The 144179-nt window shown below is 35.5% G+C and overlaps 1 protein-coding gene across 2 annotated transcripts; it reads left to right on the top strand.

The window, feature by feature from the left end:
• The first annotated feature begins 82930 nt into the window (after nt 1-82930).
• LOC131045558 (uncharacterized) lies at nt 82931-131325 on the top strand. 2 transcript variants are annotated; one of them, XM_057979152.2, is made up of 7 exons: nt 82931-83588; nt 83695-83782; nt 86464-86558; nt 130260-130332; nt 130517-130609; nt 130762-130832; nt 130956-131325. In XM_057979152.2, the coding sequence occupies exons 1-6, from the start codon at nt 83212-83214 to the stop codon at nt 130801-130803; spliced, it is 768 nt and encodes a 255-aa protein (XP_057835135.2). In that variant the 5' UTR covers nt 82931-83211; the 3' UTR covers nt 130804-130832; nt 130956-131325. The 2 variants fall into 2 exon arrangements, with proteins under 2 accessions (XP_057835135.2, XP_057835134.2); XM_057979151.2 differs by having other exon boundaries at nt 82933-83588; nt 130746-130832.
• The last annotated feature ends 12854 nt before the right edge of the window (nt 131326-144179 follow it).

The raw sequence follows: 144179 nt of genomic DNA, 5'->3' as shown, positions 1-144179 counted from the left end.
ATTACTACTTCAATTTGTAACTTCCATTTTGAAGAAAGAGAGAATAATAACATCTATTCTAAAAAAGAGAATATAGGATGATGTACTACCCAAACTTAGATTAGGAATCACAACTTGTAATTTGTTCTAAATGAAAGAGAGTAGTAATCAAAATGGGGAGCCTTCCCTTATAATTATGAGAGATTTAATCTTGCATATTGTAGCTAAAACCACAATTTTGTGAACTTCCCCAGTTTAAATTTTTTTCACCTAACACAATGCTTTGCTTGATTATCCTTTTCAGTTCATGTTGCATATTTCCATACATACAATTCTTTATTTGGTTATCTTTATTGAAGTATCCCAGTAACACCTTTATAGTCACTCACCTTATGATAAGAAGACTTCACTCGACAAGACATTTGACTTAAATTTACACAAATTAACCACCTTGCAATAAGAAAACTTTTCTTGGAATCCCTTTTGTAGGATGAGTTGACTAGCATAACACAACTTGCTAGACTATTTGAATCTTTCTTTTCCTTTTACAAGATAATTTGACTAGCATAACACAACTTTCTAGACGGTTTGACTCTTCCTTTTCTCTTTTATAGGGTGAGTTAATTAGTGTAACGCATCTTGTTAGACTATTTGACTCTTCCTTTTCTCTTTTGTGAGATGAAAGAAACTAGCATAACATAACTTGCTAAACTATTTTGGCTCTTCCTTTCTCTCTCCCATGGATCACCTAGGATAACACAACTTGCTAGCCCATGGAATCCATGTTTCCTTTCTCCTTCTCCATGAACCCATAAACATAACATACTTTTCTATTCATTGGATCATGGTTCATCATTAAATGCATGCTCTTTATCTTTCCATGTGACTACTTATGCTCTTGCAGTAACATTTTGAGAATGATATTAATAGTTGAGACATTTTTACTATCGAGGCTTCTTCAACTAGTTGATTTCAAGCCTTTATTTTTTGTACTAACCCCCTTTGTGTGTCTTTTATCTTTTGTATTTTGTTGTTTTTGTTTATATTTTATTTTTTTGCTCTTATTTTATGTGTCCTTGTATGTGATTGTGCAATTTAAGATCCAAAGCCCGGGGGCTTGTACCCTTGAATTTAGTGATGTGTTATCTCCTTGTAATATTGTTCTTAGTTGTTCATATCTCTCTTTTTCTTCTACTTTACCATGAGTATGCACATAGGAACATACTCCCATTAAAATGGGGGCTAAATTTAGTGTCATAAATTGTAACCCTCTATGATTTACACTACTTTTGTGCCCTTGCCTTAGTGTGACCCATTTTAGCTCTCATTCAAGCCTATTTTTGGTCTTTCACCTTGAAATTGATGTCATTAATTCACATGGTAGTTCAAAAATCTATCTTGAACTACGTGCACACCATCATCAACGTGTCTACTATGTTTTGGGTGGAAAATGGTGCCCAAAGTTCCCTAGTCCTGACAAATCAAGCCCAATTTTGAATAGGTTAGTGCATGTTTCCCGCCCGTTGGTTTCGAATCTCAATGTCTTAATTTGACCATTAAATGTCACCCTAATTGGGGAAATGCATTGAGAACCCTATGTAATAGTATTCTTTTCATTCATTTTATCTAATCATCAAGTATCCTAAGAATTCATTATCATCCACCTTCAAGCATCCATTCATAGAGCATTAAGTCAACATTTCTTCTCACCATATTCTTCAAGATGTAGATATCATGGACCAACATATTACATAAATCATCATGAAAACATGTGTGTTTTATTAGGTCATACATGTCTTGTCATGTTATGTCATATTATTGCATCAACCCTTGTGATCACCTTCAAAGAGATTGCATCATCAACCTAAAATCATCTACAACAAATCTTAGGTATAACATTCAATATTTACTTTAGTATTTCAATTTATTTCAAGGGTTAATTCTAAACCCATGTTTTGACCTAGGAAAACCCCTATGCTTAACACCTTTCTTCTCTTTCTCTATGTAGGTGAAAGGTTCAAGAGTTAGACATTTGGAATCAGGCAGAGTAGACAAAAACAATTAGATTCAAATTTTACAAGCATAAAAAGCGGAATACAGATTCACTCCACACTAGTTTGTCCAAAGAATTTTTCACAAAAATTTTGGGGTAGAATCTAGGAAACATTATGGTTCCAAATCAATTAATTGTGTTTAGATCTGACATACAACGAATTTAGATTCGCTCGGAGCTAATTTATCTCAATTTTTGAAGCCCAGTTTCCAATCACAAGTTTCGTTCATCTTCCTAGTCTTAGATATGTAGTTACAACTTCATATAATATCTGTAAATATCTGTTTATGTTCATTTATATCAATTTTTCATCTTTATCCCTAGATCTAGAATTCATTTTTATATTTTTTGTATCGAATTCAATTCCACAGAGGGAGCCACCTGAAGTCAATCAACATTCATCCCTTGGAGGTGTATCTACTAAATTTCATCTCTCTTTAATGTAAGGTCCATGTGAAATAGATTTATTCCTTGTTTACATGGCTAAACTAGTGAATTCCTATTTCACCACCTTACATTCTGGCGAACCCATCTTTTCTTGCATTTGCATCACATCTATTTTTTTGTTTTAGATTTGATTTTTGCATGACATTTTCAACATATATGCATTCTTTCATTGTTTAAATGCATTTGAATTTCTTAGTCAATCAATTAATTACTTCATTTAAATTGCATTGCAATTTTGTATTAATTCTATTAAAAAATGTTCTTTTTTTCATGCATTTCATTGTACGTGTTTAGGTTACATGTGCTTTATTACATTATATTGTCTTATTCAATTGCAATATTTAGATTAACAGTTTCTTTTCTTAGATTAGAAAAAAAAAACACCTACCTTGAAGAAATCAAGCTTATTCGACCATATTGGATCTCTTTTTACAAGATTCTAATGCCTTTGATGAGCCATTTATTATTGATGACTTTGATATGTTAGATGAAACCCTTGATGAATTCATCTCAATTAAATCATCCTCTACATATCTCAAAACTCATTCCACTCAAAAGGAAATTGTAGTGATTGACAATCCCCTTTATGAAGCTTTACAAGAGGTTGATATGATTGGCAATCCCCTTTATGAGGCTTTACCTTCTATTCATTCCAATTCCCTCCCTTCTAGAGATGAGGCCCTCATGAACCATTATTGTCCCTCTCCTAAAGTTTCTCTTATGAGGAAACTTTGGTGCAATAAGAAGATACCATTATTACTTCCTTCAATTATCTCTTTTAGAGATGAAGCATTGAAGAATGATGACTCTTATCCCAAAAATAACCTCCCCCATGAGAATAATTTGGCACAAGAGGAACATGATGTATATTTTGATAGCCCAAATATTCATACTTTGATGGACATAGAGCCTTATTCCTCTTTTAAAGTCTATTTTTCTAATCAAGACATTTAAATACAATATCATCATACTAATTTTCTTGAAGACATGTCTCCCAACATTATATTAGGAAAATATGAAGATTAACACAATGATGAAATTCATCAAAACAAACTAGTGAAAGAGGGTTCCTTTACCTCTCAAATGGATAGGAATTATACTAACAAAGATGTTTATCCTCCAACAAGGATCAATCCTTATTCATATATTGATCCTTTTAGTGCTTCACAACATGCTTACACTGGACTAATTTTGATGAGGTTTATGATGAAAGTCCTTTTCCATTAGAGTTTCATATGCACTACAATGTTGACTTTGACATGTTTTCTTAACAAGGATACAATGGACATGACATTATATATATGGGAAAAGGAATCAAAGTCTCCATAGATCTTACATCTTATTCTCCTTTATTTACGTACATTCCTTCACATAACATAAGAATAGTGCCTAATCAGTCTCCTTTATCTATTGAAGATCAGGTCTTGTTAAGAGACCATTTGTTCACTCTTTCACCTTTACAAATTATGGAACTCAACAAGTTGACTATACAATTTTCTTCTTTTGTGCTTGTCATCTCATGTTTGGCCTTACTTCCATTAATTATCAAGCATTTAACATGTCATATGCAGCTACTTCTTTCAATTTATCATGTAATCAAATAATACTAGTGGCTATTGTGTTGTTTCTCACTATGTGGCATTACTAACTTATCTATTTAAGGTCTCATTGTCATTAATGGAGGTACAATTTCACGTGAAATCATATTTGGGTAACAACATAATAGCCTAGTTATTATTGTTTCTATGTTGGGGGAAAGAATAGTTTGTTCGATCATTCCTTACTTATTTCTTAAGGATCTACTTTTCCTTCATGTAGTTGTGTTTTTTATAAGGATCTCTTCTTGATTGTGGAGGTGCATATCCCCATTGAGGATATCCTCCCTCTAGTTGGAAAAAGTATCCCTCATGAGGATATTTTCCTTGCTTTATAAATATGTGTCTTTATAAATGATTTGTCCATGGTTAGTGACATAATAGCTTTTTCTTATTCTTGTCTCCATACTTGGAGGGAAGAATAGTGTTTCAATCATCTTCTCTCTTTTCAAGGATTTCCTTTTCTTTTGTTGAGTTGTATTTTTCATAAATTGATGTCCTTTCTTATATTCAATTATCCTCCATGTGTGCACATGTGTTTCCCTTTGTCGAGACATTCCTTTCTTGAAATGGTACATATTTTATGACTAATATCTCCTTAGTGATTGCATCTAATCTATCACTAAGAATCCACTTATTTCTAGAAATAGGGAAGGTGTGTATTATTAGTTTTCTTCCCTTTTCAAAGATGTCATCTTTATTGAAGATCTCATCTATTTTGAGGATAGAAATATTTAGGCAAATATTTCTTCCTCTTGTCACTATGCATCCCTCAACAAGATCCCTTCACACTTGTTGCAAGATACTTGTTTTACAACTATCAATTCCTTATTTTAAAAGAATTATGCCCCTTTAGCTTGGATTGGTGTATATTGTTGCTTATGTTGAAGGTGTGTATCCTTGTCTATCATTTTTACCGTTAGACATCAACATTTGGCTTTATTGATATACAAAGGGGCCCATATGTGTGGACTTCTTGTTTATTATTTTTCAATTTATTGCACATTCCTTGTATACAATTCCTTGCTTGGTTATCATTTTTTAGTTCATAATGCAGATGTTCTTGCATACAATGATTTGCTTAGTTATCCGTTTTCAATTCATGTTGTGGATTTCCTTACATACAATTATTTGTTTGGCTATCCTTATCGCAGTGTCTCAATATCACCTTTACAGTTTGTTACCTTGTGATAAGAAAACTTCTCATAGCAAGATATTTTACTACAATCTACACAAATAAACCATGTTGCAATAAGAAAAAATTTCTTGGCATCCCTTTTGCAGGATGAGTTGACTATCATAACATAACATTCTAGACTATTTGACTCTTCCTTTTCTTTTTTCAGGATTAGTTGACTACCATAACACAACTTACTAGACTATTTGACTATTCCTTTTTCCTTTTGCAAGATAAGTTGACAAGCATAACATAACTTGCTAGACTATTTGACTCTTTATTTTCCCTTTTGCAATATGAGTGGAACTAGCATAACATAGCTTGCTAGACTATTTTTCCTCTTCCTTTGTCTCTCTCCCGAGGATTAGTTAACATAACACAACTTTCTAGCCCGTGGAATCCATGTTTTCTTTCTACTGCCCCATAAACCCATAAGCATAACATACCTTGCTAGTCATTAGATCATGGGTCATCATTTGATGCATGCTCTTTCTCTTTCCATGTGATCACTTGTGCTCTTGCAATAACATCCTGATAATGATATTAGTGGTTGAGGCATTTTGACTATCGAGGTCTCTTCAACTAGTTGACTTGGATCCTTTATTTTTATTACTAACCTCCTTTGTGTGTCTTTTGTGTTTTTTTGTATTTGTTAATTCTTTGTTTATTTGTCTTGTTTTGTATGTCCTTACAGTATTTCTCTCAAATGCTCATCTCTCTCTCTCTCTCTCTCTCTCTCTCTCTCTCTCTCTCTCTCTCTCTCTCTCTCTCTCTCTCTCTCTCTCTCTCTCTCTCTCTCTCTCTCTCTGTGTGACTATGCACATAGGCTCGCACTCCCTCTAAAGTGGGAGTTAAATGTAGAATTGTAAATTGTAACCTTGTACAATTTACACCACTTTTTGTGGCGTTGCCTTAGTGTGACCTATTTTAGCTCTCATTCGGGCCTATTTATAGTCTTTCACCTTGAAACTAATGTCATTTATTCACATGGTGGTTCAAATATCTATCTTGGGCTATTTGCACACCATCTTTGGCATGTCCACTATCTTTTGGGTAGAAAATTGTGCCTGGAGTGTCCTTTTCCACCCAAACTAGGCCTAATTTTGAATAGGTCAGTGCATGTTTATTGCCTTTTGGTTTCAAATCACGATGCCTCATTTTGATCATTAGAGGTTGGACTAATTATTAAAATACCTTAAGAATCATATATAATATTATTCTTCTAATTCGTGTTGGCATAATTTATGGAGATGATGATGTACCGGTAAACTATGATGTTGACATGTGGAGATTGATGGACTATTGGTGATGATATAATTGTGATATGATGATTTATAATCATTTATTTGTGTTGTCATTTATAGAAACCATGTTTATTTATGTTTTTTATATCATCTAAGTTATCTAAGTATAGCCTAACCAGTAATGGATTAAGTTGGACAACAAAACTGCTAAGTAGCAGTTAACCGACAAGCAGGAACAGAGAAGGAGATGGTTGCGGTAGAGATCTGTGTTGAGTTAGGTGTTGTGGTTTGGAATATATGCTTATGACATTATAATGAGTCTATGACATGTACCAAATCATGTTTGGAGAGCCAAAAGTCATGTTTATAATTGACTATTGTATATTCAGTGTAGGGTTTGAGAACCGGTGACAAGATCTTTAACCGTTGATGTTTTATTGTTTGACGGTGCATCTTTTCATGTTCTTAACTTAGTGGTGACGTGCCAGAATATGTATGAATTAATAAGATTCTATTTTAGTGCGATCAAGAATTGAATTTCTTGGGAAATAATGAAGTGCTTAGGAGAATGTGTTAAGGGTTTGACATCTTATCAGATCGATGTGAGGTGATGTGTTATGATCATTCAATAGTTGTGACTATCTTGAAATTTGTTATAATAATTTGTATGATGAACTATAATTATTTGTAATAATATGATATGATCTATGATGTAAATTCATTATTAGTTAGGGTTATGTAACTGACCTAATTGTAAAGTTTATTTAGATCAAGTTTGAGAAGGTTTATTGTGTCGGTGATCAGAGAAGAAGAGTGTGTCGAACCAGATTGAGATGTATGCATGTGTGAAGTAGATTGGAGATGAAATGGATCTATACTAGTAAGCAGAGAGTTCTCTAATCAGATCATTTACCTGTTATTACCTAACAGTTACAACATTATTAAAATCCCTTAATCGGGTAGGTCCTAACAGGCCTGATATTGTAAATCCCTTCATTGGTTGGCTCATTAACTTGAGTTTAAATCCTTTATCAAGTTTACTCCTAACATGGTAGAGCTCCTAACAAGGCTAAGGTTAAAATCCCTTCATTGGGTGATTCCTTACAGGGTATGTTCTTAATCAGGCATTATTGTAAAGCTCCTAACCGGGCTAGGCCTTTAATAGGGCGCATTTTGAAAAAGTGAAAATTTTGTGGGTACCAATTCCCATCGTGGTTTTTCCCATTTAGGTTTCCACATGAAAAAACTCAGTGTTCATCTGGTGGTTGATTTGTTTATGTGTGTATTTGATATCATTACATTTATTACATGTTGATGAACACATGAATGAGTAATTTGGTAAATATGCTTTAAGTGATTGATTGAGTAGTTACCGATACTTGTTATGTGTTAGAGTAAAGTAATTAATTAACTTTGCTCTCCTCTTAAGATTTCTCTTTATGCATACATTAGTCATTTAATAATTAATATTTAATTATTAAATGCTCACACCTTAGGGTTAGGTTTTCCTTTTGGTGTTGATCTCCTTTATAAGGATTGATCTCTTGTATTATTCATATTCTTGATTTATTTTTCTCTGATAATACATCTTTTCTCTTTGTCAGAGCCAAAACCCTTGTATTCGTTCTCTCTCTTTCTCTGTGACAGGTTTCTTGCATGCAGGTTTCTTTTGGGTTCTGTGGATTTGTATTTCTCAAATCTGAGATCATCTACATATAGCACTAGAATCAAAAGATCACCCTCCTGACGCTGAATATAGACTGTGTGATCAGAATGACAGCGTGTGAAGTGCGAGGAAAGAAAGAAGGAGTCCATCTTCTCATACCAAGCCCTGGGGGCTTGTTTGAGACCATACAATGAACGTCGAAGTCTGCAAACCAAAGAAGTGTCCTGCAAAAAACCCTGAGGCTGCTCCATATAGATCTCCTCATGTAGGTCTCCATGCAAGAAGGCACTCTTCACATCCATCTGAAACACTGTCCATCCCTGTGAAGCTGCAAGTGAAAGTACCAGGCGTATAGAATTCATCTTGGCGACAGGAGCAAAGGTCTCAGAGTAGTCAATACCCTCTACCTGAGAAAACCCCTTCGCAACAAGACGGGCCTTATACTTATCAATAGAACCATCTGCAGCATACTTGGTACGATACACCCACTTGCACCGAACCAACTTTCTTCCCTTAGGAAGAGGACAAAGATCCCAAGTATGATTCTTCATCAAAGAAGAATACTCCTCATCCATGGCCCTATCCCACTCTGGGTGTCCTGTCGCCTCTGAAAACTTTTGAGGATCATCTGAAAGGGTATGACTCAAAAGACTAGAACCAGATGTCTGAGCACGAGTGCGACGAGTATCTGAAGGATCACCTGCCAAAGAACCAGCTGCATCAACAGTATCACGGGCCCACTTCGGCAAAGACAGAGCAACTGGTGGTGGTGGAGATGGTGGATCATGATCTACATCATCCTCAAGAGATAAGTAATCCTCAAGAGATGAAGAGGAAGGAGTAGGCAATGAGGGAGAAGCTAGTGATGGAGAATCCATCTGAGGATAGCACTCATCAAACTGGACATCCCGCCGAAACAAGACCTCTCTGGAATCAGGATCAAACAACCTGTATGCCTTAACATCCTCACAGTAGCCAACAAATATGAGTGGTCGGATCTTCCTCTCCATGGCTATCCGCTGAGCATCAGGAATAAATGCCCAAGCCTCACTACCAAAAACTCAGAATGTAGAAACATCAGGCTTGACATGGGTCCAAGCCTCCTCAGGAGTCATATGTCGTAATGCCTTATGGGGCATCCGATTCTGAATATAATTGGCACAATTGACTGCCTCAGCCCAAAATGAAGAACTCATAGCTCGAGACTGTATCATACAATTTGCCATCTCCCGTAAGGTTCTGTTCTTTCTCTCAGCAACACCATTCTGTTGAGGGGTATAAGGAACTGTAAACTGATGCTGTAAACCATGCTCAGTGCAAAAATCTATGAAAGCCTGATTTACATACTCCCCCCCATTATCTGTGCGTATCCTCCTGATAGAAAGTCCAGATTGCTTCTCCACAAATGTCTTAAACTTCCTGAAAGAGTCAAAGACATCAGACTTGTACTTAAGAAAGTACACCCATGTACGTCTGGAGAAGTCATCAATAAAAGTGAGTACATAACGGGCCCCTGAAAAAGAAGGAGTCGGAAAGGACATAAGATCACTGTGTACCAACTCTAGGGCTGCCCTAGCACGAGAGGCTCGACCCTTAGTAAAAGGATCTCGATGATGTTTGCCAAGGACACAACCATGACATACACCATCTGTACAAGAAATCTGTGGAAGCCCAATCACAAGTGCCTATGTACTCATCTGCTGTAGATATCTGTAATTGACATGACCAAAATGCTCATGCCAAAGCCTGCTCACTGAATCTGCATGTGCTATAAGAGAGGAACCAACAGTGTCTGAACTCTCAAAGCCATCAAAACTATATAAGTGAGATGCAGAATCCACACTCCCAGTAGCCACAACCAAGTCAGGATCATGAAGATCTCGAATAACCACATCATGTGGAGAGAACTCAACTGTCTTACCAGAGCCAGAGTGGCAAATCTGATAAACAGATAGAAGGTTTGTCGAAATGTCAGGAACCAAAAGCACATCCTGAAGACAACCACCATCCAATGAAACAGTACCAGAACCCTGAACGGAAAGTTGTGCTGAGTCACCAACTGCAATATGTCGAGTGCCTGTAGGAGCAAGAGCGGTGACCAAATCCTGTGTGTGTGTCATATGGTGAGAGGCACCAGAATCTAGAATCCAAGTGGACGCTGAGGACAATGCTCGTGCAGAAAGAGCATGACCTTTCCCTGTGGGCTGTGAAGGAGGTTGTGGTGCACTGATATTATGTTGTTGCATGGCTTCCTCCAAAGCCTCTAAACGTTTCCAACACCTGGAAACGGGATGTCCTTCCTTGCCACAAAAACTGCAAGGATCACCTGATTTCTTCTTAGTCTTGGAGGAAGACTCACCAGACTTTGAAGATTTGCCCTGTTTAGAATTGAATTGTGTTTTTGAATCAGACTTAGGTGGTGGCTTGGAGGGATTCTCACTAGCCTCTGAATCTTTCTTAGGCTTCGGTTTCTGCTTCTGTTTTCCTTTGGAGGACTGGGCTACCAATGCTTGGTTCTGTGAACCTGAAAGTGAATCCAACTGCTTAAGCTTAGCTTGCTCACGAGTCAGACAATCACAAAAGACCTCAAAAGAAGGCATGACATGTCGAGCACCCAAGGCATCCATGGTGGAATAGAAGGTCGAAGAGAAGATCTGAAATGGACCCCGAAGCTTGGAGAGAATCAGGAAAATGCACTCTGTATCAGTCTTAGTCTTACCACAACCCTGCAAGATAGATCTTTGCTGTTTGAACTTCATCAGAAAGTCCTCAATAGAAGGAAATGAATCAGGTACCAAGGAAGTTAACTCTGCCTCAAGCTGCAAAGCTCTGAACTCGTTGACAGTACCAAAAAGTCCCTCAAACTTGGTCCAAATGGCTCGAGGAGTGATACAACCCTCAAGATGAAACTGGAGACTGTCGAAAATGTGTAAAGCCATCAATCCCATAGCCTGATCCATATTGTTCCTGTGCTGCATAATCTCAAAAGGACGTGTCAACTGAGGCTGAACCTCATCCAAACAGGACCATAACCCTTTTGACTGGAGAAGAGTCATCATGCGACCCTTCCAAGTGTGGTAATTATGCGGTGTGAGAGATTCAATAGGTCTGTCTGCCATCCTGTATACTGTGCCTCATCTTAAGGGGGGGTGTTAGAGTAAAGTAATTAATTAACTTTGCTCTCCTCTTAAGATTTCTCTTTATGCATACATTAGTCATTTAATAATTAATATTTAATTATTAAATGCTCACACCTTAGGGTTAGGTTTTCCTTTTGGTGTTGATCTCCTTTATAAGGATTGATCTCTTGTATTATTCATATTCTTGATTTATTTTTCTCTGATAATACATCTTTTCTCTTTGTCAGAGCCAAAACCCTTGTATTCGTTCTCTCTCTTTCTCTGTGACAGGTTTCTTGCATGCAGGTTTCTTTTGGGTTCTGTGGATTTGTATTTCTCAAATCCTACATTATGAACTATTTTTTAGAAGTATTTGCAGATTGGTGAAATATTGTAGTTTATCATTATTATTGATTCACCTCCCCCCCCCTCTCAGTAATAACCGAATCCTCACAATAACAGAAAATACCTTGAGGATCATATATAAGAGCATTCTTCTAATTCATTTTCACATCTCATCTTCAAGTATCATAAGCATTCGTTATCATCCACCTTTAAGCTTGCATTCATAGAGCTATTCTTTTAGATCTAGATATCATGTAGTAGCATATTACATCAATCATCATGTAAGCATGTGTACCTAACTAGTACATTCATGTCATTTCATGTTATTTGCATCAACACTTGCAATCACATTCAAAGAGTTTTACATCATCAACCTACAATAATCTACAATAGATATGAGGTATAACATTCAACATTTACTTGAGTAACTCAATTTATTTCAAGGGTTAATTCCAAACTTATGGTTTGACCTAGGCGAACCCCTATTGCCAACATCTTTCTTCTCTTTCTATGTGCAAGTGATAGGTTTAGGAGTTGTAAATTTGGAATTAGGTTGAGTAGACAAATACAATCAGATCCAACTTTAACAAGCACAAAAATCAAAGGACATATTCACTCCATACTACTTTTTTTGACAAAATTCTTACAAAAATTATGGGGAAGAGTCTGAGCAACATTCTAGTTCCGGATCAATTAATTGTGCCACATCTGACATTTGAGGTACAGATTCACTTGGAGCTACTTTGTCTCAATTTTTTAGGCCTAGTTTCTAGTCACAATTTCCATTCATCTTCCTAGTCTTAGAGATGTAGTTAAAACATCATATCAAAATTGTAAATATCTATTTTTGTTCATATACGTCAATTTTCCATCTTTATCCCTAGATTTGGCATTCAACTTTTATATTTTCATTATGCAATTCATCCCCACAAAGGGAGTCACTTGAAATCAACTGACATTCATCACTTGGAGGTGCATCTCTTGACTTTCATCTCCCTTTCATGTATGAACCATGTGAAATAGGCTTATTCTTTGTGTACATAGCTAAACTAGCGAATTCCTATTTAACCACCTTATAGTTTATACCACAACTTTTTATAACATTAATAATAGCCAAACAAAATGACAAGATAACCTCATAACAGCACCATTAGGAAGTTGAATTCCCAAAACAACCTTTTCCTCGAAGACTCCTTGATAAATACTAAATCACTACTAGTAAATATTGTTTATCGACCCCCAATAAAAAAATTAATTATTGTAATGGTAAAAATCTAAAGGTAAAAATTAAGTATCAATGATGGTGAATCCATCATCCCTAATGAATGATTTATAAATTTAATATTAGAAGTAATAAAATAGGATTTACTAGGTTGATGGAACCTTAATCCTAACAAAGAATTTGATAGATGGAAGGTGTGACAAGATGGATAATCCTAAAACCTAAACGAAGGGAAGGACAAAGTTGGAAGAAAATTTATACTCAAGAAAGGAAAACATCTACTGTAGAAAAGAATACACTGCAAGTGATCCTCTTATGTCTTACTATGGACAATAATGTTTTCAAAGAGGATGAGGATAAACTTTATCAACTACTTACAAAAAATTTAGTTCATACAAGACTAGAAGGTTGTTGGAGTGTTTGTTAGACCAAATGATATAACTAGAAATTTGTAATGCCCATAATGAAATATATTTTAGTAATATCCTCCTCTTTACCTATAATTTGATGGTATCTTGATCTAATATATATCTTAAAAAATAAATAGCTCCATGCCGCTCGTCTATCCAAACATTGATCTTGGTAATGGGGCATAGTTCTTAATAGCCTTCTTGTTAAAAACTCTATATTTGATGAATATCCAAATTATGACATCTTTCTTTTTTACCAAAATCATAGAGGAAGAGAAGAGACTTTAGTTAGGTTTTATGTGTCCCATTTCTAGTAGTTCCTTAATGGACTTTTTGGTATCCTCCTTATGTCTCCTAAAGTGGTGGTATGGAGTAGTGATAATAGACTTGGTTCCCTCCTCCAACTCAATAACATAATCAAAGCCTTTGTTTTCAAATCTCCCCAAATGAATCATACTAAATACTCTACTATGTTGGTCTAAGATTTCTTATACATCCATGTTATATTCCTTCTTTTCTTTAGTGGGTTTCATTATAATTACCAAATATTGGCATAGCTACATGACTTTACTGATAGAAAATACTCTTCATTATCTTATCCAATATGATTCTGGGTGCTTTATTTGTCATTCCTTATAATACCATTTCCTTTCCCTTTGATTGAAACATGAGCTTCTCTATCTAGAAGTTGTGTGATCTTTCCTAATGAGTGCAGCCATGGATACCTAGGACAATATAGAATTCATCATTCATGTTATATGCTCCTAGATCAAGATTCAACTTAGATAGCTTCCAAAATTACATGCCACTAGTCCCATTATTATATTGGATGGTGAAACCATCAGTCAACAAAATTCTAAATCCTTAAAAGTACTACATCTTGATTCCTTGCTTTATCACTAGTCCCTCATCAATAATATTATGAGTGGTACCATTTTTAATGAGTACAACAACCCTTTAACCAAGTAGGAACCCATGGATGTGTAAGGGTATGCATTTTAGAGTACCGAAGAGAATGACAAATGTTCCTCTTGAGATGACCTTTCCTCTTTTTGTTTATATCATTTGTATTCTCCTACTTATATTCCTCAAGTCTTATTTCATCATCAAACCTTACCTCAATGTAATTCACTTGTTGTTTCATAAGATATTTATCTATAGATGATCATTTCTCCTTATTTATTAACATTTAAAATTAATTATTTTCAACCTCATAGATCAAACAAAATGTATCTATCTCATATTACCAATATGGATGTAAGCTTCTCTATACAAGCATGATTAAACTCAAATCTACTCCCTATCTAGGAATATCTCCTAAACTCCTTGTCATTAATGACATCATAAAGAAAAATCATATGAAAATGGATATAAACATGCAAAATTCTCCTCAAACAAACCTTCTATAACTAACTAACAATGGCTCAATATCCATATTGAGGAGAAGAAAAAACATAAAACATTATGTATTTGAAAATGGGATGGACAATACCACTCAAATTATTATTGACAAAGTACACCAAGAGTAGGGAATGGAATTGAACCTCTTGGATACACTAAGACATAATGTCTCCTCCAAAAATAACCTCCTTTACAAGTCCATCATGAATTCATCCATATCGATGTGAGGTCTCCTCAATTTTTTTAATAAAACCTCCAAAGAGTAACCATCTTCATAAATGATTCATCCAAGTCTACAAGTATTCATGAGCACCTACAACTAATCAATCCTAAGACCCAAATGTAACATCTAACTACAATGAAGCTTCTAAGAACATTACTAATGTAGTCAATACAAAAAAAATACTATATAAACAACCATTGAAGATCCAAGCACATATCTATAAAATTAGGAACAAATCATATGATGTCATGGTGTAATTGTATCATACCAATACTCTGATACAATAAAAAGCCCACCCTAGTATAACACTAAGCCATATTCTCAACAGAGGATCCCTTATGAAAATTTTATGTTATAAAATGACACTTGAACCAAAGGCTTGAAGATTCCTCCATTTCTAGCGAAGATGTCAACATCTTGAATCACACGAAGATAACTATCTCCCATTTATAAAATTAAAAATGTCAAATAGCTCTCACTATAACAAATAAGATCCATGAGCTCCTTCATGACACCTTCAAATACTACAAAAGATTATCCATCACCAAGTGTTCCTACTAAATCATTTTATTGTGTTCTTCATGGTATCATGATAGCCATGTCATAAATAATAACCAATGTTCTACACACACTAAATATAGAGAATAAAGTAGAACCAATATCTCCAAGCCAAAAAGATATGACCACCATCAAAATATTAGTGTAGAAAGCTCCCATTTAATCATTTAACTAATCTATTCATGTCATCATAATAAAAAACATGATATGAGTCCCAATTAATAAATTTCTTGGCGCTCTCATTATCTATATTATTATCTCAATGCAACATACCAATGCAAAAATGACCATAGAAAATTCCGACTAATTGAGTCTACATTAACATTAGAAGGACCTTCAGATATAAATATTCGACATCCAAGTCATCCCATTGTAACATAGTGGACCAATACACACAACTACATACTTTATAAATCCTTAATTAATACAACCATCAACTCAATAACTTGAAAACTAACATAAGCAAGAAGATAACTTGTACATTTCAAGACTCAGATAGTGTCATTTACAAATCCAATTTTTAAAATAAATGCAAATTCAAATACCATATTGAATTAACCATATAAGAATATAAGATATAGTAACAACCTAAAATTGAACCACACCACCCACCTATCAACCACATACATGATCCTAACCTGTTAATACTTAAATAAATATGAATATCCATGACACTAAGTATCTAGTGTATCTCAACCATATTGTCAAACTTAAATAAAACTTGTGTACTTGTCACAATCAAGGTCCAAACTTCGAACAAACCTATAAAATTATATCAAGAAGCATCAAATTTGACAAGTGTAGAGTAGGAAAATTGAACTAGTACAAAGGGTGGACAACCCCTTGAGGAATCAACAACTTCCTCTTCATCTCAAACAAATTGTCAAGGTATTTTCTCTATAGGATAATAAAATGTGTATAACTTTGTGTTACTAAAAGATAAAGGTATTTCAAAACCAAAAGTGCAGGTTATCAGGACCACCTAGTGAAATCCGTACACTCTTTGTGCAAGAAGTATGCATGGGTCGAGGATGACAACATGATACACAAGCATCCTATATAGATGAAGTAATAAAATTCATACCAAAGAGTACAAAACAACCAAAACATTGAACTACAAATATTATAAAAGTAATAAAATGGAAGTGAACACAAGACAAAAGATCGGTGAAATGACAAAAAAAAAGTAAGAATACTCACAACTAGTCAAATGAATGAATACTCCAATAGATGTTATGTCTTCCTTCACTAAACATACACATAAACAAATAAGGATGAAAATGTTGGGGGTTGTGAAATAAGGCTTTCCACAATCAAACTCCAACTTTGTTGTTTCCACCTCCATGGACAACCAAGATAGATTGATCTTGATAAATGATAACAAAAATACAATAAAGGAAATTGTGAGAATTTGTTGAAAATAGCCAAGATCTAGGGCACAATGAATAGAACAATAGAGAGACAAAAATGATTGATAAGAATAAACTATATTCTAATAAAGAGCAAATACTGATCAACTGGATCATCAAGAATCGTTACATACAATGTAGATGAGCCTTCTTATAAAGGAAGGGCTAAGAGACAAGAGAGCACACAATAATGACATGTGGCTCAATGAGATGCAAGGGTAGGTAGGAAAAATAGTAAAATATTCCACATGAGGTGGATCACCCACCGAAGGTGGAATTATCACTCCACAATAAGTGGATATGATAAAGTAACAACAGGATCACACCATAAAAGTGGAAATTCTCCTACATACACACTCCCAATGTATGCACATCTCCCTAAGTTTTTCATATGCAAAGTACTATGATGTTCATAAACCTAGAAGTAAACTTAAGTAAAGTGTAATTATATCCAACATGAATAAATAATTATACCAACAAAAATGTCATAAATGATATGAAGTAAAAGAGATGATCAAATGAGTAATGAAATAGGTAAGGGAGAAATAACTCCCCTTCAACACCAAAAAGCTAAAACTTGATAGTATGAAGTCAAGTATGAATCTCTCAAGTGGACATAGCTTCAACAATGGTGATAATGTAACTAGCGAGTGGAAGACACAAAGAAATATGCAGAGAATCAGCTATGAAATCTTAGAGAGCACAAAAGAGAGAGTCTACAAGATCATCTAAAGGATGAAAATGAGGTCAAAATAGAAAGATAAAGAGGGTTAGAAAATATAACGATGTCAATAGACGTATAAGGAGCAATTATACTTCCAAAATTGCAAGTGTAACATCTCAACAGAAACCTTCGATTTGAATATTCATAGATGAATGCACAGTGTGTGGATGTCTCCATAGTGCACACATGTTCATGAGTAAATTAGTGCAAATGGTTAGGAAGTTAGACAAAATAGAAAACTAAGTGGGGTAAGCATGTAAGTGAGGTTGATGTTCAACAATAATCTCTAATTCAACATAAAATGAAGGTGATGTGTGATGTGGATTCGCATGGGATTCAATTTATGACATTACATTTTGCCCCCACTTTAATGAGCATATAAAAAAGGAGATGCAAACTAAAGTAGAAAGAGAGTTGAGAAAATTATAATGAAATATGAAGGAGAAGCAAAGTCCTTTGTCCACACGGAGTTTCCCCTATGGAAGAAAATTGAATTGAACATTTGCAAAGTAGTCTTGAGCTATATCATCACAAACATGTTAGACGAAAAGTGAAAATTGGATATAAAAATGATTTATGATCAATCATAGATTACAAGATAATGATTATCAAGATAGAAGATCATTGAGATGACACCAATTTGGGTAGTAAGTTGTGTTATACTATATATCCTTATGATCACCAACAACAAGATCCAAGGACCAATCAACATGTGATGTCGCGTAAGGATACAAAAATGAATTTAGATAAAATGCAATGGTTTGGCCCCCACACAAGGCAATAAATGAGATTAAATATTAAAGATAAAAGATCTGAGATAAATATTATATGAACGCAAATACGAGAGCCTACATTATAATAAGATGTGGTACATAGAGAGGAACACAAGCCATTCTAAGGAGAAGAGATGTTGTTTCGTGTCAACAATGCAATATGTTTCCATGGAATGCTACCTTACAACAAATAGCACATGATACCCACAACATCAATAAAATACATAAAGAGGGAAGCGGATCCAAGTATTTGGTATCAATAGAACTCATATCAAAAAAGTTAAATCACATACACACACATATATATAGTTTCATATGAGTTACTCATCATGGTCTCTGAGTTTTTAGATCGGAAGAAAGGTAAATGAAGACGAGCATAAAATAAAAATTTGCATCAACATGAAAGAAGACATAAATGCCCCCAATGCTTTGCATTGTCCCCAAATATTGAAAATAAAGATACAACAAAAACAATAAGTAAGATATAAATAGAGGAAGTGTGTGATAAATATTATCTCATGTATATAAGTACCTATGGAGCAACTTGGGTGCTTTAAGAGAGCAAAATATAAAAAGACAAGCATGGGGAACACAAAACATGCATGTTCTAATATAAAAGATAACATGAGTATTTTTCTTGAAATCACGCCTCATTAGATCATCATCCTCAGGTCATCTTGATAATAGGGGGAGGGAGGACAATCTTGAAGAGGGACAATCACGAAAGCACTATCAGGCATTTCACCAATATCAAGAGCCAAGGATGAGGCTACCTCAACATTCTCATCCAACAACTCTTGTGAGGCAAAATTCAATGATTATGTGAATATTGTTGAAAACTCCAAGACCTCCTCTACAAACTAAAACATGCACCTCTCCAAAGAAGAGGTAGGTGGCTTAGCCAAGGGTTGTAAAACAAGAGCCACATGTCATCCTCCAAAAGAGGGGTAGTGACAAAATTTGAAGAAGGTGAAGCCTTCTCCATGAAAAGAACATATGTAGACAAAGAGGTCACAAGAACTAAATTTTGACGATAAAATTCAAGAACAAGGCCTTGCTCAGACTTACACTTAGGTGGCTAAGGTGAGGGCTTCACATCAACTATGGCAAGTTTGAGGACCCCAAGAAAGATGCAATGAAGATGCAAACATAAACCAAGAGGACTAGATAATGCTATAGTGGACACCACTTGTGTATTGAACATGTCTATAGGTTGGTAAAATAGAGGGATATTGGGCAAAGAGGTGATAAGCAATAGCTCCAAGGAGGGAGAAATCAATTCCTGTACCTACTTAGGGTGAGGCTTATCAATAGTCCCTAAAGCAATAAGAAGAAACACAGAGGATGAAGGAGAGAGAAATGTAGAACTCGTACTAGGAGCAACTGAAACATAAGTCAACATAAATACAAAGGGAACATATGTGAACATTGAAGAATCACCCTGAGCCTTCAAAGCAACCTCAAATTCGCTAGCCATCACCTATCAACAATGCTTACATTTGTATGCAATCTATTTATCCTTCAAATTAGCCTCAAATTCCCTAGACATCACTCATCGACAACACTTACATTTGTACAGAAGCTAGTTTTGATGAAGATGGGGAGTAGGAAAAGAAGCTTAAGAAGACTAGATAACATCCTGCTCCATAAGAGAAAGGTTGTTAGTGTAGTTTTCCAAAGATAGGAAGTATGATATGCCATTGTAGTAGGCACTACAATCTCAGCCATAAATACCTTTCCTCATTTTTCTCTAGGATCATTTAGAGGAACAGTAGGATCCCCTAAAGGCTAAGATGTGGGAGCCAAAGGAAAAGGGCAAGCACATGTCAAATTATTACCCTTGGCATATAGAGTAGGGCGAGGGATATCTACAAGGATAGGTATCTCAAATAGAGGATGGGTCTTAGACTTCAAAAAAATTGGGTGTCTTTTCTTTGTGTGTACTAGGCATAGTCATAGGAATGGAAGACACCACTCGAGGTTGTATCATCCTTGGTGGACAAGGAAGTCTATCCTAGGGAACAAGCTTGTCTTTAACCCCCGACAAAAAAAGAGTGGAAGATGAAGCATGATATAATATAGGAGTAGATAATGATGGAGGAGTAGACACAAATGCAGGGTGAGCCAAAGACATAGTTGGTTGGACTAATCCGGATGCTATTTTCCTGATCTTATGCTTATAGTAATTCTTATATAACATATCGCCATGGGGAAGCATAGGTCTAATTGGAGGGGGCTAAAAATTATCAAGAGAAAAGCCCCCATAAAACACCAGTGGTTGATATAAGTGTCCTATATAGGGTGTACGGAAGTCGTGTGAGGAAACTTAAGACCATTTTGTAGAGCTAAGGGGACCCCATCCATAGCCACTAGCTAGGGAATACCCAACTTTACATGAAATGGGTCAAACCTAGGGATGACAACAAATGTTTTGGATACTACTTTAGGTCCCATAAGGAACATTGAGGTAGTGCACCCTAGGGGTGGAACAAAAACTCCATCATACGTATGAATGGTAGCACAAGACTCATCATATTTCTCTTGATGAAGGTTGTTGATGAAGATGAAGTCTTTCATAATTACATTGACTCTATGTGATGGATCAACCACAACATCTATGATAGTGTCATCATTGATTTAGCAGTGATGTAGAGAGGAGAAGTCTCTCCACTATATGACAAGTCAAGAGGTGTGAATGATATATCTATACTCTTATTCCTCTAAATTGGGGAAGAAATTAGAGTGATGGTGGCTATGTTTACATAAGGACAATCACTCGATGTAGGAGGAAATGATGGAGAAATAAAATTTGATGAATGAGGTGGGAACATATCAGTATGGAACTACAATCCATTGTTTGTTTTATCCATAGACTTGTTAGGATTCTACTTCTTCTCATCGACCCAGATGGTACCATTATCTATATGGTCTTTGATGATGTATTTCAAACACATACACTATTCAGTATCATGACTAGGCACACGGTGATAATGGTAGAACTCAGAACCATCACACCAGTGAGGGTACGGTAAGTTATTCATAAGAAGTCTTACCTTAGGGAGGTTCATCAGGTTGTCTTTCAATAATTTTTTCAGCACAAATAAGTAAGAATCAGATAACTTCAAGAATACTTGAATCGTTGAGGCTCCAATGTGTTTTTTCAGTTGTATAAGGAATTGTGATTACATTGGCTACAACTTTTCTAAAACCCGCAACGGGAAGATGCACATCCAAAAGTATTAACAAAATTATTTGAAGTAGAATCTCTAAATGGAACCAACATATACTGATAATCAATGAGAGCAATGCATAAATTGGAAAAATTTGGATATATGTTCAAAGAGAACTTCTCTCATAGTGTCAACTATGGACTACCAATAAACATCCTTTGAAGGTCATCATCTAGCAAGGCATAAAGGATTTTGGTAGAAATAAATTGGTATTTTGATATGAAATCTATTAATTTCTCATTTGGTATTTGTTTGTAATGAAAAAGGTCGATGATGATGACCTTGTTGCTAGTGTGAGCCTACAACCATTTGAGAAATGCATCCATCAATCCATCAAAACTTTGAATTGAATAATTAGGTATACAACCATCAAAATTTTGAATTGAATAATTAGGTATAGAACTTTACCATTCTAATGTGGTCCCTTTAAGAGACTAGGAGAATATTTTAAGAAGGACATGATGTTGATTGTGGTAATCATGACATAAAGTAAAAAAATAATTGATGTGCAAATTAGGGTCTCCATCACTGTTAAATTGATCAAATTTCAGACTCTCAACACCCTGGGTAAGTTTTAGATTAAGGATATTAATTGCAAGTGGGTTGAAGTGATAATATGGAGAAAGAGAGTGTTGATTATTAACATTTCTAAGGTTGGCTAACTGTTGTTGAAGCTATCCCATTCTTTGCAATATAGTGTTTAGGAGAAGATGGATAGGTAGAGGAGGTGGAGGCAGATTATGTATGTAAGTAGAAACTATAGCACCAACACCAACACTGACACTAGCACCATCACTAGTACCAGGACTAGTACTAGTACTAGCACTAGCGTTAGGACTAGCGCCAACACCAAAAGCATGAGTTGTGGATATGGCAGCAGCATAGCTAGAGGCAATATCGGTATAGCCTAAGGGAGTTTGAGAGACATCAATGCTCAAAATAGTACCACCAAATAAAGGATCAATTGTAGGACCTATATGTACCATATGGATTGACACCCTAGGCATAGCAACACCAATTTGATGACCAAAGATGTCAAATTGAATGTCCTAAGGCTTGGGTATAATAGGATACACACAAGACCCTACTATCATAGATAATGCCCTAAGCACCACCAAGCCCTTATGATCTAAGATGGGCACCTCTCTTAGATTTCTAATGACTAACTGACTTGAAGGAGGACATTTTCCCAATTTATGAAATCTTTGAGATCCCTTAGGTTCTCTTTAAGGGATTAAATTTGATTGAACAAAACTATTAAAAAACATTCATGACCTATAGGAGGAGAAGACCTTAGAAGGGTATTTGTTAGTGTATGATCTTGGTACTTAGGCTAAGAACTAGATGCAATAAAGTCTCCTAAACCTAAACTCAAAGGAAAAGGTTGATGAGCAAAATGATCATAAAGATTGATCATCCTCGAGAACATTGGACCGAGTCTCATAGCACTATATTGATTGGATGGAATATTAGGTATAGAAGTCCTCCTCATCACAATCTTTGAAGTAGTATGGATTGTAAAGCTCATAGACAAGCCCCACAACACTCAAACAACCTCCAAACGCACAAGAGAGAAAAAAATATGTAAGCATTGATTGTCTTAAGTTTAAGAAAAGTCTTTGGAAATTTTTTGATAAGTTTTACAATCAAGAGGCGAGTTCACATCAGGTTTGTATGCGGGAAATGAGGGTGACAAAAATGTAAAAGTCGGATTCAAAAGACCCACATGCCAATGAGACTCTTGGTGCAAGTTATAGGAACTATCTGAGATAGCTCAACTTCTCAAGGGGTGTCCCATTGTTCTCTATCTCACAGGATCCCTAAAGTCTCACTTTTGCTCTCAGATCACTAAGCAAAGTGGCTTAGGAATGACAACTCCAAGAATGAGTGATGTTTGATTTATATGCATGAATGAATTCCTAAGATATGTATGGTATTGAAACTATGATGACTAAGCTAGCATAAAGATGATGATAAGATTAAGGATTAGCCAATTTATCCTAACATGATATACTACTCTAGCATGAATACTCTATGATATTTAAAATGCTTCTAAATGCTATTATGATGATTTAAAAATAAGTTCTATTATGATGATTTAACAAAGAAAGGCTAAAATGCTTAGTAAAATGACTATAAGTTTGATGCACAAAAACTTGGATATCTGAAAATGAGGAATGAGAGCTCTATTTATAGGGAAAATAAGGCAATGGATGATCAAGATTGGATAATCTTAACAAGGGCCGGGATTGAAAGTTAATCAATCCATGTCTACAATTCTCACCAATGAAATAGTGACAATTTTCAACAAGAGGTTACTTGAGAGGAGATGTAAGAAGCATTAAATAATTGAAAAGACATGAAGGTTACCTTAGGAGGTGAGGTTAAGGTTAGGTTAGGGTTATCCATTGGATAAAGCTTTTACCCAAGAGGTAAATTCTTGTGCAAGGGTTAAAGGGATAACCAAGGGTAAAGCCATGCATGATTCATGAGACACCTAGGTTAGATGAGGGTTAAGTTAGAGAGAAAGTCTCTAACCATGCAAGAAGGTTGAGTTAATCATTAATGGTTTGGAAGACTTTGGGGACAAATTTGGAAGAGTCCTTCCAAATTTGGGGGAACTCAACAAGTTAGCTTGTTGAATGGATAAAGCCTTTATTGTTTTTAGAAGACTTTGGAGGCTTTGAGAAGTGACTTCTCTTTTCTTAGGAATGTGACAATTATTAGGAGATGAATTAGGCTAATTGGAATGGCTTAGAAGAATCTAGAAGGGGTTTTAGGAGGCAAGTGGGAGATGTAGGAAAATGCAAGTGGATGGAGGAGGATTTTAATTAAAATAAAATTACTTTATTTTAACAAAAATAGATGCAACTTGCATAAATACAAGTGGGGGATTTAAATAAACAAATTAGATTTATTTATTTGCAAGGAGCAATTTAATTAAAAGGGGAGAAAGGGGAATTAATTAAATAAAGTGATTTATTTAATTAAAGGCTAGAAAAGGTTTAGGTGAACTTAATTAAATAAATTGAGTAATTCATTTAATTAAATAGATGAATGTGAATAAAATAATTAAATAGAATTTAATTAATAAGGGGAATGGGGTTAAAATGAATATTAAATATTCATTTAGGAAAGTGATCAGATTTATATGTCTACAAGGTTCACCGGGATATAGAATAGGAAAATTGAACCACTATGAAGGGTGGTCAAACCCCTTGAGGACTCAACAACCTCCTCTCCACTCCAAGAAAACCTTTGGGGTTCTTGACCTCTAAGTTTCTCACTAGGGTAATAAAATGTGTATAACTCTATGTTACTAAAAGATGATGACATTTCAACTCCAAAAACCAAAAGTGCAGGTTATTAGGACCACTTAGTGAAATTTGTACACTCTTTGTCTGGGATGTACACACAGGTTGAGCATGACAACATGATGCGCAAGCATCCTATATAGATGAAGTGCATAAATCCATACTAGAGAGTACAAAATAACAAGAAATTTATGCTTTACTACAAATATGATAAAAGCAATAAATTGGAAGTGAATAGAAGACAAGGGATTGGTAAAATGATAAATAGAAAGTAAGAATACTCACAACCAGTCCACTAGATGTTATTCCTTCCTTCACCAAACCTACACACAAATGAACGAGGCCAAAAATGTTGGGGGTTGTGATAAGAGGTTTGCCACAATCAAACCCCCACTTTAGTATTTCCAATTCAATAATTAACCAAGATAGATTGACCATTAAATGATAATAAAAATACAATAAAGGAAATGTCACAAACAATATGCTATAAAAGAGACAATTAAATGAGTAATTCAATGGGTAAGAGAGAAAGAAATCTCCTTCAACACCAAAAAGATAAAACTTGTTGGAATGAAGACAAGTATGAATCTCTCAAGTGGACTAAACTTTAGCAATGGTGATAATATAAGCAATGAGTGGAAGACACCAAGCAAGATGCAAAGAACTAGCTGTGAGATATTAGAGAGCATGAAAAACTTAGAGTTTGAAAGATCATCTAAAGGATCAAAATGGGATCAAAATAGTAAGATAAAGAGGGCTGGAAAATGTCTTGATGTCAGTGGAAGTAGAAGGAGGTGTTACACTACTAGAATTAGCAAGTGTAGCATCTCAATGGTCACCTTCGGTTTGAATATTCAATGGATGTATGTTTAGCTCATAAACGTCTTTGCTTCGTGTATGTATCCATGAAAAAATTATTCTAAATGGTCAGGAAGTCAAACAAAATAGATGACGAAGCAGGCTAAGCAAGTAGGTAGGTGGAAGTTAAACCATTGTCTCTAATTTTACTTAAAGTGAAGGTGCTATGTGACGTGGAATTGCATGGGGTAAAATTTACAACGATACAATAAATGCATGTATCAACATTAGATATCATAAAAACATGCATTCCCATAAATTTTTACTGTCAAATTTGTTTGTATTCTCATGTATTCACACCTTCAATCTCAAACTCCAATAAATTCTTAAATAGCTACAATACTCTCTACTCATCCAAGTGAAAAAATATATAACCCACTACATAATATGCTATATATTCTCTCTATCGCCTATTTAAAATTAATGTTTTGATTATGCATGTGAAATTTATGACAAATTAATTATTGTAGAGAAATTTTAGATTCATGGCACCAAATTCTAATAAGAACGAAACTCTAATAACCAAACTTACCCCACTACATAGCTCTTAAAGTGATATTTTCAATGACTTTTGGAAGTCAAATATTTAATACCATGGGTGAAAGTTATGCCATCTAGAAAAATTGATCTATTGGGCCAAGGGTATTCATAAAATAAGGGGTGGTGGTGGGTGGTGGTGGGACTCTGATGACATACAAATAGGAAACAAGTGGTAGACTCTAAGTAATATTTTAAAGTTTTAAATTTGCAATTTTAATGCCAATGTGAGGGGTGGTTCTAAGGCCCCACCCAGTTGAAGGCCAAGATTGGGAACTAAGCTTCATGAACCTATCAGTTGGGAGCTCAAATAAATAGATCCAACTTGATATTAGTTGAAAACAATTGGTACACCTTTAGTGGTAGGTGTAAGGGATCTACAAACCCCCTATTTTTAATTTTTGATTTTTCAAATAAATATTTTTTTTTTGTGGGTATGGTTTAAATTTTTTATGGTATGTGATATATGAATGGCCAAAATAGGGGAATGAGAAAAAAAATTAATTTCTAACCCTGATGGCCAATGTAGCTCAAATTTTATGTCAATCTTCATCTCTCAAGCATTTTAGATCCAATGATGAGGTTTATTTTGTCTTGAGAGGTCATATATGTAATTCATCCCACAAAACCCTCATGGTGAATATATAGAATTTTTTTTTTCTCAAACTCTTTTTTAAACCCTAGATCTATTAAAAATATGCATAAACTTTCTAGCTCTAAAAACATGAATCTGTAAATCTCAACCTACACAACATATATTATACCTTTCAAAATTTATAAAATATCCCTAAGATTTTCATGGCTTCAACTTTGCATCAAAACTATTTATGAAAGGGTTTAAAAAACTAGGGATATATCTTTTAAACTAGACCAAAATTATTTCTCAACTTCTTTAATTTTATCAACAACTAAATTTTTAAAATATTCAATATTTTTAAATAGAATATAGGAAGTTTTTAAACAAAACATCTCATAAATTGAACTTTACTTTCCTAGCAAATGGGAAATTTTATATCCAATAAGCCTTTGGTAAATCATATCCAACAATTTACACCTCCGGTGGATGGGAGGGAACCCACATGACAATCTAAAATAATATAAATCTTTTACTACCTTAATAAATTAGTATCACAAATAAGGTAATTTTTGGAAGATTGATTTCATGACTATAATTTTTTTTATCTCTGGATAAAACCACTTGAAACTTTGTATCCTCCATGAAATAAGATTCTCTATCTGTAATGGTATCATAAAAAAATTATTGGTAAGAGATTGAGTAGCTTGATGAAGCTAGTTCGATGCCCTTAAGATAGCCTCCATAAATATCTTTTTCTAAACTTCTACCCAAGACCTTTACCATAACAATAAATAAAAAAGGACAAATTAGATTACCCAATTTAATTCATTTTGAACACTCGAAGAAATATGAAGGATCATTGATAGTGGCTGTGTATGGTGAAAATGGATAACAATAATAACAATATTGAAAGGCTAAATGAATTCAACCACAAAACCCTAGCCTAACAATCAACAAAGATCCACCATAACATATGAAGATTACCTAAGACAATGCAAATCACATGAAATCACAAAGATTATACCATCACATGTCCAATAGGGTTTTGATATCCATTCTTCCTATCTCCATTGATCTTGCTTGATATATTTGCTCTCAGATTTTATATGCACAAGAGCTCAACAAAGAACGGAATGTGGTTGCAAGTAGGATCGTAGTGTAGTCAAAATGATCATTAGAATGCTTCATTAGAATGAATGATTAGGGTTTGATAGTGAAGAAGACATCTCCTTAAATAGAAGACACAATATGAAATGGGGATAAGATTGAGAGGTGTAAAAAGAGAGGTCGGCTAAGATTAGAGGGTAGGTAAAAGAAATACCAAAATAATGAAAGGGGTAGGTAGTGTAGGAATTAAGAGATGAATGACATGTGTCATGGGTAGAAAAGGTTAATGAATTAATTAAATAAATAAAGATTTATTTAATTAATAGAAGAAGTAGTATAATTAAATAAATAAGATATTTATTTAATTTAGGAAAAGGATAATTTAAATAAATAAATGTATTTATTTAAATGAGAAATAAGGCTAGAAGAGGATAAATGAATTAATTAAATAAATAAAGATTTATTTAATTAATAGAAGAATTAGGCTTAGATAATTAAATAAATAAAATATTTATTTAATTAGACTGGACAATTTTAGGTGTCTACAGTGGCCAAAAGATTAGGAGTGAAAATCGAATCCAACATTTTTGTTATTAATTTTCTCTTAAAATCAAACTTCTTTGTAGTAATCTAAAACTGCCTCCCATGAACAAAATTGCTTTATTGTGAAGAAGCCATATTAAAAAAACTTGTTGCAAACTTATCGTAGTAATCTTATATTTTTTATCAAATGAATTCATGGGAATAATAAAAATAAAGGTATAATTAAGCTCTTTAAACATTATTTTATCACCAAAAAATATTTAGCTAGCACCACCACATCGATAGCCATAATAACCTAATATTATTAAAACAAAAAATAAGGTAATTCTTTTAGACCAAGAGGTTTATTACCTTAAGACAAAAAATAATAACTTCTTATTATAAAAGAGACTTCAAGTGTTCCTTATTATCACAATCATTAATCACATTAGGGATCTCCTCTAAAATATCGTACCTCAAACTATTAGATCGACTTCATAACTATCTGAAAGGAGACCAAGAAATAATCTAGCCACTTTTTCTTCGATGATATCATATTGAACAACTTTAATGTCATCCTTTCAAATATCTTCGTTTTACTAGAAGATATATTCTTCATAGTACTTACATGGAAAAACTTAATATTTCTATCTCCTTCATTTCACCAAATAGCTCTAGATCTCTACCTCTAGAGATAATCTTTTTTAGTAATAATAGAATGAACAACACTTTCTCTTTTTTGTACTAGGTCCTAATTTAGCCTCACTAAGAGTTTCATGATGAATCATATAGAGCTTAGTATTCAATTTAGATTTTTGTATATAGATATGACCAAAGGAGGTCTTGTTCCATTTTTTAGTTTTATATTTAATATTGATAAGTTTCTTGGCTATTTTGAACACCACAAATGAATTTATATTAATATTTCACTAAATATATTTTTCACTTGAAATAGGGTTTTGTTTCCATATATTCTCAAATCTGAAGAGTAATCATTTCTTTTAAATACACAATTTTTAACAAGAATGGTTTGGATTAACATTAGAAATGGTAGAGAGAGAATCAAAAATTATAAAGTCATTTCAAAAGAAATAAAATCATGATCTTACCCCGCTTGAGAAAAGGACTAATCATGTATAACTATATCCATCTGGATCAAATTCCAATAGAGCATTATCATCGATAAAGATAGCCAAATTTTCATTACCATGATATTTTTAATCCATTTGGCTTCTTCTAATATCTCTAAGACTACTCCAAGATTGTTTTCCTTAAATTTTGAGTGTTTTGAACATAGATTTTTTATATAATCCATATGGTTAAAGATAACAACCACAAATTTAGGACTAGCAGCCAAAATGAACTCATCAACATTTTTCGAGTTCGAATAGTCACAACCCCTCTAGAGTCCCTAATTACATTAGAAACATATCAACCAATATACTTTTAAAATTATTTTTTTAATTTAATAATTGTATATAAAGTTTATTCTATTTTGCAAGACTTTCCAAAAGATCGTGATTACATGAATTATTAACCCCTTAATGCTCTATGATATATAATTCATTGTTTTGGGTACCATTTGAGAATATTTCTATAATTTTCAATCAGATCTTATTTGGAACAAATTTAATAACATGTTTTTACCTAAAATCATTCCCATCAATTCTTCAAGATTTCTTCAAATTAGAACCATAATATGTTCTTTTTCTTATAGTGTTCATCCTAGATTAAGAGTCTAAAGTCTTTGCCTTATTCACAAAGGGAGTGGTTATTTTTCATTATTTAAAAAAAAATAGTACCATTTATGCTCTCAAATTCCACAACATGAACAACCATAACTTTAAAAATCCATTTGAATGACCATTTTTCTCCTCCAAGTCATTCCAAACATGGGAGGAAGCTTCTTTATTATTCCCATTGTTGTATTATCTTAGGAATACATTTAAATGAAGATGTCCTCACCATCCTTCACTTTATGTGTAATAGCTTTCTCCATTTTGGGATTAACCTTTTTCGAGATGGAATTTGATGATCAAGTTTCATGTCTAGGTCTCATATTATACATAATCAATAAGTCATCATCCCCACCATCTTGAAGGGACTAGTCTATCAAACCAAATAATATGTTATCTTTAATCAATCATAAGTCTTCTTTTTTTCTCCGCATTTTTTCTTTATTTACTTTAATTTTAAGTGTTATCCCTCCTATCACTTTCTTTCCATCTGGAACAACCCCCATCTAATTCCCTGCTTTTACTAGTGGAAATTCCTTCACCAAAGGAACTATGCACTTTAATTTAAACTAAGTAAAGGAAGAAGATACATACTCTACAAATTACTTTCACACTCCTAATTTAGAGGCAATAAAAATTTGGGAAGGGAGGACAACATCTCGATTAATATAAACACTCATCCTAGTAAATAATGCATGTTATTAAATTCTAATATCATTAATTATCAATAACTAACAAAAGTAAATCATAAACCTTCTAAACAAATCATCATTTTAGGACTCCCTAGGCAACTCAATAATCTACACCTAAATGGGAGCTACATAAAGGATTCTTTAGATGAGTTAAGGTTGATTTTCCTAAGAGATAAGGACCACCTTACCAAATATTACAAAGATCTTCCTCACAATAAAAAGAGAAGGAGAAAGCCCCTTAGTGTCACTACAATGTCTAGATAAATCGTATTTCTCCAAAAAATTCCCAAGATCTAACCAAATAAATATTTAACCCTAGACCCATAAACTCATCTATCAAGGATAGTTTGATAATGTAAATTCCTCTTTTCATAATAAAATATTTTATATTTATATAGAAATCACCTTACTTGATTTGACAAGTAAAGTCACTAGGGGTTGAGATAGCATTTTTTTCCTTTAAACTAGATTCTCTTAAGCCATCAAGCCTAAGTGACATCAACCTCCCTTTTTTTTGTGGAACCAAAAGGTTGACCTTAATCCTATCGATGTGCCTCAACATTATTTTTACAATCCTACAATATTTTCTTGGTAATACCACCCTTCACCTTGGGAAACCATAGATCATGGATATCCTTCGTTCCAACCCAATCCACCTCAATGAAATATCATCATTTTGGTACACATAAATAGGGTCCTTATTAGTTGGATTATGGTTTAAATAATTTGAATTTGCATCTTTGAGTGAGTTCCTACCTTTGCCTCCCTCCCTCTCTTTTCGTTAATAAACTTTCCCATAGTCCTATTTATTTTGCCACTCTCCATTCTTTTATAAAATTTATGTGTACCACTCTATATAGTTACAAGTTTAAATATATATCTTATGAGTTTCTAATTGTTGTGGAGTTGTAGTTAGAGTTTTGTTGACACGAGACATGATTAGTTGTACACCTATATTAAATTTGGATATGACATCTCACACTTTTCAATAGATCATGTTGGATTGGTGAGTCTCTTGAATTTCTTTTATTGGAAAGACCAAGGAATACACACTTAGAGATAGTTGTAAGTTTAACATTTACCTCAAAGAGATCATTCTTCATAGGTAGGATAATCATATTTTTTTTTTAAACAAGCTCATTAACATGGTATTTTATAGAAATCAACATTATTATCCTAATGGGTAATGGTGGATGTTTATGATAGATAAATAAATACTTTTAAAATAAATAATTTTCCTCTACACTTGAGAGGGTCACTCTCTTGTATGCTGAAGCATTTTATAGATTTTTTTTAATAGAGGCAACTTTAATTGCCTCTAGGCACCCAAAACAACATGCTTAGTAGAACCCTCAAGAAACAATATGCAAAAGTGGTAAATTCTTTTGGGTGCCCCTCCAAAATAAGGGAGCCCTTAAAATAGTAGGGGTGAGGCAAAATGATAAACCATTCAATAAAACCTTCCTTTATTGCCTATCTATTTTTTTTTACTTTCAACTAGAAAGTATAAAAGGAGACAAAATTAGAAAACAATATACACAGAGAAATCCTAGATAGACTCAATATATGAGAATGTATAGGATTCCTTACAAAATAATAAGAAATAAAAGGAAAAAGAATAAATGAAGGTCTGCCAACAAATGAAGGCACAAATTTCTATGGTTCTAGCATACAACATCAACAAAAGAATGAATATTTGATAGTTCACACCCTCAACGCATAAGTAAAATATGAAGAATAATTGCAAATTAAAAGAAGAATAAATTACAATCAATAAAGAATAAAATGACACAAGATAAAATAAAAATAAAAAATAAATCTCTAAATTCAATTTAAAAATTAGAGCATAGTCTTTGGACATCTCTTTTTTATAGCTATTGTGTTGAGAAGTAATAATTACAATACAAAATGATTAAATTTTTATATATGTAGGCAAAACCAATTATTGATTGCCTAATAACTATATCATGGTTTTGGAATGGATGTGGAGGGTACTTCTAGTGGGTTCGTTTTTCTTTGGAACCCACAAACAATGTGGTCAGGAGAAATGAGGTGGGAAATTTGTCATTGGTGCAATCCAAAAGGATTTTCAGTATTTTCTAACTTCAAATGGCCTTTAAGAAGTGAAATTTAAAACTGGTTCATTCACTTGGACCAATAGATGATCTGGTTTTCGCAATATTACGAAAAAGATTGACCATTTCTTTCTTGCTGGAAATGGGCCTCTCTTCTAGTGGTGTATGAAGCTCTGATTGAACCCCTTTCGGGTTTATATCACTTCCCAATTGCATCGTTGGTTCAAAATGATTTCGTGCCCCTTTATTGTGCATTCAAATTTGAAAAAATGTGGCTTTGTGTGGATGGTTTTGAAGAATTTATTTTGGATTGATGGAAAAACGCCCCTCCTATGGTAGGTAATAAAGCCTTTTCCCCCTCTAAATGCCTTAAACACATTAAGGCCTTCCTTAAAGAATGAAATCGAGTTCACTTTAAAGATATGTTTGCAGCAAAGTTTTCCATTGAACAATAGTTGGAATCCCTCAACACTCGAGTTTGTAGTTTGAGGATGGCGGAGGAGGATTTTTAGTAATAAAAAAGGCTTCATGCTCAATATTTAGAGATTTTATCTAGAGAAGAGATATTTTGGAAACAAAAATCTAGGGAAGGTTGGCTGAAATAAGGTGACAAAATACTAAATATTTTCATAACTTTGTTAAAGCTAGGCCCTCGACAAATAGGATCTTTAGAATTAATTCAGATGATAGAGAGTGGGTGTTGGATCTAGATGCAATTAATAAAATAGTGGTTAGATTCTTTCTTGATCTTTTGTCGAAGGATGCTAATATGGTGCGTAGGGATGATTCAAGTTTGCTAAATGTCATTCCCCACCTAGTTTCAGAGGAGGATAATAGGATGCATGTGGCTCCAGTGCCTTTAGAAGAGGTAAAACTTGTCATTTTCTTAATGCGGGGAGAAAAGGCCCCTGGGATGGATGTTTTTCCTACCTTATTTTTTCAAAATATTTGCCACATCTTCCATATGGATTTATGGGAAGTTGTGTAAGAATCAAGGAGGAATAGTTTTGTGTTGAAGCATTTTAATAATAATTTGATTGCTCTCATTCCTAAAAAGTAATGGGTCAAGTCATTTGGGGATTTTAGACCCATCTCTATGCAATACCATGTACAAGGTTATCACAAAAGTTATGGCCAATAGGATGAAGAGAGTGTTGCGCAACATTATTTTAGAAAAATAGAGTGGCTTTTCTCCTTGCAAATCTATTACGGAAGGGGTCATCATTTCTCATGAAGATATAAACTCGATAAGGCTAGCCAAGATGGAAAGGATGTTTATCAAATTGGACATTTGGAAAGCTTATGACCAAATTGACATGGAATTTTTTCTTCAAGTGATGAAAAGGTTTGGTTGTTGTCAACAGTGGATGGAGTGGGTTCGTGGTTGTATTGAAGGTCCTCATTTTTCTACTAGTGAATGATAGTTCACAAGAGTTTTTTTCTTCTTCTAAGGGCCTCCATCAAGGGGATTTGTTATCCCCTTTTCTTTTCAATATATTGGTTGAAGCCTTAGGCAAATTGATTTCTAGGAAAAAGGAGTAGAGCTCGTGGAATGGAGTAAAAATTGCTAGACATTTGAGTGTTATCTCGCATCTTCAATTTTCCAATGACACTTTTGATGGGTGAAGATTCTTTTTATGAGGGTAAGTGTATGAAGGCTACTCTAGATGAGTATAGTTTGGCCTTTGGCTAATGGGTGAACTAGTGTAAATCTGAGATCTTCTTTAATACAAACCTTCAAAAGCAAAGAGAAATTACTTCTATTTTGGGTATTAAACCTAGTACTTTTTCAAGGAAATATTTAGGTATGCCTCTCTTTGGGGGCCCTTTCTAGAGTGTCCTTTTGGAATCACTTAGTTGACAATTGCTTAAGCCAACTTGAAGGTAGGAGTAGTAAGTGGTTAAAATCTGTTGGGCGAATTCTTCTTTTAAAATTAGTGATTCTAGTTATTCCTATATTTTATATGATGTGTAGCAAAATTCCTTCAAAGATTATTGATGTTATTGAATAGAAAATGAGAAGGTTTATCTGGAATTTCAACCAGGATTGGGATAAGATCTTATTATTGGCATGGGATAAAATTTGTAAACCTAAAGTGATGGAGGGACCGGTTTGAGTAATTGGCATTTTATGAAGGAAGCTATGGGTGCTAGGTTAGTTTGGGTGATGTATGATCATCTTAATCACCTGTGGGTCAGAACTCTTAAAGCAAAATATTTGGATGATTAGACTCAAGAGTGGGTTTTCACCATTCAAAATCATCCCAAATGGTCTATAATTTAGAATTTTACAATGTCATGCAAGTCAGTAATTACAAATCATTTAACTTGGAACTTTGGGGATGGCAAGAAGGCTAAATTATGGGAGGACTCTTGGGATAGGAATGAGGTGTTAGGTGAGAATGATGATTTTGAGGAAATTAAAAGGGTTTCTAAATTGAGATGGGGATTGAAAGTCTATGACTACTTAGAATGGAAGATAGTAGATGGAGTCCTGACTTGGCATTAGAAGAGAATGGTTCTTTTGAATGTGGATCAAGCTCTAGCTTCCTACTTCCATGTAGAATTATGGAAGAGGAAGGTCATTCTATCTGATTCTAAGGATGTATTGGTGTGGTGTGGGTCCAAGAATGACAAGTACTTTGTGAAAATTTGCTACAAATTGATTAAGGCAGCTAGATATTTGGAGGGTTGGCTGGTGGATTTATGTTGGCACAAAGATTGTCTTCTGAAGGAGAGCTCTTTTATGTGGTTGGAAATGAAAGTGTGAATCTTGACGGAGAATAGACTATAGAAGATTGGATTTGTTCACCCATTCAAGTGTGATTTCTATAATAATGTTGATGAGTTGATTCATCATTTACTGCTCCATGTGAATTTTCTTCTAAGTGTTGGAATCTTATTATGAACAAACTGGGATGCGTGTCTCCTTTTTCTATAACTTTGAAGGATTTTTTCAGTGTTGGTGTAGGGGGCTTTAAAATCATTTTTTTCTAGCATTTGGATACTTTGACCATATACAATAATCTAGGAGTTATGGAAAGAGAAAAATGGATGAACTTTCTAAGATAAATAGGAATTGGTTTGTAGGGTGAAATGCAGAATTGAAAATGTAACCTCGAAATTGGTCAATCATGTTGTTGCTCATATCAATCAAAGTAAAGTTTAGTTCCAAAGGAAAGATTATATAATTTGATCCCATTAGTCGATGATCAAATTTCAACCCACTAATGGGCCTTCTCGGGTTAGTCTGGCGATTAGGGATCCCAACCTAGTGGCTTGGCATACTCTGGAGGCTGGTTGGATCAAAGTGAACTTCGATCATGCCTCGAGGGGCAATCCTAGCTCTTTTGGTGTTGGTTTAGTGGCTCGGGATTGCAGAGGTGATCTTGTCACATTCGGGGCTCAAAGGTTGGCATATGGCACTAATAACAAGGCAGAGGCTCAAACTATTTTAGGGGGTATTCATTTGTCATGAAATTGGTGGTTCATTATTTGCACCTAGAAAGTGATTCACAAGTAATTGTAAGTTCTATTTCTAAAGGTGAAGCTCCCTCATGGAAATTAAATAAGGTTATTCAAACCATATAGTGGGAGCTAGCAAAGTTTAATTTTTTTTGTATTTCTAGATCCGATGTGAAGGCAATTCTACCATCGCTATTCTCTCCCATGTGGGAGTATCATTGGATGGTGTGGGTGACAAAGGGATGTACTAGGATATATAAGAATTAAGCTAGGTATCAAAAGACTAGTACAATCTCATGTGAAAGCATTTAAGGTTGATATGACAGGGGAGGCAGTAGTGGTTTTAAGGCAAGATTTCTTGCCATTTTCATCACCTTTTCTAGCGAAAATGTATTTGATGTGCAATGAGAAAGGGGAGAATTGCATTATGGAAGCAATTTTTTGTCTACATTCCATAAAGTAGTAGCTCACCTTCTTTGGGAAGGTCATTGAGAAGTGCCTAGACAAAGTGTTCAAATTTAATGACCCAATGCTTATTCAAATTATAGATGTTTTGTTCAGTGAGGAATACATGGACTCTGGATTTTAATAACGAATAAATGTGGACCATGTGTCAATGTTGGCAGCATGGGGGTTGGAGTTGGGTTTGAAAGAAGAGTTGATGTGGATCGTCAAAGCCTCTATTCCAAAGCAGTTTACTTATGGAATCACGTCCATTCTGGCAAGAATAGAGGTGGGTAAGGATTCACAACGTTGGTTTGGGGAGGGGATCCTTCTCGAAGGTGGTGATGTTGGATTCCACTCGTTCATTATGTCGAATGATGGTTCAAATAGGGAGGCTTGCAAAGAGGAAACTTGAGTCAGATTAGAAATGTTGAAAGACTATGTCTATGAGTGTGAAGTAGATTTGAGGATGGCTAGGGAGGCCAAAAGGTATAAAATTGGCATAGGTATGTACTTTATCCCAAAAGAAATTACTAGGAAAATGGACTTGGTAAAGAGAAAAAGGTTTGGGTTGGGTAGATGTAGATGTTTAAAGTGGTGGTGGGGTACTATTTTGATATAATTATAGTTGTAGTGTTAGTTGGGCGCCAACCATAATGGCTTGTTTTGATACTTGTTCATGATGGTTTGGTATATATTGTCTGTAATCTTTCTTTCATACTATGGTAGGGTTAGGTAGTGGATAGAAATGACAACAAAATTACAGGGAAAGTCCCTAATTTTGTTTAATATTTACATACTTTTTAATTAATAAAAATACATATTATTATCAATAAAAAATCACCAATACTCTCTCGGAATCTACACCTGTTGGCAACAGCAAGGAAGGAAAACTGAGAGGGGGGGTGAATCAGTTTTCACCCGATTAAACAAATTAAGCACTATCTTAGATCTGATCAACTATAACAAAGAGAAAGATAACAACAATAACAACAACACACATGACACCAGTATTTTTGACATGGAAAACCCAGTCAAGGGAAAAACCACGGTGGGAACCTACCCACGATGAGATGATACTTTGCAGTAGTATGTGTAAAATTACAATGGGGAATGCACATGCATTCAACAACACTACCTAGAGTTCACTGCTCAAATTACAATGACCCAAAAGGCTACAACCCTCAGAGAAGGTTAACTACCTTACAAAGATATTCGGACTACAATCTGACAAAGATGAACTACAAAAATAGCATCTGCTAATGCCTAATGACAGTTCTGGTTGAGCACATATGTCTGCCTTGCACTACACACTTCTTAATACACCACACCAAAAGATGAATTCACTTGATCGCACATACACCACTCTCCGATAATGCAGCCTCAATACCAACACCCCAATTACATGAATATTACACCCATTTATACAAATCAACCTTGACTACAAGGTCGACCAAACCCTTAACACTTAATTACAACATCACATGATACATAAAGCAACCACCAGACCAATACAATGTCATAAACAACATATCATGGACCTAAATCAACTCCTCAAACATGCACCACGACTAGAAATCTCACCAAGATTAACTGCAACATGTTACACCACCAAAAATACCACATAACACGAAGAATATCACCGGACCCATAAGATCATCAAGAACTCACACAATGATCAATGTGGAACATTAAAACAAATAGGATATGATTAGGAGAGACCTACAAGCATGTTAAAACCATCCATAATAGTTGCACCAACACCACTTAATTAAATCTTCATCGATCAACACGCTAACACTCAATAACACTTAATAGCCGCAATTTGGACAAGAAAGATAGCTTGCAGAGTATAAAATCATGAAATACCTGAAATGAAGATACACACAAACATCCCAAAAACTCTCCCAAATCCGCAACACAAGATATGATCATACCAGAGCACAATGAGTCAAACACCAGAACACTGCAACACTGAACACTAAAAACCAATTTGCATACCGAAATCCACAACTCAATCAAATATACACATAGAATCATTATATCAATAAAGAATGAAGTATCTCTAGTTGATTCAACATATCAAATAGATAAACCAACTAGATCAACTCACCGGATCACCAAAACATGTCTAGATGCAACATCGAAACACAGGAATATGTTGACATCAATGACAACAACATATCTTTGGAGCAACAATATCCAACAATATACATCTTTGGCATTGATGAAAACATAAGAATGTGAAAAATAGTCAATGCAAAGAAATAAATCAATACCAACAAATTCCAACAGACTCCCCCTAAGATCATGCATACAAAGCTCCAAAGATAAAGTAGTTTTTCACATGCTTATCTCCCCCTTTGACAGCAATGCTAAAGATATAAATAGATCATTCTTATCTCCCCAAACCAAATAATCTCTTCTCTAAGAAGGACGAACTCTCCCCCTTAGGATAAACTCACAAATCTGAACAACATACTGACTACCCTAGTTGAGTAGCAGCACCAACTCATCAACCTGGATAAGAAGATAAGACTATGAAATTCACCGGATTGATGCATCTCCATGCACCTACTTCTCATCGGGAGGGTTAGAGACCCCTAACTTGTCTCTCAAATACACAAATGTATCTGTAGACAAAGACTTAGTAAAGATATCTGCAATCTGATCCTTTATAGATACATACTCAAGTTTAACTTCCTCATCACTTTCTCCCTCAAGAAGTGATACTTAATTGATATATGCTTTGTTTTAGAGTGCAATACTGGATTCTTGGAAACATTAATATCACTTTAATTTTCATATTAAATAATAGGAGGCTTATCATATACAACTCTAATGTCTTTTAGCATCTACTTCATCCAAACTACCTGACTATAGTTACTAGCAACAGCAATATATTAACCTTCAACAGTAGATAGAGATATAGCATCTTGTTTCTTACTTTCCCATGAAACCAACTTCTTCCCCAAAAAGAAAGCTTCATCAGTAGTGCTCTTTTGATCATCTAAATCACCTGCCCAATCAACATTAGTATAGGCACATAACATGAAATCATCATTCTTTGGATACCACAACCCATAGTCATCAGTCCCCTTCAAATATCTCAAAAATCCTCTTCACAACAATAACATGAGTCTCTTTAGGATCAACTTGAAATCTGGAACAAAGACAAACAACATGCATGATATTTGGTCTAGTCTGAGTTAGGTACAACAGTCCACCAACCATAGATCTGTACAAGGTCTGATCAAATTTTTGAGATTCATCTTGCTTATACAATTTTTATCCAGTCACCATAGGAGTTCCAACGGGTTTAGAATCAGCTAACCCAAACTTCTTCAATAGTTCCTTCACACACTTAGATTGAGAAATGAAAATACCTTTTCTACTTTGAGTAATTTGCAATCCTAAGAATAATTTCATCTCACCTATCATAGACATCTCAAATTCATTTTGCATATCATCAACAAACTTCATACTCAAATCGTCATCTCCTCCAAAAATAATGTCATCCAAAAGCACTTCAACAATCAAAATGTTATCATTCTCGACCTTAAAGTATAAGTTACTATCAACAGTACCTTTACAAAATCCCAACTTCATCAAATACTTATCTAATCTAGCATACCAGGCTCTAGGGGCTTGCTTTAGTCCATACAGTGCTTTCTTCAATCTACATACCATGTCTCCTTCATCTGATAATGAAAATCCTTCCAGTTGCTCAATGCAGACTTCCTCCTCAAGATCACCATTCAAAAAAGCTGACTTGACATCCATCTAATAAACCTTTAACTTATTGTAGGTAGCATATGCAAGCAAAAATCTAACAACTTCAATTATAGGTACAAGAAAAAAGGTTTCCTCATAATCAGTACCTTCCATCTGAGAGCATCCCTTACATACCAATCTTGCTTTGTTTCTTACCACTTCATCAACTTCATTCAATTTATTCTGGAACACCCATTTAGTACCAATCACATTCTTGTCTTTAGGTCTCGCAACAAGCTCCCATGAGTTATTTTTCTCAATTTGATTCAACTCTTCCTCTGTATCTTTTATCCAATTCTCATCCTTACATGCTTCAACAACATCTTTAGGTTCAATCTTGGAAATCAGGCATATCTCTTCAGCAAAAAGTCTTCTCCTAGTCATCACACTTTTATTTTTGTCACCAATAATCTGATTCTCTAAATGATTCAATTTCACATACATTGGAGTCTTCTAAATATTCTGATTCTTAGGATCTTGAACTTCTTCATCGACAACAACAATATCTGGATTAATTGTCTTTATTGGATCATTTAGGATCTCAGTCTGTGCAGGCTTAGAAATAATTTCTCGATCATCAATCTCATATCCACGTGCTCTGATATTCTTCCCATGGCATTCATCAACCTTCACATTTGCACTTTCCACTATCTTCTTCAACCTCTTATTGTAACACTGATAGGCCTTTCTCTTAGTAGAATATCCCAAGAATATTCCTGCATCAAACTTCCTTATATCCTCATCCCTTTTGATATAATATTTTCTTCCAAAACCTCTAAAATATCTAATTGTAGGAACATGACCAAACCATAGCTCATAAAGAGTCTTACTGGAATCACCTTTTATATGCACTTGATTGAATGTGTAAACAAAAGTGCTAACAACTTTCCAAAAGGTTTGCACAATATTTCCTTCAATCAACATTGTCCTAGCAGCATCCAAAATTGTTTTGTTCTTCCTTTCCAGAACTCCATTCTACTAAGGGGTTCTAGGAGTAGATAATTGTCATCTAATCTTATTCCTCTCACAAAATGTATCAAACTCACCAGATGTGAATTCTCCTCCTCTGTCAGATCTCAAACACTTCATCTTCAATCATATCTCAGTCTCCACCTTAGCTTTGAATATCTTGAATTTCTCCAACGCTTTTTATTTATCCCATAGAAAATTCATGCACATGATTCTAGAGTAGTCATCAATCAACAACATGAAATACTTGTCACCTTGCATGCTTCCCACTCTTGTAGGACCACACAAGTCAGTATGCACAAGATCTAACAGTCCATTAGATGTATACACCTTACTCATAAATGAAGTTGTTATATGTTTTCCCAATTGACATTCTTTACATACCGGATTAGACAGCTTCACAATCTTAGGCAAATCTCTAACAACTTGAGTAGAACTTATCCTTATCATGTAATAAAAATTAACATGACACATCCTTCTATGCCACAAACAACTTTCATCATTTTGAGCAATCAAACAACTTTTCTCACTGGCATTCAAATGAAAGATATTACCTTTAGTCTTAGTCCTTGATGCAATCTCTATACTGAAGGCATTCAAAATCTTGAATTTACCATTCTTGAATTGCAGATCATATCCCTTGTCAACCATCTATCTAACACTCAAAAGATTATGCTTTAAACCTTCAACATATAAGACATTATTAGTATTATTCTTAGCATCAAAAGATATAGAACCTCTACCATGAATCACACAATCTTTATCATCTCCAAATCTTACTATACCACCATTATACCAAGTTCCATATTCAAAAATTTACTCTTATCACCTGTCATATGATGTGAACAACCACTGTCAATTACCCATTCAGTTTTTTCTTCAATCTTTGCAACTAAAGATTTCTCCTCAACAATGAAGCTTGTAGGATTCATTGGTATCAAATCATCTTCAATGATAGCAATAAATACAAATTCATCTCCTGAATTCCCATTCTCTGATTCCTTAGCTGTCACACCTTCATCAACAACATAATCGCATATTTTCTAATGTTTGTACTTCTGGTTAGGCTTATAGGGCTTATCATATTTACCATGCTTCTCATATCTGTCATGCTTATCAAACCTATCATGTATTTCATGTTTATCATACCTAGACTTTCTTTCAAGACACTTGGAAGAAAAATGTCCTATCTTATTACAAGAGAAACATTTCAAAGGTAACTTCCCATCATACTTACTAGCTCCCTTGGGTAATCTCCGCATAATAAGTGTTTCAATCTCATCCAACTCTTCCTCATGCTCTTCCATCTCTCTCATTTCTCTTTCATATTTTGAAACCCTAGATGAACTTTCTTTCATATCATATTTCAACTTTCTGGATACAAAGGCTTTGAATGTAGTCTCAGGTTTTCAATGTGATTCTCCAAATTCTCTCAACTGAAATGTAGCTAGCTTACCAACCAGCATATCTCTTGTCATAATAGTCACACTCCAGATCTCATCAATAGCAACAACTTTAGCTTTGTAAGCACAAGGCAAGGATCTTAGCACCTTAGCAATAATTTCATCTTCCTCAAGAGTTCCATTGGCACATCTAATGTTCATAACAAGTTCATTTACTTTAGCCATAAAGGATGTTATATTCTCATCTTCTCCCATCTTCAATGTCTCGTACTTTTCTTTCAAACTCTGCAACTTAACAACTTATACTTGTGCATCTTCTTCATACAAGATCTCTAAATTTTTTCATATCTCATGTGCAGTCTAAAGTCCCATCACATTAGTTATCTCTGAGTCGGTTAAGGCACTCAACAATGCTTCCTTAGCTCTTATGTTATGTTCAACTTCCTTGATTTCATCAGCAGTAACTGGTCCAATCAGAGGAACATTGTAGACATTTTTTGTAATCTTCCAATAATCTTCTCCAATACACTTCAGGTGAACTTCCATTTGGTCCTTCCATACAATATAGTTATTTCCATCAAATCTAGGACTCTCCTTCTTGAACACATAGGTTGCCATCTCAGATCTCCTCAAGCGGTTAAGCTTCTTCTGGAGTATCTAGCTCTGATACCACTTGTTGGCAAAAATAAGGAAGGAAAACTGAGAAGGGGGTGAATTAGTTTTCACCAGGTTAAACAAATTAAGAACTATCTCAGATCTGATCAACTACAACAAAAATAAAGATAAAAACAATAACAATAACACACATGATACCAATATTTTTGACGTGGAAAACTCGGTCAAGGGAAAAACCGCGGTGGGAACCTACCCCCGATGAGATGATACTATGTAGTAGTATGTGTAAATATTACAATAGGGAATACACACACATTCAAGCACATTGCCTAGAGCTTACTACTCAAATTACAATGAACCAGAAAGCTACAACCCTCAGGGAAGGTTCCCTACCTTACAAAGATATTCGAACTACAATCTGGTAAAGATGAACTCCAAAAAAATAGCATATGCTAATGCCTGATGACAGTTCCAGTTAAGCACATATGTCTACCTTGCACCACACAATGCTCAATACACCACACCAAAAGATGAATTCACTTTATTGCACATACACCACTCTCTAATAATGCAGGCTCAACACTAATACCCCAATTACAAGAATATTACATCTATTTATACAATTCATCAACCTTGACTACAAGGTTGGTCAAACCCTTAACACCTAATTACAACATCACACGATACATAAATCAACCATCGGACCAATACAATGTCATAAACAACATAGCATGGACCTAAATCAACTCCTCAAACATGCACCACCATCGAAAATATCACCAAGAACAACCGCAACATGTTACACCATCGAAAATACCGCATATCACAAAGAATATCACCAAAACCCATAAGATCATCAAGAACTTACACAATGATCAATGCAGACCATCAGAACAAATATGACATGACTAGGAAACACCAGCAAGCATTTTAGAACCATGCACAATAGTTGCACCAATACCACTTAATCAAATCTTCATCGATCAACATGCTAACACTCAAGAACACTTAACAACAACAACTCAGAAAAGAAAGATAGTTTGCAAAGCGTCAAATCATGAACCATCTGAAATGAAGATACACACGAACATCCCAAACACTCTCCCAAATATGTAACACGCGATATGATCATACCAGAGCACAATGAGTCAAACACCAAAACACTGCAACATTGAACATTGAAAACCAATCTGCATACCGGAATCCACAACTCGATCAAATCTCCACATAGCATCATTAAATTAATAAAAAATGAAGTATCTCTAGTTGATTCAACATATCAAATAGATAAACCAACCAGATCCACTCACTACAATCACCGGATCACCAAAACATTTCTCTGCAACGCCAAAACATAGGAATATGTTGACATCAATGACAACAACATATCCTAGTAGTAGCAATATCCAACAACACCATCCTTCCCAAGAATTTCTTGTTTCAGAGCACCAATTCTTTTGAATGAGAGAGTGCAAATGAGCTCTTTTCACCCTCCCACCCCTTTTATACCCCTCTAAGATCCCTTGATGGATGTGTAAGCACTCCCCTTTGCATTAGTTGTGACCTTTCTTACATTCCCAAGCTTGTGCCATTTGTGTTTCACCTCCAATTTCATTTTCGTTTGTGATTTTGGATTTCTGGTATCACTGTTGCCAAATTGACCTCTTATCCAAATTTTTCGGTCAATTTCTCAAGGGGGCACCCTTATAACCTGTCATGCCCTAGGCCTATTTTAATATGTTTTTTCCTAAATTTTATTTGAAACAATGCTCTAGATTACATTGTCTCAAAGAGGGGCAAAATGCAGACACTAAAAAATGGTCAACGCCTACATCTCCTATTTTTAATTCATCTTGTGCATAGCCTTTACTATTCATTGATCCTATCTCACTTCTCCTTTCCTATTTTTTGTCCAGTTGATATCATTTTCTCCCCATTTCGATTCCATGATGTTAATTTGTCCCTAAATCCATCCCATTGATTTCATTTCATCTCCATTTTGATTTCATGATATCAATTCATCCCAAAATATGTCCTGATGATGTCAATTTGCTCACATTTTGATTTTGCGACATCATTTTTATCCCAAAACCTGTCTTAATGGCATCATTTTCTCTTAAAATTAGTCTCATGATATCATTTTGACCTCATTTCTTGTCAGATGGCATCATTTCGGCCCCATTTCACGTCCTTTGACCCTCTTTTACCCGATTTACCTGTTTTGACCTAATTTTCCCAATTCTTCCCATTTCTTCTGAATTTCACCCAATTTTACTCAATTTGATTTAATTTGCCAAATTGAGATCTCTAGACACCAGTTTGACTTATTGGCCTCCTAGGTTTAATTAATTAAACCCGCTTCCCTACTAATCCTTTTTCTAAAATTTAAATAAATAAATTTAATATTTATTTATTTACCCCTTTTTGAGTATGTATTAAATAAATTCATTTTACTTAATTACTTAACCTTTTTTTTTTGTTTATCCTCAGGGTATTCCTGTGTCTCAACCCAGTGCTCAAACCTAGAACCTTGACTTGGCCATTAATAACCAAGTTTGGGGTTCAGAAGAGAGGTGAGTTGAGCCAAGACTAGTCCCTAGGGCCATGGGCTATCAGCACTCGCCCCCAAGTGTGCGCAGTAGAATAATTCACGGGCCAAGGAGTCGAACCCAAGACCTCAGGGAGCAAACCCAAGACTCAAGCCAACTTCGCTAGCCCACAGGGGGCTTTAATTACCTAACCCTTAAATACGAATAATAAATTGAATTTATTAATTTATAATATTTATCTTCTTCTAAAATGGAGATAATTAATATATTTTATTTATTAGTTCTCCATAATTTCTACTTTTTATGAGGAGATATTTAATAAATCTTATTTATTATCTCTACATTTATCCTCTCTTGCGGGGATATTTATCGCTTTAAATTTTTTTTTTAATTCTTCCATTTATCCTCTCATATGAAGATATTTAATAATTTTTAACTATCAAATCTCCATCATATCTCCAACTTGTGAATTTTATCTTCATGAGGAGATAATTAATGATTTTATTTATTAATTATCTATAACATCTTCTCCTCGACTTTTTCCATTTTCATCCATCTCCTGAATGGCAACTTTTTCATTCGCTTGATCATGTTCGTTCAATGTCCCAAAAATCAACTTGATCTTGGTCATCCATTGAATTTGGATTTCTATAAAAGGAGGCCTCATTTCTTGTTCAATTCATCTAATTTTAGCATCATTATTTTGTCAAATCGTCTACAGATCAATTATCAAGCATTGTTACTCTATCTATTTAGTTTTCATAATCACACTTCAAGTAATTTGGCTATCACACTACTTGCATACATCTATATTTGTTCACATCACAGTTAGAGAGAAACATATCCGTATTAGAGAAGAAAGGAGGAGCAACAAAGTTTTATCGAAGGAGCATGAGAACAATGGTTTGATTCATATTTTAATTATGCTTTGTTTCGGTAACTTTATTGGTTAGATTAGGTTTGATTCACGTGTTTGTTTAAGTTTTGTGATTAGCTTAGATTAACATTGATTTCATTACCCGATTTCCTAGTCGTCGGTTACCTTGTCAATATGCTTTCTTTACACAAGTTTTTCTTAGCTTGATATATAATTAATAATATGAATTGATCCCATATTTATTAGAAATATCTTGAAAATTTTCAAAATTAATCTAGCCACTTATCTTACTTATGCCTTGTTACCACATCAAATATATTTTTTTGATTTGTAATTTTAATTTATATTATTAATATAAAATTTAAAGCATACATACTATAATATCAAAAGCGGGGATTAACCCATGTCCAAGTCTTGGAGCAAGGAAAAAACACCCAACAACTAACCATTGACCCTTCTACAACCGAACAACCATAACACCTAACATCGAAGTTTAATACTACCCACCTACAATTAAAATATTGCATCTACAAAATTTTGTATAATACCACAGTCACAAAGCACACGCTACCAAATTCAAAACAAAACAATTTACAATCCAACAAGCCCATTACAAAAGAACAAAAAATGGACTAGATTTTCTTTTTATTCTTGTCTAGGTCATTAACTCAATAGTTCATAACTGAAAGCAAGTTTTTGTTTTGCAACCTTCTTCTTGGCTTCCATCGCCAATCACAACTCCACTTTTCTCTCCCAAACAAAGTCCTTGGGAGCTTCCCACCCCAAGTTCACCTCCTTCATTTGTGCCTCTCTATCTGCAGCATCATTTCAAATAAGGAAAGGGTGAAATTTTTCTTTCGCACCCTCTGACATGATGCCTTCACCAAAAGGGAATCGTATCCCCTTACCCACCATTGTGTGCCATGAGAGATGATAACCCACATAGGGAATGATTCAAAACACATGCTTTCGCCACCCAAACCACCTCCCCTCTCAACCCAAAAAACCAACCCCCAAGCCACCATCATGGAGATTATGTCATTATTTATTTTGTAGTGGAATTCAGACTACAGATAGTCCTCACTAGAAAAAGCTCAATTATTTGCAAGAAAGAGGTGTCGTCAAACTTGAAAATGCCCCCAAGTCATTTCTTTGAGATCTTGCCAAAAAAGGCAAGTTGCTACTTGATAGAATGAAGCGAGAAATTGTTTCCATCTTTCTTAGCTATAACTCTCGCATGCACCCTCTTGTCACTATCTCTCCAACCTCCTCAACACACCAACACTTGGAGAATGCAAAATATCTATCGCCCACCTTTGAATTTAAAAAACTCCAACTCAACCTCTGTCACATTCATCATTAATGGGCATTGAATGTCACACATTTGACAACATATTCATCACCCTTCGACCAAATCAATATCTTAGAAGTCTTCCCACACTCCATCCTTGCCCACTTTATTCAATGATGTGGCCATTTTAGAAAGTACATCAACCACATCATTACCTTATGTCAATACATGAGAGATTTTGAAGGAATGAAAGTATTCTAATTTCTTCTTAATTACTTGGATAAAATTATTAATTTTCCAAGTTGTCGCCTCTCCTATCAAAAGGGCATTCACAAAAAGTTGAGAGTCCCCCTCCAAATGTAAAGAAATTGATAAATGTTGTGTCATTCTCACTCCCCAATATGTCGCCTACACCTCAACTTCATTGTTTGTTCCATCAACCAACTTATTAGCTCCAGTAGCCGTAATATTGCTATTCCAATCACAAGAAACAAAACCATCCCCTAAAGGCCCTAGATTGCCTTTTGATACCTCATTGAATTTCACCTTTATCCAGCCAATATCTAGCTTCTGCCAAATAGTAATTGCCCTTATATCCCCTATGCCCAAAGATGCCTCCAAATCCACTTGGGAGAGCCCATTAACGAGACAACATTTAATAAATGGGCATTGGCCCTGAATGAAACTACCCTCTTTTATAAAAGAAATCTTTCTCCGATATTGATGAGAGGCAGTTGAACTAACCAATTCTAAAATTGGATTTCAATTCTACTCTGCACCCTCCACACTGATTCTAATTTATCTTGAAAAATCCTTCTATTACGCTCCTTCCTAATTTCCCAAATCACCATTGATGAACAAATCTTCCAAATACAAGAAATAAAATTGAGCCCAAGTAACCCCTAAACCAACTTTGAAAAAGCTCCTTAGCAAATGCTAGAAGAGGGATTTCCCAGCCCAACTTACCTATGACAAATCTCCAACATTGCAATGCAAATTTTCAATGCAAAAGCATATGATCAATTATTTATTCTACTCTATCACACAAGACACATATAAAAGGACCTGCAAATCCAAAAATCTTTAATCATTCCCTTGAGAGAATTTGGCCTCTCACAACCAACCATGAAAAAGCCCCAACTTAAGGTAAATAGGATTTGTCCCAACATAAATCATAGGGCCCATCACCGATATTCAACTCTTTTTCTAGCAATTTCTATCGAATCTTGACCAATTAATTCTCATGCTTTGATTCTCTTAAACTTGAAATAGTAACACTTGTGCTATTAAAAATATCTTTCAAAATTACAAAATTCGCCTGAGACAAATTCAACTCCAACACATCTTTCCAACCCCAAATCTCCTTTCCTTGGATGAGAGATTTGACAAAATAACATTCAATTTGGATCCCCAGTGCAGTTTAGTTCCTTTGATGACCTCTTCTAACCCCTCTCTCTTATTTATAACATCATGCCCATCCCAAAAATCTTCCCAAAAAAGGGCTTTTGAACCATCTTCCACATTCCGTGAAATATGGTCCATTGCGATTTGCCTGCAAGACATCAAAAAATTCTTAAATGTTGAACCTCTCGGAGGATTTTGAATAGAAAATATCTGTTATCTTTCTAGAGAATCCAAATACTTTGATTTTAGAATTTGGACCCTCAAATGGTTAGGATTACTATACATTTCCCACACTATCATGCACCCATTGCTTCATTAAAAATCCATCACTTTCATAATCCCTCCCCTCCTGACAACGTTGGTTTACAAATACTCTTTTAGGCCAACAATGAATTCTTGTCCTATTCTTGATTTCCATTCAAAATGAACTTCCTCATTTTTTGTTCAATGATCTTGATAATTTTGTTGGGGATATTATTACACATCATTGAATGGATGGGTATAGTCAAAATTACTATCTTTAACCATAGTATCCAGCCAATTGAATTGAGACACCAACTCTTCCAACCCTCCAATTTCCCAAGACAACTGTCCACCAATTATTTCCACAAAGTATATCTCAATTATCCCCAAAACAAGGGCATGCCCAAGTAGCACCCTAACAGGGTCCCTGACCTAATGTTTAAAATTCTAGCTATCTCCAACTCTTTCTGCACATTAGCATTAAAGAAAAAAATCTTCAACTTGTACCAATTAATACATTAGCTTGAAGCTGAACTATACTCATCCAAAGTAGACTTCATACACCTTGCTTCTCTAAAATAAGCCTCCCCCATCAATAAAGTATCATTGGTGAATTGAAAATGAGATATTGCCTCCACATTTCTTACAATTTTAACCCCTTTGCATTGCCCACTAACTGTCTTCTTGGAGATCAATCTACCAAGGTCTTTCACCATAATTTAAAGAGGAAAAGGGATATAGGGTCCCCTCGTCTAAACCCCCTTTAAGAGGAAAAATTCCTTGAGGGCTCCCATTAACTAATATTGAGAAACAAGGAATGTAGATACAGCTTCAGATGTAGTCCACCCATTGGGGGCAAAAACCAAATTTCTCGACAATTCTCAGAAGGAAGGTCATGTTCACTTGATAATACGCTTTACTAATATCAAGCCTTAAAAACATCTTTTTAGTTTTCACTAGTCTAATAGAATAAATTGCTTCATGAGAAATAATCACACCTTCCATAATCGATATCTTGGGGGCAAACCCACCTTGCTCATCATAAATAATCGACTGCAAAATTCCTTTCAATAAGTTAGCCATGACTTTTGAGATAATTTTGTAAATAATATTACACAAATAAATTGGTCTAAAGGCGCTAAATTAGTCAGCTATATCCTTCTTCAAAATCAATTTAATCACACTAGTACATTCAGAGCTAATTTTCGACGGTCGATTATCGGAATTGCGACTAATTTTCGTTGGAGTGCCGACAAAAGTAGCCATCGAAAACTCGTCATTGAATTTGTTGATGATGCCCTAATCATCGGAAATACGACAATCCCATGGACTCTGCCGACAATGGGCATGATCCCTCTTTCGGTCAAAAAAGTCACCGGACATGCAACATCCCCGTCAGATGCTTCAGTAGATTTTGTCGCAAAGCCGATGACAATTTGGAACTTCGCACCAACGGTGATGCTGTTTTTCCAATGCTTGTATCATCGGTCCATTCGGAGGCATTGACGACCGTCCGACTACAAAGTGTCATCGCACGTACAAAATCCTCGTCGGATGTTTATGTGGTTTGAGTCGGAAGTGCGACGACTCCAAAACATTTCACCGACGAGAAATTTGTATGTCCGCTGATTTCATCGTCAGTGGAAAGCTTGGTATTCATCGTAATTCCGACGATGATAATATTTTTATCAAAAAAATATCATTATTATCCAGTCATTGATATGTACAGTGAATGATATTCTATCCCCACCACCTACCAGTAGGGGGCATAGGTTTGAGGCTAATATGAGGCGCATGGTTTCAATCTAATATGATCAGGCGCACCATGGTTGAGATGGTCCAACTCCCTAGTCTCGCTCTAGGACTAAGCTCATGCCATATCTAAATGAAAGACATCTCAAATACATCGTCGATGGAAAGCTGCAAAATGCCATTTTCATACATAAGCAAGACATACACAATTGGGCACAATCACCAAGAGAACGGTAAAATGTGTGTTTGAGATCATTGTCCTAATTATGGTGTGGTCACGAAGAGATCACCATAAATTTGTCAACCTTTCCTCATTTAAACCAAGTAAACCTCTATGCATATGCATATGCATAAAGGTTTACTTGGTTTAAATGAAGGTATGCATAAAGGTTTACTTGGTTTAAATGAAGGAAAGGTTGACAAATTTATGGTGATCTCTTCGTGACCACACCACAATTAGGACAATGATCTCAAACACACTTTTTACCATTCTCTTGGTGATTGTGCCCAATTGTGTATGTCTTGCTTATGTATGAAAATGGCATTTTGCAGCTTTCCACCAACGATGTATTTGAGATGTCTTTCATTTAGATATGGCATGAGCTTAGTCCTAGAGTGAGACTAGGGATTTGGACCATCTCAACCATGGTGCACCTGCATATGTATATAGTTTTGTGTATTCGTTAAATATTTTCATTTAATTTTGAGCATTTTGTAGATGGTATAATCAAGAAACATATCATCACCCTCACCAATTATGCTCAACTGATTTAAGTACAACCATTTGATTGTTAATAATTTTTAAATTAAGGGAGTACTTTTCAAAATACATATCCATATGCATATGCATACATATATATAAAGGTTTACTGCTTGGTTTAACTGAAGGAAAGGTTGACAATTTTCTCCATGTAGTTTTACCTGACTCTAGAATTAGTCAGTTGTTTAAAACAACTCATAACCATTGTAACAAAATTCACACTAATAATATATTTCCTAATAGTTTTTATCCATGAATGATATTTGGGTTTACAATCTCGAATTCGGTACATGCAATATCATTAGAACTCAGACATCAATAAACTTGTTTCAAATCAGAAACACTGTGATCTGAATTGCAAGCAAACTATTTAATGTAATGCCTGTTGTTTGTATTTTGGAAAAAAGGGTTGGCTACAAAATTTTGCAGAGCATGCTATTTGAGTAATTTACATGTCAAGTGTTTGTTATAATGTCTGAAAACTAAATCACAAAAAAGTGAAAAAAAAATTGGTTAGCAAATCAGGGGTGCACTTTACATTCTTGTTGTTATCCAATTCACTTACTTTAGCTCTGTTTCTTTCTTCAGATTTGGGGTCTAGAGCTTCTCCCTAAGCAGAGATTGTTGGTTTTGTCTCCCCTACTTTGGTTGGAGAGTTTCTTGCTATCTCTGGTAGTTTGCCCTCAGAGTTCAACTTCTCTATTGGTCGGACTGCTATTTTCCCTACCTTCTTCTTCAAGTGCTCCTCCTCTTGTTTCCAAGATTTTTCCTTTGACTTCTACTCAATGGCCCTTGGTTGTGCCTTCATGCCCTCTTAATGTCTTCATTGGGTTCTTGTTTCCTTCAAATGATGGCTTCTCTATGTTATGCAATATCCATCTTGGATCTTGCAACATCAAATTATGGCATGGTTGATGTTGATGCGAGTGATTGGACAATTATTTTTTATCACATTTTTTCTTTGAGTAAGAAGATCCTTCTCAAGCAGTTTGGTGTTGTCAAAAGATAAATAAGTTGTCAAGAAAGGTGAGGGCTAAAAAGAATCTTTAGATTAATGTTTATGACTATGTTGGTTATTGTTGATGTGGTTTTTCATTGATTTTCTTTAGTTATTTTTCACCAATAGCCTATTTATAACAACTTTATCTGTTTGGAAGTGGGTCCTCTCTAGAACCTACAACCAATCTATCAAAAGAAAATACATATTGGAACATGCCATCACAAAAATATGTCATTTTTATATGTAAAACTAGAATGTTCAGGTTTTCTTGAAAAAAATCAAATTGAAATTCCCATCTTGGTCTTACAAGTATTAGGGTTCTTACCTAGCAGGATGCTCCTCACAAGGATGATTGTATGTTGTCCAGACTAGCTCGCCCTAGAAAAGCCTCAGGATCTGCAATAAAAGTCAAAGAAACAATAATAATATCCTCTAGTTCATATGAGAAATGATTTATAGTGAGTGTCCTTGAGATAAAAGAGCATTTACATTAATGTAGTTATTTGTGTCGAGGGTAAATCGATGATAGATTCCTCCTGGGAGGATAATCATATCCCCCTTCTTAACCAATCTTTGTAGCCATCGATCCTCTTTATCCCTTACATCAAAGGAGCCTATAACAAAAGAAACATAAAACTCAAGTGTCAATATATGTCATTGACAACTCTTGTTTTATGAAGTCTTTAAAAAAAATTGTCTTCGCTAGAGTGAGCTTGCTAATAGGCTATTGCTATATACTAAGAATTAAATTGCTGAAATTCCATGACTTCGACCATAAAGACACATAGACTAGGTTCAAGTAATGTATACAAGAATTAAAGGACAATGGAAACTTTTCCATTGTTTGTAATAGATAGCAAGAAGGAAAGACTGTTATCTATGTAACATCTATTTGACAATTTTGGATTCATAACTTTACGTATAAACATATACAACCATTGTATATTGCAAAATGACATAAAAAATCCATTTCATGTAATCAATAATTTTGTACAAAGGGGAGGATGCTAATCATGTCACCCTTAATATTCACAAACAGGTATTGAAGGAATGCTGACAATAAATATGATAAAATAATGCTTGGTTTAGAGGATATAGCTAATTCACCCCTCAATTTAAAAGAAATATCAGGTAAAATTTAGTACTTCTTTTAAGTTGATCACATTATGATGTAGCACATTAATCAATACTACAACACTGCCACTAGAAAAAGGCAACAATTTGTCAAAAAGAAATAGTGATAAATGATAGGGATATAAACTATGCTGAAATGGTTTTGTAATATTTAGCTCTTTTTATATAAATCCAACTTTTATTTAGCAAAAAAATATATTGATGAGTAAAATGGTTAAAAAAATAGAGTTTTTCTGTATATTGAACATGGAAGTTTCAATGACGGTGTTTTGAGATGGATAATTGGAATCCCACTATTTTCCCTAGATTGTTTTAACCAAAATTTTGGACATGATTCCATTTAGTTTGCACTCCATGGTTCACAGGTTATTAGGATTAATGGTTATGTTTCCATGGTGTTTGGATCCGAGCAAAACAAGTTCAATGAGTCAATAAATGTAGTTTACTCGATACAAAATGTTTGTATATAGATATGGTATACGACATACATGGTGCATGGTAGATCACAAGTTCTTTGATGATTGATTGACAAGAAATGGCAGATCTACTAAGAAGTTTCTTCTTTTTCTTAATGGTCCACAAGTTTACTGTTTACAGATTACGTTTCATAGTCACGGGTTGGTGGATCACATAGATCATTAATTATAGATTATTTCAAGTTGTTCATGGTTTATTGTCACCTAGTTTCTTACCTAATTTTGCATTGTTTTCTACTTTATTTCCTAGCATTCATCTGCACTTAGTCATTCCTGTGTCGCTTCAGATATGTTGTTCATGATTTATCCTCAGCTTCCATGGTTAGTATCGATTTTGCATTTGACTCAACATAATTCCTAGTTGTGTATTGTACTTCACACATCACACAAAAAGGGTTATTTTAGGAATTAGGATACGATATAGTATTTTACAGTCCTAATATCTAGGTCATTAAACTTTCACATATTGATGTATCACAGTTAGTTATTTTATAATTCGATGTGTACTTAATGTACCTAGTTTATGGAGTGATTACATGTTTGTTTGATTGGAGGAAATTAACCAGTCCAATTTGTAGGCTAGGGTTGTTATATTGTTGGTAATAGGGTTTGGTACATACATTGAATTAGAAACATCTTTTATTGATTAATATAGATTCTAAAGATATTCTTTTATTAATTTTGGTGTCTTATTTAAAAAATCATACCAAGTCGTATGTATTGGAGCCAGTGTTCCACAAGGACATTTCCTCCCCCAAAACTATTTGTTTTTTAAATGGGGACACCTTCAGAATACATGGACTTGGATGGGACATCCCCCTGCCGCCCCAGTGCAATCCAATGCCATCATCTTTGAGACATCCTTGAAATGTTTGAGGGATTCCCAAGAGCCTCCTGACCATCTCAGGGACATCCAAGCATCTCCCATGGCCAAACAACCCATAAGTGATTTAAAAAAAATCAGAACTTTTTTTCAAACTCCATGCCCAAGGTCAAACCCTCATAGCCTATGGGCCCCACCCAAACCCCACCAACTTTATAAAAATGCCTCCTATTTTTGTTTCAACTCACAAAAACAAAGAGCAAGAAGCTAACAACTATGAATGTGAGAGTGAGAGTTGTAGGTGCCAGGTGAAAAAGTGAGAGTGCAAAGCAAGAGGGTTGAGGAGAAGTAAGAAGAGAAGTGATGCCAAGTTGCCAATTTGTAATGGCCTACCCCTGTTTCGAAACCAATTTCTTTTGCACCTTTTCAACTATGCTTCTTGACAAACAGTTTACTTGAATGCTCTATTGCTAATTTTCAGTTTGTCTTTCTTGATTTTGTGAATGCCAATGTTTGTTTGCTAATACTTTTGAGATGACATTTTGGCAAACATCATGCATGCACTGAAAGGGTTTCAATTTAGAATTGATATTGATAGTGCAGATATCACTTTATAATAATCAAGATTTACACTCACTAAAACGATTTTAATCAACTAAAGAGCAATATTCATGACTTACAAGTAATAAAAAAACTTACAAGGATGAGGCATATTCATAACTTTTGTAGTCCCGCCTTGGATATCAACACTAGAAGCAACTCATATTGTTCGTGTACAGACAAGACAATATGGGAGTTCATTATACCCATCAACTTGTGGTGTTGTTGTTCGTGTTGGCTCTGTTGGACCCTGCAAGTAAGATTCAATATACATTATTCAATAATATTAACCGTGCAACATAATGAAATATTGAAAAGTGTGTTATCTTGTTGAGCTTCACTTGGTTTCGAGAATAGTTTAATATTCTCTACTTAACAAGGCCAACCACATGAAGGTGGAAGCTCATTTGGCCCCTCCTCCCCCCCCCCCACTAACATCACTCTAAATTCCCCGTTAACATCTTATAACATTCATTCATTCATTCTTTCTACCATTAATAAAATATAGCATTCATTCATTAATATCACATAACGTTCATTAACACATAACATTGATTAACATTAATTAACATGCAACATTCATCAATATTAATTAACACAAATCATCCATAACCATTAATTAGCACATAATTACATTCACTAACACATAAAAATCAGTCATTATCAAATAAGTTAGATTACAATCATTTCTTTTTTTGCTTTTTCTTTGAAGCTATGAAAAGACTTAGTGGAACATCGGTTTCTTCATCATTTCCCCCCTCTGCAGATGTTCCGACAACTGCTCGTGATCTCGATGTATGCCTAGTCCTATACTGAGGACGAGGACATTGAAGCGAAGGGAGGTCCTTTACAATAACAAAGAAATGGGTTAAATTCAAAAAAAAAAAAATTATTGTTACAAGTATTTCTTTAATTTAGAGAACATAATTGGTGCGCTCTTTACCTGATGGGGCCACATTATTTTGTGTAGCCTCAACCTCAACATGCTGAACACCCTCTAGATCATCTGGAGTTAAAATATTAAAGGTTACATTAATGTTGAACACCAATTGCAATTATATTTGTTTAAAGGAATAGCAATGGTCCTCTTTACCTGAGTGGGGAACATCATGTTCCTGATGTTGTGTACCCTGATCATTCTCCACTTGGTCACCATCGACTACATGCTCTAAAATATTAACAAAAAATGTTACATTAATTACTACTCTAATTACAAATTAAGATGTTTAATTGTATTGATAGCTAAATAAATAAATTTGAATAGCAAATGAATACCTCAACTACTGGGATGCACATCCGGACCTTCATGTGCAGGTGGTGTTTCACGATTAGCAGGCTGCATTCCAATGTCATGCACATTGTTATCATTGCTTGCTTATTTAAAACAAATATAGTCACTTTATGTTGGAACTCAACATCAATTAGATTATTGGTAAAGTATTCAATTTGAAACAATTTCCATTTAGCATATTTACCTGTGTGACGGATGCACTCAAATGTTGTGTATGCCCACTCAATTCTTGTAGTCGATTAGCCACTGCTAAATAGCCTTGCTGGTAGGCAATTCTCTTGTCGTCTTCTATGGGCGCTCTATTGAATTTAGAGCCCCCTGCATTTTTGCTTGGTACCATGAATTTTGCTTGCATTGTTTGATAAAAAACAAAACGTTTGCAATTTATTAATATTTTGATGCAATATTTCGTTTACATGAGATACTTACAATTCGTATAGCAAGTTTCATGTAACCACTAGAGCCGAGTTTGTGTTGCCCGTGCTTTTCTTGTCTTGCCTTGGTTGCTTTTGACGTGTCACTCAGTCTATAAAAAGTTTGAAATATGTTAGATTATATAAATATAAAAAGTAATTAATTAGTACATAATTACATTCTTAATAGTATCTCGTACCTTCTTCTAGTGTCTGGTGGTGTATTTCCTTTTTTCCTTTCAATTCTCTCCTTGGCATCCAAAATCGGGTCCTTCCACTCCCTCTCTAGAATCATGGGGGGACTCTCGTACTTTAGGTTCCTCTCTAAATGGGTCATGTATTGGTCCTTCACATACTTTAGATATGTGCCAGCTTTTTCAAGGAGCTTGGTTTTGTCAAAGGTGTCATTTCCAAACCACTCAACCATTTGGTTTGTCAATTCATCTTTTAACCTTTTTTCTTGGTCATTCCACCTTTTAAAGCAAAAGCAAACCTGTTAGATTCATAAATGAACTGAAGCTACATTTATTACACTTCAAGAAATGGATCAAAGGAAAACTATTCTAGCAATGATATGAAATCAAAATAGTGGATTAAGGTTAGTTCACATATGATGTACCACCTTTTACGTATGGTGGGCCCAAATATTTGCAATGCAATGTCACTAAGATGTTTATAGAAAATATCACTGCCTGCAAAAAATTCATGGGATCATTAGTCCAAAACGAGTGATCATAAAGTAAATTACAATTAGAATATATATAATAATAATTTTAAAGTACCTGGAACCTTTTGTATCTTTAAGGGAATCATTTCTTCGTCGCTCACCATCAATGTGGCCTGCAACGTTCCCATACTAGCAATACGAGAAGATCCAGGAAATGATTGTATGTTATCAGCAGAAGTCGCCTATGGCACATCCTCATGTGCATCTCCTCTTGCAAAAAATGAATCCACTATGAAATGGCATTAGAATTCAAGAAAGAACGCTTGAAGGGAAATAAACACATGACATAAGATAGAGCAAAAGAGGGATCTACCAACAGTGGGCGGGCCAATATGACATGCAGTAGAGGATGTCTGCATGCTACGTATTGCTAACATTGTAGTTGGCAATACAGGTGAGGGTAATCTCTGATGAGGCGGCGGCAACATTTGCATAGGAACATTGACAACACCTAAAGAATAATACATTAAATATATTAAACATTAAATATATGAAAAGTGCAAGAATTGTAAACAAGGATGAACCTTTTTTTAAAAATTGACAGTATCAAGTATGATGTGTTTTGGGTACTCAGAGTGATAAGCCAAGCAAGCAATAATACAAGAAAATCGTCATCACCTGAAGATCTTGCAACACCTTGATTGTGGGAACGACTTTCATGAGGGTGGATAAATTTCTATAAAAACAATACGTACATATTTTAGTTAATGACATAAAAGAGAATAAAATATAAACCATTATTGAACTTTTGTTATAATTAAAGCTTTCATTACTGCTTACTTGCAAGTTTTTTGCTATCCGAAGCAATAATTCCACCCTCTCTCGTATCTCATCAGTAATAGGATGCACGATTGCCAAAGCAACAATCTCTTTTATAATTTTTCTAAGAGGCGTTTTAAAGAATTTCATAAGGTCTGTGGAATCTTTAGGGTCATCATCACTTAACCCTAATGATTCCACATCCCTAGAAAGGTGCTCAGGTACTGCAACTCCCTTTCCCTTTCCCCGAACATCCGTCTGTGTCAAGAATATCATTAACAATTACAAAATTAGTATAAATCACTAAAAAAAAGAACATAATAATGTAACAATTTGCTTTTATCTAATTTGTACAATTACAATGAGGTTTACCTGCTCGGTAGAAGTGTCGCAAGCTACATCCCTGTCTACAATATGTGATGGAACCATGTCGCCCTGTGACAAAGAAAAAATATAAAAAACGTTAGTGAAATTAAACCAATAGACTTAGCAAAAAACTTAATAATAAAATGGTATATTGGATTCATTAATTGGAGGTTGGTTAATTTAAATGGTATATAGTACGTACCAACCTCATGATATTAACTTTGTTTGTATCTATACGATTCAAACTGTAATCGATTAGAAGCTCTTCGCTTGCACTTATTGATTTTATCACACATACAAATACACGATTTCCCTCATGTGCCTCAAATATGCAATTGGGTTGTTTATTAGTTGACCCAGGTCGCGTACTATTTATAAAACCTATAATATTCCTTGTTGCTTTTGGCCGACCATCAATGTATATAGCCACTCATTTACTTTGATCATTATCTTTCTGTTGTATATAATTTGCCGATAGTGCATACTTACGCATACTTTTTTTATATTTAACAATTTGCATCCAATTATTGTAATTGTAACAAGGTCCAACAAACTCCATCAATTCAGCAACTCTATTGTAACAAACCTTTATGTCATCCATGGAAAATAAGCCTAAACCATGTAATGACGAAGGTGCTATGCGATATATCCTATCATTAATGCAAAAATTGGTGTTTATTGGGGGAAGTTCCTTGGGCACCCATTATTTCTGTAGATGTTTGTACCTCAGTGGCACCTCAATGTCACCTTTGGTCTCATCATCATAAGAACATGACCCCCCTTGAGCAAGGAAAAATTTCATGCGTTTATTGAATTTTCTTCTAATCTTTTGACCTCTTGTTGATCTCCCTATTGTAGACCTACTACATGTGTCACTTTCATTTTCTATTCCTGCATTTTCCTCACTCGACAAAGACAAATGAGAGAGTTAATTGGTAATGAGAGAGTTAATTGGTAATGAGAGAGAAATTTTGCAAATGAGGGTAATGTTGATGAAGAAGTCAGTCCTAAAGTTGATTTTGGGATTAAAATTAGAATAAGTCCAACTGGGGCATCAAGTGTTGATAACTATATTAGATTTGCTACTAATGTCGAGGTTTGAAAAATTTAGGAAGTTTGTTTTCCAAGTAATTTAAAAAAAACAAACTGTTTCTATAGGGTGTATTGACTAGTTATACATGTCCATCCATGAGACTGTGTAGGATCCTCGTCAAAGGGGTTCAGGGTCCTGTACAATGTAATTCAATTATCTTATGTTAGCTAAAAATTACATAGTACACAACATGAACAACATGAACTTTGTAGACAAAAAGAGTATTAAATAATAAAAAGATGTTGTCATCAAAATCATTGTAATTTTTTTAATTCCTTACATTTACTTTATGTAGACTATGCAGGATCCTCAACTAAATGGTTGACAATGTCTGTAGTCAACGACCTGTTCCCACCAAGGGTGACAACGTCACACATGGCCTATACCTGAAATCAACACCATCAATTGAGCATCATAAGAATTACTACATTTGTAAGTTGATAAACAATAAATACATACATATCATAAGCATCATAAGAATCACATGATGTGTCATCATATATGTAATTGAGCATCACAACTAGCATCACATATGTGTCATCATAAACATGTAATCCATCACATATGTATCATAAATCACCATCCATCACATAGGTAATAAACAATCCACATTCTATAAATAAACACAAAGTTAAAAAAATGTCACATGCATCACATAGCTAATAAACAATCCAATTTCCATAAATAGTCACTCTCCCTATCTCCATCTCCATATTAAAAGGTGCATCATGAAATAATTATGTAATGGCATTAGAATTCAAAACATAATGAATCTTCTTCTTCTTCTTCTTGCTCACATTGGCTTGGAAGAACATAGGGCTCATCCCCAACTAGTTCAAATGACCTTGTATTTAGCATTATAAAACCATTATCATGTTCAATAACAGTTCTATCAGGATCATTTTTATTCAATCGTAGCCTGTACCATTTGACGACAAACAAAACTAATTTGAAGGAATTAAAGTCACACTCAAGTATATCATCCAAAATGCCATAGTATCAATTTTAAGACTGTTGAGGATGTATGTCATTTCTCGATGAAATATTTGTCACCTCAAAGACTGCAGTGATGCCAGAATCACAAGTTTTCTTCATGTCATCCAACTTTTTTATGCAAAATTTATGACCATTGCAGCACATAGCGTTGTGGTGTTTGACTTGTGATATGTCAAACATGTAAAATTTATTGCATTGTGAGTAGATAAACTTATGGGTGATTAATAAATTTATACGTACCTGTTTATCTCTTAAACCATATGCTAAATCAATTTCCCTTTGCGTAACATTGGAATCTCCATTATGATGAGCTTCTTTAACCAATGAAGCCACACCTTCCCATGTTAACGTGCATCCAAAATGTTGCAACTTTCAATCCATACCGTCATCCAATCAAGATTGTTTGCAATATACAAATGTAGTGCATCCCACTCTCGACCAACTATACAAAAAATAAATAGACGTCTTACAATCGATTTATTTTGAAGATTAAGAATTAATTAACTACAATAACATCTTATAATTACCTCTCACTTTCCTCAATCTACCTTTCCCCGTCAAGTACTCTCCAGAGAATTTGTTAATGGTGTTGGGATCCCAAATGCGATCCACGTGGATCTTTACTGCAAACTTAGGAAGATATTCAGAAATGTACACCGTAGTCTGGTATACCATATATCCCTCCACCATAGAACCCTCGGGATGTGCTCTTTATCGAACCAAAGCCTTCAAAAATTTCAAGTGCCTCTCAACCATCCACATTGACCTAGTATGTATAGGTCCACATAATTTAATCTCCTCAACTTGGTGTATGAGGTAGTGTTCTTGTGCATTGAAAAAAGCTGGAGGTAGACACTTTTGCATTTCACACATTAAATGAGGAATTTTTCTCTTCCAATATTTTATATCGTCTTTATGGATTTCTTTACATGACAACCACCTACAAGATATTCAAGACGCAAAATAATATATTACATAACAAGTAAAACAAATAGCAAATATAATATCTATACAATGAATTGAACAAATATCACTATTTACCTCATGTATTTTCCAAGATCACATATGACTTGCTTGACATTATTGTCGAAGTCGTCTGGGAGAGATAGAGGTAGAACGTACTGCAACAATTATAAAATTATCTTTTCATTTTTTTGTAACATAATACAATGAAAAGTACACGTACGTGCAGTACTTAAATACATACTAAAAATACAAGAACATGAATTACCTTAATGAAAGTATGTCAATCATGCATTTTCATCCTTGGCCCAAATTCACTTTTCTTTGATATGAGATTGTTTATATTCGCAGCAAATCTTGTGGGAAATCGAATTTTTTGTATGACTTCTTTTATAGCATTGCTTTGTTGGTCCATTAATAACCAAGGAATCTCACTTATATTAATTTGGTCTCCATGGCTATTTGATTGAATGACATTTATCATTGCATGATTGGAATCCTGAATGTCACTACATAATTTGACAATTTTTTCTTTGTCACACCTTTCATCCAATATTTTCCATACTGTCTTTGTTATATTCTTTCCAATATGCATACTATCAAACAAATGAACAATTTGTAACTGCTCGTAGTAGGGCAACCTACTAAATTGTCAGGGATAACTTTTTAGTCCCTTAGGAAGGTGGTCATTTATGCCTTCACGACCTTCATGATCATCAATCACATCATCAGTAAACAAAACAAAATAGAAAAGATGTTTTATGACAAACCAATAGATGGAATGACATTACCTTGACGATTAATTCTATTATATTCCAACTTCCATAGGTGAGGTGTCATTCTTCATGGCTTTGATGTATTCTCTTCTTTCCCATTGAAAAGATGTTTTTCAGTATTTCGATACTTATAATTTTTGTGGAGAAAGTGCCTATACTCATCAAACACTTGCTTTCCTAAACTTTTTGAATGACGAGATTTCATCTTTGGACCACAAACAGGACATGCCAATTTTCCCTTTATTTGAAGACCTACAAGATAATGTATAATTGGATTAAATATGATAATTTTTTGAATTATAATGTTCATGCACAACTTAAACACTATAACATACCACAAAAATGTGTTAGCCCCGGGGCATCGTGCATTGTCCATAGAAGCATCGCATGGAATTGAAATTGTCTTTGTCCTATTGGTCTAGAGACGTCATACATAGTGACACCATTCCATAACTCCAACAACTCATCGATAAGAGGCTCGATATATACATTCATATCTTTAACTTGGTACTTACCTAATCGAATGAACAAAAACATTACATAATTATTATGACCATTTTACTGTAATATTTATAATTAAATTTAGATGACTATATTTAAATGATAAAATAGCTAGAACAATCATTGCCAACATTATGTGCTCCCTCTTTATTGATATCCATGGAGGAATGTTATTGTTGATAACAAAAATAGGCCACACTGATTAAACAGATCTCATCTCTCCAAATGGATTGACACCGTCCGCTGCCAATGAAAGCCTGAGATTACGAGGTTCTTCTTTAAAGTGTGGCCACTTTTCCTCTATGTCCATAAATGTTGAACCATCCGCAGGCATTCGAATAATGTCATCTTGACTTCTATTGTGTGCATAGTAATCCATAAATTGTGCCAAGCTAGTGCACTTGAATAATCGTTGCATACGTGGAATAATGGGAATATAGCGAAGAACCTTGCGAGGAACCCTTTTTGTTATTTGATCTATTTGATATCTACTGATATGACATTCAGGGCATTCAATTTGAAATTCATGTTGTTTGTGATATATAATATGATCATTGGGACAAGCATCTATTGCTTGATACTCCATTCCAATATCTTTCATAATGACAGATAATTCTCGGTATGAGCGAGGTAGAATATTTGATGGTGGTAACAAAAACTCACCTATCAATCTACAGATTTTTTTTTTTTTGTTAATATAAAGAATATTAATGGTACAACATGATTCACAGTTTATTATGACATATATGACATACCTTAACATACGTGACATTGGTATGTTGGATAAACCATTCATAACCTTCAAGTTCACCAACAACTATACAACAAAGAGAAGAGTTGTTTGCGAGCCTTCGTAAAGGGCCTCAGATGCCTTTTCAAGTAGAGGGACATCATGAACAACATCAAGGTCATCTTCATCATCATGATCAGCTATTCGAGTACTAAATGTGTCATGGATCAATGTATTTGTACCATCATCTTCAATTGTGTTTTCTGGCTCATGATCGTCATCTTCCATGGGATCATTATTTTCAGCTTCGATATTCACACCTCCATGTTCGTCCACTTAGAAAACCATATTATTTGGGTTGTGTTGATCCATACAATGTGCTCCAGGGTGCTCGACCTATATAAAATTGATAAACATAAATAAACCATGATCATGATCTCATCATCACGAGATTGATTATGTATATAAATTGTTAAAACGATATAATGAAAAACTTACCAATGGATGATAATCATGTCCACCTTCAATGTGACCATGCAACCTACAATGTTTCTTCATTGTTTTGATTAGAAGTCTTCTAGTCTTTAACCCCTTACAAATTTTGCATGGACAATAACATTTTCCATCACCTTTTCTTTTCAAGTTAGACCACAATCTAGCAATTGTCTCCTTATTTTGTTGTTCATTGATATTGTCTGACATGGTCTTTCTTCACAGGCAAGAAAATTGGGCTATAGAACTAGTTATATAGAAGTTGAAATGTTAGTTATGAAATCACGTTTCAATATAATATATCGAATTAAATTACTTGAAAATAGAAATTATCATCATTGAACCAAAACCATTTAACTCTTCTTTTTCATCTCAAAAAATATCTAATGGCTTTGTGGTATGCAATCCTTGTATAAGATATTAAGTTGACTAATGTCTAATTGGGTAATCCATGAGTGTCTAATGTGAATTCAGTATCATAAACATTGGAGAGAACTTATCTGACTTGCCTAATCAATGTGGTTGTTGTCCTAATATGAAATACTGAGTTCTACCTTGCCTCTGCATCAAACTTCTCATGTCATGTTTCTTCAACAAAACACACCAATATGAATTGAGCCAACACCATGAGGATAGGGTCAAGTATCATGGCAACTAATCATAATGCGTGAGGATGGGGTTCACACATAAATGTTGGCTCTCAACAATGCCACACTTCCAAAATTGTCAGTCTCAAGACTTGTCCTATTGGGTGAGCACTCATTGATGGCCACAAGGCCAAATCAATGTATGTAGGCTTCGAACTCCTAACTCTAGGCTAGGAGGACCCTACAAAAGGTCTATGAACATTCACTTGGTATTACAATAGAAAGAGGCTTCCTCTAGAACTTTGTTTGCAATGCACACATCAATATTGGTAATAATTGTTATGATGGATGGTCTATTAGGATGGTAAATAAAATGCTTATTCTTTTTCCACCCTTTGAAACTACAACAAGGTATTTGACTTGGCAGGGTCCCCACACATCACTTCAACAACAAACATTAGGCAATTCAACCTTTTTCCTTCTCAATGCATTTTTTTTTGTCTTTCACTGGTTTTCTCAGTCCGATACATAGGGATATCAGACCTTTCATGGCATCATCACATGCGCCTTCCAATATGTAGTCCTTTCATATTTTAGGTGCCTACACACTATGTTGTTGTTAAGTATTGATGTAGTCTTAAGACATCTCATGACTCCATTACATGTCCACACTTGGGTTTACAAACACAACTCTGTCAAAACAAAAACAATATCAGTAGTAAAACTATGACTATGACAATCAATACCCTTAGGACAGTCATAAAAATTTAATCTATTTCATTTGGTTTTGATCGACAAACCCTTCCGAAGGTTGCATGGGTTCCCCTCACCCCTCTCTCTATCATCAACCACTTCAAAACACCAATCGCTTGGTCTCCCACCAAATTCTTCCCTGATATGATACATAGCATGTAAAAAGGTCTATCATCAAGCATGATATGATACATAGCATGAAAAAATGCACATAAAACCCCAATTTCATTAAGCAAAACTCTTGGATGGCATTCCAAAGGCCCATTTATTCCCATCCAAGTGTTTTACAACCTCAAACCACCATAAACTAACTTTCCAACCATATTTTAAAGAAGTTTCTACAAGAAATGCAAAAGTTGTCATGGTAATATGACAACTTTTTTCCCAATGGGCCTCAAACTTTAACAATTAGGTCTCTATTTGTTGTTAGAATGCAATCTATGACTAAGTATTAGAGGATCTTACTAACTTGGGTATCATGCTTTTATGTGTCTCTGACATGACTCCTAGTAACTATATAAGGATCTTACTAGTCCTAGATCTATGCCTTGTCTTTTTGATATGGTTCCTAGTGAGAATATATGAATCTTACTAGTTTTGAATGTCATAACTTTGTGTTTTGCATGCTCCATGTGTGTTACCAATGCTACTCATATTACTCACTTTGTACTTCCCTTTTATCTCAATATTATAGATTGACAATATCATAAGTCTTGGGAGCTACCACCTTTCCAAACTTGTAGACATCTTGACTCTTCAATATCTTGGTGAAAGAATATTTGGTTTCTCCATATTTTCCAAAGAGTAAATGAGCATAATTTCATACTCTTTCTAAGATGGGGTTAAATATTGCATCATAAGTTGTATCTCTTTAAAAATATACACTAAGTTTGGACTCAATTTAAGTGGTTGTGCCTTATTTATACCTAATTGTACTTAGGTTTGACAATGTTTCCATAAATTTGGTTCATTCCCTTATTCATGATGTTCCTCATGGCTCATTTTTATAGGACTAGGGTCTTGGGAACCCTTATTCATGGAAATTGGAACTAAAATTTGAAAGATGAATGGTGGATTTGCAAATAGTAGGAATTTCCTCTCCAAATTTGGACTTTTGCAAAAGTTCAATTTGAAAAGGTGCAAGGACCATCCATATAAGGTTCATCTTGAAAATTAAATGATAATACCATCCATGCATATTAAATGATATAGTCAAGTAATAAAGAAGGAAAACCATTTCCTGAAGTTGTCAAATGATTTTAAAGATGCACAATAGTCCACTAAATGCAATTCACTAAAAAAGAAAACAAAGTATGCTACAAGATAGTGGGTAAGATGCAAAGAATGAAGTTAAATAGACAAAGAAAAACCATGAATATTACCAAGTCAAAAGGAGTAGCTATGACCTCTTAGGTGTTTTTTCACTTGCATAAATTAGACTTCTTAAGGATAGAAACACATGTAGATAGTAGTATGAAGTCTTTTTGATGATTTTTGAAGTAGTTGAAGGAATGTCTTATTTTAGTTATATCTAACCCAATACAATTTCAACTCAAAGTAAGGAATAAAACCATATGTCCTATAAGTTTGGGAAGCTAATTGAGTAGCTGGATAAGGTAGAGCATGACTATAGGGTAGTCTTGAAACTCTTTTAACTCGATTAGAACATGTACCAAGTATCTAGGAGCTTACAAAGCCAATTCAACCATATTTCAAGTGAAAATGCAACAAAAGGAGTAAAAGCTTTGAATACACCTCAAAAACCACTCTGGTGGCCAAGTGGGTGGAAATAGTCTTTTCCAACATTTTTTTTCTTCATAGATGCAGCCCTATATTCTCTTTATTATTTGAGATGAGAAATACATTGTTGGTGGTTCTATTATTACCCAGTCCAGTATCAATCTAATCTTGATACTGTCATAAAAGGAGTGACTATCCTAAGTGCTTGATACTGTCACAAAAAACTGAGTGTTGCAGCAGTGAATCTTCCTTTGACCTTTGGGTGGTTGGGAGGGTAAAGACCCATGGTGGTATATGTTTAGTGGTTCTTGTAAGAGTATCCGAAAGTACATTGGTTTTTGGATATCTAGTACATTTTGGAGTTGAGTACTAGGGGGGATTATAAGACCTAGTTGAAGGAGGATTTGTGTGAATAAGGGTTGAGGGTGTTGGTGGTGATTGAATTTTGGAGAGTTGGATTGTGACTTAGACATGTTTATTTGTCCTATTTGAGTGTGATTCAATGGTTGGGTGAGGGTTGGTGAGTATGGGTGTGTTTTGGGGTATTGAATCCTTTTGAGTAACTTGTGGCCTTGTGAGGGGTCTTGTGAGTAAGTGAAGGATTGACACCTAATTGAATAGGTGAGTTGGGAGAAATATCTCCCTTTTTGGTTGAGTTTATTGGATTCTCTGCATCAACATGCCTTTTCGCTATCAATCCATTCAAACTTCCACCCAAAGATTCAATCTTGTCAAAGTTCAAAATAAATTTCCTTGTTGTCCTTGCTATCTTGCATCAACTTTCATATCACTAGGTAGTATTTTGCTTAGAACTATCATCTTTGATGATAGGATACCATCTCAGTCCCTTGAGTTAAGTTAGCTTACCTTTAGAATTTATCATTTCCTAATCAAGTTGTTCAAGGGGAAAATGTCACTAATCAAGTTGAAATGTCAATTTCTCAATTTGCCTAAGGTAAAAGGTTAAAATAAATTGCAAAAGATAGAACAAGGCTATGAGAAAATGAATCATCAGTATTACCTAAATCCACATTATCGACAAAATCTAGAAATAACCTTGTATGTAAATAATTTATCATGCCAAAATTGCCAATTCTAACATGAAAATGAGACCAAGGAAAGCTCTAGAACAACAACTACTATTCATTCACATGTTCCTTATTAACCTCAATCACCACGAAAGATGCACAAATTGATTATAACAAATAAGATGTTTTATAAATGTAAACATTAATTCAAGACTAAGGAAAATGAAAGAAATAAAAGAATACCAAGCAATCAAAAAAGACTACCAATACCGTTGCAAACTATGAACTTCATTTCCATTAATTCTTCAAAATATACTAGCAAAGCACAAGTATTCAATCTACAGCCTATTGCTAAATGTCTTTTGAAAGAAAACACACTAATGAGTGTTACTAAACTTGGACCTTAAATAATCAATTATTGGACCCTCAAAATGAATTTTGAAATTACATTTATAGGGAAACTTTTTCCTCAAAATTAGAGATTAAATTCCACCCAAAACCTTATCAAACTAAGAGGTACAATCAACACACAAGATATTAGCCTATAACTGAATTAAGAACTATAATTTGACTCATGGAAATGAAATATAAGTCAGAAGGAACTTAGAATATGGAGTCAAAGAAGCATGGAGAACAAGAAAAAGAGGATCTATCTAGGCCCCCACCCCCAAGATGACTCCTCCAAAATTTTAAACTTAGGTGCACAAGCAACAAGATGAAGAACAAAGGCCAAAGTAGGTTGTAACTACCATGAACCCATCCATCCAAAGTGATGAGAAACTAGATGTTCCTAAGTGGCTACAATTCAACTTTGAAAGGATAAATAAGAGAGTATTGAAGAAAGTAATTTTGCAAAAGATGATCATTGAGGTTGAGGCCGCAAGGAAGCCAAAGAAGGCAATGACTTTGTACGCCACCTAAAACTATGCAAAAGGAGAGATAGTTGCCAATACCCTAAATTAGAGAAGATTTAGTAAAAACTGCTAATACCCTAAACTAGGGTAACCCGAGACAGTAAGAAAATGGTTCGGGGGTCATATAGACTAGCTTTATACTGTATGTTAATTACAAAGTGATAAGTTGTGTGGTTGGAGATTTCCAGTCCACCCCTTCTAGGTTAGGATTGTGCTCAACCGAACACAATTGTATCTCCCTAGGGCTTTCGGGTCGGGTGTGTTAGGCTGACTGGCAAGAGAAAGAAAGGCTTGCCCGAACAATACTGAATGAAGGTTGCAAATCACTTGAATAATATTCATTCCCATTGTTTTCTTGTGCGTTTGTTTGATCTCCATCGATTCAGCAGCCAGAGGCAAACACTGCCCTATATATTAGCTCGTACAATAGTGATCAATCAACACGTATACAGGAGGAAGGGATTGCTGCGACAAAATTGAACGCTCACTCCTTAATCACAGTTCTATGGTTTTATGAGGAGTGGATTCCTACAGGGTATTACGCATTCAGGGAACCACACCTTTGACTAGGAGCCATCCGGGCTAAGATTGGATAATCAATATGAATACGAGATTGACCAATGCACATTAAAAACTAGGGCAATTAGCCACCATATGTCTCATTTCCTAACATCTTTTGCATAAAAAAGGAATCTCTCATACTCCAAGAGTTGCTTCCACAATCGGTCAATATCCCACAAGAATGCAGGCATAACTAGCATGTATATAAGCAAACAAAAGTTGTAGAATCTCTTGAATGGTATATTTTTTGCAACATGAAATCAAAGTGAAGAATCTACCTCTTGCGCGAGATTGCAAACAATGCACAAATGCCTTCGATGCAAGTTTGATGTTGTTGGGGGTTGAAGTCACCACGGATGCCTACGCGGGATTGCAATGCACAAATGAATTGCCCTTTTTTTTTTTTAAGTAATGGTCATTGTCGTCGGAATTACAATGAACTCAAGCACTTTTTTGAAAAAAAGAAATTTTTCATTGCTAATGCCTTCTTCGTCGAAACCAAATAGCAAATTGTCGTCGCAATTATGATGAATTCAAGTATTTAAAAAAAAAAAAATCAAATTTGGTCACAATATACCTTCTCCGTCGGAAATCTAGTCCAAATGAATTAGTGTCAGGGTGTTGTTTAATTCTTTCAATGCTAACCCATCTCCCCTAGACTCTTCCACCACCCCCCAAATATCTTTTTTGAAGAAATTCCAAAACTTTTGAAAGAAAGCAATAGGAAATCCATTAGGCCTCGGGGCCTTCTCACCCCCCATAGATAAAAGGGCACCCTTCACCTCCTTAATCTTCATTGGATCTTGAAGAAACATGTTTTGTTCATCCAAAACCAACAAAGGAATTACATCTAATACTTGCTCCTTTATCACCTCAAGATTTGCCACACCGGCTATGAGAAAACCTTGAAAAAAAAATACTTTATTATTATTAGCCTCTGACTCGTGTAGCCATTGTCCATCAACCCTTGGGAGAATGCGAGAAGAGGAGTGTCACTGTTTAACAAACCAAGAAGAAGAAAACAAGTACTTGTCAAATATTTCAAGAATATAACATAAGCCTTTTCTCTCATTATTGCAATTAAAAAATATTCTTAGGTTTTAGATGAAACAAATTATAATCTTGATTTATATCATTGAAATCCATTAATGATTTATAGACATGTTTCGTTCCACCAATTTTATCTTTTAAGGAAAAAATCACATTAAAATCCCCTCCAAAAAATGATTGATCGCCAATAAATACCTATTTATTGCTTTACTCTATGTCGAAGTCTCAACTTCCAAAAAATTGAGTTCAACCCATATACATTAAATAAGTAGCTAGTCACACCCACTTAGTAGCTATGAAAATAGAAGCACATCCAACTCTCCCTTAATGAAATGATATTTAGCCCTATCTTTCTCATGTTCTATAATACCCTCGCCACTAAGAACTCCTTGAGAATCTATCACACATATTTTCCATTTTCTCTAGTACTTCCTTGTTAACCTTAAATAAGACTCCCTCAAAAATTTGGAAAATAAGATCTAGATCCTTACATATAAATTAATTTCCTAACAACCTTCTTTTGTTAGGGACATTGATGCCCCTGAAAGTTTATGATAAGAGTCTCATCTTTCTAAAGGAGGCCTTTTCAACCTCCTCTAAGAAATTTAAAGGAAATCTTCCTAAGTAAATTGGAAATCCACTCTTATTTCCTCTTCCATTTCTTCCATTATAATCCTAGCATCAAATTTCTTACCAATTTTCTTCTTTTACAATTAAAATCCTTTTCTCTTAATTACTTGTGTCATTTCTAAACCTCTTATTTCATCAATTGGCATGATGTCTTCCACTCACTCCTTTTGAAGTATTCCATCATTTTCTTATTGACCCAAAATTTACCCCACATGAATTAATGAGACCAAGACCTTACCATCAACCATAAAGACAATTTGTAATGGAGGATCTTTGCCTCGACAACATGAGCGGAAGCGGGAGTGCGGGAGCTAGGGTTTTGGCTGTGGCTGAGGAAGGGGAGGATTCAGACGATGATGAGGACAATTGCTTGGGAGCCTTGGCTATGGCTATCATTTCCTGGCTTAACCTGGATGATTCACGATGCCCCCTTCGCTCCCTCTTTCTGGTGGATCGGCTTCTAGGGTCTCTCGCAGAGGCGGCTGTTTGGGTTGTTGCTACTACGGGCTTAGTGGCTCGGAGCTAGTGGGGATTTCTTCTGGCAGCTCTCTCTTCCTCTCCTGTCTGCTGGGTCGGCCTTGTTAGGCTGTTTTGCTCTGCTTTGGCTTGTGTCCCTGCTTTGCTCCCTTTCCCCTGTTGGGTCGGAGGATTTTGTGCTTGCAGTGCTTCTTTTTCTGTTTTCCTCCTCTCGGGTTGGGATTTGTGGAGCTCTTTTGATGCCCTTTGGGTGGAAATGCCTAGGTTTTGGGCAATTTCTCGGCACCCTTCTTCTCTCTATGTGCCTATTAAGAAGGTTTTATCTCCTATAGAGGTGGAGATATCTTTCGCGGAAGGAGTTGGATGCTCTTGTTCTAAGGTGGCTTTGTTGGGCACGGGTTGTTCTAGTTTTGGGCTGCAGTTGGTGTGGTCTGTCCTTCTGAAGAAACTTTGTTCTCTCCCTATTAAGGTGGGGGTTGTTCCTTTGCTGCTAGAGTTTGGTTACACTTTTGGTGGTCTTGTTTCTTCTATGCGGACCCTCGGTGCTTCCACTGTTGTTTTCCTTTTGAGGGTTTTTTCTCTTACTACCCAGTCCCATGGATCTCTTCTTGAGGCGTTGTGCCCTTCTATGGAGGTGGAGTGGTTGCTTGGTGTTTGGGTGGTTAAGGGGATTTTTGGTGCTTCTTCTCCTAGTTTGGAGGACCTTTCTCTTGAGGCTGGTTATTATTTGGTTGCTGGATCTTTTCTCTCAAGCTCATTTCTATCTTCTCCTATTGAGGTGGAGAGTGTGGCAGTGCTTGTTTGGATGGATGCTTTCTAGATCGGGCCTCTGTTTCATCTTAAGGTGGTTGAGGGTACCACTTCAAAACCCTTTGAAGTGATTCTGGGAGCCATTTCAAAAGATAGTTTTAAGGTTAGGGAAACCTTTCAAAATCCCTTTATCTCTAGGCATCTTGTTTTATTTGCCTTGTCTTTTCTTATCTGGCTAGTTGCTGATTTTCAAGGGCCCAGTTCAGATTGTGGTTGTTTTTGGTTATGGTCTAGTCATGATTTTTGGTGTCTGAAGTCTCTGTCTCAGGTCAAGGGAGCTAGAAACATCCTTGTTGTTTGGCTGAGGGTGCATGCTAACCCTCATCATAGTTTGAATCTTTAGTCTTGTTGGTGCAACCAACTTGATTTATATTGATTATATCTTAAGTGTTTGGTTGGTTCTTCTTGCTAGTGTTTACTGGCTTTTGCTGGCTTTTGTCAGCTTAGTTTTGTGTGGGCTGCTGGTTTTTTTGGTTAATTTTCTTTGGAAGTGTTGTTCTTTGGGTTCCAGATCCTGGTAAAATTTTTAGGCTTTCGGGTCCCTCCAAAACTTGTTGTAAGGGGTTTCGGGTCCCCTCAAAACTTGTTTTTCCATAATCAAAAACCATAAAGACAATTTTTTTTAGAGGAATATATTTAATCACTTTTTGTTTGGCTTTCCACAAAATAAATACCATATTGAAGGATTAGATTCCTCGAAGAAGAACTAGGAAAAATTCCTTTCCCACACAATTCTCCCCCCACTATTAATGGTCCTTTGATTTTCTCTTTTGTATTCTTGCTTTCTAATATGGATTTGGCCATGTGCATGTAGTTGTGCCATTTGCAATTTGGGTGTAAATCATTTTGTTATGCTTTGATCTTATTTTGGATGCTTTATTTGTTGTAGTGTATTATCTTGAGTGCATATCTTATGCTCTGTTTGATATATGTTCCATGATTCTTTCAACCCGTAATGCGTTGGATTGCCTCATGGTGATTTATGATTTTGTTGTTGCATTGAGATGCATGATGACCTATTGTGCCTTTGATGATTTTTATAGATTGATGTAGAGATTTAGAATCGCCATATGTGAGATGTTGATATTAATACTGATTTGATTAATGATTGGAATGAGCAAGTGACGTTTATCTAGTTGGTTGGTTTAAAAGTAATGAATTGTAGTTTATGATTATTGTATTCCATTAAAAAGATTAAATGCTTATTGATGCAATTGATGATATCCATGTTAGATTGAGTGGATAGCTACGACAATGATGTTGACCATTTGGGGAATGTTTATATGCTTATCGATGCAATGAAAGAATATTGATTTTGTTGTTTAATGCAATAATTAGATGAGATTATTGCCCGTTAATGGGCCTTTATGGGCAAATCCATCTTTGATCAAGGCAAAAGAGGTTGAATGCACCAGACCAGAAGCAAGGTGGATTAATGTTAGTTTTGATGGGGCTTTTAGGGGAAATGTGAGGCCATATGAGCATGTTGTGTGGTTAGGAATGAGCAGAGCACTATATTAGCAATTGGAGCACAAAAACTAAAGGATGGTACCAATAATGAAGCTGAAGTTAGTGTAACATTAATGTTTGTCACTCTGGCAAGCAAGTTGTTGGTATCTAATCTACACTTGGAGGGAGACTCACAAATAATAGCTATGGTATATTAGCTGAGGGAGACACACATCATTGGAAAATTAATAAAAGTATTAAAATTATAAGCACTGAATTAAATCATTTTTAAAATTTCAAAATAATCCATGTTAGGAGGGATGAGAATAAGGTGGTAGACACTGTATTGAAATGGTTACTCAATTAATGATTCTATTGATGAATTTTTGTGGTTAGATTTATGAATTTTCTAGTTCGAGACATTGGAGATGTGGTCAGGAGATTGAAGTGATGCAAAATCATGGTAGGTGCAAGCCAAGTGTCCGAGGTGTTTTAATTAAATTTGCATATGCTATTTTATTTCCATCTCAGTATGGAGGTGTGTTCTTTATGAGCATTGGAAATTGGAAAATTTCACAGAGGTGGGAGGTAGAGTGTTCGTCTTCTCTTTAAAGTTGCATTGTAGTAGATTGGGTTGCTCTAGCAAAAGGAAAAATGAAGGCCACTTCCACTCTCGAGTCAAGGAAAAGGCAAATCTCATCCATGGGGGAGATCACTGACCTGTGAATGAAGAATATTTTCAAATATGCGGATCCTATATTTTATCAGATGGATAAAATGCTTTGAGGGGAAGAAGTTATGAAGGAAAAACATAAATATTGCTTCAATCTGGACATTACAATGTGCATATGTAGTGCTTGCTTGGTGTTTGGAGTTGGGAATGAAGGAAGAAGCTCGGTGGGCTATGGAATCTATGTGGAAACGAAATGGTGTTCGGAGTTTGGAGCCTTTATAGCCATGGCTAGATCGACTGAAGGTTTTTTAGCTCGAGGAGTTAGATGCCCATGCAAGTTGCAAATTTTACACCTCCACTTTGACCATTTATGACATGAAGCTTTGATGAAAATAATGGTGACCGACGAGATGAGGCAACAATAGGTTTTCGGTTCATCAAGGAGTATATCTAGGAGCGAGAGAAGGAGAAGTGATGATTAGATGGGAAAGAGATGATATCACCAAACATATGAGAATGCACATGGTGTTAAAATCCCCTTTCAATGATTTTAATTACTTTGATTTTATGTGTGTGCGTGTGTTCATGAGTAGGTGCACTTGATGTGTGAATGCTTTAGTGATTATAGATATAGGGCATCGACTCGACCTAGATCCATAGGTCTAAGCATGCCCATATCCCCGATGATGGTTATAGGAGATAGAACATTGGCCATTAATGTTATCCAACAATAGCCATCATTGCTAATTTTGAAAATTTACCTTGATTTCATTTGTTTACACCTTTGGTTACCAATTTGATAATGTTTGGTTACCCTGATGCATATTTGTGAATGGGAAATAAAGATTGTTTGAGCATAGTCGATCATATGTGAATTGTTATCGTTTAATGTGCATATATTAATGATATTTTAATATTACTATGTTGAATTAATATTTAATTGTATATTATGGCTTATATGTATTCAATTTAATTTGGTTTGCATGATGTTAGCTTGGGGGTCATTTTGGGGAGTTAATTGATATTTGAATTTAAATTAGTTTTATTTCCTCACTCAAAAAGTGATCTTGGATTGTTTATTGGGAGGGACTGACTTGGAGAAATTTTGTGGGTAGAATCTCAAAACAATTGTGTTGGTGAGCTTTACAAGATGTTCGATTTTTGTAGTCAATCTTGGTGTGTGAAAACCTTCAGTATATTTCTGCATGTTTGTGGAGGACAGGGTCGACAAGGGATTTCAACTTTCTTGCATACATGCGTTCTGGCAAAAGCTACGAACCAGCTGCATAAAGATTTGGCCATCGTTTTCTTAGACTTTATCCTTGCTGATATGATACAACTGCAACTTGAATAATCGGCTTCTCTGAAGTTTTGAATGAGAAGTTAGTTATAAAACTAACTGCGTATTTACTCTTCTTCCATCGTGGTCCACGTGCTATTTTGTAATGCCAAATGGAGGTTAAGGCGAAACTATTCAGGAGCTTCAAGTCTCTGCCTACACATTGCGCATGCATGTCTTCCATAATGACAGAGATTTGATTACATTTTTATCTTGAAGTTTTCTCTAAATTGAAGGTATGAATCTTGATTTCTCCTTTGTCTCTCAATTTGAGTGTTTGAATCTTTTTGCAAATGGCTTATGAGATGATTTAGAACATTTCTGTGATTTGGATTTAGTCTTTTAATTGAGTATTTGAATTTGTATTTTCAACTCTGGCCAAATTTTTATGGATGGATGAAATATTGATTTTATTGCATTTTTTGAGTGTTTTATAGTTGTAGATCAATGAGTTTTCTTGAGTTAAGTTTGAATTTGAAGTTTTTTGGAGGTCAATCAATGGGGATGACCTCCATGATTTGTTTTAGTTCAAAATGTGATTTGAGTAAAAATTGGAAATGTATATTTTAAATATGATTTTATTATGTGGAGTCATGATATTATATGAGTAAATTTCATTATGGGATCGATTTGGATCAATTCTCTTGGTATTATGGTCAATTGAGTATTTATGGTTGTATGTAAAAATGACATTGTAAATGTGATTATTTGACATGTATTGAGGATTTTAGGCTCAATCAATGAAATTAATTGTCTTGCAAATTGGTATCTTTGTCATTTGGTTACATGGTTTGGATTTATTTGAGTCTAGGTCAAGTAATAGGGTCAATGATGGGAGTGGTGTCCAATAGGGGCCAAGGAACAAAGGGGCCGTCGGGTAACACATTGGGGATTTTGGTAATCAAGTGAAAAAATTAATTAAAAATTGGGTTGGGATAACACACTAAATAATATTAAGTGGATGCCCCTCTCATGCCTTGAGTGCTTGTATAGACTAAGGATGAGTTGGGAAGTCCTAACTGTCTGTGGGGTGTTGATTTGACACAATCTCCTCATTTGTATGAGAGGAATACTTGGTGCCATGTGAGACATCCCTTTGAGCTACATGATGGTACTCCTCACTCTTGTTCTTTATGTACTTAGCCTTATAGATGCGATTAGTACCTTATGGAATTATTGTTGTCAAGCAATTGGTTAACTCATTATTATATATGTTGGATGGCAAGTTTGATGTTGCTCTTTATAGTGCCTCCTTGACTTCATTGTTGTCGTATGAGGATTATTCCTCCCTTTTGGCAATTCCTATTGATTTTCAGGCACTTATTCATATTTGAATATTTTTCTATATTGTAAGTGATGCATTATTGGTGTTCCAATCTTGTTGTGGCTTTATGATTCTTCATTTTTGATGTGTTGCATGTTGAGTGTTGCTCCATGTTTTGTCTTGTGTGAGCCATTTACTCCCCTTGCATAAATATTTGGGCCATGTGTCTATCTCTATGAGCATGTTGAGGTGGATCTATAGGTTTCACATGGTCAGGTGGCGTTGACAACCACCATTGGGGACCCAAGGACCTGGATTGTGAGTGGCTTGAAGAGTTCTTCCTCCTTCTTCAACACTTGTTCTTATCCTTCTCCCATTTCTTGCAAGTTGTAATCATTGTAAAATGGTACTAAGCATTGCAATCAATGATGATTTGTATGATGAACACTTCAAAAGGAGTTGAATGTAATTTGTAACATATTTCAATGAATTGTTGTATTCTTATGTGGACCAGTGTTTGAATTAGCCACAAGCATGATCTTATATGCTTCTCAATTCTTGAGTTATGGTGTCGTTATCATAGAAACACTTCCATTGGTTCTTTAAAATGGACATATATGTGTTTCTTATAGTTTTAAATATTGATTTAGTCATGTCCTATCGTGTTCATGAGACATTGACCAAGCCTTAGTAGGATTGAACCCTTTAGAGTCAATTTGAGCTTAATTGAAACCACCTAGTGAGTGTTTCAAGGATTCCAATTTATGGATTCTATTTGTGTTAGTCTATTTTGTGTCTATATATGCTAGTTGTGGGTGTTGTAGGTTGATTTTTGGCAAAATTAGTCGACCCAGACTTTGTCTTGTCTCATAGGAGCCATCCGGTGGCTTGATGTCACTCAATTTGACCCATTTTTGCACCTTTTCATCATTTTCTTCCAATTGTTGGATTGAATGCATATTTTTACTTCACCAAGGGGTTTGTGGTGTTTGGGGATTTATATAGTTTGATCAAGAAGCTCTTTGGTCCATAAAAATGCACATCTTAGGGACATCATCATGAGTTCACCAACTTAGATGATTCTTGTGCATCGCAAGGATGCATGCACGAGTCAAGGACACTTGCATGCCATGCTAGTATCCTCACTTTGCACTAGTGCCTAGTACACTTGTGCAGACTCGCTCTAATGTCAAAGGGTCTTGAGTAGGTTTTGAGTAATTTTGGATAGTGTTGGGGGCACTCATTTGCTATTAGGGGTTCACCAGAGGCCATTTGTGACACTTAGTACATAGTAGTTTGTTTTGTTCATTGTATTGAAGTTGGAAACTTTGGGGATGGTCATGTGTGATCCTAAACACCTCTCAGAGCTTGTACTGAGGTTTGAGAGACTTCTTTCCCTTGTTCATTTGTAGCTTTGAGTGTTTAGTCTTTCGCTTGTGCATTATTGGTTATCAACAATTTGATCTTATCTCGAGGTTCAAGCATTATATTTGTTTATGTTATGCATGATGACACTTTATTACTTAAAAAAATATATTTCCATGCATTATTTTTGTAGCATCCTAAATTGTACTCCTTTTCAATTTTTTCCTCAGGTAGACCTCACTTTGGCACTTTAGCTTCCAAGGCCTAATTGAAGTGTTGATTCTACTCACATCACCTATCTATATCCACATTCTCATTGTCTTCCTTGTCTCCCCCCCTTTATGGAGTCCTAATTTGTAGGACCAGGGCATGCCCTGGTCCTAAATTAGGTCCAGGGTGTGCCACGCCTTAGGCCTCTTAATCAAGCCCTAAATTGGGGTTTCACAATGGTCATCACAAATGAGTGAGAATTTGGATCATGTGTCGGCCTACTCTAGAAATTCATTCGAATTTCTGGGCAGTCAAGTATAAATGGAGGTCTACCCCTCTCATTTAAACCTAATCAAAATCAAGATCTCAATTAAACTCTAGCAAATTTAAGTGAGCAAGCAACTAGTCATTCATGAAGCATTAGAGTAGAAGTGAATTCAAGTTCAAGTATTGAATATGGTATCCATGATCAATGTTTTGTGAAGACATCCCACATAAAACCCTAAAAGGTTTGTGTGAAGACAAATAAAACTTCATTAAGGTAAACATTGTGGTTTCAAGCATTACATTTTAGATTAAGTCTTTCCCTCAAAAGGAAAGTACTTTATTATAGCCTTTCATTATATTTGTCAATTCAGTTTCATGGTTAATTCCAAAACAGGTTTAAAACTAAGGCAAACCCCTATTCCCAACACATTTCTCTTTCATTCTGTGTGCAGGAAACAGGTGCAAAATTGTACTCAATTTTTTTTAGCAAAGTCAACAGTGACGAACAGGTTCAACTTTCAACGACGAAAAATTTGAAGGACCAGGATGAATCTGTACTACTCGGTCTTGAAAAATTAGGTCGAACTTCTGAGAATAGGTTTTAGACATCTTCTTTTGCCCAAATTCAAGTTTGTGGCTCATTAGGATATTTGTAGCTTACTTTTACTATCAAATTCTTCAATAATTATCTGTTTTGCCCTAATTTCACAATTAAATTATAAATTCAACTAAGAAAGAGGGTAATTGCCCATTGGGATTGAGCTTACATCTATTGGGTTCAATTGTCTTTCAATGTAATTGGGTTAATTAGGCTAGTTAGTGGTTTCATTATCTTAGACAATAATTCCTAATTTTCCATCCATTACACTTGTGTATTCTACTCTTATCCTCTAGAGTTCCTTAGTGGGGCGTTACACCCACCCCCACATGCACAAACTTACTTTTGACAAGGAGTTGAAACTTCCTTAGCTTTTCATACCAGACTATTTTTTCTATTTTTTTTCTATACCATCCCTCATAGAGCATATAATTGCACAAAGGAATTATTACCCATACGTAGTAATACAAATATTCTTAGGTAGAGGCAAATCCATATCTTGACCTACTTTATCATTGCAAAGACAAACTTAGATTTGTCTAAAGTGATTGGATCCATTTCGTAAAAGTTGCTAGACTTCTAGTTATCAAAATTAAGCAAGACTCTTTTTGAAATTCCAAAGAATCTTACATAATCTTATTTAAACATTTTCTGTAGACAAAAAAATAGGAGAACTAGAAAACCTTATCTTCCAATGGAAAAGAATTTGAATCTTCAATTGATTATACATCCATACATGCTTTTCTAATACCTTGAGTTTCAAATCCATTAACAAAAGTAAAACAACAAAAAGACTATTAAAAAAGAGAAAAATATTTACTCCACATTCTATTTTAGTACAATCCATTCTTAGAACTCATCCTTCATTCGCCATTTGTCTATACACTAATGTACCATAGCCCAAACCATAAATGGTTCAACTTACTTATCAACACTTAGTCTAACAACACCTATAGTGGATTACTATCCACACCTATCAAGTTACTAAAGCCAACTCTAAGACAAAACCTCATTGTGTTTTGCTTTCTTCTCCACCTTTTTCATCCCTTTTCTACTTGGTGGTGCAAAAGTTCTTTTTTTTTTTTCACCATAATTTAATCGAAATCATTCGAAATATTATTAATCCACACATTACTATTATATCCTCTTTGTTTCCTTCACTACAACATTGATAGACTTGCATAAAAAATCTTTCAAAAAAATTCACACCCAAATCCCTACCTTAAACATTTCAAATTCTTTTGAAAACAACACAATAATTACTATTTGATAATCTTTTTCCCATTACTTTTTAAATATTGACCACTACAAAAGTAAAAGTTGAATTCAAATTCTGAAAAAAAAAGTGTGATCAAATAAAAAAGTAGAAGACTTCTAAAGTTATTAATTAACAAAATAAATTAAAAAGACCTTTGCTTTCATCTTGTGGAGAACATATTTCCTCAAAAGTAACCATAAAGATGGCATAGTATCCTCGAGCACCTTTTTTTAAACTAATAAAACCTCCATCGCGAGGTTATTGTAAATACTTTTGCTATTATTTACCCTTAAGTGAAATAAGTTAAATAGAAAATTGCAAATTTGAAAACCCTGAATTGTACTGCAAATAAAATGCTGACTTCCATTGCAGTTTCTTATGGAGCCGAAATTTTGCAGCACCTCGAATACTAGACAGGAATAATCGACAAAAGATAATCCCAAGATTATTCTTCTGGAAGTCCTGAAATTTAGTCTGCTATGCGAGCCATGCAATGACATGAGAGTTTCTCATTCATTTATATGTTAATCGAGCATCTCTAAAATTTGAAGGGAAGGGAATGGCTAATGCATTGACCACCGTGTTCCATAGGTTTCGTTGTGTAAAGAGCTCAACACTGACACAAACTACATCATTATTGTTCACCCCCAAACTGAGTAATCATAGTCTATCTAGACGGTGTTTAAGGTCCTATGGGTATAACGCAAGTAATGGTGGGCTGCATGCCCGAGAGGTGAAATGGAGGAATTTCAGATATTTGGGTAATAAGAGCACGGGAGGCCCTTTTAAACTCCAAGTTAGAGCCGTAGAGGGTGGTGGGTATAGGGGTGCAGGTGGCTTTAGTGGAGGAGGCGGTGGTGGTGGAGATGGAGGAGGAGGAGATGGGATGAATAATGATGACGGTAGTGTTAAAAAGACAAATTCATTTCTTTCCTGGTATGTATTCCTTGTTAAGTGTACTGTTTATGTTACAAGTGACGTGATACAGCTGCTTGGAATTTGGTGTACACACCAAGTGAAATTGACCTATTATTTTCTGTAGGTATATGATGTTACTAGAGAAATATCCTGTAGTGACAAAGGCTGTCACATCCGCCCTGCTGACCTTTTTTGGAGATTTGTTCTGCCAGGCGAGTTCTCTTTGTTTCGGGCCCGTAATTCACACATTAAGCTATATTGAATATGAAAATTGAAATCTCGGAATGGATACTTTATTGCATTTCGTCTTTCCGTAGTCCATCATTATGTAATATCATTCTTCTGAAATCAAATGCTCGTCAATACGAGTCAGTCTTCATGATCTGTCTTTCATGAGGGTTCACAAGAGCTTATTTCTTATGATCTTGAATGGTTCATGCAGATTGATTCATGCCCAATTCCAGAAAAATGGGGTTACTAACACTCGTTTATCAAATTTATGTTATTACTGCTCATTGTTACTCATATTGACAATAAAGGTAAAGATAATTATTCAGGTCATCACGAATTTGTTGTATGAGATCTTTCTTATGCAAGCATTTTATACGGAAATACCTGTGTTTTCTTGGGTTGAAAAATATGCATCCTAGTTTTCATTCCATGTGATGTTGCTAGGCAGTTTGTAGCTTACTTTGTAGATCACATTGTCAATCAGTAGCAATTCTGCTCCAAACATTGCAAGTCCGTTTCAACCTGGGTTCCATAACACCAGTGCCAGTTCTATATCACAAAGGCCAGCCAAGGCATATCAAAAAAGAATGTCATTGGTTTCTGGTCTTTCTTTGTGAAGCCGTGCAACCCACAAGTGGAATTTTGACTAGTGAATTGCAAGCAACCCAGCCCTCGTATAATTTGTATTTACAAATCTCTTTCTCACTATGTCACCCCTGAATAGCTGTTGTTACTTGCTGTACTATCGATTCCTATTTGCCATAGCTATGAACTTTCTATTAATGGCATAAGTTCTGTAGCTACAGCATAGATGGGCGAGTATTTACGCCATTATCTTGGCACACAAAATTTGCAGTTTGGCGAGTTTTTCCCAAAAACTCAGCGAGTCTTTGGCAAAAACTCGGCTGCATAAAAAAAAGAGGCCCAAACACTTCAAAAAATTATCTAATTTTTTTTGTCAAGTCAGTCTCGTTCTCTTCATCATAATATATATATGAAATATAACATTTAAGTATAAGTAGTTATATTTCATGTATATATTGGCAAGATGTTTGAGAGTGGTTTTGGATCTCTAAGAGTTATAATGCAAATTCTAGCATCTAGAAGATCTTTTAAATTTTCAGACACTGTCAAATTTTAGTAATCAGTAAGCTCTTATAAGCATTCTCTCGCTCTCTATCTCACTCATTTTATCTGCCCGGAATTTTGGACCTATCTATCTCCCTATCACTCTTTCTCTATCCCCTCTATCTACCATTCTCTATCTCACTCTCTCTTCTCTCCCCCAAGATTTAGACCTATCTCTTGTTGGAATCGTTTGCCGTTGCGCCAAAAGGTTGAACTATCAATGCCTGATACAAACACCAGATTTAACCCGACCCACGAGAGGCGGTTTACCCATGTCACGAGTCCCCAAGGAGGTGCTGACACCAAGTCAATAATCGCCCCCTCAGCATTGACTGAGCCTTCAGCACCCACCAAAAGGAGACTCGAACCCGTTGCCCAAGACGCTGATACCAATTGTTGGAATCGTTTGTTGTTGCGCCAAAAGCTCGAACTATCAACACTTGATACAAACGCCAGATTTAGCCCGACCCATGGGAGGTGGTTAAGTCATTTCACGAGTCTCCAAGGAGGTGCTGACCACCAAGTCAACATCTCTCTACCCCTCTCTCTCTCACCCTCAGATCCCTGTGAGGGGTGCTACCCTCAACCTCATTTTAGCGAGGTGGAGGAGCCACATCAGACTCCTAGGACTAGATCCTCTAGTTCTATCTCTCCTTTGGTTTTCACTAGAGCTAGGAAGAGGAAGATGTAAAATGTTTTGATGTATTTACTTTTAGTTTTACCGGAACAATTTGCTATTTCATTTTATTTCAGTCCATCAACCATCAGCATTCCACAAGAGGATGCCATTTTGTACCCAGTTTGCATTTAAATCAATCAAATATATGTAGACTCAACTTGTTTCTTTTGTGTACTCATTTATTGACTCATTGGATGCATCTCCTCATTGAATTTTGCAAAAAAATGCATTTCTAATTAAATTTAAGCAATTTTTTAAGTTGCTGAGATTTTTGCCGAGTTTTCGTTTTTTTCGGGCATGGCGAGTAGATCAACTATGGTCTACAGTATTAGAGGTTTGGATATATAAATTCCTTGGAAAGCATCTTGTGTCATATAGTCTAAACTAGAATTTGACGAGTTAAATATTTGATTTGCCTGTGTTTCTTGGACACATTGATATCCAACTCTCTGAAGAAGTACATTCAGTGCATATTTATGCTTACCTTGTAGTCTGGAAACTGATACTATATTCCTTACGTATTGGTGCTTACCTTGAAATCTGGAAATTCTTTTGACTGCTGTTATTCTCGTCCATTATCACCATGTTGATTTACCTTTGCTATTTTCCCTTAGGGTTGGCTGTAAGTGTCTGCTTGCATTTCCATTTTGAAACTCAAAGATTATTTTGTAATTTTTCATGATGTTTATCTATAGGTACTTTATTTGGGTGATGCGTACAACCATCAAAAAACAAAGAGTTAAAAGAACTTTAATGAATATTTGTGGTCTTTCCTCTCTAGATTCAATCAACTTTTACAATGCAAGCTATTCAGTACTTTTACTGACTTTCTGGTGGGCTAAACCTGAACTGCAGTTTGTGATAGAAAAGACTCCCGAACTTGATGGGAAGCGGATTTTTATGTTCACTCTACTTGGCCTTGTTTTAGTTGGCCCCACATTACATTTTTGGTAATTTTCTTATTCCAATGATCTGCAATCAAAAAGATTTTTAACTGGCTATGCTATCTGTTTTATCTGACATGACATTTTTCACTATTTAGTATTAATTACAAATCTTAGTATGGTGTTTTAAAATTTTGAATAATGTCCATCAGCAGAGATGTTTATTCTTTATAAGTATATATCTGATTCTGGATCAATTTATACTTGTTTGGAAAGGTTTTTTCGATGGTTGAAAGTCAACTTGAAACAATTCTTATTTGAAAATATGGTCTGCATGTTTCAAACTTTCAAAGGATGAGAATTTTGAGGATGCCAGGTTAACTAACTACATGATGAATGCGCTGATTGTAACTAGACCACAGTTTGCAAATAACATAGAGAAAGCTATACTCATCATCAGAAATTCAATGTCATTGGCTAGACCTCTTTGGGCGATCTGGGTTTTAAGTTGATTCTCATCTTTGACATATATATATTTCCTGTCTACTGAGTTGTTGCACATGAAACTAACTTCTGTTATTATTTAAATTTTACGTGCTCTACAGCTAGTGCACTGGCTTCTGGTTTTAACTTTTATACTCCGGTGAAATGCCCATGTAACGTAGGTGTTAGCCTTAACATTTAATATGCAGCAATTGGCCTTTAAGCTTATTCTTGATATTTTGTTGGTGTTGAATATTATAACCATAAGGTGTTCTTGATTGAAAAAATCCAACAATTCAAACTGAGGCAATCTGGAAGGTTACAGATGTGGAGATGAAATGAAACTGAATGCAACACAAATATTACTGCTTATTTCATCCTGGAAAAGTTACAATATGGTTGGGTATTCCCTAGCTAGTAGCAAGCAACAATCTCACTGCACCATTTCCTTCAACAACAAGCATCCGCATATTGTGTCTTCCATGTTTGGTTTTAAGCCGGTTATCTTCTACAAATTGAATAAAGAAGTGGGCCAAAGCACAAAAGAAAAAGAGTTTCCAGCAAGAGGATGTGGTAGCGGTAATAGAGGGGTCTTTGGTAAATGTTACTAGTGTGGAGAAGCTGTTCATTGTGCTTATGAGTGTCCTCAAATACAAGAAGGTAGCAATAAGAGCGCAGCAAGAAACCACTAGGCACAAGAGGATGAAGAGAGTGATGCATCCCTGAAAGGTGAAGACCTTGCTCGAAGAAGGTGAATCTTTCACGACGAGGAGAGTGTTGGTGAATCACAAGGTAGTTGAGAAGAAACCATCCCAAAGGAATCTCTTTCAAACTGTGTGCAAGGCTGGAGGTAAGTGCTGCAAAGTTGAAGTAGATAGCGATAGTATAGATAACCCAGTTTCAGAGGAAATGGTAAGAAAGATATGTTTGAAAAGGTGTAAGCATCCTAGTTCGTACAAAGTTTCTTGGTTACAAAAGGAACACGAGATGATTGTGAGTGAGCAATGTTTGATTAGTTTTCAGATTGTCTCTTATAAAGATGAAGTGTTGTGTGATGTGATGCCTATGAGTGCTTGTCATGTTGTTGGGAAGGCCATTCATGATGGTTGTAAAAATGTGTACACGATCCAAAAAATGGTCAAAAGTATGCGTTGAATCCTCAAAGGGAAAATGGGAACAAATAAAAGTTCAACTCCATTGTTTGTTGCAGTGTTGGAAAGCAACGAATAGACAAGGAAAAGGCTGAACACAGTGATTTGAAAACATTCAAAGGGCATATTTCAAGAGGAAAACACAGATGGAATTTAGATTTATTGCAGCAACATAGTAAAGGGAAAAGAAATATCAGCCCAAGAAGATGTATACATGTGATTGGAAGTTGTTCAAAGTTATGGAACAACACCAATGGAGGTGTCTTGTGTGTTGAGGTTGGTGAAGGACAGAGGTGCAAAAGAGGAAAGGTGCTTGTGGACAAGAAGCAAAATTGGATAAAAAATAAAATGGGATTACCGTCTCATGCATCTCCCAATGTTCCTAAGTTTGCTAACTCATGAAACATTTCACTTACCTGGCATGTTTAGTGCAGGAGCACCCCAAGCAAACTGGCATCAGCACCAACCAAAAATTTTGTTGGTTTGTTTTCTTCCAATTTTGGTTTGTTTTGGCTTTTTTAATTGGCATCTCTCTCTTCCAGCTTTGCAGAGTAACTCTATGATTTTAGAGCCTAAACCTCTTAATTTTTACAAACTCGTTATGACACTATAAAGACATACTATGAGACGATCATTGGGGTCATGAGTATGTTAGGATTCTTGGCAATGTTGGAGTTGCAGCTACCCTGGCATTTATGCATGTGAAATGTGGAAGTCTAGACAAGACTCATGAACTATTTGATGTAATGCCTCAAAGAACTGTGGTTGCATGGAGAACAATGATCACATGATATGTAATCAAACAAATGTAATTGACAACAAACAGAGTATAGAATAATGGGGATATCGATTGAAATGAAAGGGCATTGACTGGATTAAAAATTGAGCTAATGTTGTTACATTTGAAATGGTTTATATAAAATTCATCAGCATAGGCCAAATTGGGAGAGATTCGCTTAAACTATAATCAGCAACCCTTCAGTTTCGAAAATAAAAAACATCATGCGTAGGAAAGGTAGAAATGAAAGGTCAAAGGCTGCGTTGGAAGGTGAAAGGACGTGTAGGGTAAAGGAAATGAAAGATAGATCTGTGGAATGTAGGAGCAGAGGTGAAAAGAAGGCTGTGTAGAAAGCAGAGGAAGGCGTGGGTAGAGTAACAGAGCAGTATGTGACTGTGTGAGACAAGGGAATGATAGGAAGGAAAAGTGCGTAGAAGGTAAGGAAAAGAAAAGAACTAAGAATTAAAGAAAAGCCCTAGTGGCTGCAGTAACAAAGAGAGAAAGATATGCACAATGAATATAGATTGAGAAATAAATGTAAGAGCTGCGTAAAAGAAGAGTGGAGAACATATTGTGAATAATATGGGACATGAAGATAAGAGAAGAAGTTGATACAAGTAGATAGCTGCATAGGTTGTCAAGACTTTTTGGCTGAAGTTAAACATAAGCAGAAGGATAAAGTAGTTGTGCAAAAGACCATTAAAAATATGAAGAATGTTCATAGAGGAATATAGAATTGGTAGAGCAAGCCATTCCAAGACAGAGGAAAACAAGAATAAAGGAGAGTAGATTTATTGTTTTTAATAATTTACTTGGCAAAGTCTTCAATAAAACATTGGTGTTATTATTCAATTTGTTGTTTTCATTTGTATTTGCAATTTAACGAGTTGAAATAAAGAGTTTTTGCTGCAGTGTTCCTTGTCTGGTAAGAGTTTGAAACTTTGTCTTGCATCAGTATTGGTGGGTACTTACAAGCTCATAGCAAGAAACAATCTCACTGCACCATTTCCTTAAACAACAAGCATCATTGTATTTTTTCCTCCATTACTTTTATAGTTTTTATTTTTGTTGTTGCGCTATCTTCATGACTCACCTTATAAATAATATACTCACTATTCAAATATTTTAACATGAAAGATATATCCTAATTCATCTGCTTTATATCGATTTTCAAGAATTACTTGTAGCATCTTCCTTGGACTTGTGCTTTGTCTTCAAGTGGGACCTCTTGCTTCTCTGACTTGGTTGTGTTTGATGCTATTGAAAGTTGAAACCTAGATTTCTATAACTTTTTGCATCCATCTCTAGTGCATTGATTGTACTTTTACTCTTGCTTAGTGTTTTGATGGTATGCATCTCTAAGTTTTAAGTCACATTCTTGTTTCAGAAGCATATTTCCTTTAAATATTTATCATATAAACATGGAAATTTAATATATTATTAGAGCCAAACTGGATACCCAAGCACATAAATGTGGCTTAAGGGAGGATGTTGGGAACAATTTGCATTCCAGACCACAATAATATTACATTGAAAAAACTCATGATTAATCCCATGTACTTTTAACCTACCGTATTTGTGATGTTGTTTCCCAGGTTTTTCATAAAGTGGTTCTAGACTTTTAATGTATACCTGTCCTTTTTTGGTGTCTATTTTAACACTTAATAGGCCAAAAAACAAAGGCACAAAAATACTGAAACATTTTAGTTCATGGTTAAGGCTAGTGTATTTTAAATATTTTTCTTGAGTTTTACTTTATGTAGATATGTTTTTGAATAAAATTTCTAAATACTAATGAGGATTCATCTTTTAATTTACCCTAATGAGGGTTTAGGTAAACAAAATTGGGCTGCCCCTAAAATTTTAGATTGTTCTTCATGATATTATCACTTACAATTTTATTGCCAGCCATTTGTTTTTGCATAGACTTTTGTAGGGCCAAGTTAAACATATATTTTTAAAATGCTACCATTTTCTTATTATTGGATATTTTCTGTTCAGTTAATTATGTGTTCTATTGGAGTCCACTCCATTAAATTGGCTACAAGGAAATTAAAAGGGAAAGTTGAAGGCTTCTGTAAGCGAGAATTAGATAGTACAAAAGGGCCATCAAGCCAGACTAAACCAACATCCACAGCCAAAATAAACCAAAAAAAACGTAACAAGTAATACAGATAAGAGAATGGAATCAAGAGCTTGCATTCAAAACTGAATTGGGGTCTATTTTTTCTCCTAGCTATATGGAAGAGCTCTAATTATACTACTTGGAGATAGAGAAGGAAAGGTGTAAGTGCTTGAGGTTTCCAACCCCACATCCCTTAAGTTACCCTTAGATTATTTGTATCCATAGCCAAGTCTTGACAAAAATGTTGCAAATCTAAATACCTCATCATTAAAGCCCTCAAGGCTTGACAAGCTTCTACTAGCTACTTGGATGTTGCCAAAGAATGCGGCTTTGAATATTCGGTTGGTGAATTTGAGTTGTGGTTAGAGCACAAAACAGCCACTTGCTCACTAGGAACGACCTTGTCTATAATCCATTGGAACACATGTCCCGCAAAATGATGATCCAACATGGTCTCAAAATGTTCAACAATAGAGGCTTTGGTACATAGAATACCGGTTTTGATAGTGCTATCTTCACCCAAAACTATCTTCACCTAGTTCAAGATAAATTTGTTAGGGATGCAAAAGATGTTTCTTAGAATGGTTCAATACAACTACCTTCTGAGGGGAGTCCTTGTTGGACACACCTTATTTAGTTGGAAACCTTTTCGTATCATTCAGTTTCTACCACTTGCAACACAACACACACACAAAAAACACAACACAGAAAAAAAAAGCAATGAATGCAAGGCTAAACACTTGGGAAGTGAGCTATGACTTCAAAGAGAACCTTTGAATCTTACAAGTGAGAGAATAAATTCAAAATTAGTAATGTGTTGTGATGTTATAGTGATATGTGCCACCCCATTTGACAATTCAATAATGAACAAGGCAATAGTAAATTCTCATAGTTGATCTTGATATTGTTGGAATATTCCATCATACACACCACATAGATAGTTTGTATAATTTTTTATCATTGTTATTGTTTGTTTATGTAGGTTGTTTTCTAAGTTGTTTTGTAATCTATTTCTGTGAGTTTGTTCCACGAAATTTGTAGGCTGAGGTTATTTATACCCAACTGCTAATAGAGAAATTTAAGGGTTGTATTCATTGGGATTGCATTGTCCAATTTATCGCTGATTTGGTATAAGCCAAGACAAACCAAACAATAATGGAACTACCTCGACCTCTACAATGTAGGAGATCTTCTGATGAAGGGATGGTGTCTCAACACCTAAATCAATGATCATGGAAGCCCATGACAACAACCCTTTCTCCCATGCTATGCCTAGCTTCTCACCATCAAATGTAATGATAGGGATTGTGAAAGCCTGTGCACGAATTGAGAAAGTTAATTGCCACTTTTGTTGTTTCTCATGGCTGCATGGGTGGAGAATTGAGCAAGATATTTCACTAAGAAATATCACACACATGCAATCTAGGTGCTAACTTTGGTTTTTTTTGTTGATAGCGTTGATAGACTTTTTGTTCACACTGAATTGATGCATGGGACAAGCTCAAGCCAGTGTATGAGGCGAAGAATTCAAAATTAGATCTTGAATTTGTAGAGTAGGCTACATAGCCTGAAGATGAAGAATGGAGAACAATTGGAATCCTTTCTCAAAAGGATTGTTGAGTTGAGAGCTTTGCTAAAATTGTTGGGAGAAACAATTGAAGATGCTATCCTAGTGCCTATTGTTCTATGAGCACTACCTTTCAAATACAAAGTGTTTGTGACAAAATTGAATGTCACAAAACAGACTCCTAGTTTTGAGAAGTTAGTGAATTTACTTCAGAAGGAAGAGTCTCTAAGCCAGATCCTGGTGTGGATGATCATGCAATGACCACACACTGCAAAAGCAAGAAGCCAAAGAAATAGTTTGGTGGACCTCCAAAATCTAGTAAGTCACCCAGATCTCAGAAGTGTCCAATTTGTGAAAGGATTGGATATGATGTGAAAAATTGTTGCTACAACTCAGCCAAAGGATTACCCAACAAATCACATTAAAAGAAGCCATTTCAAAGTGGCAATACACAATAGGAGCAGAAGAACAAATAGAAAAATGGCAATATTGCAAAAGAGGAAGAGTCTTCGGAAATGGAATACATGTTTTCAACCCACACTTTAAAAGATAGTTCACAATCAAACTCAATTTAGTATGTCGACTCAAGTGCTACTAAGCACATGACTAGATAAAAGGAATAGTTTCTCACATCGAAACCCCATCATGGTAAAGTCTCTCTTGGGGATGATACCACCTATGACATCCAAGGTATTGGTGAAATCTCCTTGTAATTTGGTATTTATTGTTGTAGGATCATTGAAGTTTTATATGTGCTAAGACTTACCAAAAATCTCTTATCTGTTAATCAATTTCTTGATCACAACTTGAGGATAGAGTTGACAAAAATAATGATAAAATGGTATGTCTCATCTAAGATAAGTCTAAAATTTCAAGATTGTTTCAAGTGCCTCTAAAATTGGTAAAATGTTTAGGCTTGATACAATTAACAATGGTCAAGGCTTAGGGACTAAGGATAGTTTTCATGCTATGTTATGACATCACCAATTTGGTCGTTTAAGCACTAGTTATTTACTCACACTTAGTAAGAAAGACATGGTGAAAGGGCTCCCCTAACTCGAGACCCCTAACTCGAGAAGTTGAGTGCTACTGGTTCCAATTGTATGGCTAGAAAACAACATCCTCTTTCTATCCTAGTGAGCATTGTGCAAGCCAACCTTTGCAATTGGTGCATGCTGATCTATGCAGACCTATGGTACCTAGTCACAAGGTACTTTCAGCTTTTTGTTGATGATCATACAAGGAAAATGTGGGTATATTGTTTGTAGAGTAAAAATGAAGCCTTTTCATACTTCAAAGAGTTTTGCACTCTTGTGGAGAAAGATACAAATTATTGTATTCGTGTCTTCTGCTTAGATTGAGGGGGGGGGGGGGGTGTGGATAAATCAACATGGAATTCACCACCTACTTGAAGGAAAATGGAATTCGATGTCAATTGACTGTAGTTTACACACCTTAGCAAAATGGAGTTTCTGAACAATGTAACTACATCATCATGGAGATGGTACATAGCATGTTGAAGGATTCTCACTTGGGACATGCGTATTGGGCTGAAGTTGTGCATACAACAGTTTATCTTCTGAATTGCACACCAACCAAAGCACTTGATGGCATCATACCAAAAGAATCCCGGACAAGGGTAAAGCCATCTATCTCTCATCTTCATGTATTTGGTAGCACAACATACATGCACATTCCTAAGCAACAAAAAAAGAAGCTTGATGAAAAATCTATGAAATGTATTCTTCTTGGTTGTAGTAATGAGTCTAAGGCACATCTTCTTATGGATCCTAACACAAAGAAGATATACATCAGTAGAGATGTCATTTTTGGTGAGAAGAGCGAGTTATGTTCACCTTCCACTTCATCACCTTCTTCAAATAGTGCTCCTATATTCAACATGAATGCGAAACCTAATGGGGATGTTGATATTCAAACTATTTCAACACCCAAAAATATCACATGTCCTATGTGGAAGTGGTATGCTAGTACCATTCATGATGTAAAGTTTGACGAAATCCCAAACACTTCAACTTTAGGACCAAGGATTTGCAGCACAGCTTGTAATAAGGTAAATCTAGCACTGATGAGTTCAATAGAGTATCAATCCCTAGGGAAAAATAAGACTTGGGAGCTTGTTGATCTACCACCAAGTAGAAAGCCATTGGATGTAAATGGATATTCAAAACTAAGTATAAGGCAAATGGCAGCATAGATAAATATAAGGCTAGACTTGTAGCCAAGGGTTACCCTAGAAAGAAGGGATTGACTATGAGGATTCATTCGCTTCCACAACAAAGATTAATCCATGAGAACGATTTTTGCTTTAGTTGCACGATTTGGATGGAAGCTATGGCAAATGGACATAAAGAGCCCCTTTCTCAATGGAGAACTTAAGGAGGAGGTCTATATGACCCAACTGGAGGGATACATTGCATGTGGTAAAGAAGAAAAGGTATGCAAACTTGTCAAGTCTCTCTATGGTCTCAAATACATTCCTAGAGGTTGGTATATTAAAATTGATGAACATTTGTTACAACGAGTTCAATAGGCATCTATATGATCCAAATATCTACTCTAAGGAACAAGGGGGGGAGATTGTGATTATTAATGCATATGTTGATGATCTAGTTATCATAGGTAAGTAAAAAACATTGGCTGAGACAACCAAAAATGATCTCAATAAGGCATTTGATATGATTGATCTCGATCATTGCACTATTGTCTTTCCTTAGAGGTATGACAAACAAATCACCATATCTTTGTATCACAAAGAAAAATATGCTAAGACATTGCTTGAGAAGTTTAGTATGATGGATTCCAAGCCCTTGGCTACACCTATGTAATCAAGATTGTAGTTATCTATTTCTGCTCCATCTCCTCAGGTAAATGCAACTATCTATTGACAAATGATTGGATGTTTGATTTACTTGGCTTACACGAGACCAAATATTAGTTTTGTTGTTAATTATCTTTCAAGATTCATGTGAGAACCAAATATGTGTCATTGGAAAGCAACAAAATGGGTGCTAAGGTATATTCATGGTACAATTTAATATGGTTTGGAACAAAGTTTTAAAACTCGGACTCGACAAACCAAAAAATTGGACTCGGACTCGTGAAAGACTCGCAAAAGACTCGGCAAAAAAAAAACCGTAGTTTTACAAAACAACATAAAGAAATTAATGCATTTAGAGAACATAAGAGCCATAATTGAAGCATTACACATGTCATATGATCTCCAAACACTCAATATTTGAAATTTCATTATTCATACTCATAGTTTCAAACTTTAAAATGTATAATAGCAGCATAAGTTTATAAATGTTTACAAAATTACATATAATGATAGGTCTAGATCGTGGGGGAGAGAGGAGAGACTGAGATAGATAGTGTTAGAGAGAGGGGATAGAGGAAGAGTGATAGGGAGATAGATAGGTCTAAAATTCGGGGTAGATAAAGTGAGTGATATAGAGAGGGCGAGAGAATGCTAATAGGAGCTTATTGATTACTGAAATTTGACTGTCTGAAAATTTAGAAGATCTTCTAAAACCTAGAATTTGCATTATAATTCCCAGAGATCTGAAACCTTTTTCCCTTCTTATACTTAAATGTTATATTTCATGTATATATTCTCATGAAGAAAATGAGATTGACTTGAAAAAAAAAGATTTAGATAATTTTTTGACGTGTTTTCTGGGTTGCACACGAGTCCAAGCAAAAGACTCGTGTGAGTCAATTAGAAAGAATTGCGAGTCTTTCAAAAAGACTCGCGAGGACTTGCCTCACGAGTCCATGGTGAGTAGACTCGTGGCGCCACTGGACTCGCGACTCCGTGGCGAGTCCACGAGTTTTTAAACTATGGTTTGGATTATAAAAGAAATGATCAATTCTTCTTGATAGGATATACAGATGCAGATTATGTAGGTTCTATTGATGATAGAAAATCCACATCTAGATTTGTTTTCTTCTTAGGGTCTGGTGCTATTTCTTGGGGAAGTAAGGAACAAGCCACAGTTGCTCTTTCTTCAATAGAAGAAAAATATCATGCAACAAGTGTAGTAGTTTGTGAAGCAGTTTGGCTACGATGTATACCAGAAGGATTGGAGGTGCCTCAAAATCAACTCACAATCCTTTATTGTGACAATGAGAGTGTTCTCAAGCTTTTTGTAATCCAGTGTTTCATGAATGATCTAAGCATATTGAATTTGATTGCTACTTCATACGAGAACATGTTCAACATAATAATATTCAACTTCAATTTTGCTTTACTTAGGAACAACGTGTTGACATCTTCACCAAGCCTCTTGGATGTGTGAAGTTAGAAATTCTGCTCTATTCAAGAACATGTTAACATCTTCACCAAGCCTCTTAGACGTGTGAAGTTTGATACTTTTCAGGATTCTTGCATTAGTACTTTAAAACAATGATGTAAGAAGGGAGAATGTTGGAATATTCCATCATTCACACCACATAGATAGTTCGTTTAATTTGTTATCATTGTTATTGTTTGATTCTATAGGTTGTTTTCTAATTTGTTTTGTAATCTATTTTTGTGAGTTTGTTCCATGATATTTGTTATAGTTTAGGTTATTTATACCTAGTTCCTAATAGAGAATTGTAAGGGGTGTATTCAATGGAATTGCATTGTCCAATTTATCTTTGATTGATATTGGTGTACAAGCCAAAAAGTAATCATACATAGGAGATCTAAAGGTAGGATTGACTTTTACTTTGGAGGAGAAAAATCCTTATTCAATAAATAAGAGATATCTCGTTCTTCAAGAGATTCATGAATCTTTGAGGCAAATGGTAGTTGATCAATCCCCTTGCTGGCAAAGTGGTCCAGCACACAATTCCCATCCCTTAAACAATGATTGAATGAAATATTGTTAAAATGTTAGCCCATCATAAAGCCCTTAGTGATAATACCTAGTTTGCAATTCATCACTAACTTTTTGGCCATCACAAATGATTAGTGAGGTTCACCTTCTACCTCCAAATGTTTTACAAAGAAGCAAGACAACCCTCGCGGAACTTTTTGAAAGGCCCAAGGCTTCAACTTCATTGTTTGTTTTAGAGCTCAAGAAGAAAGAATCCCCTAAATAAATAGCCGAGGGTTGTGTTCCACAGGGATGCATCCACCAAAATCCCCAAATTCCTAGATGGGTATTGTATAGGGTGAAAAATTAGGGTTTCACCCATTAATGTGTAAAACCGCTAATTTTTGCTTAGGGACCAATACATTAGGGAAAGATGGAATTTGATAGATCTAGCCTTAGTAGATCTAGATTCTGATTAGATTCTAAGGGTTTTAGATATAACTCTTCTTTCCCTTTAAATTGAATTGATTTGATTAATGATGCTGAAATTAGGGTAAATCTGTGTAATTTGAAGCAATAATGCATAAACAGTGAGCTACAATCATCAAATGGAGCCACGAACCTAGATTTGAGCATTATATGAATGTTCGGATTTGTTCCCAGAAGGTGGATTTAAATTGCCGGGACCGTGGTGGTGGTCGCCTTGGTCCTTCAAACTTGTCGCCGTCCAAAAGGGAACTTGTTCGTCTCTGCAAATAATGTTGATCCTGAAAGTTACAACTTTGTACTTGATCCTGCACATAGTAGAGAAGGGAAAATGGTTGGGAATAGGGGTTTGCCTTAGGTCAAAACCCAGTTTTGGAATTAACGATGAAATGATATTGAAGTGTAAATGAAGTAATGGAAATGCTTTCCTTTTGAGGGAAAGGCTGAAAATGTCTGAAACACCAATGTTATACCTCTTTATGAAGTTTTGTTTGTCTTCACAACGAATTAGGGTTTCATGTAGATAGTCTTCATAGAACATAGAACATGAATGTCATCTTCCATGCTTGAAAGAAGACCGAATGCTTGCTTACTTGAATTTGTTGGATGTAATTGAGGACTTGAATTTTCTAGATTAGGTTTAAAATGAGAGGGGTAGACCTCCTTTTATACATGCTGGTCGAAAAACAAATTAATTTTTTGACACTAGCTGACATGGGATCTAGGCTCCCCCTCAAATCATGTTACCGTTATGAGGTCCCAAAATGTGCCTTATTTGGGAGAACCATGGCGTCCAACGCCCTGAACCTGGACATCAGGGTCCCAGGATTTTGGTGGGAGGTGTAGATAGTGAGAATTTGAGCATGATACATGGTGTGAGTAGAATTAGGGCTTCAATCCGGCCTTAGGGGACAAATGCCAAGGTGAGGGCCCAAGTGAGGACAAAATTGTAAGGGAGTACAACTTAGGACGCTATAGGTATGTCTTTGGGATGTGGATGTCCTCAGGATGTGGGAAATTGGAGGGGACACCCTCCCTTCATCTTGCCATTACCTGTCAAGACTTGAGGATGTTTTTGGGATGCCCTCCTCAAGGAGGGGATGCCTTTGAGATGCCCCTAGTTTGGGGATGGATTGGGGATCTTGGGACATCTCCAAGACATCCAAGGGACTCTAAGGAGTCTCCTAGCCATCCCAATGACTTCTAGGCATCCCCCATGGCAATAAAAAAAAATAATATTTAAAAAAATCTAAAAGTGATCACAGTTTGCATGCCACAAACCCTACCCATAATATTCTATGGGCTCAACCAAAACCCTATGCACTCATAAAAAACTTATAAACAGGCATCTAAGTTCTAAGCCTCATTTCAAACCACTCTCAAGTTTTAGAATTAGTAAGGACTTGATGTTTTCTATAAATAAGTGATAGAATTGGGAAAATGACATTCACAATGAAGGTTTGTGTAGTTTTGAAGGCCTTAATTTGTGCTTGGTGGGGGGGATTGTCCCCACACCCCCACAAGGGGTGCTATCCCTTGATCCCATTGGGGGCATTGCCTTGAGAGCCTCGTGAGGGGCACTACCCTTTGTATGTACTGGGGGATTTGCTCCCACCATCCACCCAACATTGTAAATGTTCACTGCAATCATTGCCTTGTTTTTAATGCTTAGTAGCTTAAACTTTACATAGTATGCCAAAGTTTTAGTTGTAATTCTTACACTTATTCCTTAAACATTACTTTATAACTAATTTTTTAAAGTACTATATGTATTTGCGCCAACTTGTCGATCGTTGGTCCCCTTGTCCTTCAAATTTGTCCCTTGTTAGGAAACTCTATGAAACTATGCTTGAGGGTGATCTAACAACCACTCTAGCCTTGTTTGGCTAGGATTGCCACTCAAAGCACCATCAAAATTGAGTTTGAGGAAACCATCCTTATATGGAACCTGCTTTGTTGCTTTTAAATGGCAAAATTCTTGCACATCCCATTAATTAGAGGTTTTATGTTTGCAATTTTATTTATGTATTATGCTTCTTTTTAAAATAGTGTTGCAAGAAGATGCATCTTCTAGCCTTGGGGATGGGCACAAAGACATCATCCATGATAGGAGATGTCCCATTTGTCTCCTCATGTTTCCATACAAAGCGAAAAAATGAATAACCTTAATTTAAATAAAAACATAAAAAATGTTTGAAAGGACCGTTGCATGATTGTTTAGTTCACAACAGTCTTCATCTATAATTTGCATTGTCATTTTGAGAGAGAAAGAAGGCTTATGGGCACAAAATGCCGAAATGTGTTTGATAACTATGGGAAGTAGTACAAATTATGAATAATAGAGTCATCTGATACAAGGATAGCAACAATAGTTAATAGCCGTGGAATTGTTTGATAACATTGGTGGCAATAGAGGTGGTGGGATTGTGTTTCATAAGCATTGTAGATTGATTGCAAAAGTGGCTGAGTTTGGAGCAAAAGACAAAGGGGTACTTTTTAAAAATTTTATTCTTTTTTTTTCTTGTTTGTTTTGTTGTCAATGTCTTAAAGTTTACATTTTTAAAATTTAGGGTTAAAAATTGAAGTTAAGAATTGAAATTGTGAATATCATATGTGTTACATGTATTAATAACTTATTTGATATTTACAATTAAAAGTCTAAAATTAAAATTTTAACTTTTAACTTTAAATTGGTAACTATTAAATATTAATATATATTTATTCAATTTTTAGTATTTGTTTTTTATTTTAAAGTTATTTAAAATTTAAACTTTAAATCTATTAACTTTAATATTCATTATCTTATTTTAAATTTAGGTTTTATTTTATATTAAATTTTATTATTTTAATTTTTAAGTTGTGTACCTGTTGTGACGTTTTCACACATCGCCCCATTGCAAATGGGGACCCATGTTTTTTTGCTCATTTTGTTCGTTTTCGCTTTGCTTTTTCTAGGGTTTTGTTAGTTTGTTAGTTGTCTGGATTTAGGGTCAAGCCTTAGGGTTCTAATTACCGTCTTTTCGGACCAAAATCCAGTCGTTTTTGAGGGCTTTTGAGTTTCCTTTTCTAGAATGCAAATTTTGAATGAAATGAATTCGCCAGAATGGTCTAATTTTCAATTGGAATGTTGATGCAGAGCTTAAATTTGTCTAAGTGTTGAAGATGAAATGTGAATTTTTGTCCAATTGAATATTTTTGACCAAATTTTGACTTTTTTGAATTTTGATCCTAGGCATTTCAAATGATTTGTTTTCGCCTTGTGAAGTGATAAAATGTGTAAAATCATGATATTTTGGCCTGTAGGAGCAAAATCGCTCCTGTCCCTCAGTGAAGGACAGGAGCTCAATCTCAAATATCTCATCATTCTTGCAGAGTCCAGACAAATTTTACGTTTGAAGTGATGGAGAACGGCGAGATCTTTCCATTGAATATAAATTGAAGATTTTCATGAGCACAGAAATGCCTCCAGGAGGAAAATCGCTCCTGTCCCTCACTGAAGGACCAGAGCGAAATTCTTCATAAGGTACGATCTAGGCAAAGATCAAGCAAATTTTATGTTCGAAGGCAAGAAAGGAGGTCAATCGAACCCGTTGAAGACAAATTGAAGATTATCAAACGTCAACAAAGGACCAAAATGCTTAAGTTCGCTCCTGTCCCTCAGGAAGGGACCAGAGCGATTTTTTGTTGTAGATGATTTTCTCGCCAAATTTCAACCGATCTCAAGGCATGAATGAATGAAAGGGGGCATTGCGAATCCGTTGAATATAATTTTCGAAGGTGATGAAGTGAAATGAGGCCCACAAGAGCAAAATCGCTCCTGTCCCTCTCCAAGGGACCAGGGCGAAGTACCTTATAGCTCCCGTCCCTCTCCAAGGGACCAGAGCGATTTCCTTCATTATGCAAAATCCAGGCGAAAATCAGGGCAAGTTTACGTTCAAAAGCAAAGAAAAGCATGAGAAGAACTCGTTGAATACAAATTGAAGATTTTAAAACGTCCACAAGGGTCCCAAAAGGCCTAGTTCGCTCCTGTCCCTCAGGAAGGGACCAGAGCGATTTTTGTTATAATTGATTTTCTTGCCAAGTTGCGGACGATGTTAAGGCATGGATGAATGGAGTGGAGTATGACGAGTCCGTTGAATATAAATTTAGAACCTGACAAAGTGAAATAAGAGCCACAAAAGGAGGATCGCTCCTGTCCCTCTCCTAGGGACCAGGGCGATACAATGGTGATGTTACTTCCTATGCAAGTTCAAGGTCGATCCAAGTCAAGACGAGGTGGCGAGGGACATTTCAAGGCGTCTTTAGCAAGCACAAACATTAAAAGGTCGTCACAATGATGAAATTCGCATCCTAGGACATAGATCGCTCCTGTCCCTCTCCAAGGGACCAGGGCGATGTTAGATGCATTGGTCATTTTGTGCAAGATTTACGTAAGAACAAGATTTCATAAGGTAATGCAAGGTCTAAGGCATCGTTTGAAGATAACATACAAGAGTTTTGAACGTCCAAACATTGCTAATCAAGGTAAAAAGCTCACATCGCTCCTATCCTTTGGACAAGGACCAGGGCGATCCTATCAAGAGCACTCATATTCCTTCAAGATCAAAGCAAGGTGAGGTTAAGCGAGGCAAGGGACGACGTTTGGAGGACATCACAATGAAGATCGAAGATAAAAGGATGCATATTGAACGTGGAAATTTGAAGATCGCTCTTGTCCTTTGGACAAGGACCAGGGCGATGAACATCCAAAGACACTCATGAACGCATGCAAGACATTCAAGCTTGAAGGACCCAACAAACATCGCAAAATCAACGTGGAGATGAGAACTTTGAATGTCAAAATTGCGAGAATCAGGACAAAATTGATGGATCGCTCCTGTCCCTCTCCAAGGGACCAGGGCGATGAGGTACGTATCTTCAACCTTCACAATTTGGCATTCAAACAAACATTTCTGAATTTATTTTAAATGCTAAAAATCGATAATCTTTGAAAATTCAATTAAAATGGCATTTAAAATTTGCGCAAAACATTAATTAATTATTTTTGCCTTAAAAAAAAAAAAATCGAATTTATTAATTAATAAACAAGGAAATTTAATTAATTAATTATTGTTTGCAATAAAAATGGAGCGCTTGAGTTTATTTTATGAAGGTCGGCCTTTGTTATTTATTAAAAATCATTTATAATTGCTTTATTATTACCAAGTCGGCCTTAAGGTAAGTATGAGGTGAGCGCTATAAAGGGAGGGTGAGAATCTTCATTTTCACATTATCATTCTTCATTCACATGCAATTTGAGAAGGTGCGAAATTGTGTTCAAAGTGCGATTTGGAGTTTACAAAGCAAGGTGGTGCCAAGGTTATCCAAGGTGGTGCGAATCTAAAAGTTTCCACTTGAGCGAATTTGCCAAGGCATTAGAGATCACGTCCAAGACTTGAAGGGTGGCGAAGTTGATAAGGGGAACGTTCTTTTGAAAATCACATCATACCACTGGAGCTTGTCCACACGTAGAGACCCTACATCAAAGAACCTTGGAGTCTACCTAACTGATCCTTTATGCGAATCTTCAGCAGTTAGAGACTATTTTCTCAAGAGAGGATAAGATACCCTTAGGTATTTTATTCTGTGTTAGGCTGTGTATAAAACACACGTCAACAGTACCCCGATTTTTTTAGGAGAGTAGTTCGAGGGCCATTTTTTGGGATGGTGGGGGGTATACACACACACATATATACACACAAATACACATGTAGATATACGTATACACATATATGTACATATATTTATTTAAGTATATATGTGTATATGTACATATATTTATTTAAGTATATATATGTATATATACATATACACATACACATGTATATATATGTATACACGAATATATATTATAGAAATGAAACTCCTACTTGGTGCGGACTAGGTGAGAGTGAACTTGGGACTCGGCAAAAAAACTTGACACAGTCTTGGCTAGTGAAAATACGAAGAAATTTAGAGATTTTTAAGAATTTAAAACTTGTTTCATGCACCCTTTATTAAATAAACAAGTAGAAGCTAATTTGATCACATACACAAGTATACATCAATCACATAATTATAAATGCAAATTATAGTTGAAGGGAATAACACACCTAGATATTTAAATATTGTCAAATGTATACAATACTCATGGAATATGAAATCCATGACATCAAATGTTCCAAACAAATATCAAAACAATAACTAGAAGTCTATTGCTCAAAGGAGCCTTCATCCCTCCTATGAAGGCATCTAAGGTAGGTCTCACTAACTAGTGGGGGTTTGGGAGTGGAGATGCTAATGGATTTGGGGTGTAGCAATGATAAGCTGCACAAGGTGTTAGATGTGAGTAAAACCCAACAATAGAAGGGGTGTGAGGAAACACACTTTGTGTCAAAAGTGTGGGTTCAAGACATTTTAGGGAGATTGAGGAGAGCAAAATGATCTTTGTATTGGGCGAAAAGATGCTTTTAGGGACATTTGAGTGTTAAAAAAATGTTTATTTTTGTTATTTTGAGTTTGTTTTTAATTTTTTTTTTTCTGGCCAAGTCTAGGCATCGAGATTGATCAATTCTGAGCCAAGTTCGTGAGTCTTGGGTGTCAGCGAGTCTCATGTTGCACTCGAATGAACTTGAGTCCAGGTCTTTGGGACTCACCTAGGGTTCGGCTCAGGACTCGTCGAGTCTAGACAAGTCCCGGAACTATGATATAAATATATTTAAATATACATATATATACACTGAAAAATTCGTCTATCTATCTATTTTTATAGAGAGAGAGTCAAATTTCTAGAAGTATAATAGCAATATTACATTTATACCGGTAGTATAACAGCAATAACAGCTGTATGATAGTAGAGATAAAGGAAGATAGTCAAGTTTAATCATATATATATATATATATATATTTTGAAAAATTTATCCATCCATCTATCTGTGTAGAGAGAGAGAGAGACAGAGAGAGAGTCAAATTTCTAGAAGTATAACAGCAATAACAGATGGATGATAGCAAAGATAAAGTAGGATACTCAAGTTTAATCATGACAGGAGTATAACAGCAATAAAATTGAATAATGACAGAAGTATACCAGCTGTACTTCAGCAGTACAACAACATTATAACATCATTATAGTATATAACAACAATGTTTTATCTATCTATCTTTCTATTCTGATTGCTCTCTATCATCCCGATGATGGATCACAGAGTGTTGTTAAAGTTGGATCAGATTTATATATATGGTATTTTTCAAATTTATAGTCACTTAGGTTTAATCTAATACTATATTACAGAATATAGTATAGATTACAAATGTCTTGATAAATTTTCAGATTGCAGTGTGATATTGAATTATGCACAGTAGTATATATGAATCAGGATTTCCTTTAAAGCTGATTACACTATATATATCGAACTATTCACAGTTCAAATTATATTATTTATGTAACTGTAGATCACACAATATTCTGCACAATATCACAAACTTAGTGTATTGCAGATCGCTCACTTATGCCACAATGATGTCGACTGTACTCTTAATAACAACGTCTGCATACTTTATAATATCAACCTCATATGTGTCAATCGAATGGAATAGAGCCGATGATATATGCACTCTATGGTCAACAGAGTCACGGCTCTATGTGGAATCGACATGGTTCCACATAGAGTCGTGACTCCTATGTGAAGCAATGACAATTGATAACCATCGATAATAATAAGGAGCGTTTAATCAAATAATTTGTAATCGGTATAATTAGTGTGACCAATACTATGATTTGATAAACAACATTTAATCATCGCACTTGCTAATCGATATACAAATGTAATTGATGCTATGTATAATCCGATTGTCATATAGATGATTATGGAGCAATCGATCATCATATAATATTGTGATCTGTGATCAGAATACAGATATTCAGTGAAGTACAATCAAGAGTAGTAATAAAAGAATTTATCATACAAATGTCTAAGGCCGTTAGGCCAATCAGATATTTGAATGGCTAGAGTCATTTGACCATTGCTACATATTTTTCAACAAGTGTGATCCGAAACGTTGATGCAAAAAAACTTCACACAAATCAAATCCAAAAGCATTGATCTTAATATTTTGTTGTTCAAATTTCAAAGCTTAGAAATTAAAACTAAAATTTAGAGTTTAAATTCAAGTCTCAAACTTTAAACTACAATTACGCCGCATTTTGACTATCAATATCAAAAGAGCTATATGTGTCACTCTCTAGCTGAAGTTGTGGATTGTCCAATGGAATCCCAACCAATATCGGTTGTAGCTCCTCCTTGTCAATCTGCCTAACATCTTTAGGATCAACATCTCAATGTGCTGTTAGAGTTTGTTGATACTCAATAGTTTGCCAGTCTTGAAGTCCCAATGCATTATGAACTGCAGCTAGCTTTTCCATCCATTTAGAGGTAAGCCTATTGCTCTTGATTGAGTGGAGAAGCTATAGGTGGACCAATTCATCTCTCCAATAGAGGAACTAATAATCTGTGAGAGTAGACAAATAACAAGTTGTTTCAACTTTGGTGTGCCCCTCCCATTAAATTTTCACCATCCAATGGATTTTTTTCATGCAACAGTGGCTCCATCCATCTTAGTCTTTGGTTTGTTGAATGTAGGATCCTAAAGACAAGAAAAATGAAGCTGTTACTCTCAAAGTATAATTTCCTTCTCATTGCTATACATCTTACAAAGAGCTATCATAAACCACTGTGTTGTGACTATTTCACACATCACCTTATCAAAGATGGGGACCCCCATTTTTTTTCGCCCCTAGCAGCTTAAGCTGATTGATTGAGTAGCTAGTAGTCTTAGTTAGACTCCAATTTAAAAGTTTTCCTTACCTTAGGATATCTCAAATTTTGAGGGCAATTCAAGGGTCTCTTAGGGTTGAAATGATACGAGGATGAGAATTGAAGTGGTCTAGGTCAAAATGAGAAAAAGAGTCATTAAGATCGCTCTCAGGGGTAGATAGACAATGCAATCTCATAGCATAGGTCGAATTGGGATTTTGAGATGAAAAATATGCTATGGCATGAATTTGATAAAAATTGATCTTGATGAATGATTGCTTAACAATTTCAAGTTTGTACAAATGAGAGCTTTGAAATCCCGATTTGATTGAGGTACAAATGGAACATAAAATGAACAAGGTATGAATGAGGGTGAAAATTCCACCCCTCCAAGTTGAGACTTCATAAAATGAAAGTGGTACAAATGAAACATGAAATCAATTTAGTCCAAATGAAGGAGAAAATACCGCCCTTCGAGTTTGAAAGTTTAGGACTTGGAAGTGGTACAAATGAAACATGAAACGAATTTGGTACAAATGGATGTCAAAATGCCACCCCACTCAAGTTTGAGATTAATGAAGAAAAGAGGTACAAACCAAATGCGAAATTAAAATAGTCCAAACAAAAGAGCCTCTAAGTCCAAATGAAAGAGGTTTTGATCAAGTCCAAAGGAAAGAGCTTCTAAGTCCAAATGAAAGAGGTTTTGATCAAGTCGAAACGAAAGAGCTTCTAAGTCCAAACGAAAGAGATTTTGATCAAGTCCAAATGAAAGAACTTCTAAGTCCAAATGAAAGAGGGTTTCATCAAGTCCAAACGAAGGAGCTTCCAAGTCCAAACGAAAGAGGTTTTCATCAAGTCCAAATGGACTCAAAAAAGCTGCCAAGATTATCAAGTCCAAATGAAGATGCAAAAGTCGCCAAGGATATCAAAGTCCAAATGAACTCAAGTATGCTGCCTAAGTTTATCAATGAAAGTGAAATTGAAAATGATGATCAAGATCTAAATGAAAGAGAGAGAGGCGATTCATAAATGATAAATTAACGATGATAAAAAAATGATCATTTCAATTAGAATGCACAAGTGAATACAAGAGGACGAAATGCAAATGAGAATAAAAGATTGATCAAGGAAAGATGGAAAATCAATCAGATCAACAAATTTCACCAAGTAATTTTTTTCTTTTTTTCAAAACACAGAGTACAAATGAAATATAACAAAAACCGATTTGACAAAGGTACAAATGAGAGCCTAAATGCTGAAAACCTTGTGCAATTGAAAAGACAAGCATTGATTTAATAAAGAGAAGAAGTTGGCCATGAAGGATAAGCGCTCAGCAAAGAGATGAAATAAAATGTTTTATTTAGAATGCAAAGTCCGCCTAATAAGAAGTTGAAATGAAAGTGGCGACTTTTAGCCCTTAGCACCTATAAAGGGTGACATTTGCAATTCATTTTGTCACACAGCAAAACATTATTCAAGCAAAATTCGATCTGCACCCCAAAACATCAGCGATTTTTATCTTCAACACATTCAAGGTGATTATTTTGAAAGGCGATTCTCATCTTCAAGACAGCGATTGGACAAAGGAGATCAGTGATTTGGACAAAGAATTTTGATCATTTCATTTATCAAAATATTCTTTTGAGAGAGGCGATTTGCATTATAAAGGTTCTAAATCCAATCTGGAAAATTTCCAGTCCAAATTGAAGGCAACATAGACAAAAATTGGTGAAATTGTATGCATCATCAGACCTGTAGCAGAATAAAGGAGTAAAATAAAGCCAAGTCAGACCTAGACATTTGGCAAATCTTCATTTGTAAGACCACATTTCAATGCAAAACTAATTTTAGAAACCCTAAGGTCTCACAATTTGCTATAAAGGCTTGAAAATATGAGTTTATGTTCTCATTTCCAGGTCTGATTTTTGTCATCTCAAAGAGCTGTAGCTTGTAATTTTCTCAAGGAAAGGTTTTCGTTTGTCCTAGCTGAGGTATGAGAAGTCATTGATTGAGCTGAACATTGTTAACACTTTTATCTATTATATAATATCTCATCAATTAATCTTTAGAACTACAAATCCACATCTACTTTGTGACAAAATTATCTTGTTTGTAGGCTAATGTCTGAAACGAAGACACGAGGAAATAGAAGGCAAGTACTAATGAAGAATGAATTCAAAGATCTGCTCTTTGATACTAAGCTCACATCCAAATGGCGAAAGATTAGCGATACCAGCTTTGGGCACATAGATATGGATGACTTCCGAGATCGGGTATTTGGAAGAGGCAAGTACAACACCTCCAAAATGGCAAAGAAGCTCACAAGGAATGGCATATCTCATATAGCTTGCTTCCTGCCGTTAGTCCAGTGTAGTTAGCTGACCCTCGAATGTGCTAGGCATTACCACCTGGAGCAAAGGCAAATTGTAGCACTAGATGGAAGGAAGATAGCATATCTCACAGAGCTATTTGTAGCTGAAGTATTCAATCTTCCTACATATGATAAAATGATCTACAAAAGCAAGGATGATGCATTAGCCTTGTATCAAAGTAAACCAGAAGCTTGTGACGATATCCTTAACAAGAATGGATCCTCGAGCCTAGAAGAATCCATAAGAGAGTATTGAAGAAAACACTCCTCAAATCAGATTTCAAGGAAGGATTGGCAAAATTGATCATGATGCTAAACAGATTCATGGGATCACCTCAAGCTGCACCATACGAACCGTGGATGTGGTACTACATTGAAGAGGTAACTAAAGGAGCTAACATCATCAACTGGGCAAAATTAGTAAGTGATAATTTGCACGAGCAATTGATGAATGTGGAGCAAACTAAGACTTTTTATATGAGCATATACTTGATGTACATCTTAGCTAGATATGGTAAATACAAGGGACTCAATTGTAGAGCACCAGGAGGACCAGTTGAGGGTCAAATGTTGTCATATGATGCGTATCCTCAATTGCATTTGCAAAATAGTATTGTTCACTATAGGAGGGTGAATGATGCCTTCACCATGCACATTGTGAGAACATTGCAAGAAGGCACTCATGTTAGGTTATTTGAAGAGTCTATGAAGTTGGTGAAGAAATATTGTTTTTGGTACATTCAGTTTCCAAAATTTACCTACTTGAGAGTACAAGGATGCTCTTCTTATGCTTATCATCTCTCTAGATATCCTACAGACAGAATGGTGTTATTAGAAGTATCAAGACAATTGTTAGAGTTTGATGCACTTGAGAGAACAAAGAAGAAAGCAAAAAATACCTTCCTAGTCAAGATAGGTAAATCTTTTGAAATATGCCCCACCATTTCAGTAGTACAAGGATTAGAGGAAGAGCCACAACACTACAATCTTAGGACTCATACCTCAGGGAGCAACTTCGATCCTTACCACAACATCGGAATGATAAACAAGGAGAAATTTCATCACTTCATGCATGTTGAAGACCATTGGGCAAATGCAGCTGATGATTTTGAGATAATAGAAAAGGCACATTCAAGACTATCTCTCAAGTTGATCAGGCACACAAAGGTGTTGCGAGTACCAGACCAGGTTGAAGGTGACGAAGATATGATATTGCCACACTATAAAAAGGAAAAGAACAAGTCCCTCTCTGCAATAGATTGGTATGCTCCCGAAGTTACCCAACCAGAGATAATAAATCAGTTAGTGTTGGAGAACACTAAAAATTGGATACTATATCAGGGAGATAAGTTAAGAGCAAAAGGGATCACTCCAACATGTAATCACATGGATAATGAGGAGTCATCATCTTATCAATATGAGAATTCAGAAGAGTCTGAAGATGAAAGCACAAGGAATGAAATAAACAGAGAGAGAGAGTAGTCAACCAGACATTCCTGAAAGCTCACAAGCCCAAGCAAGGAAGAGAAAAGGAATGGATGATAATTCAACTCAGCAAAAGAAACAAAGGACAACAAGTACTCCATCTACTACTAGTAATCCTTCTAACAGGGAGGTAGACATCTTTGTAGACATGAATGCAACCTCAAAAGGAAACAACATCTCGCAAGAAGATGAAGGAATCTTTCACAACACACAAGATAGGAGAAGTGTTAATGAATCCAATGATACCAATCATCCAAACAATGAAGAAGTTAATTCACCAGCTCATGATGAAGAACTGGTTTATGATCAACAAACCAATCCAATTGGAGAAACACAAGGCATGGATGTTGACGATCAAAATTAAGAATATTATGAAGACACATTCACAACTCCCGAGGGTAATCAGCAGCAATCCGGATTGGAAGAGGTGGATGATGAAGTGTCTGAATGGTTGAAAGAAAGAATGAAAAAGAAAATAGTGACAATAGTTGATGAGATAAGAGATTTGGACACTTTGCTTGCAAGAGTAGAGCAGAATAAAGAAAAGAAGCCTAAGAAATATTCTAGGATTGTGAATGATGCATCTGGCTCTCCAAAAAGTACAAGTGGCTATTCCCAAATTTGATAAACCAAGAGATCAAATTATTGCAGAAGATTATGATATAAGAGAGATAGACATTGGTCCTATCACTTGCACTCAAGTGGTCGAAGAATTTAGAGGATCAACCTCTAACATGGAAGAACAATTGGAAATCGAGATAAGAAAGAGGAAGCAACTGAAAGAGGAAAACAAGCAATTGATAGACTACATCCACCGCATGATATCCTGACAGGAGGGGGACATATCATGCCCACCTCAGATACTCTCCAAAGAAGCAATTTAAGGAGTAGAAGAGACAAGAGTAATAGCCCAAACTACTAAAACATGGATTGAGAATGCTTTCCAACAAGCTACTACATTCACTCATGAATTCATGCAAACTTATGACGCAGTCACCACATTCTTGTGCAAGATCCAAAACGTCATGGAAATTTGGGAAGAGTTTCAATTTATCTAGGATAAGACCATACCACGTTTTCAAGCATTAAAAGAAATTCCCAAACAAGTGCTAATAGATGGTGGAGTGATGGAAGCAAAAGCAGTCTATGATTTCAACAGGTGGTATTGTATTTTGATGGCAAGGAAGGAAACTCTTGATAAAACAAGAGAATATTGTATGAATATGGAAGAGACACTTAAAGGAATTCAAGAACAATTCATCATCTCAACCAGGGAAGTGTTTATCTAGGACATGCTTGATGAGGATGGTTTTAGTGTCGATGAATTACATAATAAGATAAAGTCTATCTTCTTTCCAACCACAGGTTTCTTAGATGATGTTTTGAATGGAGTATGTTCATTTATGGTATTCATGGGGATATTCCAAAAACAGGAAATGGAATGGCAAAAGGTCTTTGCCACTTGTACTGATACATTAGAGGTAATCGAGTTTAAACTTGACAACTTGCCTAGCTTGTCCATGCAAGAGCTCAACGTAGTGATGTCCAGATTCATTGCATTCACCATCAAAGAGAAGGATCAAGGAAATGAGCTTATAGAAGAAAGTTTGTTGTGAACTCCATGTGATGTTCATTTTCTCATTGGAGGAAATTTTCTCAAAGTTCGTGCCAGAAACGTGCCTGATTTCTATTGGTTGATTATGGAATCAGCTAGTTAGCTACAACTAACCCTAACTAGGGTTTTAATCTTAGCCATTCATTTCAGGGCAATCTTGGCCCTCTATTTCATTTTCGAGCTCTATATAAGCTGCCATTTTTTCATTTTGTAATAATTGAGATAGAGTTGAACAATTGTTGCTATTTTGCTGCTGGATTAATGAAGATCAAGTGTGGTGTTTTCTATTTAATCTTTGGAGCATTTGCATAGTTATTCATCTTCTCAATCTAAGCTTTGAAATTTTATTTCAGTATTTAAGTTGAATTATAGAATGTTGTGTACTATGATTCATTGTGAAACCCCTAATCCATACCACTAGCAGTTTGTTGATTGCAAATTCACCATGTGTGGTCAACTGGAATTCTTCAATGAACTTGAGTTCAATTGTTATTCAATCATTGATATGCATTCAATTAATGGTGTCGATGCTTGGTAATAATTTGAAAATTTACCTAATTTCCTTAGAAGGCTGCATTAGTTTTTGTGGAGTTGTTCTTGTATGTCAAAGTAAAGACTAATAGAGTTTCACTAAAAGTCATCCTTCATCCTTGCATTCTTAGGCGTAGTTTAGCATCCCTCAACCTTTAACCTTTTGCATTTTCTTTATCAAAACATTTAGAATTAGTAATAAGTAGGAGAGCTACATTGCCTATCATTCGGAAAGCATCCCTTGAAATTTAGACATCCATCCCTTAAGAAGTACGTAAGGCCCCTTGGATTAACAACAATCACAACGATCAATGGAGCTTATCCACGAGTCAAGACTTGACAATAGAAACATTGGAGTTGTCTCATTTGATTGTGAAGCATATCATTTGAGAGACTTTATTCAAGAGAGGATAAGATACCTTGGTATTTTATTCTGTGTTTGAATATTATTTGTGTAGGGAGGTGTAATGTTTGTGAAAGAGGGTGATGGAGAAATCAAGAGGAAAGCTTTTCTCTCCTCAAGAGGAGTGAGAGTTTCACAAAAGATTCCCTTCAACCTCTCACGCCCATTACATTTAAAGGAGGGGGGAAAATTCACTAGATCCAATCTCAATAGGAAGAAATTGAATACTAAATGAATTGACAATGGATTTGGAAAGTGAAAGTAACCCTCCTTTAGAATGTGATAGGTTGAATTATGCGATTTAAGACCAAGTGTATATATGACAAAGAGATGGTTATAACTTGAGATAGAAATGCGGGATGAAGCTGTGCACTTGGAATTAGTGGTAAAATGTCAAGATGAAGCTCCCCTGCAAATTTGAGCGAAAGTTGTCGGGTCCGTGTTGAAAGTGCACATAGTCCTCCAAAAAATCCATGCGACGAAAGGGTTTTTCCACCTCTGAAAATGAAGTCCAAATCTGCAAATACAGCTATGCACCTGCAACCTACACGCAAAAAAGAGAGAAAATGTTGTTGGGATTGGGGGTTTGCCTTCAGGTCAAACCCCGATATGTTCAGTCTCAATCATGTTAGAGGTATGAGAAGGTAAAGGATCAGTAAAAATATTAAGATTTTAATTAGAAGGAGCTACTGATTTGTTACCCTTATCATTCACACGTGCCACAGATATAGTATTATTATCAATCAAATCCTGAATCTTACTTTTCAATGCAAAACATTTCTCAGTATCATGACCTGGTTGACAATGAAATTGAAAAAAAGAATTATTATCAAAGTAAGGTGAGGCTGCCTTAGAAGGGTCAACTGGTTTTATTGAAGGAAGTTTGATAACATTTCTTTGTAACAACTGAGACATAATGCTATGTAAAGATTCATTCAAAGGAGTAAATTGTCTTTTTCTTTTGAAAAATTTAGAAATAGGAGGCACACCTGTTGCAACATTCACATTGTTGTTGTTGATGTTGTCATTGAATTTGATGAATCCTTTGCTTGGTTTGAACTTCGCAAACGGTTGTTGAGCACTGCCACCCTTATCACTCGGAGCCATAGGAGTGGATTGCTCCAGTTGACTCACAGTTAGTTGATAATTGTGAAGTGTTGCGCACAATTGTGGAAAGGAAGTAAACTCAGAAAGGAGAAGTTTATGTCTAATATCTTTTTGCAAATTAGAAATGAATTTTTTTTGAATATCATTATCAGGCACTTGAAAAGAAATTTGAGAACACAAATGCTTATATCTACCAATGAAATCAGTCACTTTTTCTTTAACACCTTGTTTACAATGCATTAAATTAGTCAAAGTGATTTTAGGACCTATGTTGTTCTGAAATTGTTGAATAAAATCATTTGCTAATTGCTGAAAAGAAGTAATAGAATAGGAAGGCAAAGAGCAATACCATTGTAAAGCCTTATCTCTTAATGTTCTAGTAAACAATTTTGCAAGCAATCTTTGATTATAAGCAAAGTCAATACACAAGGTTTGAAATGTCTTGACATGTGTTAAAGGACCACCTTTTCCATTATAGAGTGTTCCAATTGAGGGACTTCAACATGTTTAGGAGGGACAACTCTAACAATATAAAGAGAAAGTGGGCTCGCAACGTTAAATGTGAGCACACTAAACTTAGACTGACTCATAGAAGCAATTTGTTGTTGTAATGATGACACAATTTGAGCAAGGTTATTAATGGTTGCTTCAGTTGAAGAATTTATGTTAGACATGTTTGATTGAGAAGGTGGTGTGATGTTGTTGAAAGAAGACATTGATTGAGAATAAGGTGGAGGAACACTATGATAAGTAGGCATAGGAGATGATTGAGTAGGAAAAGGGACACTAAAAGGAGGAATATAATGATTAGATGAATTGCCCCCTTGTGTCATATTTATTGGTTGAGAAACAAGAGGAATACTTATTGAAGGCATGGGTAAGGACAAAGGGTTGATTGATAAAGAGGGATTGCCCCCATGACTAATGGTTGTAGGTATGACATTTTGAGTTGATGTAGCCATGATGTTTGAAGTGAAAGTAGGAATGCTAGGCATCAGGGTGGTCAAAGGAATAGAATGATTGATTTGTGTAGAAGGTTGTGAATAACCCATGTTCTCAGCACAACTCTTTATAGGCATGACATTAGAATCAACAATATGAGCAATGCCACACAATATATCAATTCCACTCTTATCACTTTGAATCATGCGCTTTAGGCCTTCAATTAATGGAAGAGCTTCACTATTAGGGTATTCTTGGGACATCCATTGTTGAAAGTTGTCAAATTGATTATCCAATTTTGAAAGTTGATCTATAGATACTCTAGTCAAAGCTTCTTCTTCATCATTAGAATCACCAATTGGATAAATAGAGATGTTATTAGGATGGGAAGAATTGGCATTATCCTCATTGAAGAAGTCACCCAAATTAGGCTCCATCTCCTCGGTAATTAAACCTTGGGAAGCCTTAATTCTAATGCTTCGTCTATAACAGGGATAGTGTAGGTAGGACTAATAGTGGTAAAACTCATGCACTAGAGGGAAAATTTGAATTTCAAATTTTAAGAACAAAGTTTGCAAAATTGAATAATGCAAAATTCAAGGAAATTATGATTACACAATTTGAACTTTGTTGAAAGGAAAAATAGCACAATTTCCAAAATAATTTAAGAAATTGAGATTAAAAATTAAGGCCAATGAAATACCACTCAATTTCAAAATTAAATTTGTTAAAATTTGTTTTTTTAAAATCAAGATAGATTATAATTGACCACTTAATTTCAAATTTTTCCTTGAAAGTTGTGATGTTGAAATTGAGAAGTATTTTTAATTTAAGAGATCAAAATTTGAGAAAATCAGCCAATTTTTTGGATTTAAGCAATTAAATATAGTCATAATAGTCTCTCGAAATTTCAGGGAAAAAGCCAGGGACTGTGTTGAAAGTGCACACGGTCCTCCCAACTTTTTCGGAAATTTTCAGGGGTGAAAGTTACGATGATTTTTAAGCTAACCCCCAAAAATTGGTTGATTTTATGAAGTTTAGATAGGCGAAATTAAGGTTTGAAATTGAAAATAGGACCCTATTAGGGTTTTGAAAAAGATAAGAATTTGAAAGGTAAATTTGAAAAAGGTCAAACCTAATGGATATGGCCACCTTAAATAATGTTTAGAAAACTGAAATTGATTGAAATTTGCACAAAATCCAATTAAATTTGAAAATTAGGGTTTTAAAACCTAACCATTGAATTTTTTAAAATTTTGAATTTTGGAAAAAAGAGGGAAATTGAAAATTTGAATTTTAAACAAGAAGACAAATTTGAAAACAGTCCTAAATCTGAAAATTAAATGTGAATTGAATTTTGTTTTGCACAAGTTCAATTTGATTTTTGAAAATTAGGGTTTTGACAACTAACCACTTAATTTTGTAAATTTGAATTGCAATTTGAACAAGACAATGATGAAATTGAATTTGACAAGCAATGCAATTTTCAGATCTAAAACAATAGACAACAATTTTTACAAGACACAAGTTCAATTCCAATTTTTGAAAACTAGGGTTTTGATTGAATGAACCACTAAGTTTTGTAATTTTGCAGGAAAATTAAACTTGTAAATGAAAAATATGCAATAATTTGAAATGTCAAGCATGTAAGATGTTGGGTTCACCAAAATGTAATGGTTGTGAAAGAGGGTGATGGAGAAATCAAGAGGAAATCTTTTCTCTCCTTAAGAGAAGGAGTGAAAGTTTCACAAAAGATTCCCTCCAACCTCTCACGCCTATTACATTTAAAGGAGGGGGGGAAATTCACTAGATCCAATCTCAATAGGAAGAAATTGAATACTAAATGAATTGACAATGGATTTGGAAAGTGAAAGTAACCCTCCTTTAGAATGCGATAGGTTGAATTATGTGATTTAAGACCAAGTGTAAATATGACCAAGAGATGGTTATAACTCGAGATAGAAATGTGAGATGAAGCTGTGCACCTGAAATTAGCAATAAAATGTCGAGACGAAGCTCCCCTGCAAATTTGGGCGAAAGTTGTTCGAGACCGTGTTGAAAGTGCATAGGGTCCTCTGAAAAATCCACGTGACGAAAATGGTTTTCCACCTCTGAAAATGAAGTCCAAATCTGCAAATATAGTTGCGCACCTGCAACCTACACACAAAAAATAGATAAAATGTTGTTGGGATTGGGGGTTTGCCTTCAGGTCAAACCCCGGTTTGGGAATTAACCAGTTACCAAATGATGAAAAGTACTTGCAAGTAATGAAAGTAAATGACTAAAATGAAATTCACCTCTAGAGAGGGTACAATTGAAATGTAAATAGAGTTGTCTGAAGGATATGTAGAATTGAATGTCAAAAGAGATCTCCACTTTAATGGTTGAATCCTTGACTTGAATGCAACACCTAGCCTTGAAAGGAGACTTGAGAATGCTCAATGCTTGAAAGGGATGGTTGAATGCTTGAATGCTTGATTTCTTTTAGGATCGCAATTTCCACTTAGTGAGCTCATATGCTTCATGATTGAACTTATGAGAGGGAGAATGCATCTTATATATTCGTCAATTAGGGTTAATTGACTGATTTTTCATCATAGGCCAACATAGGGAAACTTTTCCCGCTTCCAAAATGCAAAGCCCAATGCAAGATAAATGCAGAGAGTGCCCAAAACTGGGCAAGGACAGGGGCGCAAATTTTTTTACTTCATGAATTCCTAAGTGGAAGTGAATTTCTTTCATATGCCCAAGGAAGATGTGCGAGTCTTTATTTTGAACAGATCTGATTTTGAGTTGAAACAAACTTCATGTTCTCAAGGAGATGAGCGACTTCATGTTCTCAACAAGATGAGCAAACTTCATGATTTGAAGGAGAAGAGCGAAGTTGTATTATTCACCCACAATAAGATACAAAACTGCCAATAGATCATTTCCTAAAGCTTATTTGATGCCTTAACATGCCTAAGAGAGAATAATTTTGTATGAAAGGCAAGAGGTTAACTTCATGTTGGGAGCAAGATGAGTGAAGTTCAAGAATCCAAGTAGATGAGCGACTTCACCTTGAGCAACATGTGAACAAACTTCACAAACTCAACATCATGAGCGAATTTCATGAATTGGAGGACATGAGCAGACTTCTTCATGTTGAAAGTAGATGAGTGAAGGGGACTTGAAGGAGCAAAGTGAAATTCATGTTAGAAGTAGAGGAATGAAGGAAATTTGATAGCATTTACTTCATGTTCAAACGTTCAAGGGCAAACTTCACGAGTTGGAAGATTGGAGCGAATTCCATTAATGAGCACACATGAATGAATTTCAAATTCACGAGTTTAGCTTTTGGAGCGAACTTCATGAATCAACAAATTGGGGTGAATTTCATGTAAAGGTGAACTTCACGTGTTTGAAAATTGAAGCGACTTCATGAGTTGATGATCAAGAGCAAATTCATGAGTTGATGATTAGGAGCAAACTTCACACAAACGAGCTTCATGGGTTAGAGATCAAGAGTGAACTTCATGAATGGACAGAGGGGAGTGAACTTCATGTTTAGAGCCACAAAAGCGAATTTCAAGAATGAAAGTAAATTTAAAGGCAAGACGAGGGCAACTTAATGAACATCAAGGGTGGAATAAACTTCAAGAACTCCTCTCCAAAGAGCGCTAAAACAACTTCAAGTGTCGCTTCATGCGAGCGAATTCTCTTTATATGTTCTTATTAAATCTATATATCAAGTATATTTGATACTTGCTTGTTTATTTTGCAGGAGATGAAGCAAGATACAAGGAGGATATCCTCAAGTGAACTTCATAGACAAATACAAGAAGGCTATCACACAAGAAGCATTCACTTACACAAAGACATGATCTACAACATCAACGACGTGAAGGGAGTCACAAGAGAAGGAATTCCAAGGAAGAGAGACAATGGTGACATCAAAAGTTCATCAATACTTCAAAACTAAGATTTATACCTTGCACTTCCATGATCAAGGCATTCGAGAAGACAGTTTTAGAAGAGTTAATCAAAGTTAGAAGATCATCGTCATCATCGCTGAAGCTGGATAATGTTGAGTATCAAGAAATATTCCTTCATGATGATCTATCAAGTCGACAAAGTGCAAGATTGAAGTGGCATCCCAGTCACTACTCCACCAATCCGAGAGGTCCACATCAACGCTTCTAAGTTAAATGAATTAAGCTCACCAGTGATGGCACAAACTTCGAGGCACCTACCCTTGTTATCTATTGGTCATGCCAAAATGTTGTAATCATTTCATTGGCTGAATTGAGTTTGTTGTAACAAACCCTAATTAGGGTTTTCATTGTAAAATCTCGGCCATTGATTTCAAATGGATCTGAGCCATTGAATTGTATTGAGAGTATTATAAAAGGCTCAATCTCTTCATTTGTAAAGGTTAATAGTCAGCAAATTGTTAGCTAATAGTTAATAGCAATAGAAGAATAGATAGTTTTGAAGAATAGAATAGCCAGATCAGAGTAGAGTAGGAGGAGAAGGCAAAAATTGTTGCCTAAGTTGTAAATGAACTCCATTTTCATTGAAGTTATGGTGAAGTGTGTTGTTTCTTTACAATGTGCATGGATTCTTGTTGGATCTTCATGTTAGATGATAAATAAATTAGATTGAGTGGAGGAATTTGTTGAATGTATTCATGTGGAATCCGCCTAGTCCATACCAGTAGCCTCTTACTGATTGTAAGCATGCCTTGTGTGGTCAACTAGAATGATATGAGCTTAACTTCGAATCATTCTATATTTATTGCTTATGCATTAACTTGAATGGTGATCGATGTTTGATGGTATTGATTCGAATATCTTTGAAATATCCTTAGAAGATTGCACTGAGCTTGTGTCAAATTGTTCAAGTTGATGGTGAGACCTTGCTCAGTGGGATTCCATCTAATCATTCACTCATTTTCCTACATTCTTAGGATTAGAATAGACTCTCTCAACCCTTCATCTTTTGCCATTTTTTTTCAAACTCTAGCTAGTTTAAGATCAAAAGCATCATCATATTGTAACATCAGATTATCTAAGTTCCAGCGAATCAAGCATTCGGGCATTCAAATGTAAGTCCCCTTGTGATCCTAGAATAATCACATCAAACCAATGAGCTTATCCACACGTAGTGACCCTACATTCATGAACCTTAGAGTCTTCTGAAGTGATCCTTAAGCTAATCTTCAGCATTTGAGAGATTTTGTTCAAGAGAGGATAAGATACTTTTGGGTATTTTATTCTATGTTCGCATGTGCATAAAAAACACATCAACACTACCATAACAAAATAGAATGTCATTTCTGTAGTTGGTCTTTAACAAGAAACTTGTTCCTATAGTAATAAGCTAATTAATTTAGTTCCATTTTATAGTTTTATTTTTACCAATGATTTAAACTCTTTAATTATCTTCTGCTTCATTTGTTTTGTAGCAACACCTTTGTCCTTGGCAGTACATTCCCTTAATATGTTATAGGGGTTTACTGTTGGCTTGAATGAATTTCGATATGGAAATATCGTAGCTAGCTTTATTCCTTTATTGGGGATGGATGTTTGAAATTTGTAAGGAGTTCTGGTGAAAGCCTTTTGCAATGAAATGAGTTGGAGGGCCCACCTTTGTATGCTTACTTGAGTGTGATACAGTATGTTGTTTTGCATTTGCTAATAATGGAATCTTACAAGCAAAATGCTTTATTGATTGGTCAATCCCATGAATGTTTTTGGAACTAGCAGTGTTAACAGGATACACGATTGGGTCCTAAAAATGGATGTTACGAGTTTGAAGGCTAATTATCAGGCTCTATGATGGGATTTTACTCAGCTTTCTGCACACCATAAACTGACAGAATTGGCATAGTGACAGCACTTGATAACCCCATGCAGTTATCCCTTTTTCAATATATAATGTTAAGCCTCTGCAGAAACCATCCTTGCATATTTCTTACCCTGAGGTGTGCTATGTTGTCATTTGACAAAGAGAACACCAAGTCTTTGATACAGCAATCTCCTTTACAGGAGCGGAGCAGAGCCAACTGATACAGATCCTCTTGAGGTTTATCCATCTTATGATCCTTAAGACTTACACAAGGGCATTCTTCAGAAATGCCAGAAAGTTTCAAAGATCCTACTTCCCCATCAACTTGGCCAGCAGATATTCTACTTGCAGTTAACTGGCTCCTTTTTCTATCCAACAGGGATGGCATATGTGCCACAAGCAGGGCTCAAGAAGGGTTCCTCTGCTCCACATATTTTACTAAAGCTGGGTCCCACCTCCTGTATCTTGCTGCTTGATGCTGCTGAATGGCAAAGGAACAAGGCTGCCTGTGCAGGGATTCCCAACCATAATTTTTTGTGTTTGTTCAATGTATTGTTATTAAGAGCCATTTTTATTACCATAGTAGCCACATTCATAAAGAATGCAACGTGAAAAGTCCAAAAAAATGAAATATGTTGAATTAATAAAACATGACATAAAATTCTTTCAAAGAATATTTCCCAAAGCATGTAGAACTTCTTTTTTATTAATATAGATTTTTTTGTTCAAGGTCAACTAAGGTTAACAAAGAGAATGGGTCAGCATTGAACCATTCCTGAAAAAAAGACTTTTTAATACATACAGATTATAAAATGGAGAAAATATGATTTTTCTAATGTGGAGATGTTTTTGCTAATATGGTGCTTTAGTGAATTTTAGAGTAACTCTAAGCTGTCATCTGACAAGTCTCACAGCGGTTAAAATTGTAAGTTCTGGATGAAGTTTTCTAGTTTGAGGCAAAATTTATCATATTGATGTTGTGGCCATTGTAGAATCTAGATAGATGTCATGTGGAAGCGGATTAAAACAATTGTAATGAGGGATCCCATAGACTGGTGTACGCTTCATACTGCACATCCTAGATATTGACAAAAGTTTTCCATACTCTTGCTCACACATGTAGCTAGTTCCTCTGCCTGTGAGTAGTTAAAAGCACGGGTTGTTTATTTCATGTGAAGGGAATGAAAAAAGTTTGAAATATGCTTGCTCACTCATGTTGCTAGTTCCAATGCCCGAGTAATTAAAAACCCACACTATTTTATTCACGTGAAGAGAAACAATTCAAATCAAGAGGAGCAGAGAATTTGGATATTCTTCCACGACAGTCTTTGGTTGATGTCATCCAAGTACATGTTGTCTATGTGGGCCATTCCTAGATGGCAGGTAGTGAATGCCGAGCTCTCTTCTGGAGGAGAAATTAACCATGGGCTCTCTAGACTTAAAATTGCAGAAATTGAATTTTGTAAGTGAGCAGTTTCTTGAGCATTTGATGATTGAAGATGATGTTGCCGAGGATCTTTCCACTTTACATGAAGAAGATCCAGTATATGTATTGCCTTCTTTCTTCCGTCTTCTACATCTTTACTGCTAAAAATATTTGAATGTATTTCTGACAATTGAAGAACTGATAAATCTGAAATTTAACTTAACCATCATTGTTTTGTTCTACTTCCAGTTAAGGTCTACAACAATTCATTCTTTCTCTCTTAACTCTTTATCATCCTGATGATGGATCAGAGAGTGATCCAAAACATTGATCCAAAAACTAAGACAGTCTAATTCCAGAAGCAGCATCAAAACTTTTTAAATTATGGATTGTGGAAATCTTATATCATTAGTGTTTTCATTGTTCAATATTAAGGAGGCAAATAGAAAGAAATTTGTGAGCTTTCGAAGGACAACTCATGCAAATTGGTGTCTGGCTTGCCTGCGACATAAAAACTAACCTATAACTTTTCTACGTTATATCATTGGTATGATTATTTTCAATGAAGGAGTTTTATGATTTTGTTTTTGTGTAATCTATCTGCTACACAGATACAGCCTTATAATGCTTAACCTAGGTTTTAGAGGTTCATACTAAACGCTAATTGTGGGCTTTCATTAAAGTTTCAACTAGACTATCAGTTGCCAACATGGGACTGATGCTAATCTTGCATTTAATTAGCTGATCCAAGCCATATTGAGGTAATGTTTGTGCCAAAATTCCGTCCAACTGAATTTTAAGACCAAACTAGGCCATTGCTTGAGTTCTGAGCTCTTTTATGATTTAGCCCATGGTTAAGTCTTATGATCAACACTATTTCCATGGAGTGATTGTTTATTCATACAGGTTCATTGCTTGAATCTTGATCTTCTTGGTAATTTATCTAATTTATTTGTCTTATTTAAACAATAAAACTTACTCTCTACAGGGTGATGCCAGATTCTTGAAGTACCAATTTCAACTACAGTGGTACTGGACAAGTTTTCGTAGCAAGTATCTTGATAGAAGGGGTATTTAACTTAAGATACTGTTAAGATTGAGTTCCTAAGGGCTTTTTTTAGATACATTATAAAATTTGGAGATTGAACTTAAACTTAACGGCTTTCAGAATATCTTCTATTCATATTCAGACAATTTGCGGGCCTTTACTTTGGTTAGCAGTGGAAAATTCTAAGTCTTCAGTAATGGAAAATTTTGTTTGGTTTTCTAACGTAGCCTCATTAGTGGGTTCATTTATCTTGGTTCACTTTTCCAGTGTTCTTAGATGGTGCTGAAGCTCCTGGGAAAAATTCCCCCACTTGCTGCAAGATTTTACTATATTTTCTGCATCTATTTTTGTTTGTGGAAAGTTGCCAATTGTTTTTTCTAAGCAAAGATTTGGAGGCGGTTTCTTACCCAGAGTGATTGGTTAGTGACCAGTGAAAATTCATTGCATACATTTCCTGTTACGATTTCTTAGCGTTGGGATGCAATTTTTTTCAATTATATGCAGATTTGTCAGCAGGTTGCAACTTGTAAATATATCAGCTTTCAGAAGGAAAAAAGTCCAAAAAACAAGATGAAAGACCTCAAATATAAAATGTTTGTTCTTTAGCATTTCAAGGATATTTTGTTAGTAGAAACCAAGAGGTGGTCTATTTCCCATTCTTAATTACGTGTTAAGGATTTTAGTGGGTGTTATGAGTTTGAAGGCTAACTATCAAGTAAACCTGTTATTAAGACTGCAATAATTTCACATTACAAAACCTTTCACATGGTGAATGTGATGTCACAATATCTTTCATAAAAAGTCGTCAATTGTTTTTCATTGAGTCATTATTTACCCAGATCATTTCTTTTGTTGGTTAAGCTGTTTTTTTAACACAGATTAATTTCTTCACTTTCCTAAGCGGGTTGCTTTGGCTATAGTTATTTTTTCCTTGTGAATTGTTTTGTGGTGTGCATCTTATAGCACTTCACTTTATTGAATACTCCATGAATCATGTATATGCTTCAATGTTCAGATTGTTATTTCACTTGTTTGCTGAGCATATATATTTACAGGCAACATATTGTTGTGACGTATTCACACATCGCCCCATTGCAAATGGGGACCCCTACTTTTTTCGCTTTGTGGGGTTTGGCTTTCTAGGTTTTAGAGTTTTGTCTGTTAGTTAGCCTTTGCTTTTCGAGTGTCGCTAGGGGGATCACTAGGATGGCAGGCTCTGCTTGAGCCAAGGTGAGTCTTTGGGGCCCCAGAATTAGGGTTTCTTTGAAAGTCTTCCTTAGGGCCTGGTTTTGCTCTTGTTGCTAATTGTGTCTTGCTTGGTGAGTGAATATCCTCTTTGAAGTTCTGAGTTAGGTGAAGTTGGTGAGTGATGAAGTTTGGAATGTCATCCTGATCTTCAAATGCCCTGAAATTTGGCTAAGTCTGGAATGTCTTCCTGATCTTGAAATTTGACAATTCTGGAAAATTGAAGAATCTTCCAAAAAATAGATTTTGCATTATAACTCCTGGAGGTCCGAAGCCACTCTCAAACATCCTGACAGTATATATGGAATATAACTTAAAGTTCACTTATACTTAAATGTTATATTCTATAAATGAAGACTTGAGTAGAGGCTAAAATGTCAAATTTTGCTCTTGACCCTTCCAAAGGGTCCAGAGCGAAAATTCACCAAGGACTCAGGATCTCACCTAAGTCAGAGTGGTTGAGCGAATGGGCAAGGATATGCATCAAGGCATGAGTCTAGGCCAAAGTCAAGTCAATTCCAAAGTAAATCAAGCCTAGAATAGGAATTTCGCTCCTGACCCTTCCAAAGGGTCCATAGCGAATTCCTTTGTAAGACACTCTACATTGCCCAAAGTCATGAACTAGCTCATTCCTAGACTTGAGTGGAGGCAAAAGCACTTGTTTAAGTGAAGAAATGTGAAAGATGAAGTCAGGATTATACCCTAAGTTGAACTGACCCTTCCAAAGGGTCCAGAGCGAAATTCATGTAAAACCCTATTTTTCACCAAATTCTTGGGCTAGATGTCAACTTGAAGAGCAAATTCATGTGATCATGATGGAAGGAAGCCTAACGAAGTTTGTCCAAGGTATGAAGAGAAAATAAGTGAGAAATTAGCTCAAAAGGTGAATTTCGCTCCTGACCCTTCCAAAGGGTCCAAAGCAAAATTCTTAGAGGTCACCTTTTTCTCCTTGTTTGCATTGAAAGCCTTGTTCCTTGGGCATGGTAAGGGCAGTTTGATATGTTCTAGCCCTAGGGAGTGATTGAAGGAGTTGGAGAGTGTGGATTTTGTCTAAAGCATGAATTTCGCTCCTGACCCTTCCAAAGGGTCCAGAGCGAAATTCACCTTTTCCTCTATTTTGCTCTTTCATATGGCCAAGTTTTGGATTTTTGAGGCATAGTTGAGGAGACTTGGATGCATGTTTGCCTTGGAGAGGAGGTTTAAGACTACAAAATATTGGAAATTAGCCTAAAGTAGGAATTTCGCTCCCGACCCTTCCAAAGGGTCCAGAGCGAAATCCTCATCTGACCCTCTATTTTGCCTAGGACATTGGAAAGACCTTGCTTTGAGCCAAGTGAGTGGCAAATGGACTTGATGGTGGTAAGGAGAGACAAATTTGAGCAAGTTTAAAGATGGATTAGATGAAATGGTGAAAATCAACCTAGAGTGGAAATTTCGCTCCTGACCCTTCCAAAGGGTCCAGAGCGAAATCTTCCATTTTACCTTCTATCTTGCCTAAAATGATGAATAGAGTTTGAAAGGACCTTGAAATTGATCAAGTTTGAGAGGATTGGATAAATCAAGATTTTTGCTCCTGACCCTTCCAAAGGGTCCAGCGCGAAAATCCTCATAACCCTCATTTCCTGCCTAATTTTGGCTAAGTGTTGGTCTCTAAGGCACCTTGAAAGGTGGATTGATGTGTTCTTGCCTTGGGGGATGATTGAAAGTGTTGAAAAGTGAGGATTTTGTCCAAGAATGGAAATGTCGCTCCTAACCCTTCCAAAGGGTCCAGAGCGAAATTTCCCATAAACCTCATTTCCTTCCTTGTTTGGACCTACATTCTAGTTTTGAAGTGATGGGATGTAAGAATGTGAAGGATTTTAGCCTAGAACATGAATTTCTCTCCTGACCCTTCCAAAGGGCCTAGAGCGAAATTCCTTACAAACCTATTTTTTAACCTTGCTTGGGCTTAAAACTTTGTTCCTTGGGTGAAAAACGATGAAATTTTATCTTGTAATGAAGAATGTGGTTGAAAGGATGAAGAATCAAGTCGAGTGAGAAATTCGCTCCTGACCCTTCCAAAGGGTCCAGAGCGAACTTTCTCAAAACCACTCTTTTCTCTTAACTTTGTGCTAGATCAAGTGTGGGCTAAGGTAAATTCAAGAAGGAGATGTCCCTAAGAATGACTTTGAGTTGCTAGTGATCCAGGAATTTGAAGGAATTGAGCAAAATATGAATTTCGCTCCTTACCCTTCCAAAGGGTCCAGAGCGAAATTTCTAAAATCACCTATTTTCCCTGCAGGTCAAGTCAAACTTTGAGTTTTTATAGCTTGGATGAGTGTGAGGAGAGGTGTTCTTGCCCTTTTGAAGTTGATTGAGGTTGAAAGGATAGAAGAATAAGCTCAAAACAAGATTTTTGCTCCTGACCCTTCCAAAGGGTCTAGAGCAAAAAAACCCTAAAACCATTTTTTTTTCCAAATTTTGTGTGAAGATAGGCTTAGACCTAGGTAAGAAAAATCCTTTGGATTGCCTTTGAATGATTCTTGATCACCAAAAATGCAAATTTTGAGCTAAAATATGAATTTTGCTCCTGACCCTTCCAAAGGGTCCAGAGCGAAATTTTGGATGGGTCCTGTCCCTGTCTAGGTTTTTGAGCGAATTTTCCTTTTCAAGCCTTTTGAGGATCAAGCAAATGTTGCCAAGCTAAGAGATGGATTCAAATGAGGGAGTCTAGAGGAAACAAGAGGGAAGGAATGGAGTTGACTCAGGATAAACAAGCAAAATATGAATTTCGCTCCTGACCCTTCCAAAGGGTCCAGAGCGAAATTCTTCAAAATTACCTATTTCCTCCTTGTGTGAAGCTAGGACTTTGATTCCTAGGGCGTGGTTGAGGTTGGAATGATATTTACTTTGCCCTGCAAGATGAATTGAGGTGAAGGAAATGGAGAATTAAGCCTAAGACTTGAATTTCGCTCCTGATCCTTCCAAAGGGTCTAGAGCGAAATTCTCATGATCACCTAATTCACCCATGGTGGAAGCTAAAAAATGGAATTTCTAGGCTTTGTTGAAATAAAACTAGCATATGTTCACCTTTAAGAGCAATTCGGAGTAAAGAATTGAGACAAATGAGACATAATCATGGAAATCGCTCCTGACCCTTCGAAAGGGTCCAGGGCGAAATCCTTTGAAACTCCTATTTTTTTACCTTGTTTGAGCTAGGGAAAGGGCTAGTTGTGAGATTATGATGAAATGAGGTCTAAATTGGCCAGGAATGCAAATTTCGCTCCTGACCCTTCCAAAGGGTCCAGGGCAAAATTTTTATAGGGCCTGTCCTTGGGGAAAATCTTGAGCGAAATTCCATTTTGATGTCTTATCATTAATGATTTAAGGTGGAAAATGCTATGTTGAAATGAATATGTCATATGTTCCCTTAATCATCTTTTGGTTTGTTTTGCAGATGAAAGAAGACCAGGCTAGGACAAAGACGACCTCTTCCAGTCCATCATCATCAAGAACGTTCCACAGGCAAAAGGGAAGACTCAAGGCACTTTAAAGTGTTGGAAGACTCAATGTGTTCAAGGAATTGCCAGCTACCTCTAGAACCTTCACTTCGCCACACCAAGGAACCACAAGATGACAAAGAAAGGCGATGCCAGCATTTCAAGGAAAGGTACACCATCCATCCAGCACATCAAAGACAAAGGAGGTCAAAGCAAAGGTCCATTGAAGAAGCAGATAGTTTCAGAAGAGTTAATTAAAGTTAGCTTCTCAACATCATCAAATTGAACATCAACCAAGTTACAAGTGTCAGACAAGGTGGCATTCCAGTCATCACTCCAGTCGGATTGGTCCACCTCAGCATGACCAGATTCAATGTACCTAATTTACCGGAGGCAGCACAAACTTCGAGGCACCTACCCTTGCTTCTTATTGGTCCTCACTCCTGGAATGTAATTTTCTCATTGGCTAGGGGAAGTTTGTTGTAACAAACCCTAATTAGGGTTTCTAACTTGTAATCGTAGCCTTTGATTCTAAGTCAATCAGAGCCGTCTGTTCGTAAAGGGACTCTCTATATAAAACCCTGGCTCCTCATTTGTAATAGTTAATAGTTGGTTAATAGAGAATAGATAGTAGTGAATAGTCAGAGAGTAGGAAATAGTTAGAGTAGAATAGAAAGAGAAGGCAAAGATTGTTGCCAAGATGTTGTTGTAAAGGACTTGTAAACTTCATTGAAGAAATGGTGAATTCTATGGGTCGATTCAACAATTTGCATTGTCTCTATACTTCTCAAATTTGATTTCATGTTATTAGATGAGTGGAAGAAATGTGTATGATCGTTGGTGAAATTTGTATATCCATACTACTAGCAGTTTGTTGATTGCGCCTTGTGTAGTCAACTGGAATCATTCAGCTTAAGCATAACTTCAATTGTCGCTTCTTCATTGATATGCATCAGCCTGATGGTGTCCATGCCTGTAGCGGTGATCTGGACATCATAAAGCTCTCCTCAGAAGATCGCACTAACCTTGTGGAGATGGTCTTGGGATGTCAAAGCAAGACTTAGTTAGAATTTCATCAAAGGTCATTCATTGCTCTTACATTCTTAGTATTAGAAATAGATCCCGTTTCAACCCTTCACCTTTTTCCTTTTTTTTCAAAATCTAGGACCAGTAAAATCTCACGTTCTAGCAATATCCAAAGCAAATCAGATGTTCAAGTCGTCGAATGTAAGTCCCCTTGTGATTCCAACAAAATCACATCGTACCGCAAAGAGCTTATCCACACGTAGAGAACCTACATACAAGAACCTTGGAGTTGCCTTGATTGATCCTTTGGCGAGATCTTCAACAGTCGGGAACTTTGTTCAAGAGAGGATAAGGTACCTTTAGGTATTTTATTCTGTGTTCGCATGTGTACAAAAAACACATCAACACATACACAACATGTCCTTCGTAGGTATTGTATAGCATTTACTCACTGATTATATTCACCTTAATCTTTCTACCTAACCTTCTGATCGACAACATCTCTAGTCATATATCCGACTAGAGAGATCGCACCTCTCCATCACAGAGGAGACACGTCTCCCTCCAAACGCCTTCCTTAATAAATACTAACGAGTTAGCAAAGATCGTGTGACTTAAGGTATCCCGTGATTCTGTTTTGTTACATGGAATTCCTAATAAACACATCGGACGCCTACAACCCACATATAGATATCTACTCTTATGGTGATCGTAGTTGATACAATATATTCACACGTAGGAAAATAAACAGACTGTTAATAAGGGTTGCGACAATAGTCAGGAGAAAGATATCTCCTGTCACTACAACATCAACACAGATGGTTTTCTATTTCTTTTGGCTTTCTGATGTTTTTGAACTCCTGTATCTGTCTTGTTGTTGCAGTTTTGCCAAGTTATTTCTTTAATGGAGTAGTTGCAGGGAAGTAGATATAATTATGGTAGATTGTATTAGAAGTCTACAGGAAAATGCAGAATTTTAATTTCACTGGGCATTTATGTGGAAATATATTTTGTAGGTATCTCTCACTAAGTAAACTGGTATCAGGAACCGGAGCTTCTAGTGCAGGCTTGAGGCTTTTGCTTGATCAGGTAAACATGCTTATTGCTTGTAATAGGGTTGCTTATTTTCTTTTCCATGTTTGCTTGAGCTTGATGGTATGCGGCAGAGATTAAAGACTCAGTTTGTATCCATTTATAAGTGTTTCGTTGTAATACTGTATCCAAGATCACCCCTGCTTATTAATAATTTTTCTGTTGTTGGATGTATGAATAGTTCTTGTTTGCGCCTACCTTTATTGGCATTTTTTTCTGTTCGTTGCTGACCTTGGAGGGCCGCACATCAGACATACTACCGAAGCTCAAACAAGTGACTTTCTTTATACCATTCTCCTTCTTGATACTCTAGAGACCATATTCTAAGTAGATGTTATGGGAAAAGCTTCAAGTTCTATTTGAACCTGTTAATGCATCTTACGTTAATCAGATTGTTTTGTGAATAATAGGAATGGTTTGCTGCAGTGGTGGCAAACTGGAAACTGTGGATTCCTTTTCAGTTCCTGAATTTCCTGGTTGTTCCACAACAATTTCAGGTCTTGTGTTTATATTTATTTTGATTTCAGAGATGGACTACCATCGATTCTCAGATCTTCTCCTTACAATGTTCATTGTCATGATTAATTGCTGATGTTAAATATTATTTTTGTGCCAAGCAGGTTCTTGCAGCCAATTTTATTGCTCTTGCTTGGAATATATACCTTTCATTTGCAAGCCATAAAAATGTGCCTTCTACATCTGGTTCATGATTTTGCAAGTTGGATGCATGTTCCTAAGAGCAATTCTCGAATCATTCAGTTAAGATACAGAAATTCACAACATGTTGCAAGATCTTAGAAGTGCATTGATGTTTATATATTTTCTCCAATTAAAATCTCTGTAAGCTTATTATAATCCCATGCCTACATCATCCTTATTAGTTATTTATCATGCAACAAACAATTTTGAAAGTGTTGTAATGCAATTGCTTTACATAATTAGTGCCTTGATTTTGTTTGTATCATGCAGAATAAGATTTCTTTCCCTATACCTTTCTCTTAGCAACCTTTGTTTTTGTTCATTTAATTTTTCTGCCAATAGTGGAATGCTTTATCAGATGGTTTGAGTCGTTTTTACAATTTCTTATGCCCTTAAAGCTGGTGATGTGTCTAACCTAAGCAAAATCAGGACGAAATAATCAATTCTACATTGCATCTAATATATCCTGAGTTGATGTCTGATATATTGGTTTATATGGTCAATGCCATTACGACCCATCTGTTTGTGAGATAAGCATGTGCTGCTTTATTGCAGGATTCATGGAGATACCTTTCATATTAAAAGAATATTGTGATATTAAGCTACAATGGTCAATTAAGTTGTTAGGATAGGCTTTAGGGATATTTTTTATTTTTAGTTGTCATCTGCATTCCTTATTGGATAAATTGTTTGTAACTTTTATTTAAGGAGACTGTGCTCCTTTGTTAATATTGAATATCTTGGTAATCACTCTTTGTTGTTACTTTTTGTAATATGGTATTAGAGCCCGGGTTTTCAAAATTCTCGATATTGGTGAGTTGTGAATTCCATGAACTGTTGTAGTGATGAATATTGGTGAGTTGTGAATTCCATGAACTGTTGTAGTGATGAATTGCATGCAAGACACGGGATCGTGCCAAAGGAAGCTATATAGATTCATACAAGGGGTTTTGGCAAAATTCTTCAGTAAATTCATGGGTCTATTTTTTGCAATTTTTCGGCAGATTTTTAAAAAAAATTCATGAGATTTTTTTTTTTTTTCTGGTGCAAAACGTGAGGGATTTTTTTTGAAACATCACTTGCATTCAGTAAAAATTCACGACTATTTTTTTGTCCAAATCATGGGTTTTCTTTATTTGAAAGTCACACAAGGGTTTCTAGTGAAAACATGCTGGTTTTTGAAGTGAAATAATGCCATTTGATCTATAAATCATGTTTCATTTGTAAAATTTGCACCAAAGAAGCAACAAATTTTTTCATGATTTTGGTTTGTGGGGCAAATGGATTCATTGACCAACAACATGTTGGAAGGCAACCAAAGGTTCATTGACAAAAATATAGTGTTCCACAACCGCTGGGGACAAGGAGACGGGGGGACACAGGGACAAGGGGACAAAGGGCCTAAGTTTCGAGGCGGGGGGACTTGGGCCGGGGGGGGGAACGCGTCCCCATGGAACACTGCAAAAATACAACACTTGGAAATAAAGAATCTTCACTATCTTTGAATACAAGTGCTTTGATTATATCATCTTTGGGATTGGCACTTGGCTAATGATTGCAGGTAAAGACCAAGACAAGTTTGATGAACATAACTGTGAAGTTGTTATGCTCATTAAATTATTAGTCATAGATATAATGCTTTCGGAGTTTCCATCAAACAAATCTTCTACGAAGTTTTGGAAATACTTGTGAGGAAGCTATATAGATTCATACAAGGGGTTTTGGCAAAATTCTTCAGTAAATTCATGGGTCTATTTTTTGCAATTTTTCGGCAGATTTAAAAAAAAAATTCATGGGCTTTTTTTTTTTGGTGCAAAACGTGAGGGATTTTTTTTGAAACATCACTTGCATTCAATAAAAATTCGCGACAATTTTTTGTCCAAATCATGGGTTTTCTTTATTTGAAAGTCACACAAGGGTTTCTAGTGAAAACATGTTGGTTTTTGAAGTGAAATAGCGCTATTTGATCTATAAATCATGTTTCATTTGTAAAATTTGCACCAAAGAAGCAACACGTTTTTTCATGATTTTGGTTTGTGGGGCAAATGGATTCATTGATCAACAACATGTTGGAAGGCAACCAGAGGTTCATTGAAAAAAATACAGTGTTCCACAGTTGCTGGGGACGAGGAGACAGAGTGACAAAGGGCCTAAGTTTCGGGGCGAGGGGACTTAGGTCGGGGGGGGGAAGGGGAACGCATCCCCATGGAACACTGCAAAAATACAAAACCTGGAAATAAAGAATCTTCACTATCTTTGAATGCAAGTGCTTTGATTAGATCATCTTTGGGATTGGCACTTGGCTAATGATTGCAGGTAAAGACCAAGACAAGTTTGATGAACATAATTGTGAAGTTGTTATGCTCATTAAATTATTAGTCATAGATATAATGCTTTGAGAGTTTCCATCGAACAAATCTTCTACGAAGTTTTGGAAATACTTGTGAGATTTGCATGAGACATTAGATTAAGGTAGGGCATTCCTTAAAACTATGTTCTCAATCATGATAAACAATGTCTTTGCAGTATCATTTGATAAAGATCAAAGACATTTACAATTAGTTAGCTGCTTTGGTCACATGATGGAAGAAGACATGGTGGTAATAATGCTGAAACGCTTATAATGGTCATACAAGCATTTCATAGAAACGCTCAACATCATATATGCCAAAGTTGACTTGAAGTTTGATATCGTGTGCGACAAACTATAGCAATAGAATAGATGGAAGAAAGTGTTTGGTAGCAGTAGTGACTCACCTAGTGTAGAACATGCATTTGTAATTAAGGATAATGACAAAGGCAAGTGGCCTCATAAGAGAGCTCAAGGACAAAATGATGATACTCGAAGAATTTGAAGACTATCATGTCAATTTTGTGGTAAATTTGGTCATGGGAAGAAGCATTGTAGAAATACATTGGTTGATAAAAAATGTAGTCAAGGAGGGTCTCCACTAAAGGTTCACGCAGATCACAAGTCTTTTGCATGGCACATCGATTTTGGAGCTTCTAGACACTATACACACAAAAAGGATTGGTTCACTATGTATATGGCTTTCTCAAATGTAGCGATCTTTGGTGGTAGTGTAGGAGTATAAAATTCTACAGTTGTCGGTAAAGGCAATGTTCAAATAACCTTTGTGAGGGGAATTTCATATTTTTCTCAATATATACCATGTTCTAGGTATGGAGGTCAATTCGCTCTTAATGAGTCAAATTATACACCGCAATCCCAAGTTGGACATCGTTTTTAACATACACAAGTGACATATTATTGACACAATCCAACAAATCCATAATACTTGGCTTGGAAGATTATGGTTTGTATTGACTTGTTGACGTTGGAGAGGTTTTGGAGCATGCAATGGCTGCAAAGAGTTCATATTCTATCAATACTCTTTGACATCTTAACCTATCTTATCTCACTCAATTGGCTCGAGAGGAAATGGTTGAAGGTTTACTTGAGAGCCAACAACGAATATAGGGTGTTTGCAGAACTTGCCAAGCATGGAAGCAACATAGAAATCCTTTTTTTCAAGGGACAGGCTTGGAGAGCACAAAAGGTCCATCAATTGGTTCATGAAAATGAATGTGGACCAATGAATACAACATTGATCACTAGTGTCAAGTATTTTTTCTCATTTTTGTAGATGATTACAATAGGAAAATGTGGGTGCTTTCCTAAAAGAAAAATGAAAGTGTTAAAAGAATTTAATAAGTTCAAGTAATTAGTAGGAAAAGAGTCAGGATGTGTAATCATAACTCTTAGGTTTGATAATGGGAGTGAATTTATTGAAATGAATTCATGGACTTTGTGCTAAACATGGTATAAATCACTAATTCACAATGCTCTATAGCCCTCTCCTAAATGGCATAGTTGAGAGGAGGAACCATACTATTATGGAAATGGCTTAGTGCATGTTGGAGAACTTTAGTGTTCACAAGGACTTTTGGGTAGAGGTAGTTTACACTACATTGTATCTTTTCAACATGTCTTTGACATAAGTAGTGTAGGAGAACACCCTAAAGGAAGCATGATTTGGGAGGAAACTAAGAGTGAGCCATCTTAAGGTTTTTGGATCTATTGCACGTGAAGATTCTAGATGCCAAAAGAACAAAACTAGACTCAAAGAGCAAGAAGTTAATGCTCACAGGGTAAGTGACAATCATAAAGCCTATAGGTTGATTGATGTGAACATTGAATACTTGACATTCAACAGGGACATGGTGATCAATGAAGATGTTGAGCCTTTTCATCTCTCTTCTGACATAAAAAGTATTAAAGATCAACCCTTGAAGGCTAAATATTTAGGTTTGTAACTTTAATTAGCTACACCTAAAGAGGGCTACTCTAATGATTTCAAACATGTGGAATTATTTAGGAAAGTACTAGTACTTGTACCAAAAGACTTTTTTAGGAGAACCTCGATCATCATCTAGATGATATAGTACTAGGTAGCCCAAGTGACGATGACCACACTCATTTGGATGGAGGGATTTCTTCCAAGAGACCTAAGTGGTAGGAAACACTTCTCGTGATGTTCAAGATGAAGGTAGATCATCTAGAGGTGAGAGCAAGGAAAACACAATTAACTTTGCTCTAATATTTCACATTCAAAGTGTTTATGAACCCCAAGATTTTGCAGACACAAAAGGTAAACCAGAATGGGAAAAGGCCACACAAGTTGAACATAAAAGTCTTATGAAGAATAAGACTTGGGTTCTTTCATATTTTCAAATATTTGGTGAGTGACAAGTAGGGAAACTCTTCAAACATGATAACAAATTAGTAATTGACACCCTTATAGATGGTTCATGCTAACTCTTGTTTACATTTGTTTCAAATTCAATGTAGTGAAGGGAAACAAAGAATAAAATTACAAAATACAACAACAATTTGGACTGCTAAAAAGAACTACAAGAATCTAGAAGTAACTAATACCAAAATAGTTACACACTTAAATTAGTGTGAAAACAAAGTAGGCAAACACTAGACAACGTAGAAACTATAAAGCTATATGAAATCACAATCACAAATGTACACAATAATTTGAAAGAAAAGGATTTGCAATGAAACCATGCAAAGGGATGGATCTGAGTAAAAAGCCAAAGCTGAATATATACATTTAAGTTTGGAGCACTAAAAGTACCAAATTTATCTTGAATCACCTCAGAGGGGCTAGGAAAGAGACATGCACAATATTGTAATTTGTATTTTGCTAGTTCGATGATGGATTGTTACACTAGTACATTCGGGGCTAATTTCCGACGGCCTATCGTCGGAATTTCAACTACTTTTCGTCAGACTGTCGACAATTGAAGCTGTCGAAAACTCGTCGTCAGACTTCTCGATGATGCCATTTAACGTCGAAATTTTGACGACATCATGAACTCTTCCGACGGCGGCCATGATCGCTCCTCCGGTCAAAAATGTCATCGAATGGACGTTGGAATTCCAACGCTCCCCCATGAATATGAATCGATGACCGTTCGACAAGGAAGTGTCGTCGGACATACAACATCCTCGTCAGATGTTTCTTTAGTTGGCGTTGGAATTCCGATGGCTACTAGAAACTTTGCATCGACGAGAATGCTGTTGGTCCGATGGTTTGGCCGTCAGTGCAACGTTTAGTTGGCATTGAAATTCCGATGGCTATTTATTTAAAAAAAATAAAAAAATTTGATTATTTTGTACTGTGACTGCAACAGGGTAAGGCAGGTGGTATCAGGCGGGTGTTTACTTAATGTAGTTTGACTTATTGGAGTGGAGGTGTTTTCCACAGTCTAGATCTTCCCGAATACTAGTGTATCAAGCTAAAGCGCGGGTGTTGTCTACAGTCTATTTCAGGTAGTGTCCTCATCGATCTACGCATACCTTTGCTGGGGCAACTAGGAGTGCTATTCAAATATATACACACACACACACACAGTTACCAGCTATCTTTATACATACACTATCTCTCTAAAGTATATCCAGGAGTGGTTCTCCTTATCTAGACGTAAAGCACACCTCATTGATATGTACAACGAATGATATTCTATCCCCATCAGCTAACAATAGGGGGCATAGGTTTCAAGCTAATATGAGGGGCACTGGTTTCAAGCTAATATGAGGCGCACCATGGTTGAGATGGTCCAACTCCTAAGAGGACTGTATGAACCACTGAGTACTGGTAAACCTATTAAAAATGGGATCAAAGGGAGCAGCTCTGGTGCTGATAGGGAATTCGCTAATCCAAATACAAGAGCCTTTAAAGCCAATCTTTTGGAAAAGGAAGGGACAACACCAATGGAAGAAGAAAAACCCAATCAGGGAGATGAAATGACAAGACTTCATGATAAATACAATGCCCTAAGTGTTGGCATAGGAAGGGACACTTCCTTTACAAAATAGTATGAGATGCAGACAAGGAATGGGCATAGGAGGAGAAGAAGTGATGAGCAGGCCCAAAAGGACATTCAACACTGCTTTGGAAAGATCACCATTCCCACCTTTACTGTATTTGATAGCTCTTCAGCAAGAGCTTGGTTGCAAAAATTGGATGCATGCTTCCTTTTGAATGCTAAGTTTGAAGAAGAGGCCATCAAGTTTGCCAACTTGCATCTTGAGGGGATGACTCAAAAATGGTGGTATCATGGCATGATGGCCCAAGGAAAAGATTCAATCACTACCTTAGAAGATTTCAACGAGACATTGATAAAGCGATTCGATAGAAAGGATAGAGAAATTCATTTCAAAAAGCTAGCACAACTGAATCAAGAGGGCATAGATAAATAGAGAATACATAAGATTTTGAAGGAGTGACGAGACTAAACCAAACTTAGAATTGCAAAATCTAAGGGCCAGACCTATTGTCTCGGGGGCTCATCACAGATGGCCTTGCCTATGTGAAGGCGCAAAGACTTCGTAGTTCTTGAAACTATTTAAAACCCATCTAACATGATGGTATATAAAGGAGTGGGTATGTAACCCTTTCTAGGGTCCCTTTACCCTAGACAATTTTCTCGTCGGCTGCCACCCACTTAGGTGAAACAAAGACGATGACCTAGCTAAAACAAAAGGTCCATCTATAACCCATAAACCAATGTTGATTGTAAAATAGTGATAAAAGTAAATTGGTCTATATGCTTCATCAGTGGATTATCTCTACCACACTTATGTGATCTCCCAAGAGTTATAAACACAATTTTGATTCTTACAACTCTCATGATAAGAATGACTCTTAAATCATACAATTTTCAAGTGATATAAAGTACATGATTATGCTCATATCTATAAAACATGATCATTAACCAATACTAGTTACCCCCTAATGAATACCCCACTCAATTTGCATCATGACATCATATAATAATGTTGATAATCAAAACAAGATCAATATAATATATCTAAATTTGACATCATTTCAATCATCTAGTAGGAAGCACTGGTCATAAAACCATCATAATAAATCAACAGATGACATTACAAATTTGCTACTTAGGAACCTCGAGAAGAATGATAATTATTAAGGATCTCAAACTTGGAATCTTTGAATATGGACCTAACGGCTCCAAAGTCCTCTTTTGTTTGAAATCTTTGAATATTGACTTGAATGCTACACCAACACCAGACGACACTCTCAACGTATCCACCCCTAAAACTCATAGCTGTTGTCACCTCATGAAACGTTACGATTGCAAGATAAGTATAGGATGGGTTTGTTAAAAAGGCTTTAGAATCTTTCAAGAAAATGTGATTGGCATGGTGAAACCCTTGTGAGAAGAAAAACCACACCAAAGAGAACAATGCTTGTGTTATTCCTTCAAATGAGTTACAAGAATACTTCTCTCTAAATTCCTCTAGCACTTTTTTACTGCTACAACCTACAAAACAACTTGTCTAACCTCCTAGACCAAGCTCCAATTCACAAAATAAATAAAGGTGAAAACATGGGATGGTTTTGCAAAACATTTTACAAGCCCAATTTCACATCTCACCAATGCAAAAGGTATGCATTTTGATTTCACAGTATAGAATGGTTTCTCAACTTGTATGTTATGTTTGTCACTTGAGGATAGGCCAATGGGGAGATTGTTAAATTTATTTGTTGAAGGGTTTGGGGGAACTCTATGAATCACTGAACACTTTCTTATCAATAATGAGACTTTTGGTATTTTTTTCTTTATCGAGAGGTAGAAATATTTATAGATTCTCTCATTAAAACTTCCAAAACACACATGGTTTGATGGTGTACGAGCACCCTAGGGACCTAGGTTTGGCCAAAACGGTCAATTTTTGTTTTTGTTTTGTGTGTGTGTGTGTGATTTCATGTAAATAAGGCCATTTGAGGCCATTATGATGTATTTGGACCTAATTGGGAAAGTTTGAGGTCCATTGGGCAAAAATTGTAAAAATTGTAGAACGTTATCATTATTGTCAGGACAACTTTTTAAAATTTGGTTGGCAGGTTGGTTTTTGGTGGTTTGAGATTGTAACCCACTTTGATGGGCATAAATAGGCCTTTGTCACACCACCCAAGTTTGTCTTGTTGAATTTTGAAAGTTTTACTAAATGAAGTTGGAGATTTTTGTTCATACAAAAATGTTTCAGTCCGATTCTCATTATTTTTAATTATGAAATTCATCATATTTTCATTAGAAGTCGATTGGATATGGTAGAGAAGTGAATTACCTTCATTTCATCTTTTGTAGCATTGAGATCCATTGAAATGTGAAGAAGATATCACTATTTTTCCAGAAACTATCAAAACCCTCACTAGGGTTTCCAATGAGTGGGGGAAAAATGTATTTTTGGCCTTTTCACAGTTAAAAACTCACACCACTGGTTGGAAAGGCTCTTGTAAATATGTATTTTCATTTCTCTTTCTTGCAGGTCTCCAAAATCTCTGAGACACATGCTAGACTTGATTGATTGGTCTGATATTCACTATGTATCGGACCTCTGGGATAGCAACATAGAGAAAGTGGAATATAAGATAGGTGAGAGTGAAGTGCCTTGGATGGAATGTTGGAAGAGATGTGTGGGACCCCTGCACACCCCATAGAAGCATTTAGAAGCCATAAAAAAGTACCATATACCAAATATTAATGACTATCCTAAGGGTACCAATTGTGACAATCACAATTTTACCAGTGATATTGCCTATTCAAACAAGTTGTGTTTGGAAACCCCAGGTGTGGATATGTAATGGTAATGAAATGTCCTAAGAGTAGCCCTTACACCAATATGCACAAACCTTGGTGTCGGTGTTGGTGTGACCTTGGGCCAATGGTGATTGACTGTTACAATTAGGACAATGATCTCAAACACAATTTATGGTGTTTATAACTCTAATGTCCCAATCTACTTGTATATATTTTCACAAAACAATGAACAACCCAACCATAGCTATTAATAAGATTTCCCCATAAAATGCATGCAAAATGTATCATCATTGATAGGATAACTGACTTGCATTTAGTAAGAGACCTCAATGAGTGGAGTTTCATGTTGAAAATAGTACTTGCAATAAAGATATCGAAATCAACAAGACATTATGCATTCAAAAATCCACAAGGAAGATCTAATATCTATGAATGAAATTGCAAATCAATCTAAGTTACATGTTTGATATCTTACTTATATCATGGCAACATAAAATGTATATATGCACTCAACATACCTCTTTGCTTGTTTATTTGAGAATGTTGCTAGGAATTAATACGTGAATGATACATTGATCTACACATGAATCACTTGTACTTTCCTGATACTTTCATCCCTTGGTCAAGGCCGTGTACCCCCTAACACTTGAAGATTGTTTCCACCCTCTTGATTACTTGAAGTCCATGCTCAAATCACACTAAATCACAATAGTTAGTAGAAAATAGTGACCATAGCCAAGGAAGCCCAAATTTACTCATACTCAACATAATAAGAAACAACTAAATCATTTGGACCATTATTCATAACATAAACTTTTTTCACATCATAGAAGGCCAAAATTACAAGGATCATGCTTCTTCAAAGGAGCCATTGTTCAGAGCCACCAAACTATCAACAAGAGTAGAAGCTATTAGGCTCATACAATTTTAGGACATATACAGAGTCACCTTAAAAAACCCACACTAATTGCAAAATATCAAAATCTTTCCTAGAACAAAAGTGCAATATAACATAAGGATGGCGATAGACTATGAAATAGAAGAATGATCTCCTTATCCTTAACTACTTCCAAAATATTAATTATCATATAGAAAATATATATTAAAAAATATTTAACATCTAAAATATAATGTTATTATTCTTTTCCTCTGTCAACTTTGTTCCATCAAATCTTTTATCTAATACTAGTTTAAAAATAGTGAACCTTACCAACATTAGAAATGAGGCGGATGTTGATTTTAAATTTTAAAATAAAAAATGATGAGTATGATCAATGATGCTAAGGTTCTATTCATATTGTGTAACAAGGCACAATAGGCTAGGGATAGGAAAGATTGACTTGCTACTCTTCAATTTCATATGGTAGTTTAATATATATTGTGGACTTTTTTAGACCGTACATCTTAATATATATTGTATTAAATGTCTCTTTGTGGGACTACGTGCCCACCATCCATCCTCTCTTTTATACATGACAATGCATTTCTTTTTATTGACCAAAGGTGGACAAAAATATTTCACCGGAAGGATATCTTAACCGATTCTTGTTGAATCAGAAGCGAGAAAAGAAAAATGAAAAATTGTTGAAATATAATCTTCACAATTTTGTCATCATGAGTGCAAACAATCTAGTGAGGAGGACAAAGCTGAATAGTGTGATGAGGATCAGAGCCATCCAATCTAGGAGGCATAATATGAGACTCTTTCTGAACCAATGCTAAGGGCTATTATGATTTGAAGCTTCTCTTAAATCCTTACATTTTGTTGTCACATAAGAGAAATGTGAAGCAAAACTGGGCATAGTAGATTCAAAGTCTTAGAATGAGGTCGATATATATATATATATATATATATATATATATATATATATATATATATATATATATATTTGATAGGATATATGAAGGATATATGAAGGCCATGGTAGAAGAGAATATTTACTTCACACTCAGTGAAGTTAGGGAGGTAGTTGCCATGGATGTAAAGTGGGGAGTGTAAAGGAGTCTTTGGATTCATGAAGAACATTAAGGAGAAAGGGTTAGTTATGTCAAAGAAAAATAAAGAAAAAGGGAAGTGATAAAGAAGGGAGGAAGAAAATAGGGAACACAGTGAAGAAATAAAGAGGGAGATCTAATTTATTTTGGTATGTAGCCTCTACTACTCTTTTTCTTGTTGAATGATTTTGCAATATTTTGAGAAGACTGCAAGGCATGAAGTAATGCTCATAAGGCATGAAGGTGTTAAGTTCTGATACTAAATGTAAAGTACATATGCCAATAGCTAACAAGATGAGAGGGGCGGTGAATCATACAAACTTAATCTTCCATAAAATCAATAGATTCAACCTCGGTAACTTATACTTCAGCAACATAACCAAAAACTACTAAACGTGCAAACTCATACACATAATCATCATAACACATATAACACTAGATTTAATGTGGAAACCCAAATAGGGAAAAACCACTGTGGGATTTTGGACCCACTAAGAAATATACTCTTCTAGAGTATGCTTGGTTAAAAATTACAAACACATTGCTAGATGTGACTCGGTTAAGGGATTTCCCTCAGATCTGTTAGGATCTTCACTTTGTTAGAAGTGACCTTGTCAAAGGATTTCAAACACTCATTTAGAATGTTACCTTGCTAGAGGGTTTACAAATAAGATTGTTAAGTCCACTCGGTTAAGAGATTTTCTGTCACTTACAAAATAACAGTAATAAATATATCTGCAACTTCACATCTAAAATGCTAAAGCAGATTCTTATTTGCTCAAAACAATCTTGTCATAGGACTTATCTTATCCATCTGTTGGGCTCCCTACTCTGTTATTCAAACAGGTCTTCAAGCTTATGTGCTCGATAATCACTATGTAGCATCCCTATGCTTACACTTGCCTGCATACATTGTTTATCAACAATTCCTTATTTATAAACAATTTGCCAACCGCTGAATCTCCTTGATCACATTTCCCATGATCAATCTTAGCCATCAGATCTTCAATCTTGACTAGGTTCAATGTATCCTTTGATCTGAAAATGTTTTACCTCGCCTTGGGACTTGCATTCCTTTCTTGGAACTTGCACAAGGTTATTGCAGTTCGATATGAGCTATAGATCTTCCTGCCGATCTTCTATTGCCGTAGATCCTTAACAAACTTCATGCGCAACATACCAATCATTTAAACAACTCCAGCTCATCATTGTCCTTCATTAAATAATGCTTGTATCCATCCAATGCGCTTTGTCATCACTCAGTTGCAACTCGGTAAATACTAAACTTTACTCGGTAGACATTCCGCCTTCATTAACCGATATTGATAACCTTAGGGTTTACCAACTAAGTTCTTTGCTCGGTAACATAATATAGTATTAACCTTACAATCAACAACATATGTAGGATATCAAAACAATCTAAACACCATGATCTCATCATTGTCTAACTCGGTAATAGTTGCCCATTGAATAACTTATTTCTCTTTCTTATCACATTCTTTCTGTGTCACTTACCGACCACTTAATTCTCTTCAAATCAATCTTTTCAAGATATGGCAACGTCATACTGAATCAGAAAATCAATTTCTTGACATCAATGACAAAATAATGTTATAAAGATAGTTATCATCCATTTTCAGTTATATCAATAATCTTCAACAACCTTCTCAATATCCTTAATGAATATCAACAATCTTTCTTTCTATTGAAAATGCCAACAGAAGGAGCTATGTAAAACACAAACCATACATATGAATACATGCAAGGAATGAATCATACATGTAAATTATGAAGTAATACATAAATACACATAAGGTACAAGCATATATGAGAAAGGTTCTCATGGAGTGGACATGCTGAAGACACATCGATCATGAAGCATACAAGAGAGAGGTATTCATGGAATAGATATCTGAAAACATCTCATTCATGAAGTAACAAAATGCTAAAGAAAATGTAAAGTAATAAAAGAACTTACAAGGATGACGCATATTCATAACTTTTGC

This window comes from Cryptomeria japonica, chromosome 10 (assembly GCF_030272615.1).
Source record: "Cryptomeria japonica chromosome 10, Sugi_1.0, whole genome shotgun sequence".
In the NCBI taxonomy this organism is placed as follows: domain Eukaryota; kingdom Viridiplantae; phylum Streptophyta; class Pinopsida; order Cupressales; family Cupressaceae; genus Cryptomeria; species Cryptomeria japonica.
This window is presented reverse-complemented; position numbering and strand designations above follow the sequence as displayed.

Excerpts from the sequence above, each read along its gene's own strand:
- LOC131045558 (XM_057979151.2), top strand. The coding sequence starts at position 83,212 with ATGGCTAATGCATTGACCACCGTGTTCCATAGGTTTCGTTGTGTAAAG. Across the intron at positions 83,589-83,694 it reads ACAAATTCATTTCTTTCCTG|GTATATGATGTTACTAGAGA; the intron begins GTATGTATTCCT and ends TATTTTCTGTAG. Across the intron at positions 130,610-130,745 it reads TACTACCGAAGCTCAAACAA|GAATGGTTTGCTGCAGTGGT; the intron begins GTGACTTTCTTT and ends TGTGAATAATAG.